Source organism: Opisthorchis viverrini (assembly GCF_000715545.1).
Source record: "Opisthorchis viverrini unplaced genomic scaffold opera_v5_22, whole genome shotgun sequence".
NCBI lineage: Eukaryota > Metazoa > Platyhelminthes > Trematoda > Opisthorchiida > Opisthorchiidae > Opisthorchis > Opisthorchis viverrini.
In genome coordinates, this window is record NW_008751678.1 from 666385 (window position 1) to 810563 (window position 144179).

The 144179-nt window shown below is 44.8% G+C and overlaps 5 protein-coding genes across 5 annotated transcripts; 3 read left to right on the plus strand and 2 right to left on the minus strand.

Moving 5' to 3' along the window:
* Positions 1-21490: 21490 nt before the first annotated feature.
* T265_01952 (hypothetical protein) lies at positions 21491-30886 on the minus strand (the record flags this gene model as incomplete). Its single annotated transcript, XM_009166090.1, has 2 exons — positions 21491-21949; positions 30809-30886. One exon carries the CDS (start codon positions 21938-21940, stop codon positions 21491-21493), a length of 450 nt encoding a protein of 149 aa, XP_009164354.1.
* Positions 30887-49603: 18717 nt separating this feature from the next.
* On the minus strand, positions 49604-77958 carry T265_01953 (hypothetical protein; the record flags this gene model as incomplete). Its single annotated transcript, XM_009166091.1, has 10 exons — positions 49604-49973; positions 50002-50069; positions 61314-61745; positions 63711-64119; positions 65572-65684; positions 66925-67017; positions 67444-67555; positions 69319-69690; positions 71640-71790; positions 77767-77958. The coding sequence occupies 10 exons, from the start codon at positions 77858-77860 to the stop codon at positions 49604-49606; spliced, it is 2214 nt and encodes a 737-aa protein (XP_009164355.1).
* On the plus strand, positions 51072-59558 carry T265_01954 (hypothetical protein; the record flags this gene model as incomplete). Its single annotated transcript, XM_009166092.1, has 2 exons — positions 51072-51176; positions 59406-59558. The coding sequence occupies 2 exons, from the start codon at positions 51072-51074 to the stop codon at positions 59556-59558; spliced, it is 258 nt and encodes an 85-aa protein (XP_009164356.1).
* A 21841-nt stretch (positions 77959-99799) lies between the features above and the next one.
* T265_12898 (hypothetical protein) lies at positions 99800-104217 on the plus strand (the record flags this gene model as incomplete). Its single annotated transcript, XM_009166144.1, is given in 12 exon segments — positions 99800-99882; positions 99922-100054; positions 100090-100301; positions 100998-101124; positions 101653-101822; positions 101951-102099; positions 102329-102439; positions 102709-103103; positions 103108-103475; positions 103480-103544; positions 103580-103884; positions 103966-104217. Coding segments are annotated over 12 exon segments (2295 nt in total).
* A 13064-nt stretch (positions 104218-117281) lies between these two features.
* On the plus strand, positions 117282-118437 carry T265_01955 (hypothetical protein; the record flags this gene model as incomplete). The annotated part of the gene is made up of 2 exons (XM_009166093.1): positions 117282-118192; positions 118245-118437. 2 exons carry the CDS (start codon positions 118034-118036, stop codon positions 118281-118283), a joined length of 198 nt encoding a protein of 65 aa, XP_009164357.1.
* Between the last annotated feature and the right edge of the window lie 25742 nt (positions 118438-144179).

Genomic DNA, 144179 nt, shown 5'->3' on the forward strand with positions numbered 1-144179 from the left:
GTGGACTGAAAATTTTCATCTCGTTAATCGAGAATTAGGGATTGCACTAGGTTGCAAGAACTCCAGACCTCCAGATAACTTACTGGATAGGACGGAACTGAGGAGATCGAAGGTCGGAATGCAGACTAATGCGTGGCTTCAAGACTGCATTCTTCTGGGCTTAAAAAACTTAGTAGTACCCAGAGACATTGAGTTGTGTGGAAACTAGACGCTAAGAGGTGTCAGCTGAACGATTTATTTTTAAGATCCGACTTAAAGCTGTCATATTTTGGTGGTCGGATTACAGTGCTACAATGATCTTGCGGGTTATACTGGCTGGAACTCATTCTTCAGGGTCAACCACACCGGGAAGGTCAACGAGCAACAGTCCGATGAAGAAAAGCGAGTCCCCATACTGCGCGAAGTTGCAATACGAGGCGGTCTGGAGGTAAGGGCGTACTTTCCTCTGCGATAGGAGTGGGAAACCAGTAAGCCGTTTCCCTGAGATAACCAGAACGTCCATAGTTATGGACGCAACTATGCTGCCTTCCTCCGAAGAAGGAGGGCCACACTCCGATCGCCCAACGACTGACTACGACCACCGCCGCATTATGCAATAAGGCCGACATACTTTAGAAAACAAAGAGACTGGTGCTGCTGAAAAGACACTTGATGTGTGCACCTGCGATAGGAATGAGACAGTTAGGTGATATATTTGGAGCTGATGCTCAGCGTACGGATTATAGCGAGAGACTGTTTTAGTTGTGTGCTGTCACCATCTGTTCCTGACCAGTACGAAGTTCCAACAGAAACGCTCATGAGTTATCTGGAGGACACAAATCGTAAGACAGTCACGGACTCCAATGGATCATGTGGCTAACGGTTTCCGATAGAGAACGTCAATCAAAAATGGTCATTCCTTCTGAGATACGCAACTTCACTCTGATCATGCCATTGTGCGATCCTGGTTGTCGCTGCACTTTATATGTGCATTATATGTGCCAAAACAGAGCAGTTCCATTTATCAACTTCGACAAGTTTCAGTGACTCAAGAATTCCGAGCTGGTCTGGCTAGAAAGCTATTGGAAACGCACAGTCATGGGGATAAGGAGGACTGCCTGGAGGTTGAATGAAAGCGAGTGAAAGAAGCTTTTGGAACTGTTTATCCAAGTCATCCGGTTCGAACGAACAGTGGATATCGTCCAGATCAGTAGATCTCATTGTTGCCAGGAAGGCCATCCCAGCAACGAACTACTGTGATGGCACACACAGATCCCTTAAACATCGGATAATCAGGAGCTTGATGGTGGATTTTGAAGGTCCAAGAGATGGAGAAGGCCTTAGCTGTAGGCAACAGCCGTCCCCGTATAAGCTGATTCGATCAAGCGGTCAAAAGAAGACAAATGTCAGTCAAACAATGTGAAAAAAAGACACAACGGTAATTCACTCCCTTGATCGTCATCTTCAGCGATGACCTAAGTACTTCCAAGAACAGTTAGGCTGAACCCCTTCAACACAACAGCTGGAAGAACACAGCAGACCTGAATCGAACATCGACAACAGCCCGCTGTCGGCAACTGGAATCCAGCGTGAGATATCAATCCTCCAGCGTGACACCTCCAGCGCACCTGGTCAGGATGGCCTACAACCCACACTCTCCAAAGAAGGTAGCGAGCTCCTGGTGACCAGTCTGACAACCATACTGCAAAAGATTTGGAATAATAACAGAAAAAGTCGAGTGAAGCTCCTCGAAGGTCATTCGAGCCTTCGAGAAAGGCGCGAAAATGTCATGCGAAAACCATCGCGGCATCAGCCTAGTATTCGCCGCATCTAAGGTGCTCTCTGGCATTCTTCTGCACAGATTAATCGATTATCATGAGATAGATTCGTGAGAACAAAGCTGGGTTTCGCCCTGGTCGATGATGAATCGAACATACCTTTAACTTGAGACAATTTCTTGAGTATCGCCACTCATTCATACGTCCAACATTGGTAGTTTTCTTGATCTGAAAGCTCCCTTTGACTTTGTCAATCGTCAGAAACTTTGGCAATGTTTGGTGACCAAAGGTGTCTCTTGCGAATTAACATCCCTAATGAGGGCTTTGTATGCGAACTTCCGTGGGCGCGTACGAGCATACGGCGTATTTTCGCCTCAGTGAGACTGCCTCTGAAACCTCCGGGACTTTCTCTCATAGACAATGAGTACGCAGACGAATTGCTCTCCTTGGTTCATAACCTTCAATATGTAAACCATTGTGAATAACCTAAATAATTCTGCCGCACGGTTTGGTATGCGCTTCACACCTGCAAAGTGTAAAGTGCTGCCAAAAGACTGGGTGGGATGAAGCCAAAATGTTATACAAACAGACCAGCCAATCGACGTGGGAGATAAATTATTTTTATCTGGGCAGTTGTATGAATTCCGGTAAACTGGCTGGAAAGATCACTTCTTGAATCAGGAAGGCTAGAGTAGCTCTTACCAACGTCCGATACCCATGTCACCGGCATGACGTCAGCTTGTCAGTTGAGGGCAGAGTGTGTATGGGCTGCGGCGGTGTGATTCATGCTATATGGACTATAGGCCTATAGACGCCGGCGTTGATCATCGGTGTCCCCGAAACACTGATCCGGGTCTGGTGGGAACATCTGCTTAACAATGGTGAGGCACGCCAGACGGTTTTAAGAAAAGAAAGTCTCCCACGATGGGTGGGTCACTTATGCTTCATAAATCCCACTGGTTACGGCATGTACTTCTAACGTTAGAGCTGTGCTGAGCGGAAGCGACCGAGAGGTGGAAAATGTATGACCTGGCAACGAAGCATGGCAGACATGACCAAATCGGGGTCTGTTGAACGAGCCCTTGATGGTCTGTGGATAAGCCAATTTCTTGAATGCACAGATTTCGGGACTGCCGAGGCACAGGGGTAGGTAACAAGTTTTCGTGGGTGTCAGTCCACTAATGAATGCAGTTATATGAATTGTGGAAGACGCAAAATGGACAGTCATCTGGGTTTTCAGATGACTATTTAGGCAAAAAGGCCAATCTCAGTAAGGGGCGGGGATTGCTTTGACTAGCTTGATATGTTAGGGACGAGCCACCGGAGTCAACGATAAGTCATTTGAGTATAGTGAGGGCGGAAAGAAGAGCGCTGACCAAGCACTCCTATTGTCTGGAACCCAACAGCATTCGGCACAACGCCATGACTGACCAACAGATATGACAGATTTATTCTTCGACCCTACAGTACACCGCTTGTGTGGGCCTGACAACTTTAAACATTGTGAACCATCTTACTATTCAGATTAATGTGAACGTGTGCGCGAAACGGAGGGCCTGGTAACAGCATCCTAATCGAGCAACATCGACTGGATGTTTTTTCTTGAATAAAAAACTCAGCAGACGAGCGATGAGGAGAATCGATCAGGGTGTAAGCGTAGTAACAAAATTCCGAACATGTGAGTTGATCATCTTACAGTTTTGCTTTGCCTGAAAGCCACCGGAATCATCGATCAAATGTGAGGATCTCGAGTATCCTTCGGAAGTTAAAACGCTCGTCTGTGGAGTTCCTGAACAAAAGTGGAACTGACAGCTCTTGTGTTCCTGAGCGGATCTTTATCAACACACATCCGACACCACAGTGAGGGAAACGGGAGTGAAATATGAACATGATTGATGTCTGGAAGCGGGCCAAATGGCAGCACATATTCGTTTGGCAAATCGTGTAATGTAACTGGGTGTGCCGTCCAACAGCAACGGGGTCAAAATAGAAGCCAGAAAAAATAGTGAAATAAATAATACTACCGCAGCTTCTGAGAATAAGTCGCCATCGTAAGAGGCATGATGTGATGTACAATAAAGCGGTGATACTGGTGATTTCGGTCACCTCCGCAATGCAGAAAGCTGTTCATCCAAAACTATTTATCGTAGTTCTGTAGGAACAGCTGTTATCCCATATGGTTCCCAAACTCGGTGCAAATGGCAGCTCGATTCGAGTGCATAGCTTCGGTCGATCAGTTGATTTACGCGTACATCTGATCGATCAACCAGTTCTGAAGCATTCCACGGTTGTACAGGCGTGGTAGTAACGCACCGCTGAGAATTATACCACAAGAAAGCTGCTGTTGCACGGCGATGAACGAAGAAAATTAATAACCTAATGGAAGAAATACTAGCCCCTACGAATGGATCGCGAATAGAGTGGGAAAAGGCAGTGTGGTGATCCTTTAGGGTGTATAAATCGACCCGCTACTTGATCACTCGTTTAATGTGAAGAGATAAAGGGGCGATAAGGCTATAAAGACATCATCATTAACAAAAATGCACCTTTAATAAACTAATGACGTGCAGTTATGACATTCGATGTCTGCATTACTAAAAAATGCAATCTGACAGAGTTATTCCCCTCTGAAGATATACCCATTTTGGTAAGTCTGTTTAGGACGTCAGGAAGATCAGCTGGGATGACAAATCACACTTTGAATCACACTTTAGTAGACAGTTTTTTTTTCAGAAGAGACCAAAATGTCGCCCGTTCCGCCTCTCGCCATGTTTCCGTGTTTTTCTAAGCAAAAATCATTGTACACCCAAGAGAAGCTTATTGGGCAACGTAAACCATACATGTGTTTCCGTAATCGGCTGGGAGTATTGCAAGAAACAACCGGCAGTCAACGTCAGTGATGTTTGTGCTACCGACTTCTAATAAGATTGCTCGTGGGTACTTTTGACAAGCTTTCTCTTCTTTATTGGGTATCGTCAACATAGAATTGCATGCTTATATGGCAGTAAAACATGTCTCTTTACATGGCATTCGCCATTCATAATAGTGCTTATAATGATGATCTAACGAGTGCAGGGATTAGTTCGCCCATTTACAGCTAGCGTGAAGCCCAGTTACTAGTTAAATCCGCTTTCTTATACGTTATATTTCATCTTGTAATCCCCGGACTCGGTCAGCCAAAGCGTTTTTACACGCTTCATACGATTCGGTGTTTGGAAGTCATTAACAGAGCTTTAATTCCACCTAAATCAGTGAAAGTTAGCCGAATCACAGTGATAAAAAAGGTCCGACGAGAAAATTTCTCAATCTGTTTACTAAACAAAAACAGTCTAGAGCACTGTAACACATGGACAATCAACAAAGTGCAAATCTTCTTTCAACACCAAAGGGAAACTAGCTTCCTCATGAAACGAAAGAAGTTCGATCAATAAAGTCTCAGATTACCAAAGCGAATTCCGCTGCCCTAAGAGGTCGGGTTTCACATAAGCCCACTGTCACTGGACTACTTTGTCAGTAAACTGCCTTCGAAAACAATACACAGAAGAAAGCAGATGCATGATCGGATTCAACATATTAAGTGGAGAAGACCATCGTGTGACACGATTCGTGAGAAAACTCAACAATGCAATGTTTACAGCAAAATCACAGGACAACCATTTAATCAGTAGGCATCGGTAGCCTTCCAGTACACGTTCGTCAAGAGAATTGCTGAAACGTTATGAATTTACTGACGAAAACAGCCGGCGTTGTAGAGAAAGAAGAAAACCGATGACTTATGAAAAGTTTTCATTATCATCACTAGTAGTAAGAACCACTAAAAGGAGTCAACAACTACACTCATTTGCATATCAATTTGGTTTTGACGAGAGACCCACCTGCAACCCAGCTGAATCTCTCGTTTATAATGTTGCTAAGCAGCAACCTTATGAGTAGTGTATTACAAACTAACAGGAGTATTTTGGCACACCAAAGGCGATCACATCTCGAATTTCAAATATCATTTTGTTCTAGAATAAAACACCTTTGAGGGGAGCAGAAAGTTGTCTGCTGAGAAAACAACCCATTATTCTTAGTACGACCAGGTATGCCAAAACGAAACACAAAACAAATGGTTCAACCGATATTGTCAATCATTTGATCAGACACGTGTTCATAGATGACGGGGCAGTTTATAAGGATGCACGTGCCTGACTGACGGGGGACCGAGAGATTATCCATGATCCGGAAACTATATTCCACCCATTTCGACAGAAATTAGGCCACTACAAGGTTCTTCAAGATGACTGATTAACGGCGTATCGAGAAAACTGATCGCAGTTGATGTAGCTGACTTGGGAATTATCAAGCAAACGAAGATACCGAGCTCCTATAAACCATTCAAGTGGATAGGAGAACCAGTGCCATAAACCAACTCACTCATTTCCTACCGAAATATCCTCAGTGCACAAGGTGATCATCCGTCTGGAACTGAAACATGCTGGGTGAAACCGTGAGCAAGACAACAAACTAGCATCTACAGGCATAGGTTTTCTGTCACAAATGGTAGACCACTGGAGGACGAGTTAGCCTATTACAGGAACGGCAACCTATTATCCTGTTCAGCGCTGCCAGAAGTTACCAGACTCGAAATTTTCCGTTCCAAAAAACAACGCGTGGTGGTGTGATGATTCTGTTCGCCGAGATACAAATAGTTCGACACGTTACTGGGTAAGGCATTTGTAAGAGGAGCGATTTCAGACGCGGTTTTCAGATCTGGATAGGAGAAATGAAAGAGTAGCCAGCCGTCCCGAAGCCCTTTTTCGGAGGCAATGCTCAAATTATGTGGCCGCTATATATCTAGGGATCATGTAGTTTCGAATAACTAATGTGACAGTCAAAACTTGGAAGTGGAACTTTTTGCTGGCTGTTTCGACACCTGCCGGATAAGTGGAGGAGCACGTGAAGAAATTTACCCGTGGTGTGATAGCTACGTTTGAAACCAAATGTTTGTGAGAACAAATTGCTTGAAAGATTAGACGATGCAATCTTCTCACCTCAACAGAACTACTAACCTGATTCAACATTTCAGTCATATGTTTAAAGCAAAAGGTGAACTTTATGGTACCACATGACGCTCAACCTATTGTAAACGTACGCACATGGTGCCACCATTTTCGTCCTGGCAGCAGAGCTAGAAGGGAACTGAAAACTACTGCCCTACTGTTTTCCCGTAGGATCTTTGAAATCGCAAGTAGCTTAAACTGTCATCCGAGAAGCTTCGCTATACTATGGTCGTGTCTAAAGCTCAAAGTGCCAAATTTTTACCCAACCGGCGACTGGCTAAGAGGAAAAGATTTTTATCTTTACCACACTGGGTATTATTTTGCCAAGATGAATTCCAACCGTTAGTTGAAGCTTCATTAATAGCTGAGCAAAAGCTCCGCTGAGGAAGGCAGGCGGAGTATGAGGTGTGGACAGTGACAGAACAACGCCATGCGAAGAAATCTGGAAGCCGAAAGCTATTCGGTTGCCTGATGGCCAGGAAGAACTGGAATATGTTCAGTACCAACCCTGGAGCAAACTGAGAGAAAACCAAACATACGGACACACTGCTACCAATCTCAAATAACGGCAGTGTATCTTCAACCGACTACCACATTAGAATAACACGGTAAAGTTCTGGTGGGAATTAATGAGCCATGAAGCTTTTGACGAACCGCATTCTACCGATGAACATCTACAAAGCCAGCAGATGGCGGGTATGCACAATAGGATGAACAAGGTCCCGGTTTCGTACAGACGAATTTGTAGTGCACGTACACATATAATTACAGATCACACAGTCCGATGCTAAGGCGTGATAGACTCGCACTTCTAGCTTTAAGTCGTATCGCTTGTGTCCACGTGACCACCGTGTCCTCAGAGATTTCGACAAAATTAGTGAAGCCGTTGGGTACCACACGTTGAGGACACGACTTGCATACCACAGAATGCAGTTCGCAAATTCCTTCTAAGCAGGTTCACCACAGTATCAACACACGAAAGCGAAAATGTATGTGTACGACTAAATCTGTTGGTTCTTCTAGTGTTGTATGATCCAAAAATGTTCCAAAGAACAAATCCTCATGAGAATATTTGAGGTTACTTCAGTCACGAAAACCACGCTGGAACACCGCCAATCACAGTGGAATAATCTGACTATTCCTGGAGAGCTTCTCAGGACCACGACTGTGCATAAAAATTAAGAGCGTCAAGCCGATACTAATAAATCACTCAATCTTTTAGTAGTGTCATAATTTAACCAATTCAGTTAGCATGGTGGTGTATTACGACGATACTTCCGAAGACACTGCTACTGCCTATAGCGCAACACAACTTTTAGAAACGGCTCGCTTACAATTTTTGACACTCAAAGTCAGAATCGCAAATGGTTCATGTTCTTTACTGAAGGTTACTCACAGAGTTTATCGGTACAGAAGGAGCATTAACGCGGTCACATTTTACGAGTAAATCCCAACACAGCCTCCGTGAAGAATACAGACGCGCTCAGTTACTGAGGAGTGGATCAACTTGTTCGGTCGAAAAACTCTCTTCCGTTTAGGTCCGGCGAATTTCAACGATAAACCGTGGATAACAGTGAGTGTCTCTAGGCGCGAGGCGTTCCTTACTGAACAGCTTGACTAAACACAACTACGACGGACTTAAACAAGTGGTCTATTAGGGCCCCGAGTAGTCACCAGAGCTATAGTCACACCTTGGGGTTGCAAAATCCCATGGGTTGAACTGTGGAAGATTCGACCATGAGCGAAATTTTAAAGGGTAGGTTGTATTTTAATGAAACAGCTATACAAACTCAACTGTTTTTGGAATGACGGCACTAATATATCAAAGAATACCATGCGAGGCGCCAAATTTACACCAAACTCCATACAGTTAACAGTGAGAACAGTGGATTCTCGGGATAGGAACAAAATAAATATTCACTGATGAAGGTCATAGCACGCCAAACCGTAAAAAGCAACGCAAAAGCTATTGGTGCAATTTCACATCCTTTCCAATACCTCACAGCCTCAGGAAGAAAAGCTTGTCGTTGAAATCAAATAAGGAACGTATTCACAAGAATGAAAACAACATTTAGGAAATGAACCGAGATTCAGGAAACCACAGATTGCGTATACTATTGCACAAAGCTCTTCGCACGTGATTCTTTTTCACAAGTGGAACGTGTTGGATTCCGAAATGACTCTAGCATGATCAATCCGACTGAACAGTTAGAGAATCTACTCAGCCGTGACAGACACAGTTTGGCGTTTCGTTATCGTGTTCCACACAAACATCACGAGTGCGATTTGGACGACAATCAAAGGTAGGAGAGGAATTCCAACAAGAAATCCATAATCCGCGGAAGCGTGCCCAATCACCAAGATCATATAAACCAGGGTGAATAGGGCCAAAAACTGATAATCCTTTGGTGGAAGACGGAAGACAAGAGCCATCGTAGTGAAAAACAGGTTAGTAACAGAACGGATCAGAGTACGCAAAAGCGCAGATTACACACGCACACGGGGCCCGACAACTCCGTAGAATGGTATGCGCCCGTGCGAACAAAAATACACATGCACAAGATGCACGTGCGCACAAGGCGAAAGAATCAAGCAGTGCTTTCACAATGCAATCAACTCAGAGTTAATAATAAGATCGATCGGCCCTGAAGTACAAACTCCGTGCTTGTACAACTCAAAACAAGTTATCACAGGCAGTAGATCCGAATCGACTCAGCTAGAAGCCGTCGGTTGCGAGTTGACTCACACCAAAGTGGCAACGGGTGGAGCAACAGCAACAGCAGAAGCTGCTTTGCAGATCGACGTGCGCAAGCCAGACGCCTGCCGCAGACTTGCCTGTTTTTCTTATGAATGCTCATTGGCCATGCGTAGTATCCTGTGCGGTCGGTGATCACGACCAATGCTATTGGTTGTCTTGGTAACTGGCTTGGCAAGAGCGTAGGGCAGACATACACACGCACATAACAACAACCAATCAGCCGTGCGAGCTAGACAGCCTCGTCGAAAATTCAGTGACTAGAACGTGGCAAATCCCTTCCCTACAGTGCTGCCAACCCGTCGATGAGATGATGCGGCCATAGACATGCTTACAGAAAATGCGCAGACAAGCCCGGGAGAATATCGCGCTACTGTAGAAAAAGACCGGCAATGCAACACTGAGTCATCCCCTAATTCAGCTATATCCGCCGTGACAGCCAACAAAGCACCTGCGGGCTAGATTGTCGGTGGCAAATGAGCAAACCTGTCAGATTTGGATTATGGAAAGCGGGAAAATGAGAGCATCAGTAACGGCCCATGTAGAATTACATTCCGTAATTGACAAAATTCCCACTCGAGTCGCTTGAACAGCCAAATAGATCATATCATTCTAAGAGAGCAGTCAACAGCTGCTGAGGATAACGTGCGCTGTAAGTGTGCTGCAACTAGAAAGATGGGGAGTTTCAGTGAAGAGTCTGATTACAGAAAGAAATTCGTCCGGTCCCAAAACCGTCTTAAGGAAATTCCGCCAACCGCTGTCTAGGGGTTCAACCTTTGGAATCAGACGCTACGACGAAAGCCATCGAACAAGACCATTCACTGACGAAATACACTCAACTGGAGACTGCAATGGTGTGAACGAGAAACTCAACGGAACCACCCGTTTATGATTTTCTTTAAGTAACTGTACTGCCCAAAGACCCTCTTGTTTTTTTTTCAAATGGCACCACATTCGAGATAGTGGGCTGTCGTTCTGGGCTGAGTTCTCAGCGACCTTGTGAGTAGTGTATTCAGCCAAGGAAATATATTTCAATATCTAGAATACCGTACCAACTGAAACACGAGATAGCCTTTTTGCAGCACATTTACTTGAAGATAACACAGACGGAGAATTCAGGTGGGATTAAGTTGAGCCTCCTGCTAACACTAAGTACATTTAATATGAGTGCACTTGGGTCGTATCCCACTAAAGAACTAACCCCCGCCACCCAAAAAACATTATAAAAAAGAGGATATGAAATTGGTGCGTGTCATTACTAATCTGTATGAACAGGTCCGCTTTGCGGTACCTTTGCCTCCAAACGAAATCACACAAGTAGCCGTCCATTAAAGATCGGTGTGTGCCGCATTGGCACTGCATCTTGTGGACGTGCCAAAGAGATTCGATGGTTTGTGTGTGAGCTCCAGTCGTTGGATCCACAAAGTTTCCGATATGATTAACCATTTCATGAGTATGATTCACGACGATCATCGTTTCAATTCCTTGGTATGATGCCCACATATCGGAGATGATGACTGAGCCGTGAGCGATGCAGGCCTGGATCGTGTCCATCGAACTGGCACTCCATACATGGACACCTCTTTAGTTTCCCGACAGATCCCTCCGGAAATCCACTGCTGGAGAAAGACTCGCCCCTGCGCGGTTTTTACGGTGAGATATTAGCGTTCCATCGATCTCGACGTGTAGACCTGGGTCGCCGATAACTGTTGGAGTCTGCAAAAGCCCCCAGGCGCAAGCTTCGCGAAGAAAGCTCTTCCATTCAACAGCAGTCGTGTGGCTAATAGATAATTCCTCCGAGCAGAATTTGATTTTTTGCTAAATTTCTGGACCAGCAATAAATGAATAGAATTACTGTCCTAAACTCCATTTTACACCGCACCAGCCAAGTTCCCTTTCGAAGACCGATTTCTTGCCGTTGCCGGGCATTACACCTCCACCTGTCAGAAATAGTTGAGTGTCATTTGGTGGCCATTGTTGCATAAACGTTGCTGATGGATAACTCCGTGGCTCTGCAAAAAACGTATTTCCGCCTCCTTATCATGAACGAGAGTTGAAAGCGTCAGAAAGTTCATTTGAGGTTTATCGTCCGAACGGAGAAAAGTTTTGCACAAAATGAGTTTAGATGCGGATAAAGAATTGTTTTCATCGAAAATAGGTCAGGGTTGTGTGCGTACATTAAATTGGAGCTGGCAAAAAGTGGCGGGGCAGCAATTAACCTGAAGCGAACTAAACTGTTTGGCCTCCATTCGGAAATACCTCTTTTGAGGAGGATTACTAATCATCTACCTTTTGCTATGCCCATGAATTTAGGATGTTCGATATGCACTACTCACAGGGTTATTGAAAATTGGTCAATAGCCCACGACCGGTTTCGCCCTTCTTGGGGCTCGTCAGGTAGGCGCAATCCCCGAGTTTCCGTCAACCTTATGTTCTACTTGAAACCGAATTGCACGAAATTGGCGAACATACACTCATATGCAAACTAATTTGGTTTTTCGGGAGATTCACCTGGAACCCAGCTGAATCCCTCGTTTGCGATATCTCGAATCTCGTAGCAACTGAAACATGAGGCGGCCTGGTGCATCACATTCAGTTGCCTGGAAACATCACAAACGAGAGATTCAGCCCGGTTCCAGGTGAGTCTCTCGAAAAACCAAATTAGTTTGCAAACGACTGTATTTCGCGAATTTAGGATGTTCTCTATATATCAGTAGCTATTGCAAAGTGATGAAAAAATCTCACGGTTTACAGGCTCCTTAAATAACGGAGTGCGCGTGAAAACGAATTCCATTGCAGAAAAAACGGGACGCGAATGGAACATATTTCCAAAAACTAAGGTCCAAGGTGGCTTAATATGAACAGACTTAGTTGGGACAACTCGAATTTAAATTTTTATAAAGATTCCACGGCAACTTAATGAAGGTATCAAAGTCCGACAGTTTGCGGACTACGGATTCGTCGACAAATTTTTTTTACCATATTTTACGGATCTAGTGGTGTTATCCGTCCAAAAAATAATTTGAAACATCTGTATGATAGCAGTGGGCGTAAAAAAACAGTGGAAACAGAGCATATGAATAGCAATAAATGGGCGACAAGGTCCACAATGCAGAACATCCATCTATCCGATTACTGACAAAAAATGGTAGTTAACGGCAGAGCACTATCAACAAGGATGAGAAAAACCTAGCTCCCACAAACTGCTCCATGCACTTGTGAATGCATGCCTATGAGTTCACCTGAACAAAGCATATGGCTTAGAAAGATAACAGCGCTGAAGTTATAAGAACACATGCATAGAAGAGACAAAACGTCAACATGCTGCATTATGAAAAATCGAGAGTTTGGTCAACAATGCAGCACAGCAATGAGCGAAACTGAATTAGAACTGAGACGAATGACCCTGAGAAGCTGAATGAAAAACGGATGGAGCTTGAGACAGAAATGGATGCAAACGGGTGAGCATGCCTAATAGGGGTGAAAATTACCCTGGAATGAGTAAAGACAAATCCTCACCTGAAACAGTAGCACTAGAATGCAACAAAGGAATAAAAAAGTGTTTTAGATGTTTTGGGCTCTGCCTAGGGGATACAGGACTTGGAGGAAAATAAGAAGACGGATACAACATTAATCTAGAAAGCTAGAGTTGCTGAATATATTGATTGGCCAAGATGAGGAAGTAACATAGGCGCAAATAGACATCCCCGGAGGGATGCCGTTATTTGGAGAAAGCGTCGGGTTTTCCTGCAACTTGACGGGGTGGATGAATGGCACCATCGTCTTCATGCATAAGAAACCAACTACCATGTCACTACATTCCAGTCAGGCATCTGCATGTTTGCTCGCTGATTTCATTCCCTCGGGTTTACACTGACAGCAAGCACCACAGACGGCTTCTCACAAACCACCTGTGGTTTTCTAATTATTATCAGGCACCGAGTGATTAAATGTTGCCTGTCTCTGATTCCAACCAACTAGAAATTGCATACTTACGCGGTTTCACAACCAGTGGGTCATAAGCTGTAACGGATAGAAGCTAAGGAAGATACTTCCACTGATTGATTCTAAAGATTAATCTCAACTATACTAAAAAACGGTCAAACACGCATAGAATGGCTGTTTTCCGTCAGCCTATCAGCGTTGGACACACTGTAAGTAACCAACTAATCTATTTGTCAACAAACCGTTTAAGCTCAGACAGTGCCTATTTGTGAAGTGCATAGACTACTTACCATGTCGTACGTTTGTGTTGACGTCAATCGCTGAAATCATTGGCACGTAACGTTTGTGCTAGATTAGGGATCAGAGTTTCGGTACCAGAAACCCTTGCAGAATTTCTGTTTAAGCCTGAAGAAAGTATGTGTGATCTAGGGATGGTATGTTGGGTGCTGGATACCACGCCTGAATTCGCCGGCAAGTGAAGGTACAGTGAATGTTAATGTGACACGGGTATAGTGCATGTGGCCAAAGTAAGCAACTTTCCGCTGTCCAGCACTGGCTTATAAGCAAACGATTATTGTCGCTGTTCAGTGGGTTGAATTTCCTGTCTTACATTTTAGCACTTGGCACAACAAAGAATAGACGTTTTGGTGTCGGACTTCCTATCGTACTAAGTGTATGGTGTATCGTGACATTACGTTTGCAGGCTGCGCACCAGAACATGAAATTTGAGTGACAGGAACACAACGATGATACAACTCCCGTCTAATGGTGAGTGATATTCAACATGACTAGCGGAACAATCACAGAATGCAGAAACTGGCAGAAGAAGTCAACCATTCCGCTTCGACTATGAAAATCCCCATTTTTTAGAACATGTCATACAGTTGAAGTAAAGAACAAAGGCAGCGAGGAAAGGAAGTGGAGTGAATAGGAGTGCGGTATTTTTCCCATCACCAACGGTTGCTACCGTTGTTCCGGAAAACATATTCTCCCAGTTCTCAAATACCGCTACCATCAAGTCCAATGTAAAGCGCTTCGGTCTCCACGTACCATATGGTATTCGTTGCAGCAACTGAAATTGGAATGTGTGAACTTGGCCTCTGGCCGTCACTTGTGGGCAATGACAGTACGGGGCATCTCCAGAACCGACACATTCTATCGAAAGAGTCAGCAAAGTAACATCAGTAGTAAACCACACAAGTTGCTGCTCTATTATGGATTTAAGTCGAAGTCGTAAGAAGTTATAAAATGGATTAAACATGCACTCCTATAGAGGCGTCAAAATGATGTTGGAAGCAACCGCGCTTTTTCATCCGACTGCAGAACCTGCTATTGTTTTGCTCGCCTCTTTTAAACTGCACATTGGTAAAGCCCGTCTGGGTCAATTCTCGTAATGAAGGGTATTGTAGTCAGTAAGGTAGTCAAAAGGAATGGATGTGAGCTTCCCGGTTGAGATGCTGAATAGAGCAGAAAGCAGCTACTTTGAATCCGTTCAAACTGTGCCAGCAGATATATCCGATACACCGAAGTCCTCAAGAAGAATAATGAAAAAATGTCCCCTTTAGGGCAAAAAGATTTAGCTTCTTTTTCCCTCTGGACCAACTAAGTCGGTAGAGTAAAAAATTGACGATACTCTGCGTGGTATGACTCTTTTCGAATTTCGCAGAATTTACGTTGAGTTCCAGAAAAACTGCTCACAGGCCTCATGTTGCTCTAGAATGCTAAACACCACAGTTTTTCACCCAGTGAATTCGACGGATACAAATAATTGCACTAAAACCTAACAGAGTAAAAACCCGGATAATCTATCATGGAAACTACTGCTTGACAAAGAAATGAAATAGAAGAAACAAGCCAGTGTGGGAGAGTGTGCCAAGAAATCGTGTAAACCTAAGTTCTTTAGTGTGATCAATATCGAAAACCACAGGTCGCCGAGAAAATCGAGACAGTGGAAGGAATAGGGTACTGATCTTAACAACCGATTGTGTTTTTCACTGTTCAACTTTCGTGCCTCAAAAGCAGTGTACGTGCGAAATCAAACCCACATTACCTTAGGAAAAAAGTCTATTTGGCCCTGCTTATCTAAGGTGGGAAACACAGACAGTTGATTGCGCATTGGATGTTAGAAGGGAGGTTTTTCGGACATTCTGAAACATATTCTGACTAAGCAATATTTCAAAACTGACCCGTGTTCCGCGTAGAGAGGCGGTCTCCTCTGACTACTGAAATCCAGCGAAAACTCTATTAGACTAAAAAAAGACTTCTGATGTGGTGCCCTCCATTTGGTGTTCTCTTCAGACAGGGGGAAATGTAATATCGCCACTCAGGCAGAGAATTCTTCCGTGGGAATGGGTCGGCTGGAAAACGAAATATGCCCCGTTGAAACAAGGTCAAGAACAATTTGTTGGATGACCAACGATTTACCAATTATTACGGCTTCAGTAACTAAAAAATGCTGCCTATGAAATCAAATTCTTTCCGAAAAATGACAGCAAAAAGGAATGAGATGTCCAGGACCACCCTATCACATGCATTCCAGGATGCACACACGCAAAAAGTTAAGGCGGATTGGTGACTGTTAACTCGGTTCGTGGGCATATCGCCGACACAAAAATGAAGGATCGCGCGGACCGTTAGAGCGCGATTAAGAAAGATTTCTTTGAAATTTCCTCAATACCGTTCTCTGAATTCAGATGTTCCCGTTACGCGTCCACGTCATTGTGAGAACAGCATCACTCTTATCAGACGGTGACTCAGGATGCATAGCACGTGATTCATCAGCCAAAACTTGTGGTGACCGATGCATTCCCCAACTGAGCTACCCACAACACCAAACACTGGTTTCCGCCACAACGAATGGAACCAACGGATGGAGTAACGACCGCAGTTTGCTTTTTCCAATCGAACTGCACTACTGCTACGTTACACCAGTAGCATGAAAGTTAAAGTTTTACACGAGGTAGCCGAGCGCATCCAGGGGTGCACTCGGGGCAGCGCCTCCAGGGGTGCACTCGGGGCAGCGCCTCATTACCAGAGCCCCTATAGCACGGATCACTTTCGGAACGAACACATCCTCAAGGATTGAGGAACACTTGTAACATAAACAACGATGGTCGTCCAATTTCAATGAAGCTCAGTTTTAAGTTGTGGAACTGCTAGTAGGAAGGTTTGCCTATCAAAGGATCCCTCTTTTCCCTTCATTTTTTCATTCAGACGTAAACGGCTCATGGCCATTTAGTCATCCTATTATATCCGAGGCGATACCGGGTAAGACGGTGTGGAGCACACGTCTTCCTCGGTCACGCAAGGGACAACGTCAATGTTCGGTATAGGATAGGTTGACACACAAAGTAACCCTGTTGCAAGACTAAGCTTCTTACCATTGCGTCTAGACATACCGTATGGCACAAAACATGCCCATAGGCACCAGGCTATTTGTCGAAACGAAAAGAACTTCGAGCTTATCTGTTTGCAATCACTTGCCCTAGAACCATTCTTTGATAGCCTAAAGTGAATGTATACCAACGAGCGAAAGTAATCTACATGGCACAATTGCAACACAATCAACTTCTTCAATCACTGCGAAGTTAATAAGAACACAGTCAGGATACACCCACATAAACGGTTCGAGGTTAAGTCTGTGGTAGACGCACGCGAAAATGCAACAGGGCACTCTGCCGGTTGGAAAGTATTCGAATGTCTCCTCTCTGGGATGTTACCTCTTGGCAGGAACAATTAACATGAACTGTTTTCTTTGAATGAAACTCAGTTGCCTCATTAGTACCATCGTGACAAGCAACGCACAAGCAGTAAATGCTAATGGTTAACTTGCTTAAGATCTACGGTGAGAGAAACCAAAGGAAGCGGCAAAGACAAACGTTATCTACTGACACGGCTACTCCAACGAGCCATCTAGTACAGATACGCTGCAGCCTGATAACGCTTGCTGCAGTATGAAGACGTCCACGATCAACTATCAGAAGACGTTTGAGGTTTTGGGCTCGGACAGAACAAGTCCTACTGTTAGGTTGTTTTGGCTGTCGTTTGTAAACATGGACCTTCGGCACCAGCGAAATTCTTTTCTGACAACAGAGGTGACACAATTTGACCAATGTGTTTTCCTCTCGATAATGAATGCATCGACTTTATCTGTTATAGTACAGTCGGTTGCCCTGTAGTCAAGATGCCGACCAATGAACACAGGTTCCAGGACTCAAGTTCCGACGAGACAGAAAAGGATAGAAAACTAATGCCAGAATGAGGAACCGGTTCCGACATTCTAATTAGACTGGTTTGTCCGGATATATGATCCTCAGACAAGAAAACACGAAGGTCCGCATAAAGTCTGTCAAAATTTTTTCGACACCGATTGCAACTATGTGTAGAGTTCTGTTCATGGTGTCAACGATAAAACCGAACAAAAGTAGGAAAGATGACTCCGGCGAACCATGCTAGTTGTGTGGAAACTTTTATAGTTAATCAAAAAACAGTAATTTGTCAACAGGTGTTTTCGAGAGCTCTACACTTCAGCAACTGACCTATCTCAAGGCCAACGAGACACCGTTACTACTCATGAGTAGCTTTGGAAATAAGGTGTGAGGGTGAGTTTTGGTTTACCAGCCCAGTTTATCAGCCCAATATGATGGAGAGGTGATAGTACCCGCACAGAAAAGGAGGACCAAAGAGGTTGAAGGAATGAAGAGTGGTTTCGGAGACTCAAGTGAGAACAAACTGAAAGCATAACTTAAGTGCCCAACAGGACCTATGGCAACTGGGCAATGTGACTTCGATCACCAATCGGAATGACAAGTCACTTACTCAATTCGATGCGGGATATCGAAGTCATAAAACAAACTACTTGCCGGTGATAAACTTTAAACTCAGCACGCGAAACGATCATGGCTGAATTCTGATGATGGTGTTGGGAGAATGAGTAACCGAAAGACGAGATTGAACAGTGCATACACCTAATCGGAAACCAAACCGAGAACCGCACAGTTTTTCGAATAGGACATGAAGTGCTCCAGAGAATGGGATAACTCTAACGTTATCATTCAATATCCGGAAGTCGTGAGTTTAGGCTGGTTATGCTTTTGTTTTTTACCGGATGATTCAAAGCAGAATCGAAATGACTCAGGGATAAAATACACTCATATCTATCGACAAGACATCGTAGCGCGGAGGATAAATGTCCATGCTTCTAAAGAAACAGAGCAGCAAATACTGTCCATTCTGTCCCTTTACGGAATTGTGATAACCGATACAGGGGTACTAGGACTAGCAGCGCTAAGCATTTGCTAAAGTCCTGCTGTTTAAACACTCATACGGTTATGGAGCTACCATCGCTTACACTAAAGGACTGTTCTGACATATGTCTGCTTGGTCGAAGAAATCAGATGGCGGCTTGTATGCTGTGGCGTTTGCATTCCGAGAGTACGCACAGGCAGATAACCTAACTCAAACTATCGGCAAACGGAGTAAACAAGTAGAGACGGTAAGAATGTAGAACAAATCTACTGCGAACCAATGACTGCAATCTTTGAGAAAAAACTGACTGCCAGAAAGTTTAAAAGTCACTGCCCCCTTGCTTTATTCAAAGTAATGTTTAGTTGTACGTGAACCGGGGGTACATCCCTAGTGACACTCAATTGGTGTGAGGGATTAATCGGAAAAATCCCTTTGAAATATCTTGAGTCTCTGTGGTTTCCGGAGAGCTCAGTCATACACTTCTGTTCGTCCTTACTGGGGTTCAGCAGATAGACATGAGTTATACCGGNTCACGTGTCATGATTAGCCGCCTGATTACCCATGAATAGGCATATTGTTCATTTCAGCTATCCTCACAGAAGACCTGATAAGTAACAAGCCATGAGCTTGAAATTTAACCTAATGTTAAGGTAAGGGTACTGTTGGACCCTGAAAGGCTTGCAGGTAACTTTCAGACGATCTGTTTGGCTTGACAGTTTAAATGTGCGTGATATTACTTGAGTGAATAAACAGCTGGTTATAGCAAGCTTCACACCGGAATTCATTTTTAGGCTAATGTCACTTCTCCACGGCCTTCTCCTAATCAGGTTAACCGAATCCTAGTCTTTGAAACTGAGTATCTCTATCTTCTACACCCGTAGAGAGATGACCCATCTTAAAGTAAACGGAGCTTCTCAACGATGTGGCCGTAAGACTTCTATCCTCGACCATGTGAGCATATAATTTTTATCCCCTACACGTGTGTACCAGGCTGAGTGGTACATGGGCCCCTATGCAATATGCTGCATACATATTTTAACAAGTACATATATGTGTAGCAAACGTTGCATGAGTGGAAAAGAAAAGCATAAAGATTGAAGGACAGTTGGAAAATAAATGGCAACGATGTAAACCAGGTGAATATGATTGTACTATGTGCCGATATACCTTGCACCACGTTGACAAAATAGGAATAACGAGTTTTCGAAAACCATGGAAACATCGAAGCCAATGAGAGCTTCATCTGTTTTTAAAAAACAATGACAGGCCCACACGCAAAATAAAGGTACAATAAGTTGGTCTAACCAACAGTACCACAAACACGGGGAAGCTAACCATTGATTCCAAATAGGCAATGCAGAAAAAATCGGAGGACACGATCGGTGTAAACCTGGAAAGCCAAGTACTCTGTTCTAATGGCTTCAGGCTTTGAAACTCAACTTGAAGCTGAGATTTCCCACAGCGTGTGTTGGTGTAATGGATTGGTGAACAGAAAACGCACAATGATTCAAGCTAGCCACAGCTAAGCATAGGGATTTGTGCAGATCAGAGATGGGAGCGCAATTCGATGTAAACACGTGATGTTTAAGGGTTGTTAAACAAAGCAGAACGTATGAGAACTAGAAAGACCAGAATTTTCTCCCGTTCCGCCTGAAGTGCAGACCAGAGTGAACAATGAACCCTATGAAGAGCACATTTAGCAGAATGTTTTAGCGGTAAAGGACACACTCGCTACAGATTGTAGTAAAATTAAATCGCGAGTGCCAGATATAATAAAAAATATAAGATGGACAGTGAGCACCAGATAGACTCCGTAACGTCCTTCAAACATGAAATTCAATAGGACATATGAAGAAGTCATTGCTATGGATACTCAAGGCCATCTTGTAGCTCGAATATAATGATATGTCAGCTTATCGTTAAAAATGACACTTTGTGTCGTGATCTCTGCTTCCTTTATGAATCCGAGGTCCTTTGGTAAGGGATGGCAAGAACCTCTTAGCGCAGACAAACAACTACCAAAGAAACTACTTCAACTTACTGGAGCATGGGTCGCGCAAAAAGATCACCACCATCATCATCAAAGACAGCAACATCAGCGTTGGCACTGATGTTTCACTGCCGTACGCGCTAAAAGAAACGGTGCGCCAACTTGGGACAGCTCACCAATCACAAGTCATCGTTGTCTCAAACCTCGCTTTTTGATCCATATAGGCCTTTAAATGTAGCGGCAGTCACGTTAGGGTACATTGCATCGAAAAGTTGAATAATATGGGTGAAACAAGGTGCGTTTCCAATTCATTAGACGATGCCAACGCGCCAACCGCAACGGCCGTCCCCTTAGCGTTGTATCTTTCCAAAAAAGAAGACAGTATCATGCGATCGCTGACGAGAAACTAATTTCTGCAAGCGTTCGGAGTTGGACCTACCTGTGTCCGTCGGCGAAGTTGCTACAAAAAGGGTTAGTGGGACACAGATCACTCCGAGTCATTAGCTTAAGTGGGCAATCTGGCATGACCTTGCGAAAATTCGGTAGTCGCGCTCATACAGTAGGTCTATTCTCAATTTCATCGATTACACGCCTTCTTCGGAAATTGTTCGGGCTGATATATGGTATGCGGTGATAGCGTACTCATCGTTATGTCTACCGTTTAGGAAGCCACGTGCACAGGGATAAACCCGTCCTGCAAATCCGTACGGTCGACATGAAATGTGAAAGTGACTGGCATCGAAAATGGAACTATTCATATCCCACCGCAAAAAATCCACATATATATGTATGCAGCGAAGCGATCGAAACTCACTTTGGCGGAGGCGTTAGGTTGAGCTGAAGATGGGGCCTGCCGTCTGGGCGATCTTGGACTGAACATCTTTGTATGTGGAGGTTGTGGAAAATAGGGTGGTGTGTTGGGTCTTGGGGAGACCAAAGAACCCATAGTGCCGTTGACTCCGAGAACGCCATCTGTAGGCGGCCCGGGGGAATCACAAGCAAGGCTACCGTAGAAAAAACTATAGAACGAAGAAGGCATTGGCCCCACAACCACTCCACTTGGGACAGCAAGCATGGTTTGAAGTGACTCATTTGCCTTGATTTGGATCAAATTTTCATGTAAAACTTTTTGTGTGGCAGGATCTGTGAGCCATCTTAAGAACAGTTCGTCCAGTTTCAACTTCAACGCAGGGTTGATTGGCATTATACAGATCTGATATAGAGAAAACCAAAAGATAAGAGGGATGAGAAAAGCACTAAAATGTAAGACTAAATCGAAGCTAGAATTTTCCTTAAAGCCACTAACCAAGCGTACTGAAGTGATGATTAGCAAACCTCTGACACCACAAACAGAGGGACGTAGTAGGCTGGTACGTCTGTATGAATTATTGTCAGAACAAATCCGTAGATTGGTCTTGCACAATTGTATTCCTGTTTAGAGCCCTATGTTGTTAGCACCGCCGGGTGCATTCCACTTGGATTTGGGTTCATCACTACATGGCAGGTTGTACCGAACCCGTACTAAGTAATATCACTGATTTAGGACAACACTAGGACCTTCATCAGACGCCTATCCCTCCACCTCCTATCATCTGCATTCTCCTTTAGGCCTTCCTTTCGCATCGTCACCAATAACAGACTGCAAACTACCTGGTAAACATAGGAGTATCGTCTGCATGTACGCAAGTCAGTTTGTCTGAAAAGAGCCCCATGTGCGGGAGAGAAAAAGGACTTGATGCTGCCCCGTCACAAAAAAATCCGAGCTACCCGCACTTCCAACATCAAGTCAATCTGGATTGTCACCATATCTACATGACGTGCACCGTTTGCCGGTCTAGCCGGCTCCCTCAGAGAACCTTTCTCAGACCACCACGCGAATGGTGGAAAAGGGTCAGGGGGAGGTCACGCAATTACTTAGCAGCAAAGAATGAGTCATTCCCAGAAAAATCAGCTGCGCTGGATATTACCGTCTCCCTGGATGGATATTCCGAAAAGATAGCTAGATTTTTAAGGACAGCGCAACGCAACGCGCTCAATGACGCGCATGCGTCCAAGATATCGCATTTAACTCATAGCTCCTCTCCCGATAACCCAGTGAGAAGTTATCTGAGATTCACCTATTTACGCATCAATTATCAAATATCACACCCACCCTCATCGGTTAACGCAGTGGCAGTAATGACCACTACGTGACATCTACGCGGTTTTATGGCTGAAGGTGACAATACTGAAGTAAACGGAGTTACCACGTTTAACGGTTCGAACAAGACATTTTGGAACCATTCTACCACTTCACCAATTGCTAAGATGAAAAACAATCTTTACCATACAACCTGAACCACTCCCCTTGAAAGTACGTCAACAAGGAAAACAGCAACCTCTGGAACATTCTCGGAGGAACAAGCTTGACCACAACTGACAGACTCTCAAGATTAAAAATGTTCTTGAAGTCAAGAAGCACTAAAAATATAGACCGCATAGTTATATGGCACTATCTGAAGAAGTGGACAATATAGCATCTAGAGCGTTGAATCCCGACGGTTGTCCACGGGTTAATGTCTCTCATACAATCGTCTTCATCAGAGATAGAAACAACAGTGCTGACACTAATGCTTCAACGCCGTGCAACCATGAGCATGGCTATTTATACTTGAGGCCTTGGAATGAAAAGGAGTGGTTGTAGAAGGCGACATGGTACAGCCCTATCGCAAGCATTATGCGGTGCGTACAGAACCAAGCGCTCAATCAGGCAATCTGGAGAGAGTTGTGGCATGAGAATATTGTTAGTTGTGTAGGTCATGGTCACCCGCCATTTCTTACAATATTTCCAACCAAGCGCGGGGAGCACGGAGACTCTATCCTAGAAGGCGGACCGAACCAATAACAAAAGGAATCTTCGTAGTCTCTTTCGCAGCCTTCTGTCAAGTCATACGCTGTCCACTTCACGGTTCGTGACATTCAGAATGAGGAATGAAACACAACACCCGTCTCGATGGACGATGTTTCGGCATGCGTAACACGTTGCCGAACAACCGCAGTTGGTGTTGCTGGATGTTTCTCAACATTAAATGTTCGTTTCCTAATCGTAATAATAATAATAATCGTTCAGCTGTAGCGCCCTTTCGGTGCCTAGCTGCCATGCCACCCGAGAGAAGCACGAGGGCTGGGATACTGTCAGGTTGCCCAAGCCTAGAAAGGGGAAGTCGAGTGGCGGAGGTCGGGTTCGACCCGCGGACCTTCCGGTCAGTAAATTCGCGCTCTAACCACTCGAGCCATCTCGCCCCCGTTGACGCCCTAAGACACCTTCTACGCCTCTGAGGCACCTGTGATAGAAAACCGAAGATGTCTCATATCATTTCTCTGCAGCAACCATACAACAATATAGCCTTTAATATGGCATAGTAAATTCAACTCTTGTGACCAAGTGACATCTCTTTTGACATCACAAGTAGCGCAAATTAGTAAACGTCATTCGGGCTTTGAGATTCGTGCACCGACTCCATCAGAAGCACCTACGTCAGATCTAATACAACCACTGAGGTATGTAAAATTCGCCACAACAGCAAATGATTCCCGCTGAATCATAAAGGGCATGTTTAGAGACCGCAATTTCTGAAGCATGACTTTGTATTTTGAAGGCACAAGACGCATGCTGAAAGAGGGTATGACGATGGCCAGCTTATTGAAAAGTGCTTGTGCTTGATCTTTGTCTTCGACAAGGTTCTTACCAGCAACAATTCGAACATCGTATTTTGAAGACCTTTTAGCATTCCTCTCATTATTTAGTTGAGGACGAAGTTGAAAAAGAACGGAAACGACGGACAACCTTGTTGGACACATTTTGTATGGAACCTTTTGGACAGCTCACCATACACTTTGACACGCCCAAAAGTATGTGAATATAGGGACCTGATTATGCTCACAAACTTCCGCGGCATAGCCTATTGAGCAAGTGTGATTGGCGACACTGACATCGACAGATTTCAAAGCATCCTTAAATTCAAGGAATACAAAAACTGTGAGCCGTCTGTTCATATCGCGTTGCTCCAACGCCTAAGCAACGTGAGCAGAATTTTCCTTCGCAATTATTGGGTTTGGTAAGGTTGACCTCACGCTCACTGCTCAGTTTTGTTATAGATATCATCATGGAATGCACACTTAGAGTACTCAAGAGTGCGGAGCCTTTTCATGCCTTGAAACTTGTGTGCGTTCCGCTGGCAGTGTGACAGATGAAGTCAATGAATGAATTTCTAGGATTCAGGTGGAATTTTCAAATTTCTGAGGCACTCGTACCGGCAAAACTGTAGACTATAGAACGGCTGTTTCGTTATAAGGTTGTGAGGCGTGGTCCCTGCGCACAGCTGAAATAATATATTTCGGTCTTTGACAACCGTCGCCTCAGAACCATGGGCTATGAAGGCTATTAAAAACTAACCTGCAACGAGACAGTTTGAAAAATGGAGGCTAAGTTTTACACCATCATGATTTTCAGCTGTAAGAACCGCGTACTTGTCGTACAACGGTTGGAGCTGCCACAGTTTTTTCACCGATGATTTGTGAAAGTAGGGTAGGTAACTTCGTATTGGAGGCGGGAGCGGATAAATTACGGCAGTGAAGCATCGGTGTTGCACACTGATGTCATGATGTCGATGATGATGATGGATAAATTGGTGCGTAGATACCGGACTGGCAATAGATCGTTAAGTGGAGGAGTAGGGAGGGAACTATGCATTGAAGACAATAGCTTAGATGAAAGAGCGCCACTGAGGGCGCGACTGGGCCATGTCTGACAATGTTTCTAACCATTGATGTGGCCTGTTTAGGGGTCCCCAGCCGGAAAGACGTTAAGTACCAGTGTAGCTGAGTTTGCTGATAGATTTTATACCCTTACCCCTCACGTGGTTGTGCGAAAGGAACCCTTCGAGAAAGTCGGTCGACTGGCATAAGCAACACGTAGCCACCACAACCCAAGCCATGACCCGTTCATCCATCGAATGTGAGTTAATTCTTCCGAATGCCATTCGACGTACTTCAGTATTGCTTATCTGGGCTCTTGACGGATAAGGTGATGTCACTCCTGAGCGACAAGTGACGTAGGTTCACAAAAGCTTATGTGGCCTTCTCAATGCGAATGGAAATATCATCTTTCACGAGACCACCGGGACTGATACACTTGCCAAGGTAAACAAATTTGAGTACTATCTCATTCGGTCCATCCGCAAGCATGAGGCTAGGATTCACCTGTAGAGGCCATTAATCAGATCACGCGTCACAAACACTCAAACCACGTGACAATTCCTATCCCACTTGCAACCTTAGCCGACAACATGTACACTAAAACTTCCCAACCACTTTTGTTTACGCAGCTACCACTTGTGTCACGCGCCAGGATTATGAACTCCATTCAACACATCAGGTCAAGTTGTATTCATGCTGGTGCAAGTATCAAACACGAAGGGACACCCCTCTCTTAGATGCAGACAATAAATAGGCATACAACTAGGATCAACACACACACACTCGAGCGCACTGGAGAGGAAGTCAACATAGCTCCGCAAGTCTCCACGGACAACTACGGAACACATGTAGCAGCTATACTGCAGAGAAGATACGTCCCACGTCCGGAACGTCACTCAGGAACTCTCAAAAAGTGTCCTCAAACGATAAGTCACTTTTTGGCTTATTCCACTTTTCGCATTGTGACTATTTTTATCAAGTGCACCTAACTACTGCATTCATCACATCCTAGTAAGACACATGTTAGTGATTGTTACCTTCTGATAATCAACTTAATTACGTCACAAATAGAGCACTAACACACCCAGTCTTGTAGTAGCACTTTACACGTTGCAAGTGTGAAGCGCATGTCATATCGTGGGGCAGATCCCAGAAGAGCTGTAGTCTGCGTGCTCGGTATCTGTCAGCGGACGCCCTGGGAGCACTTCGATCCATGATCGTATCAATGACGAAGTTGAAGAGGAAAGGTGAAAGAGGACGGTCCTGTTTGACACCTTTTGATGTGGTGGACTCAGGTGAGAGCTTCTTGTAGACTTTCACACGGCAGTGGGAGTTGGTGTACAGCGCCTCAAGAAGAGTCAAGAATTTGTGGGGGGACACCTTTACTCCGCAGACACTGCCATAGTGCCCGACGGTCCACAGAGTCAAAGGCAGTTTTCAGATCAAGAAAAACAACCATTGTTGGCTGATGGAAGCAGTGTCGCTGTTCCAGAATTTGTCAGAGTGAAGATATGGTCGGTGCATTCTCTTGCAGGACGAAAACCAGCTTGGTTTTCACGGATCTGTCTCTCACTGTGTTCAGTCAGCCTTCGAAGGATAAGACCAGAGAGCATTTTCGATGCCACAGCTAATAGGATGATGACAAGGTGATTTTCACACAGCGTCCGAGTAACCTTTTTGAAGATGAAAATAACTGTCGACACGCCGCATTCTGCAGGCACCTTCTCTTCGTTCAGTATGGCACCAATAATCTTTATCAGATGGGTCACCATCATCATCGAAGGCCGTAACATCAGTATTGGCACTCATGCCCTAGGATTCTTCGTCTTTTTTGAAGAGGGTCGGATACAGACCGTCTGGTAATGGTGTCTTCTTATGTTTTATTACGGATATTTCGCATTTTATTTGTTCTTTCGACGGGCGATCAAGGTGTACATTCTATTCGCCCGTATGCACTAGCTCCACCGGCTGGGTTTCAGAAGACTAGCTGAACTGTCCTTCGAAACGTTCGGTCCATACTTCCAGTCGACGTTTTGCGAGTAAACTAATAAGTCACCTTTTCCACTTTCGTTTTGATTACTGTTGTTTTCCTAGGGCCAGTCGATAGTACGGCTGTTTCGCGTAGCAGAAGCCCTCTCCATTTCTGGAGCTTTCGATGTCCACCATAGCTCTCGGTCTTTCCTTAGACTCTTCACTATTTGGCGTTTTAGGAATTTGCGTACGCCGTCGTACTCGCTGTCTGCTAGTACGGCTTTCCTGGCATCGGTCATGGATAGCGATCTCGATGATATCCAGTGGTCTTGTGGCCGAGTCGGAAAAGTCAGACAGAGCACTGAACGCCGCTAACATAGCTCCTTTCACATTCTGCCACGCTTTATTAAAATGCTCACTGCCACCACAGTATTGGTTTACTGTAGAGAGTTGTTGGGCTAACTCAGATAGATACTGCTGAGCTATGGTTTTCTTCGAAGATAGAAGGAAGAAAGCGTTCAGCTGTAGCACCCTTCCGGTGCCTAGCTGCCATGCCACCAGAAGCAAGCACGAGGGCTGGGATACTGCCAGGTTGCCCATGCCTAGACAGGGGAAGTCGAGTGACGGAGGTGGGATTCGAACCACGGGCCTTCCGGTCAGTGAATTCGCGCTAACCACTTGGGCCATCTCGCCCGTCTTCGAAGATAATGAATTGGCATGCTTCTTGCTGCCTTGCATGGGCCTGAAGGAAAACGAACTGACAGGCGAGCACGCACCATAGCGTGATCGGAATCAAGTTGTGTGCCCCAGAAGGAACGGCAGTCCTGTATTTTGGCTCTCCACCGGTGGCTGATGGCCACGTGATGCAACTGAGTCCGCGGTTGTTTTACAGTTGGTGGCCGCCAGGTTACGAGATGCGAACGTTTATGTTTAAAGTTCGTACTGGTCAGAAACAGCTGATGATCAGCACACAATTGAAGGAGTCTCCGTTGTCTGTGCAACGAGCATCGACTCCGAGTCGACCGCCCAAATGTGATTCCAAGGAGCTCAGACGACCTCCTTGAGCATACATATTTCCCACCAGTATCACAATGTCAGTGCTTTTTGCTTGAAGGATGAGCCCAGATAGCTGTTGATAGAAAGTATCCTTCTCAGCATCAGAACTACAGTCCGTTGGGGCCAATACTACAAACAGGCACCGCTTTTTATGTCGAGATATTGAGCTTGGTTGAGTGCAAAGAAATATGGGGTTTCAGTGTGCATTGCCCGTTTGCCAATTTGACGTAGAGTACGGATGTTAAAAGCTTCTACATAGAAAGGATATCGTGGATTTAGAAAGGTGTTATTGTGTTCATTGTTATTAGGCAGCGAGGAGCTTAAGGCCCTTCGGTTAGATAACTGACAGTTAAATGACCTAGCAAAGTTTGCTTGTGTGGTAAGAGGGGACCGGAGAGGGATATCAGTTGACACCGAACTGCGCGGGCAAATGATGCTTCCCGGTTACTCGGGCCGAGGAAGGGGGCTTGACTGAGTTACCACACCTTGAGTCTTCGACTCAAAAGTCTGACCCAGAAGACAGTGAGAAAATGTAAGGTTTTGTTCGTGGACCCTGGTCCTAGCCTCTGACTCAAAAGTCTGACCCACGAGGCAGGGACAGTAAGTTTCTCTATGGGGACCCTGTCCGGAGCCGATGATTCAATACCCTGACCTGTTCGGCTGAAGGGAGTCGGCCTAACCCGAGGGCGCAGGGACTAAGGAATTACTGTCTCACTCCTGATCCGGCTACATCAGGAGTCGTGCCCGCATCACGACTCGCCGTTCGGTTTGAGTTCCACGTGGCATACCTTGTCCATAGTTGGGTGCACTCCAACATATGGCTACTTCAAGGGCCTTCTAGTTGTCACCTTCTATTGAGATTTTCTGAACGAATGTCTGGAGGTGTAGGCACTTCAGACTGCGAATAATAGGTCGATACCGTACCCTTTTCTCATCTATTATTCTTTCCCAATCAATCTCAAACAAAATGCGACTGTACGTCAGTGAAGTATCGGTGTTTAATACTGATGATTATCCAAATCGATAGCCTCACTATTCGTCGTTTATGGCTAAGTTCGATCCCTGCCTTCCTTAGAAGTAGCCCTACGGTCCTCACTGGCGGGCTTGCCCGCTGCGGCGGCTCTGTACACAAACTGTAACTGTCATGTCTAATCACCGAGAGGCTCATGGGGTCTTCGAAGATAAGAAATTGCAGGTGTTTTGGGATCCGTCCCGTCCTTTGGTTTGCATTTTGTGGCCAGACATATAGTCACTGGTCACGTCACTTACAATAGAGGGGGAGGCACCCCAAGTTGTGGAGCGTTTTACGTACCTTGGAAGTTGTAGTACTTTTGTTTGTAGTGTGACAGATTAGGTCAGTGCACGAATCTGCAAGGCCCGGGTTGCGTTTGCTAATTTGAGGCACCTATGGCGTAAAAGCGGTATATTCCTGAATCTCAAGGGGCGTATGTATCAAGCTACAGTGCGGGCTGTTTTTCTGCATGGATGTGAGACTTTTCCTGCTCGAGCGAAGGTACTGAGAAGTCTTCGGGCGTTCGACAATCGTTGTCCCAGTACCGTAGCTCGTGTGGGTTGGTATAGGCGAATCAGTAACTAGGGGATTAGGAAGCAATCGCTCGGCTGTGTAACGGACGCCTTCACTGAACAGTGTGTCCAACACCAGAAGCTGCGTTGATTGAGACATATATTGCGTATGCCAGAGAAGAAAGCGTGTTTTCCATGCCCAACTCAGAGCGGCGAAGAAAATAGGTGGCCAAACCTTGACCTGGCAGAGAGATATGAAGGAGACTGCGAAAGGTTTGGGTACTGTCGATGCCATTCACCTTCCAGAATGAGGACCGCGTGATCCCCACTCCACTTGGTTGGAGATGCTGCAAGATATGGCTGCTAATGTCATTCGTGTCACGTTCGGGTTATCAGTTTCCATGCCGATTGCCTGATTAAGCGCTTCGCACTTCGGAACGGTTGTGCGAATTTCCGACAAAAAAAATACTTCCTCGCTCACTCTTTTCACCTCCTTTCGCATGAAAACCTGAATATAATCGAATGAATGCGGTTGCACGTCGGCGAAGCAACAGTTTGAAGTGTGATGATTCAAGGTTGGCAAACCGACGTAGTGTTCTGTCACTTATGACTTGTAGTTGGATGTATTTGGGTAGGATTACGACAGACAGACAATGAAATCTTTGAGGCACATCGAAAAGTTCACTGACAACATTTACAAGGCCATAAAAAATCAGTGACTGTTTAAACGACGTGCCCAAGAAAAAGGCTATGCAGATTTATACTGCCAGGGGAAACAACGCACCAGTGACACGAGTCGTGATCATTAGCACTAACCGCTCCCGAACTACTTGACAATGATTCACATGGAAATCCACATGAGATTTTTCATATAATTTCACGTTTGAATGTGGTCATAGCATCTGCTCACTCAAACAAAAGACTCAGTTCACTTTCGTTCCTAACATTCGGTAAGTAGAATTTTTTGAGGAAAACTGACAGGCTTCAAGGTCGATACAGATCCCAAAGATTGCCTCACAGAGCTGCTAATTCGATCAAAAACAGATACAGCTGTAGTAACAATAATAGGCATTCATGGGTTCAGGGATTGATACACAGGATCGAGGCTTTTGCCCAATTACTCGCGTCGGTTTTGTTCTTGTCGTTCAGCGTCTGTCGTTCACCCGGAGGGTGTGTAGCACTGCTGTTTATGTTCTCAGCGCGGAACAGAATACTTGCCAGCGCGAGAACTCGTATAAGTAAGAATCTGAGTTCTCAAGCGAGCATAGACAACCGTCGGAGGAATGTCACTCCACGCAGCTACTACCCGAAATGTGTAAAAATTTGCTCAATTAATGTGTGCACTCCGAGTGTTAATATCTTCTCATCATGTCCTTGCCGTGTGTTTGTTTGCCGAGCGGTGAAAAACCCATTGGCCAAGCTTCGTTCAAATAGAACATTAGTAAGCATTAGTTCCCCTCGGAGGCGACGGTACTCCAGAGGAAAGAGTTCAAGCATCGCGAGACGCGTTTCGTAGCCCACGGATTTGATGCTGGGAAATACTTTCGTAGCGGCTCGCTGGACACGCTCAATGGAGTTGACGTCCTTCGTGGGTCCTGGTTGGCGTATTCGAATAGCGGTTTGACGTAGGCCCTGTAGACTACCAAATAGGTAGTCCATGCGAGTATTACGGGAGAGGGTGCGTCGGATCGTCCGTAGAATAGCGAATGCCTTTTGGGCCGATTTCTCCTGGACAAGTTTGCGGAGACCCAGATACCCAAATCCTTTTTGGCGTCTATCCTCATGAAGTTTTCTGGTCTTTTCTCACCATGCATGACAAAGGCATTCGCTGAGTCCCCTCCAAATGACATGGTCGCACTTTTCGTCATTCAGAGGAAGGTGCCAGCCAACGACCACTGATCTGCAGCGTCAACATCCATTTGGGAGGCACTGGCATTGGAACTCCAGGGTTTCAGTTCATCCGAAAAAGTAGACGTGGATTTGCGGGAACATCTGGAAGGTCGTCGACCTATATCAGAAACAGTAGTGGTCCCAAAACGGAGCCCCAAGGAACTCCAATTGAGACAGCCGCTGAAGAAGAGTAGGTAGAGCCTATCATCACTTGAGATGATTCGTCTAATGGGGACGCCTCGATCCAGCGTAAGATTTTCCCTTGAATCTCGTAAGACTCGAGTTTGTGGAGCAGCGGGACTTGCGGGACCCGTTCAGATGATTTTTAAGAAGTCGAAAAATAGGACATCCGATATGAGTCCCTCATCTTTGGTGTGATTAAAGCTGTCCATAAACACGAGCACGTTTCCCACACAAGAACGGTTTGGGGAAATTATTGTTGAGCCGGAGATATTAACTTGTTGGAAGTAAGATGAGCCAGAATAGCTCGCTTCAAAATGCGTTCCATCACCTTGCATGGCACGTTAGTTAGACTTATGGGCCTGTAGCTGCCAGGCGAAAGTCGGTGTCACAATTGTTTCCTTTCAAGCAGTGAGAAGTTCGGTTTCGTCAAGCGACTGACAAAACACCGGGTAGAAATTATTTGCCAGTGTAGGCAACGTTTCCTTCAGGATCACTGGATGGACCACGTCTTTCCCCAAAGCGCAGGATGAGTTGATCTTGTGCAATAGTTGACGAATATCTCCTACCGTGAAGACCAAGTCGGTTTGAGGCCGTTTGTCGTTACGCCTTGACAAGACTGAACTTGAGGATGAACTGGGTTTGAATACAAACGTGCATACTAATATCGGGTCTCTCCTGAGTTATCCGTTCCTGTCCCTCAAGGAGAAGGCATGTGAACCAGTGGAACGCCAAGGGCCGTAGTCGTGTTATCACGGAATCACATATTCATAGATTGACACACAGGATCGAGACTTTCGCACGTGCCATCAAGTTCTGGTCTTTGGTTGCCGTTCGGCGGCTTCTGTTTGGATAAAAGGCACGAGCAAAAATGGTGTAGCGCTGCTCTTAATATTCTCGGCGCTAGACGTTGAGATTGCCAGCTCAAAGGCTTACATAAGGAAGGGTCCGAAAGTGCTTGAAATTGGGTACTTAGTGCACCGTTAATAACTGTCGGAGGAAGGTTGTTTAATGGATCAGCTGCCCGAATCGAAAAAAAATGGTCTCCTAGAAATCGTGCTCTCCAAGACTGAAAATCTTCAAACCATATGTCCAGTATGTATTGGTTAGGTCAACAGTGAAAGATCCATTGATCAAACCTTGTTCAAACGGAGCGTAGGTGAGTATTAGGTCTCCCCGGGGTAAAAATACCCGAGGGAAATGGATCAAACACAGCGAGACCCGTTTTGCAATCCACGGCGTCTCAAAATCCAGCCTCAAGCCGGTAACAATTTTCGAATCAGCTCTTTGAAAACGCTCAATGTGGGTCGCGTCTTTCTTGTGTCCTGCGTAGGTACATCTAGTGCCATATTCGAGAAGCGGCCTGACGTATGCGTCACATAGAATCTGAAAGTCCGTCCGGATAATACGGGAAGATGTGCCGGTTACTATGCGGAGCGCCAGATGCCTTTTGGGCGAAGTTTTTATGGTGCGGTGAGAAGCGCAAGCATGAAGAGAGCCAGATACATGAATCCTTTTTATTGTGTATCCTCCAAACGACTTTTGGTTCATTCTCCCCAAGCGATATTGGCGCCCCCTGCGTCTTCTCTGAATGATATATGGACCCGATTATCGCCATTCAGAGGAAGTTACCAGTTTAACAATCACTTCTTTGCACCGTACACATCCATTTTGAGGGCACCGACATTTGAACCCGAGGATTTTAAGTCGCCCGTAAATAGTACACATGAACTTCAAAGAATACCCGGAAGGTCGCTGGCGTTATTCAGGAAGCGAATTGGCCCAAAAGAGAGTCTTGACGAACTCCAATATAGACTTGTGCCCACTATTTCTCTGAAAGTTATATATTATCGGAACGTATAATTCCTGTTGAAGCCCATAAGAGTCAAGCGGGATGCATGAAACTTGATGGACCACTTTCGAAACATCGAAAATCAAGATATCGCTACTGGACTCAAATTCGCATTTCGGTCGCAACCGAGTGGTAGAATGCAATACTCGAAGTACTTTCTTTTCCGTAGCAATCCAATGACGCGCTCCCTGAGTACCGGAAGCAATAACTCTTGCAATCTTTGCGTTCGCCTTTGTAATCGACTGAAACATCCACATTCGTTCCACGGATTCACTTCATCGTTCACCCTGACATCACGACAATGTCTACCACTGAATCCACCTTTGAGTCACCTACAAAAAGACCCCGTACCTTATGGTCAATGTCTTGAGTCGATGCAAACTTTAGGCGGGCCTATTTTTTCTACTAGTTTATTTGTACAGGATACCAGTTGGAATTTGCACTTCCTCTCTTAATCTCACTATTTAAAGCGAATTTTTTAGTATTTCAATATTATATTTATAAATCCGAGTAAACAAAACTCCATTCGAAGTATCTGACCCTTGAAGTATTGCGCGCAAATCGGGATGGTACACTAAATTGCTGGAAAAATCAATAGGCGGCCGGCCTGGTTATTTTTGTGGAGGCAGGGTCTTTGTCTTGATACTTTCCTAACACCCGGCAGGGGAGAAAATCAAGAGCTTTTATTATTATAGAAGACAGGGAGGGTTTCTGTGTAATAAACAGCAATGTGTACAAGCTGCAGCTGATTTCGTGTAGTTGTTCTCATTTGTCACGAAAAAAATAGGTTTTCAGCGGCGTATCCACTATGCGGACTTACTTTGCAGCAACTTATCAAATGTCTAGAGGATGCTGGTCCTAAGTATTTGGTAATAAGGCTACCCAATAACTGAAGCGAAGATCTAATAAAGTAGTCGTTCCAAGCGTCGAATAATCATTGATAAAACAGGAAAAAACTGATGTAATCACCACCTACAGCAGTGATAAAAATTAGAACCCCCCATCGTGTGATTGCTGTCCCAACGGTATAGGAGTATTGTTGCTAGAGTCCACTGTACTGGTGTGCGGAGAAAATGAGCGGCGATTTCGAACGTCATCCACAAAATTTTAGTGTTTAAATACCAGGGTAAGATATGTTGCAAAAGCATTCGTGTTTCTGGCAATTTTTGTTACGCTAGCTAACATTGAGCCCTCGATGCAACGTTTTGGTGGCGCACTCCAAGAACCTTTGCTAATATTGTCGTTTTCATACTGCTGTACAACACTTGATCAACTGTGCTTTGAGCTAATGAAATGTCGGTGAGGCTTCGTTTCTTGGTCTGTTTCTCCACAACTGGTGTTTTCAGTGAAAGAACGAAAGGATGCACACAGTATATTGAACGCTTTTTGTGGCTGTACGCCCAACAGCCTAAGGCCAAGAAGCCCTAATCACGGTCTTGGGCTTTAGTTTAAATTGGCCGGCCAGTGGCAGTTCCGCTGGCTCCCCAGATCCATTATTCTGGCTCCACACTTCCTGCAGTTTGAAGCATCTTTTCTCACGTTGAAGGCGGGAGGCTTTTTGACATATCCTCTCTCGTATTGTTTTTGCCCGCCACTTTTAAATCCTAACGATCAGGCCTTGTGTCATCCGATATGTTCGCTATAGGAGATAAAGAGCCCTTGTAATTTTGGATCCCTCCTCATGCTTCTGGTGTGATGATGACTACTTCGTTAATGACCACTGATTACGTCACCGTCTCTTTTCCAGGAAATTCCCACTCATCGCAACCCCAGTCAGTCATGCTCTTGTTCTGACTGTAATGCTATGATCATGCCTGACGTTAGGCTACGCACTATTTGGGAATAAATATTATTATTATTGTGTAAGAAAAGCACACGCTCAAAGCCGCGTATGTAAAGTTGCTGCGACAGCATCATTACGAAAATCTAAATGCCTTTTGCGCATGCTACCACCAACCGGGACTGAGCACACACTGTGTGACGATTAACTACCGGACCACACTTTCGACCAGTCAATATTCGCCTCGACGCCAGCAGGCTGCTACATTGTCTGACCAGTCACCCGTTTCGTGGCCGTAGCAGCGCCTAATCACTGGCGGTTACGCGGTTTTGTTGCAAAATCCGCTCATCGGTGGTAGTATTGGTAGGAGTTGGTAGGAGCAGTTGGAGCTCTGAACGGGGCAATAGAAATAGGTAAATGATGCGCCCTCAATTTCAATGCTGGTTGTGTAGTCGCCCATAACGATGAACATGCATGGCAAAGTTGTGCGTGAACGGTTTCCGGAATCAAAATAAAAGCGTACGTGCCTTCTTAGGTAACTTGCGCGAATGGATTGAAGGCATTTTGGGTCGCAAGGTCGTTTTTACCGTAGATTGCTAACGTGAAATAGGGGAGTGTAAGGCCATTGCGGACAGTTTTTTATAAGGTTCAGCAACGCTCTTTCAGAAAGCGAGTAAGTAAGCTGCAGAATAATACGAATCACATGTAAGGGGATGCAATGAATAGTAGTACACCGACGAGGGATCTGCGTGCCTTCCGCAGTGCGTGCTGCGCTAAAAGAGATGCTAACCTGTGGGTTGAATGAGTACAGAAGAAGTGGCAGATGAAAATATAACAAAGAAGATATCAGAGAAAACTGTGAGGTGCATAGTCGTTTTGCGTGTTCGCGCGAACGGGTAGACACGGTATGGGTTGGCTACAAACTAGGAAGAAGATTTAGGCTTTGCAAAATAAATTGTTTCAGGAGGACACGCCGAGTAAATTCAGTGCGCTGTTGTTAACCTGCACGTAGAAGAGCATTTTCACCCTATGATTGATGTTTCGGATTCGCATGAGAGTCTTTGGAGTATACTACGCAACAAAACCGAGCCGAAGCAGGCAACATAGGTGTTGGAAAAACGCTATGCGAAAGGAAACGGTATCGCGAAAGAAGAGCAGCTGAATATTTTGGGGTAAGCGCCGGCTAAAAAGGCTGATAAAGTAATGCAAATACGGATTTGTAGACATGTCAAATCATGGGAATGGATGGTATGTTTCAACTCATATCCAATTACAGCACAATGCTAACACGCGTCTTCATCGACGTATCCTAGCCCATATGTTCCCTTCGGTCAATGAAACAGCGTAGGCTCCGCAGTCTCCAGTCAGATAGCGTTATGGTTAAGCGCCTCGGTACTTTACATATTATAGATATTTTTGACACGATTGTGGATAAGAAGATTGGTTGATACACCTTCGCACGGGGGATGAGTCACGTGGGGTCAAGACCCACGTGAGAAGCATGCTAGGAGGAATCAGCTTGGTCTCACCGACGGAGTCAATTTTAACTTCTGAATTATGAATTCTGGAAGAGTTTCTTAGCTTCAACCCGATAACATTTATCACAAAAGAATCAGCCCCCATATTGAAGCGCGAGAGATTAAGACCAGTGTCAAAGAACTGAGTCTCTAGTTTGGGGACGCCACAGCGGTTGAGTGCTGCAGGCTTCCAAGTTGTGGTAAATGCGATAGGGCTGCTGTTTTCAATACCCTTCAGGGCGTCAATATTGAGAAGTAGAGGCAGAGTGAAATTGGGGTTCATTGACATAAAAGAACGTATTTGACATCAAGTGACCACCCATTTACTAGATTTCCATCCGTGGTTGCACGTTTGGAGATGCACAGGGTCCTGAAATGTTCGGGCTCATGCCTGCAATAACCGATCTTACGATTGCCTCGTGGACAATCGCCTTCAGCTTCAACTGCGCTGCTTTCAATAATGCACATGATCACTGGATTTCGATTTCGCAAATTAAGTGTCCATAATACCCCTTCACCACCAACAATAGAATTAATTCGTTGAGCCCTTCTAAGGGAACGATGTTTGAACTCTTAGTTATTGTCAGCAGCACACACAACTACAGGCACAGAAGTTACGACAAGCAGGCAAGCTAAGCCACAACTCATACGGTTATTCTGATGTGGTAGCAACTTCCCCCCATCTATTCTATTCCCTGAACCTGAATTCCCTCCAGCAGTGCAACCAGTGAGTGCGCTTACTTTCAGATTAAACCACATTTTTGGGACAAAACCTGTCATGTGCTCCCAATTTTAATTATCCCATCTCCATCTCCACTTTTGCTCGTTGTGACTCCGGCCATTTACCTAACCGCCCAAGGTCACTCATGGCCAGCAATGATTTTCAATTTTAGTTCAGGCCACCTGGCTGTCTTTGAACTAGTCGGACCTCATGCCCATTGTTCCCAACAAGTTGGGAAATAACCTATTGTTACTATATCATCGAACATCCCCCGCTGTTCATGACATTGTTCTCTTTTTGTGCAGTCCGCATCCCCCAAAAACCCCCAGTCATACTCCATTCTGACTGTACAACTATGATCACGCTAGACGGTATGCCACCCACAAGTTGGGAATAAACATTATTTATATCGCTAGTCACTGGATTAGGCTACTTTTACTACTACAGAAGATCCTTCAGCAGAATTCTTGCCAGTGGTGTTTGAATTATGAGGGATTGCGGCCAGATATGACATACACGCTTACCCCGCATATTTCCTGAACTCATCACATGCCTACTAAAATATGAGGACCACATTATTTTTTAAGAATTAGAAGCCACGGCTATCACCATGCACCATTTGTTGCTTGGAGCTGGCAGAAGTGACTCAGTGAATAGCGAGCCATAGTCTTACCTTTCAGTTCATTTCAAGTAGTATCCTCTAGCCAAGTAAAAGTCTCTATCCATTATCTCGGAAGCCCTCGCTCAACCAATAATTATCTGCATGCTGTCCTTTCACAAATTAACCACCCCATTTGCACAATGGAAACCCGTTGATTGGATTTCCATCTGAGCAGGAAACTACTTCCGTCTTTTTGCTAACTTATCCCCTCATCGCTCGTATCAACTAATCCAACGGCCATCTCGCCACATAAGCGTATAAATTTCAACTTACTTAAAATTGCGCGACTACTCTTGTGTTGACCTTTCGCTTTCTGATCGATCGGAGCTCGATGTAAAGCATGACACACAACTCTTACCACCAAACGTAGTCTCTTGCATTTCTATCTAACTAACGCATACTAGCCGAGGAGAAGCACACCAGTAGTAGTTTGCTGTTTCCCAATACTACAGTGGCAACCTCAGCTAGTCGTTGACTGACAGGTCAGCCGACAAAAATGCACCCTTTCGTTGGTTCATTTATCTTGCTCTCACCACCATGGAATTTGTTCTATTGGGCACCGTTTAGTTTGACACCTCCCAGAACTCACCAGAATACTAATCTCATTCCATCCATCCCTCTTTTTCAGCTTCAAACTTCGGCAGAAGCCGCTCCAATCTCCCCGTGTGTCTATAATTCATTCATTCTAGCTGGTCGTTGTTTTACACCCACATGATCTTCCAAATAAACCTGAATTACCTGATTCAACTCCCTCAGATTAGATGTAACTGCAATATTCCCTGTTTGACTGCCGCAAACTTGACTGTCGTTATGGGGCTCTCTAGAAACCGAAGTATGTTAGTGCAATGAAGACAGGGCTCTGCCATACCCAGTTGGATGGCACTCTCGCAACTATTTCCCTCATACTCTGGGCTGTCAACCCTCACCCACTTGGGCCTGTAATTGCAAATACGAGCAGATTGTAACCTGCCCCCAAGCGCTTTTGAGAACAGCTGGCCCCAACCTACCGAAAGTTTCGTTCTTCCTCTTTAAACATCCCGGTTTTTCCTGCAATTCCAATTGGTCCCTCTCATAAGTTCATCGCCCGGCTATCTGCATTGACACTATCTCATGATTGAAAATACCATTTACGCCAATGAGTCTACTTTATTTTAATGTAAAAAATATTTTTGAGATGGAACTTGCCGCTGGTATCCACCTCAAAGTTTCGCGCTTCATCTTAATTTTTGCTTTTTGTGACCCTGGCCATTACTTAGCTGCCCAAGGATTGCAACGGTTCTTGTGCTTCAGTTTTGGCCAACCGGGGAATTGTCGTACTTCATGTCCCATTGCTCTAGCTCTTTTATTTCCAAAAATAAGATAACTTATCACGTAAGAAGAGTGTCTCTTTGATTGTACGCTCCTCCTCATTGTGTTGTTGCCCACCGCGCTTAGTTTGTATCTGCCCAGGGTTGCCTCAAATTGCTTAGAAATAAGTCTATCATTTTCTCTGAAATATTTGCGCATATCTAATAGCGGAAGCTAGTCCCATTGGTGCATACTGGAGCCTATTTCACACGACTGACCAGGATGAGGTGCAGCAAAGGCGAAACCGAAATTTCAAGGTCAGGCGTTGTAGAAACTGTTTTTATATTGTGGCCCACCCATAGGTCTTCAATCGTTTTTATACTAGGTAACTCTTTTTTCACCAGGGCTCCGTAATTTTCTGCGGTCACAGAGTTAAACAGGTCTCCCTTCTTCAGTAGGCTTAATAGGTGTCAATCCCCAGGGCGTTTAGCCTTCTAGACTACCATTCCTGAACATACCTCGAAGTATTTCATTAGGACACCGCTCCCGTCTTCCTCCTCTAAGCGGTTGCCAGACCCCGAACACCCATCAACTATCTCCACAGTATATCCATAGAGGTGGCTCACAGCCAGAAGACCCAGCTCCCTACCCCCACATCCATCGTGGCCGGCAAAAACTGTACCATAGACAACCACAGATTGTTCAGCAGTCCTAACTAATATATCTTTGCTTCCGCAACCTGGCATCACTCTTCCCTCACAAGTACCAGTAGAATCTCAGGTCCTGAAAGACCCGGAAAATCTCAGAATCCGTCTACATAACGAAAGTGAAATGTCTTCCTCGCGAACCACACAATCGATTGCATGTCTCTTAAATCCTGATGCAACATGTGATCCTATGATTTTCAATTTTAGTTCAGGCCACCTGGCTGTCTTTGAACTAGTCGGACCTCATGCCCATTGTTCCCAACAAGTTGGGAAATAACCTATTGTTACTATATCATCGAACATCCCCCGCTGTTCATGACATTGTTCTCTTTTTGTGCAGTCCGCATCCCCAAAAATCCCCCAGTCATACTCCATTCTGACTGTACAACTATGATCACGCTAGACGGTATGCCACCCACAAGTTGGGAATAAACATTATTATTATCGCTAGTCACTGGATTAGGCTACTTTTACTACTACAGAAGATCCTTCAGCAGAATTCTTGCCAGTGGTGTTTGAATTATGAGGGATTGCGGCCAGATATGACATACACGCTTACCCCGCATATTTCCTGAACTCATCACATGCCTACTAAAATATGAGGACCACATTATTTTTTAAGAATTAGAAGCCACGGCTATCACCATGCACCATTTGTTGCTTGGAGCTGGCAGAAGTGACTCAGTGAATAGCGAGCCATAGTCTTACCTTTCAGTTCATTTCAAGTAGTATCCTCTAGCCAAGTAAAAGTCTCTATCCATTATCTCGGAAGCCCTCGCTCAACCAATAATTATCTGCATGCTGTCCTTTCACAAATTAACCACCCCATTTGCACAATGGAAACCCGTTGATTGGATTTCCATCTGAGCAGGAAACTACTTCCGTCTTTTTGCTAACTTATCCCCTCATCGCTCGTATCAACTAATCCAACGGCCATCTCGCCACATAAGCGTATAAATTTCAACTTACTTAAAATTGCGCGACTACTCTTGTGTTGACCTTTCGCTTTCTGATCGATCGGAGCTCGATGTAAAGCATGACACACAACTCTTACCACCAAACGTAGTCTCTTGCATTTCTATCTAACTAACGCATACTAGCCGAGGAGAAGCACACCAGTAGTAGTTTGCTGTTTCCCAATACTACAGTGGCAACCTCAGCTAGTCGTTGACTGACAGGTCAGCCGACAAAAATGCACCCTTTCGTTGGTTCATTTATCTTGCTCTCACCACCATGGAATTTGTTCTATTGGGCACCGTTTAGTTTGACACCTCCCAGAACTCACCAGAATACTAATCTCATTCCATCCATCCCTCTTTTTCAGCTTCAAACTTCGGCAGAAGCCGCTCCAATCTCCCCGTGTGTCTATAATTCATTCATTCTAGCTGGTCGTTGTTTTACACCCACATGATCTTCCAAATAAACCTGAATTACCTGATTCAACTCCCTCAGATTAGATGTAACTGCAATATTCCCTGTTTGACTGCCGCAAACTTGACTGTCGTTATGGGGCTCTCTAGAAACCGAAGTATGTTAGTGCAATGAAGACAGGGCTCTGCCATACCCAGTTGGATGGCACTCTCGCAACTATTTCCCTCATACTCTGGGCTGTCAACCCTCACCCACTTGGGCCTGTAATTGCAAATACGAGCAGATTGTAACCTGCCCCCAAGCGCTTTTGAGAACAGCTGGCCCCAACCTACCGAAAGTTTCGTTCTTCCTCTTTAAACATCCCGGTTTTTCCTGCAATTCCAATTGGTCCCTCTCATAAGTTCATCGCCCGGCTATCTGCATTGACACTATCTCATGATTGAAAATACCATTTACGCCAATGAGTCTACTTTATTTTAATGTAAAAAATATTTTTGAGATGGAACTTGCCGCTGGTATCCACCTCAAAGTTTCGCGCTTCATCTTAATTTTTGCTTTTTGTGACCCTGGCCATTACTTAGCTGCCCAAGGATTGCAACGGTTCTTGTGCTTCAGTTTTGGCCAACCGGGGAATTGTCGTACTTCATGTCCCATTGCTCTAGCTCTTTTATTTCCAAAAATAAGATAACTTATCACGTAAGAAGAGTGTCTCTTTGATTGTACGCTCCTCCTCATTGTGTTGTTGCCCACCGCGCTTAGTTTGTATCTGCCCAGGGTTGCCTCAAATTGCTTAGAAATAAGTCTATCATTTTCTCTGAAATATTTGCGCATATCTAATAGCGGAAGCTAGTCCCATTGGTGCATACTGGAGCCTATTTCACACGACTGACCAGGATGAGGTGCAGCAAAGGCGAAACCGAAATTTCAAGGTCAGGCGTTGTAGAAACTGTTTTTATATTGTGGCCCACCCATAGGTCTTCAATCGTTTTTATACTAGGTAACTCTTTTTTCACCAGGGCTCCGTAATTTTCTGCGGTCACAGAGTTAAACAGGTCTCCCTTCTTCAGTAGGCTTAATAGGTGTCAATCCCCAGGGCGTTTAGCCTTCTAGACTACCATTCCTGAACATACCTCGAAGTATTTCATTAGGACACCGCTCCCGTCTTCCTCCTCTAAGCGGTTGCCAGACCCCGAACACCCATCAACTATCTCCACAGTATATCCATAGAGGTGGCTCACAGCCAGAAGACCCAGCTCCCTACCCCCACATCCATCGTGGCCGGCAAAAACTGTACCATAGACAACCACAGATTGTTCAGCAGTCCTAACTAATATATCTTTGCTTCCGCAACCTGGCATCACTCTTCCCTCACAAGTACCAGTAGAATCTCAGGTCCTGAAAGACCCGGAAAATCTCAGAATCCGTCTACATAACGAAAGTGAAATGTCTTCCTCGCGAACCACACAATCGATTGCATGTCTCTTAAATCCTGATGCAACATGTGATCCTCCGCAACCTGGCATCACTCTTCCCTCACAAGTACCAGTAGAATCTCAGGTCCTGAAAGACCCGGAAAATCTCAGAATCCGTCTACATAACGAAAGTGAAATGTCTTCCTCGCGAACCACACAATCGATTGCATGTCTCTTAAATCCTGATGCAACATGTGATCCTTGGGAACTTAGAAAAGCGTCTATTTTAATTGACACGATTGCGTCAGAAATCTGTCAACGCATCGAATTTCGGCACCAGATCCTAGTATTCAACGTAGCTGATCGAACTCCGCTTGAGTGCACCAAAACTGCCATCTTGACAGCATGTGGCATGCTGGATACCATGTACACAGCTCGGCGGCTCCGAAAGTGAAAACCATCTATGCGTTGCCCCATAATAATGAAATTTCGGGATGAAAAGGTTGCCGCGCGTCTTCTAATATTCCAGGCTCTTCTCACCTCCACCAAAAAATTCCGCACCATAAAACTCAAAGCTGCCCGTGCTAGAATGCAAAGACAGCTCACCCAAAAGTTACCTCAACATATTGCCCCATCTACCGCCAGAACTTGCGTGGATGCTCCCAAGACATTCTTGGGAGTCCATGTTTACCTTTTGCGGACGACTTATTCTTGGGAATGTTTACCTTTTGCGGACGACTTGAAATCCTGGAGTTCCAATGCCAGTGCCCTCCAAATGGATGTAGACGCTGCCAAGCAAGCAGCTTTGGACAGGCACCTTCCTCTGAATGACGAAAAGTCCGTCCATATGTCGTTTGGAGGGGATTAAGCGAATGCCTTTGTTATGCATTGTGAAAAGGGACCAGATAACATTATGAGGATAGATGCCAAAAAAATTTGGGCATCTGGGTCTCCTCAAACTTGTCCTTCCCACTACACCATGAGAAATCGACCCAAAAGGCATTCGCCATTTTACAGATGATCCAACGCACCTTCTCGCGTATCACTCACGTGGACTTCCAAATACTATATGGTGCCTACGTTAGACCGCTCCTGGAGCACGCCAACCAAGTTCTCTACTCAGGACGTACAAAAGACGTCACCCTTATTGAGCGTGTCCAGCATGCGGCCACGAGAATAGTTGCCGGCCTCAAATCCGTGGACTACGAAACGCGTCTCGCGATGCTTGATCTCTTTCCCCTGGAGTACCGTCGCCTCCGAGGGGACCTAATTCTTACTTACGCCCTGTTTGAACAAAGCTTGGCAAACAGGTTTTTTTACCTTCGAACCAGCAAACACCCGGCGGGGACATAGTAAGAAAATTTTCAAGCTCAGGGCACACACATTCATTAGACAGATTTTTTTCATTTCGGGTAGTAGCTGCGTGGAGTGACCTTCCCACAACGGTTGTACACGCTCCTTCTAGAACCTAATTTAAGGCACTTAGACATTTAGTTATGCGAATCCTCGCGCTGGCAAGCATGCTGCCCCGCGCTGAGAATATAAAAAGCAGTGCTACACCCTTTTGTCACCTGTGCCTTTCAGGTGAACGACAGCTACTGGCCGACAAGAACAGAACCGACCCGGGAAACTTGGACAAAAGCCTCGATCCTGTGTATCAATCCGTGAGTCCGTGAAGGTACCCCTAATCTCTGAGTGCTCCGTGATTACATCCAGCACTGAATTTACACCCAACCATCCAGTAGCGTCTAACTTCGTAGCCTTACAAAACCCTGAGTCCTCCATCGCCCCTGCAAATGGACTCTGCTTCACCATCCATAAAAATTGCAAACGTCCCATCAGCCCAGTAGGACACCCTGCTAGTGTTGAAATGACTGGCGCGGAAAATCTCACAACCAGAGCAATGCCTACACCAGTTGCCGGTACCATTGCTTCTCGTCACAGGCCCCCTGACCAGCTGTGCCCGTGCCCCACCTCCACCAAAATACGCCTCCGGGCTTGTAGTATCTGCATTGCGTCGTCACATTTACCATTCCTCATGGACTTAAACCACACTTTGTAACTGTCGTTCACATTGTATCATGACGTTTGTTTAATATTACGAATACACAATCTTCCGGCGCGACCTGCTGACTTATTGCTGAACGAGCGTATTTACGCTCCTTTGAACTGTTTGCTGACTGCTGAACTAAATCTCTGTGTTTGTGTCAACTGTTGAACGTCACAATAAATCCCTGTGACATTCTTTAGCCGTGGATAATTTTCCTACCGTGGGATATATCACTCACGCGGAACCATCTGTGGGAAATTTCGCCAAGTGAATAGTTCCTTTCACAGCCAGTTACTGCGTTTGGATCGGTGTAGTGGACTATTGGATCTACACATTCGTGAGTCCCCATTTGACTATTGATTAATTTCCTGTTGTGATTTTGTGATTTTGCACTGGTTAGTTTTGTTTGTTAATTTATCCGAACGCGCTGATAGGTCCCTAGTCTGCTACATGCTCAAGCACTTATTGTCAAGGCCGCGATACGAAGCGCACCGTAAATTTCATCCCCGAAAACCCTACCATCCGCATGCTGTTTTACCTAAACTTCTTGCACCATCAACTACCAGTGCGTAAGTCGACACTCCCACGCTACATATATGCTCTAGAGACTCGTTGACTGCCCCAAGAACTGGACGCACAGCAGGCTACTCAGAAGCTTCTCACTTCATGACCTTACAGGACCGTGAGCCCCTTTTCGCTTCTACAAATGTTCTCTATGCTTCACCATCCGTGAAAACCACAAATGCCCCCATCAGCACAGTAGAACTCTTTCCTGGCACTGAATTGACTGACAAGGCACGTCCTCCAGCCAGAGCACTGACTATAGAAGGCGTTGACAGCACTCGTTCTTGTCACAGACCCCCTGACTTGCTGGCTCTCCGCGTTACACCTCCGCCAAAATACGCACTGAATTGACAAGGCACGTCCTCCAGCCAGAGCACTGACTATAGAAGGCGTTGACAGCACTCGTTCTTGTCACAGACCCCCTGACTTGCTTGCTGATTGTGTATGGGGATGAAGTCATCAAGTCCCCTTCGGTATGCGAATTCGACCTGGCTAGTTATTTTCAGACAGGTCATCTCTCAGAATTCCACATCGTTTTGAGGCTAGACACATCTGTGTGTTTGAAAAACGAGTCGTTGAGATGAGATCGGAGATGTGAAAGGTGGCGCAGCGGGCTCTAGAAGTCCTCCCCGGATGGCTCACCGATGGGCCCTGCGGAGTCATAGTGATCACTGTGGCCAGGTGGGACACTGGTTTAATATTTTCGTAAACACACTTTTCTTAGGGATGTGTCGACTGATGACGGTTTCTGACGTGATCGACACCTGAGAGTTATCCTTACATTTTTGCGCCCATGTGTTGCACGACTTAGCTAATACTACCCAACATAGTGAGGTTCAATCCATGGGCACTGTGGTCGTTTAATAGAAACAAGTGTGCGCTGTGGTAATTTTACGGATTCAGGCTCTGCGTAGTAGGCAGGTCTTTCTCCATGACTGCGGTAGACCACGCTCAGAACGTGTGTGCTTTGAGCGTGGGAACAGAACCCAGATGAACTCAATTAGGTTGGATGTAGCCATTTGGAAGACAGCAGTTGGATTAGTGGATTTGTATCGAAGCGATTTACTGGCATCCAGACTGCTTTTGCCGAATAAAAGAACAACTACCCACCGTACACATAAATACTACCTGTCGAAGTTCATGAATTAGAGGATTCAAGCACAAACGCCCGGGTTCTCCCATGTCAGTCCCGAGAAAAATCCCGAGTTGCCTCCGGATTACGGGGATTCATGTTATTTGGCCGCGTGACGGTTCGCCACATTTTGTCAGAAGTCATTTTACCACTTAAGATGCGGAGATTAGGACTACGCATACGGCGTATCATCACGAGCGGACCCAATTTCTATGGTATTATAACTGCACTCACTCATGCCACGCTGACAGCGACTGTTTCAGCCAGGAAATGGTAATATGTAAAGAAGTCAATTTGTTGAATGGACATGTACTCCTCGGCGCTGGTCTATATGACGCGCTTGACGCAGGCACCGGCCGCGCTTTCAGTGTGCATATGAATTGGTAATGACACGCAGACGGCTTACCGCTATACATCTCAAGCCTCAGTGAATCATTGACGTCCATTCCACAGGTGACACATCGACATATAACAATTGCACTCAGCGTGATCAACAGCATCGCGAACTGCAGATTCCCGGGCCTAGCTTAAGTACTAGGTTTAGGTCTCTACCGTCAACCGCCGGTAGACACAGAAAAATAAGTTTTGTATTTCATATTTTGAAGATTTTTGCCCACTGCACCCTAACCTGCCACTCACCGCATTTTATCCGGCATTTCTAGAAGGGAAGACTAAGGAGTGACTTATCCTGAACAAGTATTTTATTCAGCATGAAGTTGTTATTTCACGTTCGCGCATTGGTTGCTAAACTCCATCCGCAATAAGCTCACCATTACGGTGGGCAGGACGTTGAACGACGCCATACAGACTGTCCAGTCAGTGTGGGTGATGCCGACTATGTGTGGAAAAGTAGCGCCCCAATAGGCTTGTTTCGTTACCTTGTCACGATGCCCTTGAACCAATCGTCTTGTGCCTCTGTGTAGATTTGCGTATACCTAGTTGTGCTCATTTCGCGTTTGTCTGAGAATAATCGGTCGGATTGATTGGCCACCCACCAATGGAGACCGGTGGCCTTCGAGGGAGTAAGATTCACCATTGTCAGGTTTGAGGATGGCGTCGCCACTCCAACCGCATGCATGCATGTGGTTGGCCATCCGGCTTGTAATGTCCGTAATCCGTTGTCACATTAATTCACCAATTTTCCTGTATCTAAACTACATTGTGTAACTGTTGTACACATTTTATCATGACGTTTGTTTTATTGTGCCAATAATTACATCAAAAGAAAAATGGTACAAATACACAAATTTTCGGCGCGTATTGATTACTTCTTGCTGACACGATGGTCGCAATCTTTAAGCTATGCGTACGACCAATCGTGGAATTCTGTCCCACGTACTCCTCCCTCTACACCCAAAGTTGCAGACTCGCAACTGAAAGCGTCCAACGCTCATTTACGAAAAAAACTTTCTTCAGTCAAATCCCCTGTCTTACCGCTCCCGCTGTCAAATTCTAGGCCTTGAACCACTATGGCTTAGACGGTTAAAATTGAATCTAGCTCTCTTGCACCGTTTGCTGCATAAGAATGCCTTTATAGTAGAGGCTAGACTAAGCAAAAACTCGCAACCTCGCTACAGATTCCGCAACTCCTGCAATCTCTTAGTGTGTCCCCCAGCCCGCACAAACCTACGCCACTACTTCTTTCTACTTTATTACGCTCGCATCTGGAACAGCCTTCCTGAGCAGCTGCAAAGTATCACGTATCACCATGCTTTTTCTCAGTCTGTAGACAAATTCCTTACCTGTGAAACTGCTGCCGCCTTACTTAATACTCAGCTTCCCCCTGACCTCCTATACGAATCAGGTCCAGTACGCATATTTGTTGAGCGACGTTAAAGTTAGTAGGCAAGTAAAGGAGCCTGTTATCATTTCTTCCCATTCTCTTGACCCGATTTAAGCTAATCAAGGACTAAATGCCAACTTGATCTAAATATGCAGCGCTAGTGGCCTGGTAATGGTTACTGAACCGTACCAACTTACACCTCGTACTGGTCTAGTTCCTACACCAGACTACTCTAGAAACTCTGTCTAGCGTCTATGGTTCTCGTCCAAACTCTACTGACAAAATCCAAATCAAAATTAGCTATTTCTTCCCCAAATCACTGCACGACTTAATCACCTACTAATTCTAATTATGTTTTGTCACTGACCTGGTTGTTTTCTCCTACCTCGTCAACTCATGCTTCGTCCTGGTCGAGTCCCTACCCCGGATTACTCTATCAGATCTGTCTAGTAACTGGTGCTTTCAGTCTAGCTCTAACTGATAAAAACCAAACCAACGTCGATTTATTTCTTCACTTCATTATCAGAGCGCATCCTGCGCTTATATATGTCCATTTGATGATTTGTTCCACTAAACACTCCCATGCACAATATCGCGGTACGCTTCTGCTGGACGTGGCAGCCCACATCAACGCTCCGACGCCGTTTAGCCATGTTGCAATCGCCGTGAGTATCAACATTCCAGTCCCACCGACTCGTTGACAATTGTCATTTCACCTCTCCTCCTCGACTTGCCTCTACCAGCATCCGCATGCTGTTGCTTGTTCGGATTGACTGAGCTGTCTTTACTGGCCATGCTTTCAACCGACCAAAAAATGGTAGCTGGAGGATTTATTAATGCACAAACCGCAATTATGACTGCTTGGATGGTTTTCCACCTTGCAGATCTAGTAGCATGCACGAGGGAAAAAACCTCGTGTGTTGGACGTGTCCGCCCTGCAGGGAGGGTCGCCCTGTTACGTTGCACCATGGTGCGTTCGTATACCCGCCACCACTCCAGTAGCACGGGTGCATCGCCCATCGCCGGTGAGTCTGAGTCTGGCCTTTAAATTCAGAAAATCAAAAAAATACTGCTGACTTCTGTTTGTTGCTGCTGGTGCTGCGCTCGCCTCGGTAGAGTTATGCAACTGGACTCTCATCTGTAAAAAACGAAAAGAAAAAAATAAAAGATCACTTGGGATAGCCTGAAAATACTCTGCAATGCCCATGACCTACATCGGTGAGCGTAGTTGTATCTGCTTTCGTCAGGACAGAGGCTACACCGCACCTAAGCCCATTCCGTCATCCAAACAGGGAATACATCTACTCACCGCTCCCAGTGGTAGACACGAAAGTCTTTACCGCTATGCATCACCTGCAGATTAGAGTTGATAGCAGTGCTTCGGGGACTGGTGACTATTTCTCAAGCACACACTTGCTCTCCTCTTATACATCCAAATCATGTAATAAACACTCGATTAACCAGTTAGCTTAGAATTCCATTCCCGCCAGCCCTTACACAGCTGATTCGCATACCACGCTTTTGCGCGCTTATATCGGCTTTTACTAGATCCCTTGTATTATAATACCGTATATCAGCAAAACCAACCCCTGGTCGCTAGCCTACTAAGTACAAATCTATTTATTCTCTGCTCCATGTAATCACTTGTCACCACCCTAGTTGCATCAGACGCCAAGTTTTTCTTTCTATGTATATAAATGCATATTATCCCATTTCACATCCCCTTAAACTCACTATGTTTTGCAAATCTCCTCACATCCCCTCACCTTCCCAAGCTTTAAACTTCGGAAGTGCCCGCTTTGGACGACCTGGTTAGCTGATCTCCACTCCGCCCGACCTAGGATCTACAACTCCGCGATCACCAAACGGACCAAGAAAACCTACAATCCAATATCGGTTTCATTCCCCCATGTTTCCTCGACCAGTCTGAAATGAATACCGCTGCTCAATGAACTGCATACCCAAGACGAATCATCGCAAATGTGACGTCCGTCACGGGGCTGTCCAAAAACTGAAGCATCTCAGGCCAGTGATGACACGGCACTGCCATACTCAGTTTGATAGCACACCCGCAGCTGTTCCATTCCTCCTCTCAACCGTGCCCTCTCGCCCACTCGTTTCATTGACCCCAAAGACCACCATGACATTCATTCCAACCTATTGGACTACTCGTTCAAATTCAACCACCTCTGTGTCCCCATCCAACCTAACCCCTTCACCTGGCATCCCAGCAACAGAGCAACCAGTGAGTCTGCTTGTTCTCAAATTGCACCATAATTTTGAGGCTAAACTTGCCGTGTTCTCGCAATTCGAATTATCCCATCTCCACCTCCACTTTTGCTTGTTATGACTCCAACCATTTACCCAACCGCCCAAGGTCACTCATGGCCAGCAATGGTTTTCCAGTTTTAGTTCGTCGACCAACTGAGTCACTGAATTACTCGGACTTCATGCATATTGTTCCCTACAAGTTTCAAAAGAAACATATTATTATTATTTAATCGAGTACCTCCCATTGTTTGTGACATTGTCCCCTTTTCGCGCAGTCACCACTACCCGCAAATCCCACAGTCATGCCACATTGTGACTGTAAACGCACGATCATGCCGGACGGCATGCCACTCACAATTTGGGAATAAACATTATTATCACTATCTTCTCAAATATAATAAATCGCGAGCGTCGCCATGACACGGTGTCGTGTCAAACTGATAATTTGTCACACCAGACGAGCAGAACGAATGTGGAGGTTGTTCATCCGTCCGGCCCGGTGGAATCTACACTGTAAATAATGTTAACATTTTCACGGATTTTACGAACACCGTTGACCAGTAGGCCCTGCAGTGTTCCGGGTTTATGGAAAACGGGTAAAGTGGCAGCTTGCATACGAATCGGTGGTATTCGGTAGCCTTGAATGTTCTCTCGGTTAAAGGGTCATATGTGAGCAACTCATCGCTGAAGAGTGCAATCGGACTTGACCAAATCCCCATAAAGCTATTCGCTTCTGATGCCCCTTTATTCTGTCGAAAATAAATTTCGGCGCGCTTCTAGTGATTGGGTGTGTCAAAGTGTTCCTACGAACTGCGAAAAAAAACAACAAACTGAAGACAACGGCAGCTAAGTGGTACGTTCCTATAACTACAAAGTGTTTTCCCGAATGTGCATGTGGATATAGCCACAGGGGAATAGGTAGCCCTTCCCTATATGCCTTTGGGCTATTCGTGAAAACCAATCATTCACTTTGAGTTTTCAAGCTATAGAGCAGATGATAGTGATGATGGGAAACCCTGTAAGAAGCGAGCGGGCTAAATGTTCCTGGAAAGGGGAGCAACAGAGTGAAACGTAGGTGCGCGAACTGAGCGCTGGGGGCGACATAATGCGCAGGCATTTCGGGACAACATCTCAGTCTCGCACAGCAGTTAGGCATTATGTCAGGGATTTCTCGGGGATCGAGCTATAAAGCACGAAAGGCCGACAAACTGCAGTACACAGGGAGGCTAAAGTTACAGAAATGTTCACTATGTGTCCGTACCGACCTGACGTCCGATTTTTTGATTTTGTTATTTTTCGCTGCCGACGCAAGTAGGATATTCCAAGGTGAAACGCCCAAAAGTCCACCGAGTCTAGCCTAGGTCCAGAGAAACGTGAATTCAATAATGTGAAATCATTCAACTTGCCAGTTAGGATAACACGGAAGTAGATGTGGAAGGTGAACCTGTGTTTAGATTGAGTGACTTGGGGTGCCATCTTTATGGTAGACGCAGGAAGGAAGGTTGACTTCGTCGAGCGGGTGCAGACTAGTTTTGCGGGACCTTCAGAGATGATCTGACGCACATGATCATCTGAGATGTATGTGTATCGAAGAGATTTACGAATGACGCTAATGAATGTCACGCACTTTCGAGACGCTGCTGAAGAATTTTGCCCGCGTCAAAACTTAAAATGGCACAAAGCGACGCTGATTAGCCTTGATGAAAAAGAAAGGGCTTTTGGGTGATGGATTATCTAATAATGTCCTCGGTGATCAATGTGTCCTCGGTGACCGCGAACTCTTTTGCGTTTCGTCGAACAATCAACTACTGGCATGCACTTAACAAGACATGAACAAACAACAACAGCTCATAGGGAAACGACGAAATGAGTCGCGAATACGAACGCAATAAACATCTGGCGGACAAAATGCTATCCTTGTATGAGTAAACGAAATCTAAGATAAGGAAGATAGGGTCGATGAATGTTTGGTGAAATCCAATATTGTTCAAGAAGATCAAATTAGGCCAAATGGAATGGTGATCGCTTTTTTCAAAATCTCGAGATGTGAGTGATATCTGGTGATAGGCGTGCACCAAGTGTGTGTTACGTAACAAAGATGTGACATCGTACGATGCGGTAAGGTTATTCAAGTGTGGAAACAGCTACCGATCAAGAACGGTAACCCAATTTATTGCTTCACGGTCGTCTGAAGGGAGCCATTTAGTTTGGTTCGTCTCAGAGCCTATAAGCCTTCAGGTAGGCATGTGAGATCACCCTGAAGCAGCTGATCTGATTGGAATTTAGCCACATATAGTTTATTTGTGTATCTGGAACGTGCGTACACTGGAAAAGCTTGAGTGGGAGTTGTGTATAGCACAGGTGTAGTGGCAAAAATCACACCTTTCAGGGTTCGCGTGGAACCAGGAACACTGATGAACAGGTGTGATCAGTCGGTATTATTGGCTGGTGGTACAAAAGTGCAGATGGGTATCTGGAGAGCGAGGCACACACGTTTGGCTTGCTCGCGATTGCCACCAGGTAGTAGCTAGTATTGAGTATTAACCAAGAGCCCGAAGAGCTCAAGGAAGTCGACAGTGATCGATGTACGGCAGTCGGTGGTAAAAAATGTCCATGACTTGAATTCGGAAGTCGTGTCCATGGCTGCGACAAGTTTTCTCCAATAAGCACAGATGCCCGCTCGACTCGCCGCACTTACTGTGGCGAGCAAATTAACGAAGCAAATGTTCCTTCCATCTGATGGTGCTACACTAACCTCTACTTTGCTGAATGTTGTTGCAAGTGGTCGCAAGGCCTATTGCTTGGATCGATGGCGGAAACCAGTTGCTGCCTAGATAATTGTGGGAATCATTGATAATGGTGGCCTTCGTAGTTCCGTTGGGTTATCTGACACGCTATGGAAGTCTCGTCGAACACTTGGAAACGACATCGGCGCAATAAAGCGTGGCAAGTTGTCCAGTCACACATTAAACCTCACATTTGAGGCAAACATTGTCGTATTTGCCCTAAAAAACTTAAAAGTGGTCGCTTACTGCAGACAAACGGACGTTCTCTTCTTTCTGGCTTTTTTCTTTGAGTTGTATATTTTGAACCGACCAGACCTCTTTTTACATCAGTTAAACGATTTACTGGAACCGGCCATATATGGGGCTAAACAGTTGCTTTGCTTTTGAATAAATCACTATACGTCACCGGGACAGCGTTCACATTGATCACAACTTATGCACAAAATAATTTTGGGCTCGCAAGAATGTCTCAAGTTTTGCTTGAATAAGCGGACACTGATGAATTCAGTAAGCTCTTTGCCTAGCTACCCGTCCGACAAATACTGGTACAACAAAAAGGGTCGAAATAGTAGCTGGCAAAAAGCCACCATGTTCAGTTTAGGCCGACAGTCTTAAGCATGTTCTCAATGTGCTGAGTGCAATTTTTTCTTCAGATACCCATTGGAGGTTAATTTAATGCTTCCTTAGTATTATATCTGAATGCTGTTTCCTGTTTAGTGCCGGGTAAGAGCTCATCGACAAGGGTATACAACAGCCTGTTTCCAAATCAGCGAGTGTATGCGAGTGCAAAAGTTACATCGGCTCCGTGCTATTTGAAGGGTAGTTTCTAACGTTGATCCAGACTCTCTGGCGGAGGTTCAGTGAACACTCATCGACAGTGATCACGATTTTATGGGATTCCAGAAAGCTGATCGCATTCGATCGTGCTTCCGTGGCCTGCCTGAACACTAGTCTGCTTCTGCTGATTTGATTGAATGGTTGGCTGTAGTGAGTGCTTGCTAGATTGCTTATTTGGACTCCAGTAGAGTTTTAGGACCCCAGTAGGTTCCGGGCGTTCTGGGGTTGATTTCAGGAAGCTGACCTTCCCGACATTTAGAATGTTCCCAGCCACTTTGAGAAACAGACGTAGATCGGGCACTGAAACCTGAAAGACACTAAGAGGCACTCACGCGGGATAGGGTGGAATTCCTACACATGAACCCCTTGTTATTGACGATAAAACTCAAGAACTCATATAAAAATTCACAGAACCATTCGCAGTTTGGAATTTAATGGTTGCATAATTTTATAACGTATAAGATCTTATTTCAAAATTTCTCACCTACAAGCGGATGCGCCTGGTCTTAAGACCTCCAAACCTGCACGAACCAAAATGCCTTTTCATTGTCGCAAGATTATGGAACATGAGATGCTTGCTGTTGATCTTTAGGCGCACACCACAAGTTTCATTGAAAAAGTGGTTTGAACGAAGGAAAATTTGAGGCGTTTGATGGCATTTACTGAATCAAAGAAAATCTCCCCACGTGGTCGCAGTTTTGTTGGAGTTTGTTCGGACGGAGTCAAGGTCCACTATGGGAGCACAATTTATAGTTTAGTTGTGTAACGCAATCGAGCCTGGACTGTACCTTCTTACACGTTTTTATCATATGATCTAATCTATGTAAACCTCCCTCCCTATCACAGGTACTCCCGAGCAAAACCGTTGACTGTTTCCATATCATGTTGTTTTACCTTTGTACAGGGTTTCGGTCATCGAGTACACGTATTTCTGCGCCGCGGTCGTTCTGCCTTCCTCTCTGTGCATCGTGCTTGTTTTGTCTCTGCGTGCCACTGCTTCTGAGTTAATCCCGTGTATCCGACGCCTTCCAGCGTCCCACGTCGACTTGCCCACCCTACGGTGGCGGCCAATGTATCCCCGTGAAGACAGTGGGATTTTTTTGTAAGGTTGCTTTCCTCCCGTGTTTTTTATATTTCAAGACTACATGAACTCTTAGTCCACGCAAACGCAAAGCGGAGAAGACATTCCCGGCCTTTATGATAAAAAGGTTCCCTGTCTTTGCAGCAGGCACCCTGCCAGACAGTCTCAGGATGGCCTTAAATATCAACATGGTATGTACCCGAGTTGCGACAGCTCTTCTATATATAATCGGATGCTGAAAATCACAGGTGTCGGGGTATGAACGAAAGCACGGGAGCTGATCTCCTCATCAGAAAGGAGTTTCCACGTGGCGAGAATGCTACTGCGGTTGATTATGGGGTGGTTACAAGTTATGATAAGGACAACGTAGATGTCGATTCTGCTGGGCTAGATAATCTCAGTATCGGGAATCAGATATGGAGTGATACTACGATTTAGTACTCCAACTAAGGAGTTTCGACACCAACTACCAACCCATTCTTTTGATCGTCGCTACAATTGCGTCCATGGGTGCACGTTTGAGGACGCAGGAAATACTCTAATCCCAGGGCTCAGGTCTATACCACTTGATCTCGCGACTGATTTGTGTGCATCCATCTTTAGCTTTAACTTCACCGCATCTAGTGATGCATACAATTATAATAATGTTTATTCCCAAATTGTGGGAGGCATATCATCAGGTATGATCACTGAATCTCGCTATCGAATAATCGACCTACACACTGATCCCTAATTACCGCAAGTGGAACTAATCAAGCAAACAGTAAATTTGCCTTTACAACACGAAGACTCCAGCTTCAGCATAGACGCCGATCGGACATTATGGACAACGGGATTTATTAAGCACTTGGTGCGCTGGCTTGTGAATCTTTGTTTATTCACGTGTTTTCAATAACATTGCCAGGAATGTAACTGAACAATTGAATATTGTAATTTTGTATACATTTATCCTTTCATGAACTCTGTCGGGTGAAAGCGGATTCCTGACAACGAGAACTGGACTGATTACACCGTACGAATTGTACGGATATGACGGATCGTCGTTGACCGTTGGATCCAGCCGTTATGTATAGTTGAGGCTTTATAATAAGCGGTGTGCATAGGTTTGATCCCGGCAGTTATTACCTTGCGAGTATTGCGAGTAAAACAAATACCAACGTTATTCAACTATGCACCTCGGTGGAATTTAAACTGCATATTCTGTAGATTTTATCTTCCCGCTAAATAACACCGGAACCTTAAAGTAGAGTAAAACTTGATTTCTTACTTTGTCTTGAACTGATGATCGTATGGGAATCAGCGGTGGTCGATGGCCTTGAAAATTCGCCCACTTAAACAAAAGGATCTGAGCAAAATATAACCGAAATGTGCAAACAGATCAGACTAACTCAGCTCGAAATTAGAAACTTTGAAGAATTACATTATTTCCGAAAACTGATTTTGGTTTGCTCTTAATGGGCAGCATGTTGGATGGTTGATTATGGTGGTCTAACATAATTTTAAAAAACAGGATAATTTTTTCAATAAAAGGGATGGGTTGGAAAATGACTTTAGCTCTTCCACAGGTTGTTGGTACCTAGCTTTTGTCTTGTGTTGTTTTCTGTTTTACATCCCCTTGTCTGTAATATAAGCCCCGTTGGATGGTAATGAGTGCTCAGTGAACCACCAGTTGGTAAAAGTGATCACAATGGACGTAATGAACTTCAGCTCCCCAGAATTCAGGCTGTACGGTCTTTGTCAAGGAGGCGATGTCGGAAGGTTCAAACACATGCCTTATATGTCAAGAGCACATAAACATTCACCTGTGTGAAAGCTCGAATGCTGGTCTCGTGATAATCCTAGAGAAGGTTGTCTCCTAGCAGGTTTTTTTCATTTTCGAGAAAGTGGGACTTGTACAGTACGGTCAGCAGTAAAAGCGAAAGGAAGGAAGGAATCACAAAAACAATTTGGCATAATTTTTTCCTAGACGAGCCTGAGCGCGCCGCTAATTGCAAATAAAATCTATCATGTCACATTGGAGCGCCCGTCTGCATCCACAAGATTGCGTGGGCATCTGAAGAAATGGCAACAACTATCCATCCTTAAAACTTTGTCGAATATCAGTTAAACACAGGCGTACTGTCTGAAACACATGGGCCGCTGCAGGACTGGACTGCGGTTGTGATGCAAAGGATCTCTTTTCAAAATTTTTTAGGAGAAAGCTAGCACGCGAAGACAAACTGAACACACTTCTCCTGAGGTGCAAACAGGTTTGTTGTGGCAGAGTTCTCAGTGATGTACTTCATCGTGGGCTCGCCATCTGCATTTAAACAAACACAAATTAGTGGGTTGAAAAGTTACGCATTTTCCGAAACGGGCAGTTTAGAGCTGTAGCGCATGCTATCCACACTCTGAAAATGAGAAAACCTTACAAACCGGCCGAAGGCATTCTTTTCACAAATATCACTTTTGAATGGTTGGTGATAATGTTTTTCATCTGTTGGTGAGAGCTGTACCGAACGTGAGTGCCACCATTCAAGCAACCCATCATATGTCAACGAAAGTCGCCTAACAGTACCACGTTCATTTTGATGTTGCCTGGTTTTCCATAGCCGTTACGCTGCCTCATATTTGCGAACGTTGGTATATATGGCCCACAGACCTTCTTTTGAGAAGGAAATTAGAGACAAGGGTCATACCCGGATGATCGCCGTAACTGTTTGCTGTCTACTGTCGTCAAACAACTGAAGGGCGATCACTCCGTTTTGTGTCGTGAAATGACACCTGTTGTATTTGTGGTTGATTCCACCAAGGGTAAGACACATTCGACCTGACCGAGTAGTTCCTACAACGGTGCACTGCACCCCAACGGATGTCTGTGAATCAAGCCCACGTTCTTTTTCACTGGGGGAGTGGGAATAAACATACAGTTTAGGTAGTTACTTGAACCGTTGCACTTGGTGAAAAGCGATGCACCGCGGGTACAGGTCTTGGGCATTTACGAATGGATGTTGAAGCCGACAGGTCAAGTGCAGGGACGACATTGAGTACCTGATTCTGTCACGCCCATCAGTGCTTCTGATTACATCTAGACCCTGTCCTGAGAAAACGGTAGCACACCGCAGGACTGAATCTGCCGGGTGCAACTCTCATATCCTGTGAGGGCTATGAGACACATGGTTGTCTGGTATTCAAAAAATGCAGTCCGACCATTGTGTGACTGGCTCGTCTATCGGGAAAAGATTGCCCCATCCCGGATCCGACATGCCCGCTAGGACGAAACATTTTTTCGCAGATATCGACTGTTGATAGGCCAGAATGTTTGACCCTGTAGTGAAATATCGCTTACTCTGGTCTTTCATGCTGTGATATTGCGAATTTGTGCAAGATTCGCAACTGCAAAACACAAAAGGTCGGGTAGGCTCACAAACTCTATCCAAAAGGCACTAAATGCAGAAGTGTTCCTCAGATATAAGCAAATAAGACAAGATGGTTGGAGTCTTAGTTCTATTTTCAGTAGTTGCGTGTAGAAAATGAGAACAATTATTGTGCGGAAGACAACCCAATGACTCACACACAGTTGGAAACAGTGTACACGTATAAGAGCACCGAAGAGCTGACAAAAAACAGTGTGTGGGAAAAAGTGGACAATACAGCTACCAATATCAGTTAGGTGATAAAAATGCATGTCACCGACTACGACGCGGCCGGGTAATTCTGTGATCAAAATAACGTATCACAAATATGGTTGAAAAAGTAAGTAAGGGATGTTGGTGGGGGCCTAACATCAGCCGAGGGAAGAGAATGCCTTGTCGGAGATAAAGTGGAAGAAACAGACCAATTGCAAACTGGGCATGATCACGGTTACCCAAACCGTTCCTAAAAGTTTCAGACGAAATTCCAATTGAAGCACAAATAAATGACGAGATAGGCAACGATAATATCCAAGAAGAGTAGGTGTAGACGTTTCAAAAAGAATGTGAACACAGACAGTAGAAAGTGGGTAGATACAGAGTGCGAAAATTATAGAATAGCTGTAAAGTACTAAGGCAACATCTTGTTAATAGTAGCAATGTTAAGAAATGCGTTTCAGAGACATTGACCAACACTGTCGCGTTCGAACCAAAAAGTTCTCGATACCGAAAGGTGGATCTGTAATACAACATGTACGAACTGTTCTTTCAGTAACAAGATCTTTATCACCAGAGATGCGTTGGACGTCAGTGCAACGATAGTGGAGATCGAATGTTAAACCCTTCAGTCTTTGGCTCAATAGGGGATGTCGGGATTTGCTCAATTGGTGAACAAGATGCTGAAGCCTGGGCTGGTTCAGTGAGCGGAGAGGAGACATCTTCATGTTTCGTGAACGGAACGCTTTCGTTATCCAAGAATTTCAGGGCCGTTTGGGTGACTGCCAGATGCGTGTGGCTGGTACCGAGGGCAATCTGGCGCCAGTCATCCTAGAAACAGAAAGATGACGAAGCAGCAGATGAGAACCAGCTAAGCATTCTTAATAGCGTTAGATTGATTATACATGAGGCCCTACCAGGAGTGTTCGTTAAACGCTCATGCCAAGGGACTCCAGTACGAGATGCACCAGCATTCAGAGCGGTGTATTAGTTTCACATGTACCAAGATAAACCAGACCAGTCCAGCAACATGAAGTCATACTATTACTGTGGTACTTTCACAGTAAACTAACCTGAGAGACCGCCCAAGGAAGGAAATTGCTAAACTTCGAAGATTAATTGACACTCGTTGGTGGAAATGACCAACAATCAAATTTGGTGACCAAAACTTGACCTATCCCGCTGATTCATTAAGGGATTACTACAATGTACTTTGCCAGGTAAAGGGGAATGTGAAGAACCTATGTTCAACCTCTGTACCGGCATCCGTAGTGTCCTCAGTCATCGGTGGAGTAAATTTTAGCAAAGTTGAGAGTGAAGATGAGTACGGCTGACTAGTTGCACTCAGAGGTACCGAAAGGAAAAGCGAGGCACAATCAAAGAAAACATCGTTTTATTCAACAAATCCTGGTGACAAATACGTTCAATAAGAGCACAAGTGTCATCAATATTACTCTTTGGGCGTGAAGTCTTACAGAGGTCTGAGGACTTTAGATAATCGTACAGCAGTGTTACGACAAAGGTAGCTGTAACGGTTATATAAGGGAACATAAGAACAACCAATGACGAAAGACTGGCCCAGTTTTATACAAAATGGAATCTCGTTTATACGAAGCTGACGGCAACACATAGAGAATCTCTTCGGATTACGCATTACAGCAGCTTTTTTATGGAAGATTTTTGTGGTACGAACACTGGTCACCTAAGTACCCACACGGCTAAGCATTAGGACTAGAGGGTCAACACGAATCACATCCGAACCAGAGATGGTTGGAAAAAATGAAGCAAGTACGACTCACCTCTAAGCCAATCTGGACAACTCGCCGACATGACAATTGGGGCTGTTGTCGAGGATGGAATTTCAGTGGTAAGAGTGGACTTAGAGGTTCCTGTATTGGCCCTTCGACAGAACAAGGAGAATCACCGTTCCGTCGTAAACAGGAAGACTCCTGGGGCAGGATGAGTGTCCCTGTTGGGTGCACGGAAAACGATGCCTTAGGGGCACTGATGGGGGCGCAGGCTGATGAGGAGATTGGTGTAAAAGCCCGATTCCAAACAGTCGCTTTCGCCGTTAGTACCTCCAGACAATCAAAGTCCGTGGGAGCCGACAAAATGCTGGGATCAACCGATCGATATGCTACCGGACGAACCACATGGTCTACCCGCTCTGGACCAAGTTCGTGTTTTAGCGGATCTGTTGGGCTATCGAATAGACGTGTACACACGGAACGCTGCCAGAAGGAGGGGGTAAACAATACATCAGAAAATCCGTGGAAAGAGAGAGAGTAGAGTTTCATGGTCAAAAAGGTGGCTGAGAAGATTAGCGAGCTCCACAACCACTCATTCTTAACAGAACGCATATCATGTCCTCAATCTAGGACTCAATTTTTTAGTACTTGTCAATAAACCTGGAAATTAGCTCCGTTAGGAGCGTTTACTACGAGACCAACTGGAAACAAGACCAGACGGCCTGGTTGCAACATCAGAAATCGGTCAAGCTAGGGCATACATTCCCATTGATTGTGAGTGGAAGGTTGCTCTTTTAATCAGTAGATTTATTGTCCAGCTGTTTCATGCACATACCATCAATCAGGAGCCAATCCGTTGACAAAAACGGGTGGCGATGGCAGAGCTATTGAGAATTATCTTGAAACACAGTGTCACCTCCGATGTGGTTTCATGTAGGCGAAGAAAGAAACGGTTTTAGCGACTCAATTTGTTATATCGTGAGAACTGCCCACCTGCAAAAAAAGTCCATTCAGGGCGAAGACTGGGGAGAAGTGAATTTGCGAATCATGTATCTGATCTGGATCTTTCAATAGTCAAACAGAAAATGCTTGGGTGAAAACAAAACCTTTGTATACGGGGTTGGTAGTTTGATGGAGCCCAGGAGCCCAAGCTAAAGTGGACCGAATGTGACTCATCAAAAACAATCCAAGACATGGAAACTGACCATCAATTTGCAGTCGAACGTCGTTCACATCATTCGCATAACTAGTTCTATGAAGACGAAGCGACTGAGCAAAAAAAAACTGAAAATTGTCGACGACTTTAAAGAATGAAGAAACTGAAGTAAAACCACAATCATCGATCAACCGGGCGGGAATGTCCCAAACGTTGCAGTAGAAGGCGCAAACCCAGGTGAAACTAATGAAGTCAAGGGGCTTCAGTGTAACTAGTTCTAGAAGACGAAGCGACTGAGCAAAAAAAAACTGAAAATTGTCGACGACTTTAAAGAATGAAGAAACTGAAGTAAAACCACAATCATCGATCAACCGGGCGGGAATGTCCCAAACGTTGCAGTAGAAGGCGCAAACCCAGGTGAAACTAATGAAGTCAAGGGGCTTCAGTGTACCCTTCAGCGCTTGAAACTTGAAGAAGAATTAACGCGATTCTTTAAGGCCGAGTAGCCGGAATTGCTGTCAAGACTGCTAGGGTGATATACACGATTTTCATAACCTTAGTAAATTTTGATTTGGTTTGTGGCCAGACCTCTAACTAGGCAATAGCAGCAACTATAGCAGCATGGATGAAAAATACCGGTCAGTGGCCCTTCGACTAACTCGTAGTTGATGGAAAATGTGGAACAGGTAAAGGAGCTGAAAAGAGCCAATTGGCTTGGCAATTATTCCAAGGAAAACCAGCATATAGCAAAATGTTACTAAACTGAAAAAGAGTGGGAGACGTTACTATCGAGACTTCGTCCAGCAAGTGAAGTCAACCAGTACTGAAAAGTCACGCACTTTATACCCGTTTGAAATCACCCTCAATGCAGACCTAGAGGATCTGCAGTGGGATACCGACATGCGACTCTCCAGCTATTAGTGAAAACGCATGCCACTGGGCTAAAGCTGGCTGACCAATGGTGTGATTCACTTGCAGCTAGACAGGATATAGTGTAATGACCCTTCAGTCACGGAATCTAGCTTGTGTTCCTCTAATGTCTCTACTCTTTGAGCGACGATTTCGCAGAGGGCGCAAGTGATCTGTTTTTTCTGTTGTTTTTCCCTTTGGATTTGTGAGGTGTGTATTACCAATGACTACAATACAGGGTAACCAGTTTTTCGGCATTGGCTGAAGTCACCTGCTGGATGAGATTTTAATTGAAACTTCGGAATCTCCTCACGACACAAATGGTAGGAAACGTACCTAGACAACAAAAATCAAGGAGTCATGTGTACCACAAAAATACTTACATGGAATCCTGAAGCTTTCTCGGAGTCGTTAAAACCTCGGTGGAGAAGGCCGACATAACGTGCACTGTTGTTCCCCGAGGCCAGGTTGCGCAACACAGCCGGAGGACTCACAAGATGGAAAGACATTTGATCGGTTTCACTGAGTGCTTTAGTTGGAGTCTGGACAAGAAAGTTGTCATCCGTAGTATAACCCGAACCAGCAATGGAACGGTGGACGGCGTTCGGGAGACTGGGCAGACCAGGGTGGGCTGAGATAGTGTCCGGAGCAATGGATACCTGAGACGCTTGGGAAATGCTACATGTAGATGCAGGAGGTAGGCTGCTTGTAAGATTGAACTGAGGTCGGGTCACCAGTGACTGCGAACTCGTTGATGGGGTTGGGTTGGATGTTTGCACTATCGGTCGAGAACTTTATGAAAGGAACAATGAATAAATGGCAGGTGTTAACCGAAAGGGGATGAATTCCAAGTGTGACCAAACTGAAGAAGTCATGGCTTCAGCCATTAAAAAGCAACAAATCGGTGGTATATTTGACCACAGAGATATTAGATAACTGCATTACCAGACGTTTCATTCAAGACTTCTCGTATGACGTAGTAATAATCCTTGAGCTGCAGTTCACTTTTGGTGCCTAGCTGCAATGTCACCCGAAGGAAGCACGAGGGCTGAGATACTGCCAAGTTGCCCAATTCTAGACAGGAGCAATCAAAATGCCGGGGTTGGACTCGATCCACGGACCATCTGTTCAGTAGATTCGTGTCCTAACCACTGAGTAATCTGGAGCTTGATATAAGATGAACCAGTGATTGAGGTGCGATCATATTGACCGCAAGGTCCATTGTTCGAGCATCCTCCCCCTGGCATCTCGACTGCTCTCGTTTAGACGTACGCGACCTGACAGCACCTCGACTTTCGTACTTCCATTGGGTGGCATGGCAGGTAGGCAACGAAAGGGTGTTTCAGATGAACGATTATTATTATTTTTAGTCATTTCTGTAGCTAGTTAGCTAACTATCGTGTTGTCGTGATGTTGTCTATCCACAATCTATTTACCTTTTGGCAGTATGGGATGATTATCCGAAACATTACTTCTCAATTTTCTTGCGGACTACGGGGACCTTGTATCCGGAAGCGTATTCAACGTCCAGTAATGATGAGAACGATCCAAACATCAGTGACTAAGAGAATGGAAAAAACAGCATTACGTGCTCCTCCAGGCTTGTAATAACAATACAGAGTCACTGAGACTCACCCCGGTCTTGGACAGAATGCCGGCCATTCAGAGCAAAGGCCTACAGATCAGATGATTGGGACTGATTCTCGCCAATCACGTTTCGTCGCCCCGCGAAAAAAGTTAGCAGACCACTGCCCCACCGAATCAATCGTACACTACCCCTTCATGTTCATAGTGAGCATTCGTAAGGGAGCTCATGCGCGTGGAGGTCACGTGGTTGGGTGAAGTAAGTATACATGTTCGTGTGTTCAACTAAGAATGGATGAAGTAACTGCACAGTTAAAGTTAACATGAAAAGACATGAAGGCTCTTACGTCCGATACCCCAACCGAGGAATGAGAACTTGGGGAAATAAGCAAGAATGGTTCGGAAGTCTCTAAACCAGAGTTTCCTTGGGTTCAGGAAATGACCGTCAAAGGGGGCATGCCCATCACATCAAACGAACATCAGCCCAAAGGTTGCGAATCGCTTTGGGCTGTTTGGCATTTGCACCTGATCGACTTCCATGCAAACCAATTTTAGAGGTGTGCGAGGATGCGTGTACAAAAAAGTATCTTTACGTAACGCAACTCAAAAGATTGACAGATTCGTCCACACTGTCAGTGAGCGTAAAAAAACAGAACTCACCTTAGTTGGCGGGTCGCAAGTTCGGATGGACAAGGAAGACTAATTGTTAAACGCTCCGGCGAAGACTTACGGACAGACAGCTGACTGAGCAAAGATGGTATGGTGGGTGTCAACTAGAAGGTAAACAGAAAAGTGAGACGCCATTGTCAAGATTGTCCGATGGAGAATTGGGCAGCTGAATATAGTCTTTTGCTCTTCGAGGCTCAAACGGAGGAGAAACGCTGTAAAACACTTCTCAATCTTTCAGCTTACAATTAGCTTGACGCGACGAACGTGTAGTCACAGATTCAAGACATTTGTTTCCAACGCACAAAATATGGGTACTTGTTCTAAAAATAAACTGGAACCCGTCAACCGAAGAACCATTTGAGGATACGACACTGTGTCACGTACAACTGAAAGTTGACTACCCTGCCAGTAAGGCGTTTGTGCGGACTTGGAACCCATTCTGGAGGTTTAAAACAAGCAATGTTGAGCCCCTGGCCTGTGTTGGCTACATGGGATGTCATTCGGAGGAGGCAGCTAGCTCAGGTGATGCACCTTAGAGATCTACTGGGACTGACAGAATGTTTTGTGACCTAGACAGGCAAACGAATATTGGAATCATCTCACAAATGGCACATTCTATGGAAAGATGGGAAATAAAAAGTGGGAGATCGATCCTATCAAGTGGGACAACCATGGCAGCTGGCTGTATTTTTGTCTTAAGGGAGACTACGTCTTTTCTGGGAATGGTATCCCATAGAGGATACCCTCGAGGGGGTCTGTGAGTGACACGGAAGGCTTTTTGTAAACCCCTCTGGGAAGCAATTGTATGCGAAGCCACCATAGTCCGGAAACTCATGAAAAAAAGCCATATTGCAAGCGCATGTGAACAAAAAGGTTGGACACGAAACAACTGCAATCCTACCTGATCTGAAGGAAGAACAACATTGGCATTCCTTTGAGACATAGGCTGAATACCCAGTGCGGGGCGTGAGTTGCAAACCAGGGTCGGTGAACACATTCTCCGTTGCTTGGACGCTGGATCGGTTGATGCAGAATATGGCTTTGGTTTCTGTTTCCATGGCAAACTGGAAGGGATGGAATCAACCGAACACCAAATACGGGTCAATTAACAGAACGAAATGACAAACGTCTTTAATATTGTGGAAGTTAAAGATGTGTTCACACATAAAACTACGCGACCGGCCGTGTGGGATACAACCGAGTTTAGATGTGAATCTAAAAGTTAGGATGCCTAAGATGCCTAACATAGGGAAAACAGAGACCCTTATTCGGAGTGCGGGTTTAAAAATCTCTTTATTAGGTTTGGAGAGGAGAATTTCGCTAAGTGTTTCCACCCCAACTCACAACACCAATAACCTGGTGTGCAAGTTTGTGGGGCACCGGGAAAGGTGATACACAAACAGTTGGATCGTCATAACGCCGCCGCCTACTAAGTGGCTGTGTATGAGGAAATCAAGAAGTGAAACGTGAAGGCGGGTGGAAACAAATAGCATAGTCACTTTCGTTTGAAACAGACACAATTACACAGCAGACATTTCATTTGGTGGGATGTGCATAACGGATAAACTAGTGCTGTATATGGTCGTTTTGCAGGTTACTGCTACATATCAAAGGATCTTCACCACTAGTATAATTTCCTATTGTTGGCGCAAAATGAAATAGTACCGTAGTCTTTTTGGACCTCGAGTCGGTGGCGCAGGATTCCAAAAGATGTGCACTGTTGATAATTCCCAATAAGAATCCAACAGATATAAAGTGCTTCTCTGTTTTTCAGCACAGGCTGGTTTCACTTACAGGGCGAAATCTCCATTAGAAATTCCCAACTCTCCTAGCACTACCAGCCCAGGGGAAGAATAAAATTACCCAATGAGTGAAGCTTCCATGTGAGAAGTTGTGAGTTGAGGAACCAGTCAACACGCGTGACCACGCGACGTGGTCCCCCTGCTTCTCGGCTTTCCAGCATAGATCAGCTTCACTAATAAGAAAAAATTGACTAAACAAAAAATCAAAGAGCTAAAAGAACTGACTGGATGTTGTCAACTGTTCAAGAGGTACATGAGTGACTGGGTCGAACGGTACGTCACGTGAGAAAAGTGAACTCAGAATTCGCATCAATCCGTTGAAACAGTAATCCTGCTGTGACCGTTTGGACACACTTGGATCGATATCGATGGTCTGCTGGACAGCGAAATGACCCACTCGAATTGATCACGTGACCAGCGTCAACAAACTGTCGAGTGATATAGCTTCCGATCATACTATTAAGTTAAGCGAGAGATCTTTGGGAAGCATCAGACACGGAGTACCGGCTCTTGATCGCCTGACACACGGACAGTAATTGGTGCCTTGGCCGAGGTGCCCTAGACTGTGTCCATATGGGGGGCTTGTCTGTTTCTTGCACCTTGAAGAACGAATTTCCAACCAGGTTGACCTGGCGGAGTGTTAAACACTCAAGCCAACCACCAACTAAATGTGGCGGTTCTTGTTTGGGAAATACCCCGGAGATCCGTACGGGCTTGCACACAAAGTCCTTTGAAGGTGTACGGCTTGAGAGATGAATAAAAGTTTGACTATAGTGCTACCCCCCCCCACTGTGCTAACCCCTGTATAAGCTTAGGCAACCTGGCAGTATCCCAGCCCTCGTGCTTCCTTCGGGTGGCATGGCAGCTAGGCACTGAAAGGGTGTTACAAGTGAACGTGGGGCTATCTAGACTGAATTAGCCCTCGTGTTCCTTCGGGTGGCATGGCAGCTAGGCACTGAAAGGGTGTTACAAGTGAACGTGGGGCTATCTAGACTGAATTATGTATTTAATTCGCCACATAGTAGGTGCGGTGCTAAGAACTGGGACTGCAGTTAGCCGGTAACTTGCTGCAATAATCAAGTGGCAACTGAACCGGACTATGACAATCTAGGCTTGGTTGGAAATCAGAAAAATCTGGGCCTCAATTACAATCAAAATTAAAAATCCCACCACGACCTAATGAAGAGCAGTTTTCCATTCCTCGGCTGATGTTGGATGTAGTGCTGACAGAAATAAGACACGTGAGATCAGCACCAGACACTACACCAGACTAATTCCCCAAGAGATGTGGAACGGCAACATCCTTCCGTAAACTCGTTAACGAGTATCAGTACAATTATGTGATATATTGGACACCAAAAAATGAAGAAAGACACGAGCAGTTCTTCGTTCGACCTACTTCTATAATGACAAATTCAGGCCAAGGACCATTTACTGCGTCCCCACAAGCAGATGAATCCTAATGATTGAACATCATCTCATTAATCACATTCCACCAAGACCTGAAAAATCCATAAATGGTGCCCACTGAACAGATATATGAAAAATTATAAACACTACAAGTCGTTCCGAAACAGCCCGCGGCAACCCACTCCTTGGCTTTCATCAGCTTCATTCTAGAATGCTGCAGTAACGATGTGCCTTGTGTAGCACAGTCATCAGTACTTCCTGGAGAACGTAGAGGATCACACCAAATCAGAACCTGTCAGCCCAAAGTGGGCAAATCTAACAGCTTGTGACGTAAATTCGTTGGAAGGAGGTTTTCTTCAGACACTGCACAACCCGAAAATGTGTCCATTCTAACGACCTAACCCGTTCTTCGAAATACAGAAGAATATGCAGTAAAGTGAAGTGACAACTGAACCCCAGGCGAAAGTTTAGAGTGAGTAGGACATGCAAGAATCAAATTTAACAGATGATACGGAGAGCAACTCACAGTGGTTTTTTTGCAGTACTGGGCGGGCGGTTCTCTTTGCTCCCCAAGAAAGTCGTCAACATACTTCGTCGCAGTATATGTTCATACCGTCGTCGGACATCGAGTGCAGTACGAGGTCGAGCAGTGTTCATTGATGACAACTGGGTGGAAATGAGATCCCAATTGGGACCATTTAAGTAGTACAAATTGAAAAGTGTGATATCTTCGTGTTCTGACCATGGTCGCCTTCTGGGTCGACTTCGGTTCCGTTCGTTAGGTGGTGGACATGTGATAGACCCCAAGTAGATGGACATCGGGGGCTGAGTGTGACGAGTACAGCTATTAGGTGAATTAAAATTTGACTGAATGAAGAACAACTGTGAGATGACGCTACTAAAAACATTAACGCGATAATAAAAAAAAGTGCCGTAAGGTCAAAATGCATAAATCGAGGGGGGTTAAAAATGTACGTTTCCAGTTGAAGTGACCTAGTTGCCCAGAAACTTATGCTTGGTTACAAGCTGGCAAGAATCTTGAAAATAGTCTGGATTAACGAGTAACGGCAACGCATTATCCTCTGATTAAACATGATTAGATTGGATTTGGTTGTTTTAACCCAGGGAATGTTGATTCGACGCAATTGGAATTCCTAATACATAAATCCACTAATTTTCATGTGCCCAACATCCGAGTAGTAGGGGAGACTGTTGCAAGGAACCGTTCGCGTCATTTTCCATATGACACCATTCAAACAGCGACGGCTACCTATGGACAAAGCGAACTAATGCTTTCGCAATTCGCCCTCGGTTTATTTACCGTGTGTACATCACTCGATGTAAAGGACTATCACCGTCGGATTCACAGTGCATATGCAGCATCAAAACTAGGCACTGTCGCTCTAAGGCTACAAAATAACAGAAACATTTGACTTGAAATGAAACGCAGATAACGACGAATGAGACCTTTATCGGACCGCAGTAGAAGTCCAGATGCTACCGATATGCGCAACAAAAAACCAGTAAGGAGAGAGAGTCCGATACCAGCATGAAGCATGTGGTAGATATTGTGGAATACAATTATCAAGGTATATCTAGCAGATGATCGATGGTTGCTTGGAAGAACACTTTGGAAATTGCGCTACTGAATGTTTGGAACTGCTACCAGCAGTATGAACCAACAATGGTATTTATCGGAAGCTTTTTCTGTTAACTTTGGGAATTGAATATGTCAAGCGTTTCATGCACATGTGATTCATCTAGACAAGCACGCTTTCCCATTACGAAAGCCCGAGATCCAAAAAAGTGCAGTGTTACTGGTTCCATATTCCAAGTTGTCTGATACGATATACATATACTGATTAGTTCCACGAGCTGGGCGTTACTTCAAAGTTGCCTGAATTTAGAGTACTCTTCTTTTTCCTGAGTGAGGATTATTTTGACGATAATGTTCAGAAGGATTAAATATCTATGAAGAAGGTTGTGGGAAAAGCTGCTCCGGTTTCACAAGGACTTCTAGCTGATGTAATTAATTGAGATGCTTTCTGTCGACTGGTGAATTGATATAAAAATGACATGCGAAGAATTATGGGGTGGTTGGCCCAAGTTCGTCAGCATCTAAATCGAAAGGGCTCGTGTCCGAGTTCATATCCACCGACTCGTGAAGGGTGTATGGGTACATAAAGGCAATCCGACCAGAATACACTGCGTACAATGACCTTCATAAGTGACAAAACAGAAGATCCCCTTCTTCACAGTATTCGGGTTTCAAGTAAGCGGTGGACACCTTTATTAATCCACGCACCGATCACCGTAAAAGAATATCCCCAGTTTAAGGATGGTCACGCTATTGGTCAAGAAATCACCGTAGAACTCACGACCACTTCAGTCCCCTAGACCAATCTATCACAAAGGCTATTCACCTGTCCATCGATTTACGATTGATAACACGTTATCGCGGACATTTTATGCACGGGCGACATCTGTATCTATATTCCATCTCCTTTTGCTCAACGCTTATCATATGCAAATTTGAGGCAGACGTCTCGCAGGCATGAATTTATTTGTCTCTGTGTGTATTGTCTTTATTCATCAGCGAAAACCTTTCTATATATAGTCCAACTGGACAGGACGGTTAGGATACCGCCGAAGCCTGAATAGATGCCCCCTAACAGGAAATCGCACCCAACATTCCAGGTTACCTCGGACTAATCTAGCCATCTGAGACACATATGAAAAACGTCCTGTGTGAGGCCTTAAAATGAGATTCGGATCACCTTGTAAACTGAATTCTCACGGAATTGCACAGTTGGAAAACTGAAAGAAACAAATACTGACAGCACTCACGGTTCTGCCTGCCCGGATGAGTGTACACAAGCCTCAGTCGAAGCTAGATGGTTAACCGATTGTGGATCGAGAGCCGGATAGCAGAGTGATTTCGGCGGCCCGTCAAGGCAAGCCAACAAGGCGGGAGTTGTCGTACGTTGATTAGAGACACCTATGGCAATAAAAAGATCAGAAGGTTTTGATATGATAATTCGAAATGTGGGGCACCACTACAAGCATCACATCGGTTAAAATAGCTAGTGCAAGTAATTATGACGAGAAGTGGGCGTAGGGGGAGCAGAGTTGTCAATAAGTAGAACAAACAAAGCTAACAGCACCCGAACAGTCACACTTGTTTGATTAGTCCTCCAATAATCAAAAAAGACATGAAGTCCTGCAAGCAGGGAAAGCCAAGTGGCTCCGACGGCATAGCAACTACAAAAGATTGGTGCACAAGGAAAGAATACGAGTAGTGTGACATCGAGTTCCGGTATAGCATGCTTGGTAAACGCAGTGCGCAGTCTTACAACAACTCGTCTCTTTCTCAAGGGACAAGCAAAATCAACGACGGTAATATTCACACAGATCACCATCCCTCACAGGGGGTGACCCTCCGAACCGACACAACCGGAGACCACATGAACCACATGCACTTCACTCTTGCTAGAGCCGCATGAGGTTGATAACCCAGGGCGCTGGTGCAACAAATTCGGCATAGTCGCAAGCTGTTTCCCCAAGTTATGATCACATGAATTCACAACCTCGAATCAAAGACTACTATTTTAAACATGTGCGAGGGAAATGTTAATTGCAAACAACTGATTATATCAGATAACCGCACAGACTAAACCAATATATCCACCTCTGCTTCCCTCAGGAAGAACACATCGTTCTCTGAATTCACCTCGTCAGATTAAGAAATCATAGCCTTCGAAGGATCGTGCCGTCACTTCAACCTCTTCTTTCCACTGTTCGTGGAAGAATACTGCATAGTCTAACTGCTTACTTCATCCTCCATAGTGTGATAATCTAGTCAATCACCTCCAATGTGATAACAGTGGCCAACTCCTTTGATATCATGAAGGCAAAACTGTTCATCCTGAGCTACGCGTGGGAAAACCTGGTAAGGCCACGTGCCCAATACATTTTGGTGTATATTAATGCACCAAATTACCGATGGCTATTGAGTCGTGTTACATCAAACACAAACTAGAAGCATTGATTAAAGCAAGCCAATTCGAGTGACTGAAAGGGATGGCATCCTGTACTGCGCATAACTTTGTCGATCGGACGGATGGAGGCGGTATTTTTCAGTACGAAAATTCCCACAACCAATCTCATACATTTTAACCAACGGCGTACATAGTTGCTTTGGCAGTGTCGTATGCTCACTTTCACCGCAACGGCCTCCACTCGATTGGTGCGCTCGTGACGTTGAAATATCCTCGCACTCACCGATTCTGCCAGGTCACTGGAAAATACACCGAAATATTCCGATTAAAAGATGCACCCAGTTCACCGAGTCTAGGGACGGTGGTTTGGATCCCTGGCGAGGCAGGATAGAAGGTGAAGAGGAGGTTACAGTGGACATGCCTTTTCAGAAGCCCGTGGGCACCGGTAGGCAACTATGCTGTTCTGACGCAGGCGGGTATAGCGGGCAGATGCCTTACTAGCCTTCCATCACGGTCCGTAGCGAACAACTGCTACACCTAATCTCGTGCCTATTTCGGCTGCACGGATAGAGAGCTACGGTAAAAAAAAGACAACAAGCAGGTATTGTAGCAAACTATCACGCTGTGGAATTTCGGTGTCCGACAATCGTCTGTCAAGTTTTTTACTTCATAAAGAGCACCCAAGGCTGTCAGTTATTTGACCAGATGCATTTATTGAGCTCCAGTAATCATACACATCCCACAAAACTCCCGTCAATGTCTTATCGAACAATACACAACTTATGACGGACATACTTACTCACTGAACATGGATACAATGGAACAAAGGACCAAAGTAGGTTCACAAGTTTGTGGGCATCAACCGCCGGGTCACCGTATTTAGAAGTGTTGACCGATCGACAGAATCCAAAACGGCCATCAAGTTAAGGGACACCAAAAATGTGCTGTTTTTAAATAAACCGTTGCCATAACACCTGATGGAGTGTTACGATCAGGTTGATGAACCCTCTGCACGGTCAAAATCCTGCTCACGGGCTAGGTTTTCGCGAGCTCCCTCAAGAAGCCAAAGAAGCAGTGGTGCCAGAAGTCGCGTTATAAAAGTAGAGTGTGGTTTGACACCTCTGCGGTTACTAAGTTTACTGTGAATATCTTTTTTGAAGATGGGCGCCATTATTTATTGACCCCGATTTGTTTGGACCCCTTTTTCTCAGAGGAGGTAAATATGCTACTCAAGCATTGAGTGAGAAATTTCCTGCCCTAGTGAACACGGTGGGCAGAAGGTCGTTGAGACACGGGACACGATTAAGTTTGCCTCGAGTACTTCTGAGATAGAAGGAATCTACACATTCACAGTCCACGTTTTTGCCAAAGACAGGGAGCCCGAATTGAAAGTCAGACGGCCAAATGAACTGTTCTTTGGAGTGTTCTGTCTAACGGTCCAAAGGTTCTCTTTTTGCTACCGCATAACCATGATTTATTTGAAGGCCTTATTGTGAAGAAAATAATAAAGGTGGGCGAGGAAGAGACTTGGTACTAGCTTCCTGCAATCATTCCGAGGCATCTACACCCGAAGACACTCATTCAGGCAATCTGGATAGAACCTGACAACAAGAACGCCACTGATATCGGTTGACACCCAAATCTTGCAGCGTCTACAACCAGGCACAGTTGGAATCACGCGGTTTACATCCTGGGAGGCGAGTAGCTTCACAACGGCACCCAAACGTCTCGTAATCTCCTTCATACCCGTCGGCCAGGTTAAGAGTTGGCCACACTTTGCTTCCGTCACTCTGAATTGGACACTGAAAACAGCACTGTTCGGGAAACAATGGTTCGGCATACACAATACATGACCTAACCAACGCAGCTTCTCGTGGTAGACACATTCCTTAAAGGAAGTCCTCGTTGCACAACCGAAAACTTGCTTTCCAATCGCCTTGTTAGGGATTCGCCGTCACCAAACCACATGAGCTACGGTTCTGAGATAACGATTTTCAAACAACTAAAGACGTCTCAGTTCCACTGGTCGAGCAGGCCAAGACTCACAGTCATACAATAAAACAGCTCGCCAAAGCAGAGCAATTCCATTCACCAACTTCGAAAAGTTTGAGTAGCTCAAGTGTATTGAGCTGACCTGACGAGGAAGCTACTGGACACGCATAGTCAAGCGGATAACGAGGATTGCTTGGAGGTTGAATGGAAGTGAATGAAAGAGGCTATGCTCTGAGCTTCTAGAATGAATGGTGGATATTGTTGAGAACAGCTGGTCTTTCTGGTGCCAGAATGGTCATGGCAGAAATGAGCGACTGTGATCGTGTAAGCAGTTCCATGAACCACCGGATAATCAGAAGTTTGAAGAATGACAGAGAAAGTTGGTGGATTTTGAAGGCTCAGGAGATGAAGAACGTTTCTGCTGCAGGCAACAGCCACGCCTGTATCAGCTGATTCGATCAACCAGAAAAAAGAGAAGTGTCAGTGAAACTATATGTAAAAAAGAGGGCATGGTAATTAATTCGCTCAATCGCCGTCTTGAGCGATAGGCTGAGGACTTCCAAGAACGGCTCAGCCGGTCTCCTACAACACAAATGGGAGAAGCCAGCGGGACTGAAGAGAACATGGACACTAGTCCGCCGTCAGCAACGAAATCCAGCGTGAGATATCAATCCTCAATCACGATAAGAAACCTGCCCGGAGGGTTTGAACCCCGCACTCTTCAAAGGTGGCGAGGTCCTGGTGACCAGTCTGACAACCGTACTGCAAAAAATTTGGAACTAAACCCAAACACCAGTAGAAAAGGGCTCCTCGACTGTCATCCCAGTTTTCAGGGCATGAGAACGTCATGCGAAAACCATCGTGGAGGGTTTGAAGCACTCTTCAAAGGTGGCGAGGTCCTGGTGACCAGTCTGACAACCGTACTGCAAAAAATTTGGAACTAAACCCAAACACCAGTAGAAAAGGGCTCCTCGACTGTCATCCCAGTTTTCAGGGCATGAGAACGTCATGCGAAAACCATCGTGGCATCAGCCTGCTCTCTGGCATTCTTTTGCGCAGACTGACCGATTATCACGAGAGACAGATTCGTGAGGATCAAGCTGGGTTTTGCCTCGGTCAAGGATGCATCGAACATATCTTTAACTTGAGACAAGTTCCTGAATAGCGCCACTCATTCAGACACACAACATTAGTCGTTTTTCTTGATCTGAAAGCTCCTTTTGACTCTGTCCATTGCCAGAAACTTCGGCAGTGTCTAGCAATCAAGGTTGTCCTGGCGAATTTATACCCTTTATGAGGCTTTGTATGCGAACTTCTCTGGGCGCGCACAAGTGTACGGAAGCTCTCGCCTGCATTCACCACATGCAATGGTATAAGACAAAACTGCCCTCCTCAACTTTGTTACTGATGTACTGTTCGAAATTTTTTTGCCTGCCCCTGAAACTTTCGGGGCGTTCCACTACAGACATTGATTACACGGACGATTTTGCTCTCCTTGGTTCAAATCCTTCAAAAGTGCAAACCATTTTAAATAACTTGAATAACGCTGCCGCACGGTTTGGAATGAGCTTCACACCTGCAAAGTGTAAAGTGCTGTTACAAGACTGGAGGAGCCAACCCAAATCTCGCCCGCAGATGAGCCGATCGACGTGGTAGGTTTGTTTACCTGGGCTGTTGTATAAGTTCTAGTTCTAGTTCTAGTTCTAGCTGGATATGAAATTACTTCTCGATTCGGGAAGTCCAGGACAGTTTTTACCAACCTTCGACACTTATGGATCCGGCGTGAAGTGAGCTTGTCCGTCAATGGCACAGTTTACGTTGCGGCAGTATAATCCATCCTGCTTTATGGATCATAGACGTGGCCTCTACATGCAGAGAACATACAAAAGATGTCACTGTTTGACGATCGGTGCCTCAGAAGCATTGGTCGGGTCCGGTGGGAACATCGGATCAGTACTGTTGAGGTACGCCAGATGGTCACAGGAGGGAGGAACTCGCCCGTGATAGGTGAATTACTCACGCTCCATAGGTTATGTTGGTTAGGACATGTACTCCAGATGCCAGAAGAGCGTTTGCCTTGCAGAGCTCTTTTCGCCCAGCCCTGTGCTAAGTGGAAGAGACCGAAAAGTGGACAGTGTACGACCCGGCAACAAAATACGAAAACGCTAAACAGTAAACTTAGTCGGGTTGACAACTGCTGTCATCCTGGATGGGAACCCCGGGACTCGACCCACCAATAGTTAACCACACTGGCTGAATTGCCCAGTCGCGTAGGCAGCGACGCTCGTGCACTCAAGCTGTTGTCTACAATGCGCAGCTACTCAGTTCCAGATCTAATCAAACACATTATCGCCTCCAAGGCTTGGCTGTATGTTCCACACTCCCACTTTCCGGTGATCAAAAATGTAGCAGCTTGAACCAATGTGCCTACAGTACACGCTTTACAGCTGATAAACTTGATTGACATAACCCAAGAAGTCACTCCCAATTACATACAGTGAGCAACAACCCCGGAACGGCCACTAAGATGGGATCCCTCAAAAGTTAGCCGACCAAACTGAGCATTTGTATCACCTGCCTAAATCATGACATTTGTACTTCTAGCTGGCAGGCTGAACAATCCAGACTCCGCAACATATCAAAATATCCTGTTTACCTTCGTCTGGAGGACCGAAGCTCAGTGCCAGTAACATGCGGTCGTTAGTGCTTTGGAGATTGTTTACAGCTTCATGAAGCTGTGTACTTTAAATCGAAATCGCCCATTCGCCTAACCCTGCGTAAAACACCACACAACGCACTAGCGCATCTGTTTGTGGCTTCTACGTGAAATCCAGAAATAAAAAGATACAAAAATAATTCATCAGCACCACCACCATTATCTTCAGCGCGAGTGCCTGACTGCTGTAAAAACAAAGTTGTGCAGGGATGCGCTTGAAGGTAGCAGCTGAAGGGCGGGAACCTGACCTATTCACAAAAGAACTTACCATTTTGAGCAGCGGAATCAAATGGAGAAGCCCATTCCGTAACAGCAGACGGTATAATCGACATGGAAATTATGATTTCGACATCAAGTAACATTCAGGACTGAAAAGCCTAAATTTCACAAATCTGTCTAGGCTCCCGGTGAATGGCTCTGGATATCACATCGAAAGCATGTTTTGGCAAGTAAATCTGCTGTAAAAGATAGAACATAGGACTGTGATATGAAAAGGAGAATACAACGGGATAAACTTTCGATGGACATGTGCTGTCCATCAAAAACAGCCACTGAGAATATAGCACAATCCCGATATACGCTGCACCAAAAGGATCTATGGAAAACATGTACGCAGTTGACCAGGTATTCACCAGTTGTCAACATGGCATTTTCGTTAAACCGTCACATCGGGTACCCATGAGGAATAAGAGCTCTGTACGATAGGTTTTCCGTGCCCCGACAGTGAAGCTTGTCAGTCAATGATGTTACGGTAGCGGAGCATCGGCGTTGAACACTGATGTCATGCTGTCAATGATGAACCGAACCTGTGCCTAGCTGTTATGCCACCCGAAGGAAGCACGAGGGCTAAGATACTGTCAAACTGTCCGAGCCTAGACAGGGGAAGTCGAGAGGCAGAGGTCAGAATCGAACCACGAACCTTCTGTTCAGTAAATTCGCGCTTTGACCACTGAGCCAACTAGCCGCTTATGAACCTAAGGGGAAAATGGAACCTCCGGCATTCGGATTGTCATATGATACACAACTCATCTGTTATTCCTGCCAGCTGCTTGTGTGTGGTGGCTAACAAGCCACCGTACGACGCTGCGGTAGATGGACTGAACTTTAGAAAACCGGACGCCTCGTTTTCGCGACTGGTAAAAACTCGCCATATTACATAAAAAGCACCGTATGGGTGGCGGAATTGGTTACCTTGAACAGCCCGGATCGTAGATAGTGGTGCTTAACTACTATGCAACCACTCAGAAGACAATGTACTGACAAAGGAATAAGGGAATAAAAAGAAATGCAGCGGGGATTCGCGGCAGTATTACTCAGTCTCTGAGAAGGTTGAACTAACAGTGCCCACATCTTCAGATAGCACTGAAATACACAAAACCCAACACTGTTGGAGCAAAATGGCACCAGCTAGACGGTTCCAAGTGCAACTCGAAGCATAAGACGATAGACATACTTTAGTTGGACAGCCTAGTTAAAGCATGCACTCAACTGCAGCCTGTTTTGTACCAGATCAAACAGGATTTCCAGCGACGTACACTCCATCAGGAAAGAATAAAGATGATACCTGATAACTTGAGTGAATTCCCGGTGAACAACATCGTTGAATGGTGTACGGTTCCTCGGCACGCAACTATGGTGCTTGTCATGCAGGAAAAATTGAGAGGCAAACATCTCTGAAGACATAATCCTAATTTTTGACGTTTAAGAACACTAAGGCGAGAACATCCCACCTGAGGACAGACTTGGTTACCAGCCAGCCTGGGAAGTGAAGTGCTTTCGTCAATATGGCATAAGTATACAATAATCTTCGTTTTACTGACCAAACGGCATTTTGAGGACTACCATAGACAGACCCAGTTTTAAAGACGCAAGGCGTTATCCACCTCGCCAAAGGAATTTCTTGGTTAGTCTTCATCATCATAGTCTAAGAATGGAAGAGAGTGTGTGAGGGAGGCGACCTAATGCTGGCTTATCGCAAGCATTTTTTTGTTGCATACACCTCCAAACGTTCATCCAGACAACCTGGAAAGGAACTGACAACATGAACGTCACTGACATCGATCAGCTGCCATTTCTTACAACGTCTCCAGCGAAGCGCAGGAAGGTTCATGGGGACCCAATCATTAAGGCGTACCACACAAAAAACAATCAAAATTTTCACACTCTTCTGCCAAGCCACTGGTTGCAAACCTCGCGGTTCTCACCATTCTGAAGCAGGCACGGAGAACAACACTGGTCTCGGTAGACGGTGCACCGGCATGCGCGGCACATGACCGAGTCACCGCAATTAATAGTGCTGGATGTCTTCCGCGAAGGAAATAACTGCTGCACAAACAAACACTCACTTCCTAACTACCTCGTTACGAATTTGTTGACTGTTCGAAATCAGAGAGACTTCTCAGACATCAATAGTAAAAAACCTGAAGAGACCTCAAATCATCTGAAAGGAACTGACACATGAACGTCACTGACATCGATCAGCTGCCATTTCTTACAACGTCTCCAGCGAAGCGCAGGAAGGTTCATGGGGACCCAATCATTAAGGCGTACCACACAAACAACAATCAAAATTTTCACACTCTTCTGCCAAGCCACTGGTTGCAAACCTCGCGGTTCTCACCATTCTGAAGCAGGCACGGAGAACAACACTGGTCTCGGTAGACGGTGCACCGGCATGCGCGGCACATGACCGAGTCACCGCAATTAATAGTGCTGGATGTCTTCCGCGAAGGAAATAACTGCTGCACAAACAAACACTCACTTCCTAACTACCTCGTTACGAATTTGTTGACTGTTCGAAATCAGAGAGACTTCTCAGACATCAATAGTAAAAAACCTGAAGAGACCTCAAATCATCTGTTCACGGACACCATCTTTCACAACCACACATCAACACAGCCCTTACTGTAGCCTGGTACATGCGACCCTTGAGACCAAAGGATAAACCTTTTTGAAGCCACAAGTGACGCAAATTAGGAAACGTGATTCTGGTTTTTGATATTCATCCACTGACTTTATCAGACACATTTCCAACTGCGCTAATACAACTACCGAAGTACGTACACTTATCCACAAACGCTGATGAGTCTCCCTGAATTGTAGAAGCTATTTTTAGAGACTATACGTTCTGGAGCATGATTTCGCAATTTGAAAGTGCCACCCGAAGGAAGCACGAGGGCTGGGATACAGTCAGGTTGTCCAAGCCTAGACAGAGGGAGTCGAGAGGCAGAGGTCGAGATCGAACCACGACCCTTCTGTTGAATAAATTTGCGCTCTAACCACTTGAGCCATCTCACCCTCCATCACCAGAGGCGCACAACTGTGTATCCCTGAACCTCAAGTGACATGTGCATCAAGTTACAGGGCGGGCTGTTTTGTTGCATGACTGTGAGTCTTGGCCTGCTCGACCAGTGGAACTGAGACGTCTTTAGTTGTTTGAAAATCGTTATCTCAGAACCATAGCTCATGTGGTTTGGTGACGGCGAATCCCTAACAAGGCGATTGGAAAGCAAGTTTTCGGTTGTGCAACGAGGACTTCCTTTAAGGAATGTGTCTACCACGAGAAGCTGCGTTGGTTAGGTCATGTATTGTGTATGCCGAACCATTGTTTCCCGAACAGTGCTGTTTTCAGTGTCCAATTCAGAGTGACGGAAGCAAAGTGTGGCCAACTCTTAACCTGGCCGACGGGTATGAAGGAGATTACGAGACGTTTGGGTGCCGTTGTGAAGCTACTCGCCTCTCAGGATGTAAACCGCGTGATTCCAACTGTGCCTGGTTGTAGACGCTGCAAGATTTGGGTGTCAACCGATATCAGTGGCGTTCTTGTTGTCAGGTTCTATCCAGATTGCCTGAATGAGTGTCTTCGGGTGTAGATGCCTCGGAATGATTGCAGGAAGCTAGTACCAAGTCTCTTCCTCGCCCACCTTTATTATTTTCTTCACAACAAGGCTTTCAACTAAACCAAGGTTGTGCGGTAGAATCGGTGTTGAACACTGATGTCATGCTGCCAATGATGATGAGCCGGAACCTGAAGAGGGGCGAGAAGGGCAGTCCGTTCGATCCCATCACTTGCATCCTGCATCGTTGTTTCTGACAGACAGCATACGTCAATGCAAAGGGAAGCCGGGGTACGAGCAAGAGCCACCTGCTAACCTGCTTGCTTCTGTGTTCGAGTATTAAGGGCAGCTATGTAGACTGGAATTTTGGGTTTGAAAACAGACTTCGAAATGTTTAGGGTTGTTATCGAAGCCAGGCACACAGAAACTGTAGCTGAAAGTGACACATGGCGAACAAAATGGCCAGTTCTAGTACTGGAATCTGCAGAGAGAGTACTCAGATTGGGGTCGAGTAAAGTAGGAGAGAAAAATCGTGAGTGTGAGAAAGGAGGCGTCAGAAATAGCATGTTCTCGCTTACCCGCCCTGCTATATGCAGCAAGTGAATAGACCCGGCTGATGACACAATGCAATGGTCGGTGTGGTATGAGAGTATCGTTAGCTGTAAACGTCATGATTGTACGTATACTGGAATACTTCCAGGGTGCCCACACCTGGACAGGAGGATGACTAGGGTCCTCAAACAAAGCCTTTGACTCAAAAGTCTAACAACAAAGCAGCGGTGTTTGGCGGGAAATGCAAGTGCACTGCCATTTTTATGGAAAGAATCGCCGCACGTTCTAATCCCAAACCTATATGGCTAGGAGACTGTTTGTCAGATCTCTGGCCACTGACCAAACTAGTATGAGATACTTTGAGTGTCGCGCGGATACTCACCAGTATAGCTTAATGGGCCGTTGAGTACATAAACCGCCACATGGTAATGTCCAGTTTCTTCCGCAGTGGAGGCGTCAAGCATGTTCTCGCTTACCCGCCCTGCTATATGCAGCAAGTGAATAGACCCGGCTGATGACACAATGCAATGGTCGGTGTGGTATGAGAGTATCGTTAGCTGTAAACGTCATGATTGTACGTATACTGGAATACTTCCAGGGTGCCCACACCTGGACAGGAGGATGACTAGGGTCCTCAAACAAAGCCTTTGACTCAAAAGTCTAACAACAAAGCAGCGGTGTTTGGCGGGAAATGCAAGTGCACTGCCATTTTTATGGAAAGAATCGCCGCACGTTCTAATCCCAAACCTATATGGCTAGGAGACTGTTTGTCAGATCTCTGGCCACTGACCAAACTAGTATGAGATACTTTGAGTGTCGCGCGGATACTCACCAGTATAGCTTAATGGGCCGTTGAGTACATAAACCGCCACATGGTAATGTCCAGTTTCTTCCGCAGTAGTTAAGTTCGTCCTTTGAACGCCATCGGTGTCATAAGCTCTCGCTAGCGCTACTTCAAGACGATGTTAGATTCTGCCTTAACTGGATTGATTGGACTTAGCATAACGCGGCTACTCACTTTGGCTATCCTGCGACGACCAACCCCGGCACACTGGACCTGACTGCATGAGTAATAGGCAGGTAATCGTTGGATGGGGACTGTACTCACTACATCTAGAAGCAACGTGAAATACTTGGGCAGCGTCATACGCACCACCGGACAAGAATATTGGTTTTGCTCAACTTCTAAGAAACTTTTGGCATAGTTCAGTTCTACTACATGTACCTGGCCAAAGAACAATATAAATATACTTTGTGCTTTCTATTTCAAAATTTCGGCCGAATGGGCCTTTACACTATGCTATCCGGAAGTATGCCTTCAGCAAGTGAGATTTTGCATGACTATCCACTCGATCCTCACATTAGCTTAAGGGTAATGCAGGCTCCTGGTGTCAAAATCACATCCCGATTTGCTGCTGATCGCACAACCTAGCATACATGGAACATCGGATGGCGGCTTTCGTTTTGCCATGTTTTTTACCTTCAAGGTTAGAAGTGGCCTTCCAGGATTTTGAGTCCCCGGTGTCCGTCTGATACCTCATGGAGAGGAATTTGAGATTTTGGCCGGTATACTCATCGAAGCAGGTGAACAAGCCATAACTTTGCCATGCAAAAGGAATCCACTGTATGTGGTATTCACATACGGGTGACATTTCTACACTCGTCATATTCACATTACAAATACACTTCACCGAAGCTCAATGGTTTATTACAAGTTGAATGTAAGAACAGTTTGATCTATGGTTGAGGCACTTGGCTTCTCAGTCCAGATGCACAGGAGTTTTTAGCCACAGGCGTCTTTTCAGTAAATCAAGCTGCAAAGTGCTTGTCATAAACACGTGCGTAAACATGTATGTGACAGTCATCCATAATCGCTAGAGCAGAAAGTGAAGCTGATCACGTCATGATGTTTAGAACATGTACGAGATATGCCTTATCAATGAAGATACGGTTTTCAACCCGAAATCTTGTTGGCAAAATCCTGAGGGTAGTAGCTGCACGGAATAACCTTCCACCGACGGTTGTCCAAGCTCCTTCTAGAGCCCAGTTCAAAGCACTATTAGACATTTATTTATGCGAATCCTCCAGCTGGCAGGCATACTGTCCCGCGCTGAGAACATAAAGAGCAGTGCTACATCCGTTTTTCACTTGTGCCTTCCACGTGAACGACAGCTGCTGAACGACAAGAACAAAACCGACCCGGAAAACCTGGGTAAAAGCCCCGATCCTATGTATCAATCCGTGAATCTGGGATGGGCCGCGGAAAATAAAGTTAGCTGCCTTCAAACTGAGTGATGCGGGACTTTTCAGCCTTCTTCGTTTAGGTTCAGGTGATTCCCATTATACGCTGGTAGAAGCTTTACACAGCGTAACTAAACAGTCTCACTGGTGCGCGTGTTGGTACTATGTAACGGGACCGCACAGTTGACCGTTGTATTGTCTTACAGTGGGTCGATGCGCAGTAACGTTCGCAAAGAACTTTGAGCCGAACCCAATGATCGAAACTTACTTTTATGTGATGTTCAGGAGCATTTATCTTGTTTTTCTGCGGTATACGTAACTTGTTCCTGATTGTTTTACACAGGTTAGTAAAGCTATTCCCAATTTGACCCCGACAATCTTCACTTTCCACTCTTTGTGTGGTTTGTTCGGTAGTCACGCAAAAGTTGATGGAGATTCGGCCAAAGAACAACCGAATAGGACATCACAAAAGAGGATGAAAGAACTTCCCAACCTCCTCCTCGGTGAAACGGCGAGCAACGCCCACGACAGCCGGAGGATTCTAGCCGGTACCAGCGCTGGCTATCTAGCGCGGCAATATACAAAAAGGTTCAAGTTGGTTCAAGTGGATCCGATGTGCAAACCACATTCGGGCAACGAATACACAGGTTCAGGACGATTGTCTTGAACCTGGAAATGTTGCTGGTCCACTGACTTCAGTGGATGCCACTAGGGATCTCGGAGCGTTCACCAAAGACCTCGATGCTGAAACGGCAGCACTTGCTACTACAAGTGAAGCCTTGTTCGAAGCTGTATCAATCAATTTTGGGGGAGGATTAGTTAGTAAAACCACTGCCCTCAAGCCATCCTACCTCCCGTAGTTAGGTGCGCAACCGCCAATACATCAACGTTGCTTCTGATTGGTCAAATGACGGGCAACGGAGTCATAGGTTGAGATTTTATTGACTGGAAATGCGAACCAACTAAAAATTTATTCGTCTGACCACCGATTGCTGGCAGCCGCGACTGAGTCTAGAAGGCTTTCGAAGTTGTAGAGTGTTGCCATCGTACACGCTTCAAATACTATCACTACATGTTTTTTCAGCATTTCCGACATTACACAAGCTCAGTGAACTTCTTGTTGTTGTCCTGCAGATATCACAAGCTAGACGAAAAACAGACAACTAAGACGAGTTATTGCCCTTAAAGTTCTACGAAGTATCCGTAGGTAGACCAGGACCTTGACATGACTGTGAGTTTCTGCCTGGAAGCCTACCTATTCAAGCAGGTTTGTGAATAGCAAATCCAGAATTTATGTTCTTTGCCAAGATGTCGTGGTTCATCCTCAAAAAGTCTGGAACATTCCAGCATCTATCAGCAAGAACTTCGATCTGGAAGTTGCCTGTTTTTGGAATAGCATTTTGAGTGTTCCTCGACACGTAAAAATCCTACTAGAGTTTTGAGTCTGTCGTTTGCTCATTGGTTACCTTGTACAATATAATTGCCTCACAGCCCTATTCTACACTGAATGATAGCGGCGAAGGTAAAAAGCACATCAAGCCGGTCGTTTTTCCGTACCGCGGGACGACATGGTCGTCTAATATACGTCAAATCAGAGTCTGAACAAGACCACAGGTTGAATCATTCCCCCGACCGAGCCTCTTGATTTATGGATTCTTCACTATTGGATTAGTTTTGGCTCTGCTTACTGATAATCGGCACGCTAATGCCGACAAGTGTAAAGTGCAAGGTGCCTAATAACCACTCATCCGAGTGTGAGAGCCAAGTAGTGCTTCACTAGCTGTGGGTTCATTTGTCCGTTCGCCTTCCACACGATGGACGTATCGGTTTGTACCGTTTGGCCATGGACCAACTTGCTGAAACTGGTATGATCTTAGCCCATAGGACATTGGGGCATCGCCGAGGGTGAAACACAAAAGAATTGAGGGTAGCACTACTGTTAGTTGTGATATGGGATATAGTGACTATGGGATGGTGAGAGTGGCATCAAGGAGGCAAGTTCATAAGCTAAAGGCGACAGAGTTAAGACTTAAAGGAGTGTGAAATTTCCTCATTGAGACAAGATAGTACAGTCAATCTTTGTGCTCCATAGAGCTAGATGGTCTCATGGCAACTATGGGGGGTGTGTGAGAAGAACGGGTCGAGGGTACACCAGGAAAACTAGAAAGTTCGGGTTTTCGGCATACGCTCAGCCTTATATGCACAAGTGGAACTGTTGACCGGAAGTGGCAGAGGTATAACGTACACTGGCCGGTCACCGAAGGCGCTGCGGCGAGTTAATGAGAGCCAGGTGAGGGGTGCAGACTCAAAAGAGGGGTTACTGGAAGTTGCAAGGGTTAACAGGTTGACTGTGCCCCAAAATAGAAGACATCTTGTGTGGCCACAAGCTATAACCTCTCTGGTGACATGAGGAACGATTTTATTTTCCATTTGGGGATACTGAAGAATGGTGGCGGGTGGGAGGAACTTTTATGTGGATATACAACCAACAATTAGTCTCCGGGGCCGGACCTACTTCCGCAAAAAATATGGACACTAACGTAGATCCCTATTAATCTTGAGAAAGTAACTCGGTCTCTCATATACAGCTTCCAGTTTACGGAACAATACCTTCAAATGGTTACATTGTTCACGGAAATCAGCCACAAGCACAAGATTCTGCACGAGTGTACCAACTCTGATCCCTACTCGGAACGCGGAATTTCATGTAAAATCCTAATGGATATTGAAGAACTTTTGCGTTAAAATGCAGCGTTTCCCTGCGCAAGTGTCCAAACCGAAAAGGTTCAAAATCTGCCTTTCTTTTGTCGTAATTTGTTCAAGCTGATCTTAGTTCGCAACATTTTGCACGCATTTAGGCCCAAAAAGCGCCTATCCACTTCCACCGATCAGCGAGTTGTTGGCTAAAGTTCAGGAAAGATTGTTGTTAAGAACCAGAGTTGAGCCTTATTTCCATCTTTTGCAAAGATGGTCCACTCGGTCTAGCACGCAGCTGAGTTTGAAATCCTTATGGCAGATGTTACTGCGCACCCCCATTAAGCCCGGTTATTGGGGCCCCTTGCTTGTGTGAGAACTGATGAAATGGCAATGCGGTGTAAACTTAGCGAAATAAATGAGAAGCGTTCTTCCGGTGTTTTCACTACTTCGTTACTGTGAGCAAATCACACGCAGTCAGTCGTTTTGAGTGCTTTTAAAAAAGGCATTTCATTGTACGTGGAAACAATTTCTATAACCTCCTCATTGCAGATGACACGCGTATCAGGCATCCAGTAAACCGCTTTCTCTGCTTGTATAAAGGGTTGACGGATAGGTTGTATCAGGCCACGGGTGCCACCGGCCATCATAGCGTTTGGGTGTCACGCTATATTATGCTGGTTTAATGCGCCTACAACTACCAGGAAACACGCGATTAATCACCTTGTATTTTGTTTCTAATCCCATTGCCGAAAGTCAAAACTTATTCTTTTGCATGGTTTCAAAACGGATATATACAACGTCGGTCATGTCCACAAGGTTTCTAAACTCACAGCTCGTTGGTTGTGGGCCGTTACAGGTGTGTCATGATAGCACTGAACAGAATAATTTAATTTGGAATTGTGACGAAACTCCACTCGGAGAAGTCCTTTGGCGACCAAGTCATGAGGCATGGGTGGATCGAGGATGCTCTTCGATTGCTGGCCCGTGCACTGCCAAGCTGGCGAGCTGGGCTGAATGCCATCGCTGTTCGGCTGCATGCCAATAGGCTGAGCACATGAAGGTGGCTGCAATTCGAACCATGCGATATTAACTTGGGCCGAAGCACCTATATCTAGCATCATGTTTCCCCGGAATCCGTGTGCACTTGTAATTATTTCTCCATGGAACGACAAGCTAGAAGTGAGATTATGGTGTAGTACTTGCAAAGCAGGTAGACAATACCTCGGGCAACAAGGACTTTTTCAGAGGATATCTGCCGTGATCTCTTGGGTTACCCTCCACAGCTCGCGCAGCAAATTTGTCATTGCGATCCGGCCTTCCAGCTACCATGACCATGCCAGTTGTAGTGATGTGGTGATGTGCTGGTTTGTTTCCCAGCTTGTACGGAACATTCTAAATGGGGCGTGAGCGGGCCGTGACAAACTGAGCGTGGTGGACGGCAACAACATTTGGAGGAAAGAAAAACTGAGGAAACATACTTATTCGGTACCGGTAAATCAAATCACCTGAAAACAAGCTACAGAAACGAAGCATGATGTACGACTAGTCCAGTGCTGAAGCCAGTTGAATGAGACTTAAAATGAAAAATCGCTGCTGGCCTCGAGAGATTTGAGCGGTTGAGTGAACTACCAGGGTGACGGAGGCCGTAAATGCCGACCCATATAAACACAACCCAGCTTCCTATTTAACCATAGTTTTGAGAACGATAACCTTAACACGAATCTACAATTTGATGGTTTGTTCGAAATCCTAGAAATTTTCCATTAGGCCGCATTTTTGGAGTAGTCTGTCGTGTACAGCATAGGCCTCATGATCTGCATGACACATAGAGAAGGGCCTAACAGCTACAATAAGTGGCCAAGGATCACGGATTCACGGATTGATACACAGGATCGAGGCTTTTGCTCAAGTTTCCCGGGTCACTTTTGTTCTTGTCGGTCAGTGGCTGTCGTTTACCAGAAAGGCACAAGTGGAAAAAGGGTGTAGAACTGCCCTTTATGTTCTCAGCGTGAGGCAGTATGCGTGCCAGCTGGGGGATTTACATTAATAAGTGTCCAATAGTGCTTCAAACTGGGTTCTAGAAGGAGCGTGAACAACCGCCGAAGGAAGGTCATTCAACGCAGCTACTACCCGAAATGAGAAAAAATTTTGCCTAATGAATGTGTGTGCTCTGACATTGAAATTTTTCCTACTGTGTCCCCGCCGGGTGTTTGCTAGTTCGACGGTAAAAAACCTGTTTCCCAAGCTTTGTTCAAACAGAGCATAATTAGAATTAGGTCCCATCGGAGGCGACGGTACTCCAAGGGAAAGACATCAAGCATTGCGAGACGCGTTTCCTAGTCGACGGATTTGAGGCCGACAACAATTCTCGTAGCGGCCCGCTGGACACGTTCAATGAGGGTGATGTCTTTCGTGCGTTCTAAGTAGACAACTTGGTTGGCGTACTCCAGGAGCGATCTGACGTAGGCCCCATAGAGTATTCGGATGTCCGTGCGAATAATACGGGAGAAGGTGCGTCGGATCATTCCTAAAATGGCGAATTCCTTTTGTGCCGATTTCTCATGGCGCGGTGAGAAGCACAAGTTTGAGGAGACTCAGCAGCTCATGATGTTTCCTGGTCCTTTCTCACCATGCATAACAAAGGCATTCGCTGAGTCTCATCCAAAAGACATATGGACGCACTTTTCGTCATCCAGAGGAAGGTGCCTGTCCAACGACCACTGCTTGGCAGCGTCTACATCCACTTGGATGGCACTGGCATTGGAACTCCAGAATTTTAAGTCGTCCGCAAAAAGTAGAAATGGACTTGCAAGAACATCTTGGAGGTCGTTGGCGCAGATGAGAAACAGCACTGGTCCCAGGACGGAGCCTTGAGGAACTCCGACGGAGACCGGCGCTGGAGAAGAGTAGGTCGAGCTTATTCTCACTCGGAATGACCAGTCTGATATGAACTCCTTGATCCAGCGAAAGATTTTACCTTGAATCCCGTATGACTCGAGTTTGTGGGGCAACGGGACGTGTGGGACCCTATCAAATGCTTTTTAGAAAAAATATGGCATCCGATATGAGTCATTCGTCCTTGGCTTCGGTCAAGCTGTCCATAAACACGAGCATGTTCGTCACCCAAGAGGGGTGTGGGAGAAATCCGTGTTGGGCTGGAGATATCAGATTGTTGGAAGTAAGGTGATCTAGGATAGCTTGCTTCAGAATGTGTTCCATCAACTTACATGGCACGCTAGGTAGGCTTATAAGCCCGTAGTTGCCAGGCGACAGTCGGTCACCAGTTTTGTAGATTGGCGTGACAATCGCTTCCTTCCAAGCAGAGGGAAGGCGGCCTTCGTCAAGCGACTGGCGAAACACTAGGTGTAGATGATTTGCCTGTGTGGAGTCGAGTGTGGTAGTTGAGATCACATGCTTTATCATGATGACCGGCACCGGTTGGCCTTATTTTTTCCCGACGTAGCTGGGCTTGGTGACGTTTCCCAAAAAGGGGCCATGGTTTTTTCCGATGAGCCAGATATTATTGTTTTGAGGTTGCATGTAATGACTCCATAGCCCTGCACAACCTACTGACTAGCTGTGCATATCGGAGAATAGAAATCATCCACAGATGACGCGCATACTGCATTAAATTCTTTTTTCATCGTTGTAATGGAGGAAAGGTGAGCTCTGTAGACAAATGTGTTGTACCAAAGCTCGCTGAAAAAACATCCAATTTGCCACGTATGTGGGATATCACGTATGCAAACATTATTCCACCATTTTCTTGGTGGAATTCCTAACGTACATCCTTTGGTTGTTATCTCACCTGTGAAGAACACCGCGGAATACTTCAATATGCTTGCTTTCCTTTAGTTGCATTATCTCGTGAACCGGCGATGAAATGTCACTCACTTGAACGTGTCGCTCAAGTGTCGCTCACTTGAACGAGATGTTGTAAGCAACATATTACCAAAATGTGCTGAGAGATTGTAATAATTCCCCGCAAACGTAACCACTTCAAAAACTCCATAGTTTCGCCTAAAATTATTTGAGTCCACCTCAAGTGAGCAACGACACAGCTGGAGGTGCAGGGATGAAGAACTTTGAAGTGAAATCAAATGGTTATTTTCTTCTCACATATATGAGTTACACTGTAATTTAGCGAACTCACCGGTGAAGCTGTTGAAGTGAAGTCAGCTGAAGAAGATACTGCCAGGGAGCGAAAGTTCTAATGAATTAAGTCAAACAAGCATCGCAAGTGTAAGCAATGAGCTTGCGGAAGGGACAAACCGAAATCGCAGCGCTAAACCTGGATTTTCGAAACGTCTATTCACCAAGTGTAATCTAACTATGAAGATGAACGTGTATTTTAAATTATTATTGTCTTACTTTCTCGATCTTCAAACAAGTCAGGCAAGCTTCAGGCCATAATGCACAGTATCCATCAACCCAAAGCCGTTTGCTTTATCAGTAAACATTTCATCAAAATCCGTATGGAGAAGCAAGCACCATGTACTTTGCAAAAGCCTGATGGTTTTGGCCAAGACCTGTTGAAACTCCACCGGGAGCCAAAAATCTATAAGTGGCAAAGGGCGACGAATGTGGATGCGATGAAGTAACGAATGTTTTCCGTTTGGTTGAAAAAATCGGGTTTGGTTAAATCAGAAATTTCACGAAGCAATGGGCGAATTATTTCTTTTAGGAAGTGCCACCGAATAGACTGATTGTAAATTTACAGGTGGTCCTCCGACATGTGGTTCGTTGTCATCAGTAAGGCGTCGCTTTCTCGGTTCACTGGAGGATTAGGGTGAGTGAGGATTTCAGCTCTAATGGTTTGTTTGTGAGCGTACGCGATGATGAAAATCCACTGGAACTTGCGGTGCTACCCAGCATTTACGCACAAAACACACTAACCGCAAGTTGTATCAGGACAGCCGTTAGTTGTGGCCAATAAGAAAGAAGCAATAGTGAGGTTGGTGTAAGTGGTAGGCAGAGGAATAATGTGAATGCACCGTCTATGCAGAAACCGAGACCAGACGATCTGCCAAAGAATGTTAGGTGATGGGCGATAATAGTAGGGCCTTGAACTTCACTCGCCTCTGAATTTCAGCCCCAGGACCTTTTCGAGAATACTGGGGGCGAATAGCAAGATCCGAAAGAACATGTTTAGAAACGTTTGCGCGCAACACGTCCTAATGTGGTACGGAACCATCAAGAACAGTGTGAGGGAGATTGCGGATGCGAACCCAGAGGTGGATGGTGAATTAGAAAAAGTTGATGCAAACGAATGACTGTGACATGGTTAGCTAAATCATCGAGGCAGTCACAAGTTGCAAGCACAAAATGTGATGTATTTTTGTAGCAATTTTTGATGGGAAAAGTTGGATTTCAAGCTTCTTACCCGAAATACTGGCACGCTGAGATACAGGGGGACTTTCCAAGTTGAACGTAAAAACTTTGAAGCCTTTGAAAGACATCGTCATATATTTCGCCATCCTCTATCATGGTAGAGGCAATCATAATAGTTTAGATGGGGTGAAGCGACCATGGAGTCCCCTGCTTAGCAGGTGGTCTAGGCTTTGTGATCGGAAAAACTAAAGCTTTTGGCGATTGATCTGCTCGAGCAAGGCGCGGCATCGTGGGTACTTGTTAACACGGTGCGCATTTTAGGTGCCGTTTTGAGGAGAGAACTGGCAGGACATGACGCTATCTCATAGGCTCCCGGTTGATTCCTTTAAAGGTAAACCAAATGCTGGAAAATGGACAGGCTCTTCTTTGACGCAGGATGTTGGTGCCATGGACGTTTTTGGGTGCTCTTGTTGTGAAGGAAGCCGCTCGGCAAAACTCCTATGCCACAGTGTAAATGAAACACGGTTAAAAGCAGTCGGATGAGGAAGCCGGTGAGTTGGGCCTTCCAATCGTTATTCAGGCTCACCAATTATTACTGAACAGCTTTTACCCAATCAGATGAAGGAATAGACGGTATTGTACAAGAGTAAACAGGTTATACTGTAGATGGCAACAACTTAGTTATTTGGTGCACCCCGCATAAGATAAATACAACGCCAAATTGGAATAGGTCGAAAGGAGGCATGTCGTTCAGAATAACTGGTAATTTTCTGAACGAAGGTTCGAACGCGGAAGATGCTTTCTCGACACCATCACTGCTACGCCTGTTCCTTGATTATCCACGGGCCCGTCCTGCGTGCGTGCGTCTAACATACAGTTGTTAGTTTACTTACAATGCGCGATCCAAACACATTTAATGGAAACCACAGATGAGTATTTAGGCTTGACAGATGCAAAAACGAAAAAAACTTAACCTGATACTGGCCAAGACCGTAAGCATGTCACGTATTGCAGACGGTGGCGGTCTAATCAAAATGGATGAAAAACATGAAGTGCACAAACACTCCCAAAGTAGGCAGTGTTGGAAAAATTGATTACCAAATGCAACCGCTGCAGAGTCTATTTCAACAAATTCACCTAAAGAATGGGGTATGCAATTTAAACGGCAATAATTGCAATATGCCCCATAAGAAATGACAGACATTGATACACTTATTCCACCCAAAACTCACAATACTGGATTGCTTGTCGGGCTTCCCGACATCCAGTGTACTTAAAATTCCTGCTGCTTTTCTGCTCGAGCAAGGCGCGGCATCGTGGGTACTTGTTAACACGGTGCGCATTTTAGGTGCCGTTTTGAGGAGAGAACTGGCAGGACATGACGCTATCTCATAGGCTCCCGGTTGATTCCTTTAAAGGTAAACCAAATGCTGGAAAATGGACAGGCTCTTTCTTTGACGCGGATGTTGGTGCCATGGACGTTTTTGGGTGCTCTTGTTGTGAAGGAAGCCGCTCGGCAAAACTCCTATGCCACAGTGTAAATGAAACACGGTTGAAAGCAGTCGGATGAGGAAGCCGGTGAGTTGGGCCTTCCAATCGTTATTCAGGCTCACCAATTATTACTGAACAGCTTTTACCCAATCAGATGAAGGAATAGACGGTATTGTACAAGAGTAAACAGGTTATACTGTAGATGGCAACAACTTAGTTATTTGGTGCACCCCGCATAAGATAAATACAACGCCAAATTGGAATAGGTCGAAAGGAGGCATGTCGTTCAGAATAACTGGTAATTTTCTGAACGAAGGTTCGAACGCGGAAGATGCTTTCTCGACACCATCACTGCTACGCCTGTTCCTTGATTATCCACGGGCCCGTCCTGCGTGCGTGCGTCTAACATACAGTTGTTAGTTTACTTACAATGCGCGATCCAAACACATTTAATGGAAACCACAGATGAGTATTTAGGCTTGACAGATGCAAAAACGAAAAAAACTTAACCTGATACTGGCCAAGACCGTAAGCATGTCACGTATTGCAGACGGTGGCGGTCTAATCAAAATGGATGAAAAACATGAAGTGCACAAACACTCCCAAAGTAGGCAGTGTTGGAAAAATTGATTACCAAATGCAACCGCTGCAGAGTCTATTTCAACAAATTCACCTCTACGCCTGTCCTTGATTATCCACGGGCCCGTCCTGCGTGCGTCTAACATACAGTTGTTAGTTCACTTACAATGCGCGATCCAAACACATTTAATGGAAACCACAGATGAGTATTTAGGCTTGACAGATGCAAAAACGAAAAAAACTTAACCTGATACTGGCCAAGACCGTAAGCATGTCACGTATTGCAGACGGTGGCGGTCTAATCAAAATGGATGAAAAACATGAAGTGCACAAACACTCCCAAAGTAGGCAGTGTTGGAAAAATTGATTACCAAATGCAACCGCTGCAGAGTCTATTTCAACAAATTCACCTAAAGAATGGGGTATGCAATTTAAACGGCAATAATTGCAATATGCCCCATAAGAAATGACAGACATTGATACACTTATTCCACCCAAAACTCACAATACTGGATTGCTTGTCGGGCTTCCCGACATCCAGTGTCCTTAAACTTCCTGCTGCTTGTTTGAAGACGCCTGCTCATGCCTTGCCTCAATCTTCCAACAGGTTGAGAAAATAAACCTATCATTATTATCATTAGCTGGAACACGAGACGTTTCCGTACAAAATATACTATTCCTTTAACTACGGCAAACCCTACTAAATATATGGTCCAAAGGCTGATTGTTAAAGTCAGAAAAACAATTCACAAACGTGGACACCTACCCTAGAATTTCAAAAAGAGGGCGGCGGCGAAGTAACACAAAAGAAACATCGTACATCGTCCGACAGGTTAGTGCACCTCTGCAACGCCAAAACAGAAAATCCGTCTTCTCAAACGCGCTTTCTAGAACTCTCCTGGATATTTATTGACGATTAGTTACATGCAAACAAATGCCACAAAGCAACTCCACAAATTCCGTAATAAATCTCACCTTTAAATAGACATAATGTGGAAGATATTTGGAATCGATTGAGTAGTCATCGCTTTCGAAAACGTTTGGTGGCAATAAATCTACTGATTGTTACCAAACATTTTCAGATGCGTAGGATGAATTTACGGGAAAACATACTACTCGCATGCCTCATCAGTAATATCCACCGTTACACACCTTCCCCCTCCAAAGGTCGTTCGCATGCCACCGATTTTTATCTACCTCCGTTAGCCCGGCTCCAGCAGCTGGTCTATTCGGTCGCTTTTCGCGTGTATCTTGCCACTTGATAAGCTGCATCCCACTTACTACTTCCGTTCCCTGGCGGTCGGTAACGGCAAACGGACCCTGCCATCGAATACCCACCTTCGGTGACCCCAGTTTACTCCTCCAATGTTCTGATGATCACTCCACTAGACCTTCCCGCGTGTGGGGAACGTTCGTACCTTTTTGCTTGCCGTATACTGCTTAATTCTTTCCTGACGGCGGTCAAGTTTTCTCGAGCTACCCTTCTTTCCTCCTCTATCTCCTCCAAAGACGAGCGTGTTGCCAGCCACAACCCGATTTTCTGGTCGACCGCACATCGGCATAAGTGAGGACCTGCCCATGGTCGGCTTTATGGAAGCACGGTGATCTAGCAACATCATCGGCAAGTGGAATTTGCAGTCAATTCCTTTAGCCACCAGCCACTTGATCGTTCGATCATCACTTTCGTTTGGGCCATTTTTTGCGGGTGGTATGGTGTTGTCCATAACCGTCCGATAACCAGCCTCTGCAAGCCATTCCTAAACTCTTCGCTGTCGAAGTAGGGTCTCTGATCGGTTGGGATCATTTTTGGCACCCAATGGTTGACCACGATGCGACACATCATCACCTCGCTGATCGTCGCCACACGTTGATCAGGCACGGCTGCCGCCTCGACTTATCGCGACAGGCGTCCTGTAATTATCACAATATACTGAGTTCCGCTGGCTGTCAACGGAAAGGGGCCCATGACGTCAACAGACGATAACTTACCGATTTCTGGGGCAGGAATGTGTTCCATGGGATGGGCTGCCGCTGTCATATCTCCTTCCATCAGTTGGCACCACTTACAAGGCACCACATGATCCATCACCTCACTTATCATCCCGGGCGAGTTGGCTCTCTGCCTAAGTAAGTCGCACGTCTTGGCGCGCCTCATGGCAGTTGACGACAAGCTTCGGTCTCAAGGTGTGAGATATCATGGGCAGCACAACATCAGAATCGTTGGCGTTCCAGGAAATTATGCCAGCTTCATTCATACTCAGCCGATCAAGGTGACTTTGGAACGTTAGCAATTTCTTGTCTCCCTCCTCGTTCTCAATGCTTCTTCCATCCAACAAGGATCCTGTGGCGAGATCCAGTTCGACGACGAGGCTATTGGCCCCACTCATGATCCTGGAGACTTCCTCTACAGCCTCTGGTCTTGACAGTCAATCAGCCAAGCGGTTCCCCTTCCGCAACATGTGCTGGATTGTGAAGTCGTACACTTGCAGCGAGAGTGCCCAGCGCGCGAGCTTTCTACGAGGATCTCTGGCGGTCGGTTTCCACATGAAATTTTCGTCCAAGCAGGTCCGGTCTCTATTTATCCAGAGCCCAGACGATCGTTTAAATATTTTTCCACAATGGTCGATTGCTTCTGTTCAGCGTTAGTCAGGATACGATTGGCGTATTCGATAACTCCATTATTCTGTTTTAGGACTGCGCCGATACAGCGATCACTAGCGTCCGCTGCAACAGTGAAGACCCCTCTGCTCCTGAGCAGTTTGAGGGTTAGTTGCTGATCCAACATCCGCGTTTAGATACGCCCGAAAGCTTGAAATGCTTCCGTGGTCCATTCGAATTTCCGATTTTGCCCGAGCAAGTCGTACAGTGTTGCACCGACCGTGTTGAACTACTTGACAAACCGGCTGTGGTATGCTGCCCGTCCAAGAAACTACATAGAGACTGCTCTGATTTGAGAACAACACAGTCCTCAGTCTTCGCCAATCTTTTCCGGCAACGGCCTAAACTCTAATTGACCTGCTTTATGTCCCAGTAGTGTCATAGAACTCCAAGCGAGCTCCGCCCTGACTTCATTTATCTGCAGGCAGCGTCCCGGATTCGCCACAATGTTGCCTTCAAATGAACTGCAAGTGCTGGTTCTAAATTGCTGTAACTAACGACATCCTCTCCGTACAAGGCAGTTTTCTCGAGGCCCTTTGTTGAACGAGGCATCGTGCGCGGGAATGCGAATGGAGCGCCAGACAAACCAAACGGCATTAGTCTAAATTGACACTGAGTATCCTCATTCATGAACACCGTTTTCTTCCGGTCCCCCACCTTGACGAATAGTTGTCAGCATTCAGAACGCAGGTCAAACACCACAAAATATCGGGAATGCCTGAGGAAATAGAAAATCTCCGCAACCGAAGGCACAACTACAACCCGATTTACTGTCGGTTCAAGCAAGCGCCAGAAATCGACGCAAAATCTGTATTTTCCGTTCACCCTCCTTACAGGCACAACACAGAGTTGTACGTATTGTTGGCTTTCTCGATTGTCATTTTTCAACACCTTGTGAATTTGTATATGGACTTCCTCCCGTAGATGGAGCTGCAGCGAACGGCGGCCGTAAGGACGAAAGTGCCCAGAAGATGGTTGAATTTAGTGTTCAGTCCAAGGGCAGAAGCCAAAAGGATCTTCATCGCCCGTGAACAGTTCGGCACATTTCTCGACTACGGGCTGTATTGACGGCAAGCTATACGACGGAAGATTTCGGACATGCAGCTCACTCACGGCAGTGCTTGGGTTACCCGCAACTTGACTGTGCTATATCATGTCACCAGTTTTTCCTGCTTTAGGTCAACCACGGAATTCGTTCTCTTAAGAAAATCTGCCCGCAATTTTGTCTTCTGTATGTCTGGGCTGATCAGGAACGCGTGCTGCACGGACTCTTCCCCTAGGCGTATTGAGTGAATTGACAATCCGCCAATTTTCAGTCGGTATCCACGGCAGGCGCGCACCATCTGCTTTCAGCTTGATTCCCTATCCGCTTCAGCAATACCCCTGCTATTGTATCAGTCAATCACGGTTCCTCTCCGCGTAAATCTTGATAACGACCTGTACGGTAGCCTGTGTCATTGCGCCAATCGCAACCCACCCGGGAAAAGAGGAGTAATCCAAAGTTTTATTATGTGCAGGTGGTAGGGTAAGAGGGCACCGATTCTTCCATAGGTAAGGTATGCCACGCTTGCAGCATCCGCTCGTTCGAGCTCGCCTTCGGGGTTCTGTCGCGACGGCTGCCAGCTGTTTGGCGAGTTGGCCTGCTTTTTTGGGCATGTCGTGCACTGTTGAATCTTCCGCGTTCTCCCGCGACTGCAATGTGGCCAATGGCGTGCCAAACGCATCAAGTGCTCCACACTCAACTGGCCCGTTGTTCTCGCCAACATCAACTGGGCATGAAGCACAGGCTTTACACCTTAAACAAACTGTTCAGACGGCAACCACTGGCGCGACACTCGGCCCAGTCCCGGCAAAGCGCGATCGAGCGACTGCCACAGGCCTGCAAAGAACAGCCTGGGCCATATCCAGGTGCCATTCTGGCCTTTTTGAACCATTTCATAGCCTCCTGGCTGTCGGCCGATGTATGGAACCCTGCTGCAAGGGCTTCCTTATCGGCGGTCCAGCTGAACGACTGGATGACAGAGGTATCACGCATGATACCAAAAAAAAGCCTCGGACTTTCTGGGCAGTGGAAAAACCTGGAAAAAAATTAAAATGCGATGAACTCTAATCCCTAGTTCGTGCCAAGCAGAGCGCAACCGCAAACGGATACGTCTATGATACTCGGAAAGCCTTCCTCGTCAGGGGAGTCTTAGACGAAGCGCTTTCCCAACCCGAGCAGTTCAAGGGTAAGACTGGCCCGTTCGAAAGCAGGTCAACTGCACATTCTCCTTATAACTAACTCCTAGAGTATTAACTAAAACAGTCCTTAAAAAAGTCAAGTTCCCCTGAACTTGCCATTCGGTCCAACAAAAGTGTTTCGGCTGGGTTCATCAGGTCTGATAATTCGTCATTAAACTTTGCACATCACTCCGTCGTCGTACCCCAAGCTTCAAAGTGGTGAGAGAAGAGTAACGGAGAGGGGAGGAATGAAATGGCGGTAAAAACTCTGAAAAAGGTCCACACAAAGGGAGAAATCCCCACGTGACCACCATATACTGTATGCTTTCCATCCCAACAGGCTAAAACTACCAATTTGTGCTACCCGGCAGCCTTCCGATTTCATGGGCGGGTGGCAAAGCCCGGGGCAGAAAGTAATTCGTCCAGGTGCGTCTCACCTAATTCCATCTGTTCCAAACCTGTGAACAGGTATAAATTCTCCCTGGTCTCCTACACTTTTGAGATGCATTATTCGTCTCATCTAATCTTCCGGTGAACCCGCCATGATGTGAATGTTTCGTGCCATCACATTCTTCTGAACTAAACTCGGTGTTTTCGTTTGAACTGATCAGTGTGTATTGGCGCGGGACAGGATCTGAGCGTGACTCCGAACTGCAATGGTATCTTGCGTGTTTTCTTTATCCATTTTCCGACCAGTCAGAGCCAACGAAGAAGCGCAGGCCGTTCAAGAAGTTTTTCTATCGTGGGGTTGACCTGGATCAACTCCTAGATATGAATATGTAAGTGTCTGGCGAACTGTTCGTAATCCGGATCTGCAGGGACCAGATTGGCGAACTAATGCCCGCCCGTATTCGCCGGCGTTTGAAGCGTGGACTTCGAAATAAACATAAGACACTTCTTAAGAAGCTTCGGAAAAGTAAAAAGGAGTGTCCTTTCGGGGAGAAGCCGGCGGTACGTGCATCCTTTCATGTCACCTAAGTCTCCAGACGGTGAAAACCCACCTTCGGAACATGGTTGTCCTTCCAGAGATGATTGGATCAGTAGTCGGTGTTTACAACGGCAAAACGTTCAACTCGGTCGAAATCCGGCCGGAGATGCTTGGGCACTATCTCGGCGAATTTTCGATTACTTACAAACCTGTAAAGCACGGGAAACCCGGTGTGGGAGCAACTCACAGCTCACGGTTTATTCCCCTGAAGTAAATCTTCAATAAATGATGGTTTGAGATAGTTTTCTTTTATCGTGGTTACCTCGGTTACCTGTTAAGTTTTCGGTTCCCAGGCCCTTGATACTATCCCATCAACCAAGCGGGTCAGTATTATTTCGTTGTACAACCAGGCCAATAGTTCAGAAGCTGAACAGTCACATAAGACCATAGTTGAAAATATTACCGGATAAAAGTGGGAAAAGCGAATTACAGGAAGCAAAGCCTGAAAGCAAGCATGCTGGGTGACACGGACAATGGATGTCCTATGATTTTGTTTAGCTGAAAATCTCATTGGTTCACAGTCCTGGGAGCATAAAATTGTTTTGACGATTTTGGAGGGTTCGCTGGTGTAATTTCTCTTTGTCATGTTAGCCGGGGAGTGCGGTGGTGTTTGGAACTATTCCACAGTCTATATTAAACGGTGATTGTGCCGGGCTCGAACGTTTTAGTCGCCCTAAATATTATCCCGGATTGACTTTCTTTGTTTTGTTCGCTGTGCTCGTCCCAATGTGAGACTGCGGGGTTGACTAGCAGACCTTCGGACTCAGCGTGGTCGGATGTTGGTTTTTCCGTATTAACCATGAAACTAACACGGCCATGGACGGAACTCTAAACGCTTCGTAACCGTTGTGAGTCCACATAATTGTTCTTAACCCGATGACCACCCTTCGTTCCTCTCATATTAAGTTCTGAACAAGTTCTTAAGTGTCTCCGACTGGAAAAGGGCCTACTTATTTGGGATGCAAATATGCGAATAGGTACAGTAGACGGGACGAATTCAAAATCGTTCAAAGAGAGAACCTCAGAAGGTATGGTAGGTGAGCAAACAAGGTGGTGAAACCATGGGCAGACAGCATCACACAATGATGCCAGGTGCATCTGGGCCAACCGATAAAAGGGGTGAGTGCGTTTGTGTAGCAGGAGCAGAAAGCTACCAGCCGAGGTAATCAACTTATGTGGGAACCGGACACCAATGCCGAGGGATAGATAGACGTAGCGATCAACTGATCGGGCGTTTCATTGTGTTCGAATTCCGATTGTTTATGAAGATGTCTATCGGCTTCACGGAAATGGTACTAGGACTTCGTCCTACCGACTTGCATTCTTCTAAAGCTGCAGTGTACGTCATGATCAGGAGTCAGAAACTTTCCCCCAATTAGTCCTGTGGACTGGAGCCCTAAGTTCCGACCTAAATCGTTTTTACCCGGAGGTATAAGTGCGCTGTGTGGGGAAGAATGAGTGGTCCCATTTTATGGAACGTATCTGGTTCCCTTCGAACATCACTAACCGTAACGGATTAGTTGTGTGCATGTTGAGCTGTGGGATGCTATCCCTCACCTAGACTTGGAGAACTGGAGATAACTCAGTGGTTAAGGTGCGATTGGTGATTGGAGTTTCCGTGGTTCGAACCCAACTTCGGCATCTCGACTGCTCCCGTTTGGGCTTGGGCAACCTGGCAATATCTCAGCCCTCATGCTCCCTTCGGGTGATATGGCAGCGAGGTACCGAAAGGTTGTTACAGCCGAACAATAGTAGCAAATACAAATGGAAGAAACTTAAACATTCAACCTTCGGAGATGTTCGAGACCATAGGGTTAACTATGTGTGCCACAAACACTAGGTCACCAACTCCGACTTAGAGCTGTCACTTTGTCGTGGTGGTCGGGCTTCTGTGCTGTAATGATCCTGCGGGCTATACTGGCTGAAACTCAGTTCCTAAAGCTTCAACAATCCCAGGAAGGCCAACGGGGAGGAGCCCGCCGAAGGACGCCGAGTCCCCGTACTGCGAGTAATCGTACTACGGGGTGGTCTGTAGGCGAAGACGTACTGTCCTCTGCGATATGAGTGAAGGCAGTAAGATGTTCCCCCAGGCGACCAGTATGTCCATATTTATGGAAGCTCCGAGAAAGACGGGTTAAAAAGGTCTTCCCCCAAAATGGCGCACTCCGACCGCTCAACGTGTGACCGTGATCGCCGGCGAATTATTCAATACGGTCGAAATACATTTAAAATCAAAGAGCCCGGTGCTGTTCAGAAGGCATCTGCTGTGCGCAGCCGCATCAGAAGTGCGACAGTGATATCCTACTTTCTGCGTCTTCGGGCCAGACCGGCCTTCCACATCCAAGCGGGTCAGACTATTGAGTCTCTGGCTCCGGGAAGGGTCCCCCAAGAAAACCCTATCAACCGCTGTCTCGCGATCCAGACTTTAGTTAGAGGCTAGGGGCAGGGTCCCCCGGACCTCCTTCCACTGCCCTGTGGGTCAGACTTTTGAGTCAAAAGCTCAAGGTGGGGCACCTCAAATAAGCCCCCTTCGGCCTGGGTAACCAAGACGTGTCATTCGCCTTTGCAGCTCTCCGTTCACTGGTCTTCCATAATTCCTTCCCAACCCATCGTACAGTGCAGTGCAATCAACCCATCTGCCAACCACCTAGCCACTGTTTCGCGTCTCAACCATCACCCAACAAAATAAACCAAAATAATCACCTATTAACCTCTAAAGATCTGATTCACGTTGCATCCTACAATGTTGGTACTCTGTCAAATTGGGCAAGACATCTCTTGCTGAAACCTTATTTTCTCTCTTTATCGATGTATTTTGTGTCTCTGAAACACGCATACAAGACCCCACTCCAGTCGTGCTCCTCAAGACGCTTAGGACAAGCCCAGATGTTCCACCATTCACTCTTTGGGCATTCGGTGATCCTGATGCAATGGCCCGAGGTGTCTACGGTGTGGTGGTTGCACTCAGCCCCAAGGCTGAAAGCGCCTTACTGGACTGGATCCCAGTACACAGTAGTCTTTGCACGGTGAACGGTTGTCTGGCTCAATTAAGGATAACGCAGGTCGATGTGGTAAATGGTGTTTGGTTGTCGTATCAGCATACGTCCTAACAGATAGCAGTTCTGAGACTGAGAAGGGCGAGTTTTATCAAGATCTGTCACTATTGCTACGGTCGGCACGAAGGATAGATATAGCAATCCTGGCCCTTGATATGAATGCCCAAGTTGGACGACTAAGTCCGGAAGAAGCACAATTAGGTGGTACGGATAATGGAGAGCAGCATCTTCAGTTGTGTACAGATCATCGTCTTTTCTTGGCCCGTACTAATTACCAACACAAACGCACACAAGTAACCGAGTTACTTGGAGACCACCAACCACAGTCGTAGACCCCATTGGACCATATGGTTATCAGTTACCGATGGAGATCCTCGATTAAGGATTGTCTCCTGGGGTACGCAACTTGACTCCGATCACGCCATCGTGTAGGCCCGCTTGCACTTGGCTTTCCGCCAGCACTACGCGTGCCGAAAGAGAGCAGCTCCGTTCATCAACTTCGTCAAGTTTCGGTAGCTGAAGAGTATCGAGCTGATCTGGCTGGAAAGCTACGAAAAAGACAGTCATGTAGACGACGAAGATTGGAGGATGAATGGAGGCGAATTAAAGGAACTATGCTCCCAGCTCTCAGGACTGTTTGTCCAACCCATCTGACTCGACTAAATGAACGCTGGATATCTTCGAGATCAACAGATCTTATTTCTGACAAAAAGGCCACGCCAACAACTAGCGACTACGTAGGCGCACGCAGATTCCAACACCGAACAATTAAGAGCTTGAAGAATGGCAGATAACGCTGGTAGATTTTTAAGACTCAGAAGCTGGAGAAGGCCTCCACTGCAGGCAACAGCAGTGCACTGTTTCAACTGATTCGATCAACGGGTCAAAAGAAGGCGGATATCAGTGAGACAACATGCGAAAAAGACGGAACTACAATTCACTCAATCGCCGTCTTGAGTGGTGGGCTGAGCACTTCCAAGAGCATTTCACTTGGTCTCCTTCAACACAATCTCTGGAAGAACCAAGCGTGGAACATTGACACCAACCCACCATCAGCAACCGAAATCTAGCGTAAGATTTCAATCCTGAAGCGCGACAAGACACCTGGCCCAGATGGTGTACACCCCGCGCTCCTCGAAGAAGATGAACAGTCTGACAATCATACTGCAGAAGATTTGGAATGAAAGCAATACCAGCCGAACGGAGCTAGTCGACCGTCATCCCAGTTTTCAAAAAGGGAAGACCATCGTGGTATCAGGCTGGTATCTATCGCTTCTGAAGTGCTCTCTGGCATCGGATGTATTATCAGGAGAGATAGATTCGTGAAAATCAAGCTGAGTTTCGCCCTGGTCGAGGATGCATCGACCATATCTTTACTTTGAGACAAATTCCCGAACAGCGCCACGCCTTCACACGTCCCACGTTGGTCGTTTTTCTAGATTTGAAAGCTGCTTTTGAATCTGTCGATCGTCAGCAACTTTGGCAGCGGCTGGCGACCAAGCATGTCCCTTCCGAATTTTCTTCCTTTTAGGGCACTGTATGCGAACTCATGTGGACGCGTACGCATATACGGGAAGCTTTTGTCCGAGTTCACCACGTCCAGCGGTGTAAGACAAGACTGTCCTCTTTAACTTTCCTCTTTAACTCTAACTCTTTCCTCTTTAACTGTGTTATTGATATGCTGCTTGAAATTTTTCTGCCTGTCTCTGAAACCTCGGGAATCGAAATGTCTCCGGGACGTTCCCTCACAGACATTGAGTATGCAGACGATATTGCTCCTTGGTTCAGGTCCCTCAAAAATGCAAACTGCTTTAAATAACCTAAATAACTCTGCCGCACGGTTTGGCATGCGCTTCACACCTGCACAGTGTAAGGTGGGACTAAAACCACACATGATGCTTGCAGGTGAGCCAATCGACGTGGTAGGTGAAGTTGCTCACCTGGGCACTGTATAGGTTCCGGATGACTGACGAGATGAGATTATTTCTCGGATCGGAAAGGTCAGGTCAGCTTTTGCCAACCTCCGACACCTAGGGTGCCGACGTGACGTGAGTTTGTCTGTCAAGGGAAGAGTTTACACTGCGGTGGTGCGATCCATAGTGCTTTATGGGCCAGAGACGTAGTCTCTACACACAGAAGACATACGGAAATGGCAGTGTTTCACCATCGGTTTCTCCGAAGCCTTGGTCGAGTTTGGTGGGAACATCAGATAAACAATGCTGAGGTACACCAGATGGTCTTGGGAAGAAGGAACTCTTCCGCGATAGATAAATTACTCACGCTTTATAGGTTGCGGTGGTTGGAACATGTACTCCGCGTGCCGCCTGCCTCACAGTCTTTTCTCCCAGCTGAGTGGAAGCGATGGTTAGGTGGACAGTATATGACCTGGCAATGAAGTACGAGAACGCTAACCAGTAAAATTGGTTGGGTGGGCAACTGCCGCCTCCCTGGATGAGGACCCGGGTACTCAAATCACCAGTGGTTAATGACAGTGGGGGCAATGGCGCTGTAGGTGACGCTCGTGGATCAAACTATCGCCTTCAATGCGTAGCTACCCAATTTCCGTACAAACTGAACATGCCTTCGCCTCCAAGGCTTGGTTGTATATTCCACTTTCCCGTTTTCCGGTGATCGAAGCTATAGCAGCTGGAACTAATATGCCCCTACCATAAGGTTTATTGCTGATAAATTGAATTGAATTAAATCGACCAGCATTTCACACGGTATTCGTACGTAGGACGTACGGATCGCTGGTTTTCCAAGCTTTTGGGTCGTTCGCAACTAGTAAACAGCTGACCAAGTTGTAGGCTGAGTTTTCGGGGATGACATTTCCAATGCCTGTGACAGACGTGGTCCTGTCCCGACGGAACGAACGATTTTACGAAAGTTTTCTTGGTTGCTGAATTTTCGCCTAGTCAGTGATTTCAAATTTCTGGATGTGAAATGTGTGGGCAACGACCAAATACTTTTGCAACACCGGAGATTAGTGCACCCTACCTAAAGGTTCCACCTAGTGTGGTGGTCGGGCTTGAGTGCTGCAATCAATCCGTGGGCTACACTGATTAGAACTACTACCCACAAGGTGAAGCCATACCAGGAGGGCCAAACGGGACCAGTCGGGTCGAGACCAGCGAGACCTCATAGTACGAGTAATCGTGTTACGAGACGGTTTGGGTTAAAGTCGTTCTGTAGGAGCGTGAAGGCAGTAAGGTATCTCCCACAGGCGCAGTTACTTACGTCACCTCCCCAAATCATTGGTGAAAGAAACTATGGCAGCTCCAGCCATTGTACGATAAGTACACGGTTCTTGCAGCTGAAAATCATGATGGTGTAAAACTGAGCCTCCTTTTTTCAAACTGTCTCGTTGCGGGTTAGTTTTTAACAGCCTGCGTAGCCTGAGGCTGCGTTCTGAGGCAACGGTTGTCAAAGACCGAAAGATCTTATTTCGGTTGTGCGCTGAGATCACGCTTCACAACAACAACCCGTCCTATAGCCTGCTGCTTTGCTAGTACGAGTGCCTCAGAAATTAGAATACTCCACCCGAATCCTAAAAATTCATTTATTAACCTTATCTATCACACTGCCAGTGGAACATAAGTTTCAGGGCATATAAAAAGCTCCACACTCTTGAATACTTTAAGTGTGCATTCCATGATGATATCTATAACAAAACTAAGCAGTGAGCGTGAGGTCAACCTTACCAAACCCAATAATTGCGAAGAAAAATTCTGCTCACGTTGCTTAGGCGTTGGAGCAACGCGATATGAACAGACGGCTCGCAGTCTTTGTATTCCTTGAATTTAAGGATGCTTTGAAATCTGTCGATGTCAGTGTCGTCAACCACACTTGCTCAATAGGCTATGCCGCGGAAGTCTGTGAGCATAATCAGGTCATATACTTTAAGCGTGTGAGAGTATGGTGAGCTATCCAAAGGCTTCAACGCAAAATCTGTCCGACAAGGCCGTCCACTCTCTCCGTCCTTGTTCAACTTCGTTCTTAAAGAAAATTTTCGAAGTTTATCCTTCAGTTTAATAGGCAGTCGGAAAATCGACTCGATCTTGAGCAACAGGTGGTCAGCGAAGCCAAAAGCAATCACTTAGTTGGTCGTACCGACATCATAGGCTTCATTGTTTGTATTAACAATCGTTCAGCTGTAGCACCCTTTCGGTGCCTAGCTGCCATGTCACACAAAGGAGACACGAGGGCTGGGATACTGCCAGGTCGCCCAAGCCTAGACAAGGGAAGTGAAGAGGCAGAGGTCGGGTTCGAACCATGGACCTTCCGATGAGTAAATTCGCGCCCTAACAGCTGAGCATGACATGCCGTTCGGCTGTCTTCGAGTTGGTACCACCCTAAGTAGATTTCGGTGTAGTTTTTGGAGTCAATTGTTAGGGAAAATCCAGAACTGCCCGGTAGCAAACCGTTAGTTTACATTCTTGTTGGTTAGTTGGTATTCTAATTCCGTGTTTTCTGAGTAGATAAGAATAAGTAAAGTTGCACCAACTTAAAAACCCATGCGGCTCTGTTTCGTGGACTTGAGTACTCAGGAAAAATAATTATTTATAGGTTGTATTGCTCTGACCACAGTCAGTGGACAGGGAAGAAGTATGTGATATATGTGTGCCTGACTGCTTTCGCTGCTTAGTTGTACTCAGACCATCGCACCAAGCTGCCTTGGTCAGCTTTGGGGCTTAGCAGAGTTTGTAAGAACAGTGGTCATCTCTGACATCAAAGATTCAGCTAAACACTATTTCACATTTCCCAGAATTTAGAGTCCCCCCAAAAGATGAGATTGGGAGCCTTCGAAATACCAATGGATTGTGTCGAACAGCTTCTTAGCAGTTCATACCTTACTAAAGGGATCTTGCCACCATCATACATCATCAGCGTTGACTACGACCTTCCCATTAGGAGAACAATCAGTGAAGCAAGTTAGTAGTTAATGCGATTTAAGGGGGACATCAGTGTTCTGTTCCATTCTCGCGGAATGTGCTTGCGAAGCTTTTCACCTATAAACTATGAATAGGACTGTCTCCGTTAGGTTTGCCCAAGAACATCGCAAGCGTGGAATTCACCTGAGTTCTAGGTGAGTCTCCCGTCAAAACCAAATCGGTTTGCAAATCAGTGTATAACTCGAATTTCGGGCAATTCGGGTCTGAGTAGAGCATAAGGTTGACGGGAACTAAGGATCTGCGTCTACATGACGAGCGTCAAGCTGGAAGAAACCGGCCCTGGGCTGTCGAGGATTTTCAGCAACCTTATGAGTCTATAAAATGATATTCCTCACACATCATAAACGAGGGATTCAGCTGGGTTCCAGGCGAGTTTCTCAAAAACCAAATTAGTTTGCAAATGAGTTTATTTCGCTGATATTCCTTTTCTTTTGGATAGTCTGGCACAGTTGTGACCCGCTGTGACACTGGAAAAGTTAAGTGGACTCGGTTACTCTAGAGAATTGGTTGTGTGGTAAAGCCAAATTAGTAATGAGTTTATTTCGCTGATATTCCTTTTCTTTTGGATAGTCTGGCACAGTTGTGACCCGCTGTGACACTGGAAAAGTTAAGTGGACTCGGTTACTCTAGAGAATTGGTTGTGTGGTAAAGAGAGCAATGGTTTATTACTAAAATAAATCTGCGCAGGCACCTGGTATTCAGAAGCATGTTGTATTGTATTGTGCGGGAGCTCCGTCAAAGTGAAGAGTTAAGAGGTTAGTCTCTTGCATATACGCAATGCACTGCTCATAAGGTTGCTGAAAATTCTTCGATGACCCACGACCAGCTTCGTCCTCTTTGGGGCTCATCGGGTAAGCACAGTCCCCGGATTTTCGCCAACCTTATGTTCTATTCGAAATCAAATTGCAAGAAATGAGCGAAATACACTCATTTGCACACAAATTTGGTTTTACGAGAGATTCACCTGGAATCCAACAGAATCTCTCGTTTGTGATATTTCCAGGCAACTGAATGTGCTGCATCAGGTCGCTCCATGTTTCAGTTGATACGGTATTCGAGGTATCGCGATACGTGTATACGTAATGCACTACTCATAAGGTTTCTGAGAATTCTTTGACAACCCATGACTGATTTAACCCTTCTTGGGCCCATCCGGTAGGTGCTGTCCCCGGGTATCCGTCAACCATATGTTCTACTTGAAACCAAATTGCACGAAATTAGCGGAATACGCTCATTTACAAAACATTGTTTTTTGAAAATTAGTCTCTTGTACTTCCAAGGGACAGTCTGTTTCAAAAGGTAACTGTTTCTCACTTATAGCTATGCATTGTCACCAATATACTTAAACAATCGTGCACTTTCAAACCGATCTAACTTTGGACCCACCTCAAAGAATTTTCATGACGGGAAAACGTTGAAGTATACGTAGTCTACCACAAATTCCAGCAGCAAGACATGGTTATCTTTGAACCGGCGACCCACTGCTGGTTTGAGTTTGTTTATTCGACACTACTAAAAACCAGATAGTAGACGAATTTCTGTCGATCAAACCCATTGTTCAGGCATTTGTGTAAATGTGACCACTGACAGACGTCCTGTGTACTCAGTATCCGGCCCAGACAAGTAAATTTTCCCACCAAACGAGCAGCTACCTACGCCCCAAATCATCGGTGAACGAAACTGCGGCAGCTAGAACCACTGTATGACGAGTACGCGGTTGTTACAGCTGACAGTGATGATGATGATGACCAAACGAGCGATCCTGCCGTTGCCACGTGGTAAAAGGTGCGCGGAGATGAAATGCACTACTCATAGGGTTGTTAAAAGCTTCGTAAACTCACGACCTGTTTCGACCTACTTCGGACATATCAGGTGGGCACAATCCCCGAAATTCCGTCAGTCCTGAGTTCCACATAAACACCAAGTCTAAGCGATTCGCGAGATAGATTTATCTGCGAATTAAGCTGGTGTCAACTGAATTGCAGCCCAAACTCTCGTTTATGGTATTCTTCAGCGGAATATACTGTACAAAGGGCACCTTGTGTTTCAGTTGGTACGATATTCAAGATATCGCAGTACATTGTCCAGACGTAATGTGCTGCCCATAAGGTTGGTGAGAGCTCCTCGACGGTCCATGAAAAGATATTTTGGCGGAATTTTCAATATGCAACTATATTCAGATCATGTTTCTTCTAGTCACCCAGTAAATCTATCATCATATGGTTCGAAGTAAACAAATCAGATAGTGGTAAGCTAAGTGTTTATAAAACAATGGTTCACCGAAATCGCTCATCAAAACCTACAGATTGAGATCTGAATCCTGTGACGGTGCGATTTCTCATGTGTCCCATCACTTTCTGTCTCCACTCACTGAATTCGCCCGGGGTAAACGTTGTCTTATTAATACAAAATTTGGACTGCTTCAGCTGTAATCGGTAAAACGACAAACGGAAAACCGGCGCATTTCGTGGGTGAACGCAAACCGCTCGGCTCTACTTTAGAATAAACCCCATTAAGCCATGGTAACAGTGTTTAACTGGAGAAAGTGAACGCTGGAGACAAAGCAATAATATGATATTGGCAAAGGATCGCTAGATCGTATTTAACAAAACAAAATCGTTCAGCTATAGCAAATTTTCACTGCCTAAATGTCATGCCACCAGAAGGAAGCACGAGGGCTGGGATACTTCCAGGTTGCCCAAGCCTAGACATGGAAAGTCGAGGTGCAGAGTTTCGGGTTCGAACCACGGACCTTCCGGTCAGTAAATTCGTGCTCTAAGCACTTGGACTATCTCGAAGACCTTAGTAACCGCAGAAGATTTCAACGCACAGGTAGGACGTCTCAGTTCACTAGAAACATGCCTTCGTCTAAGCACAAAACGCAACGATGTTGATAGCGTCTGTTGCAGCTTTGTACTGACCACCAGTTATTTTCCAGCTGTATTGGCTTTGGACGAAGTAGGGGTCATTGAGCCACCTGGTGTCGCCTTAACTCTTAGCAACCTTGGAGTCTAACTGACCGAATCGGTATCAGCTACCGGTGGCATGCTTCACTCCTTGGCTGTCGATCCGTGCATAGTTCCATGAACCTATTCCGGAAAACCCCATAAACGGACTGCGGTACAGGAACCTTGTGAGCTGAAAGTTGGGGAAATATCAAACCCTACCACCCGGCTGATGCTAATACCACGGCCTCGTAAACAATCTCTCGTTTGTTCGTCCCATACAGAGTGTAACTGAAACAAACACTTGAAAACAATCGCAGTGCACATGAAGGAAAATAAGGTGGCAGTTTTATTCAATGAGCTCCTCATAGGTCACAAAAATGAAAAATCGAAAGGTTGTGGCAGTTTTATTCACAAATCCCAGAGCATTAACCGCGTCAGTAGGATTGATGACTTTGTTTGTACTGGATCGGTTTTGGCACCAACATCTGCGGGTCATCAGGTGCTGACATACTCAGGCACGCATCGACGCCCATGCTGTCTGACTACTTTTAATGTTCGCACTCTGAAGCAAGCAGGACAACAAGCTGCTCTTACTCGAACACTGAACTCGCTTGGCGTTCATGTGTGCTGTGTATCAGAAATAAGCATTCAAGATCCATGTTCAGTAGTTGAGACAACTGCCCCATCACTCTCCACTCGCTTCCAGCTGCGCAACTCTGGCGACTCCGAGATCACTGAGGCATGAGGTGTGGTGGTTGGTATCAAATTAAGTCATTGGGTGGAAGGTTCCTTACACAGCTGGATACCTGGTGAGGAACCGACAACAGTCGCCTCTGTGCAGTTCCTTTGGAAACGTTCACGAAAGAGCCTCAAAGGCGGGAAGTTGATCGCTGTCTGTTTGTCGCGTCTACTAACGCTCTAAATGACTGTGGCTCTGACACCATCAGGCGGAAGTCCGTACTAAGACCGGTTTACCGCTCAAGGTTGAGCGCTGCTACAGCCAAGAAGCAACATTGTAGTTTTCGGCGTGTGCCAGTTTGATTCACGGATTGATACACAGGATCGAGGCTTTTGCGAAGGTTCTCGGGTCGGTTTTGTTCTTGTCGTTCAGCGGCTGTCGTTCACCTGAAGGGCCCAAGTTAAAAAGGGTGTAGCACTACACTTTATGTTCTCAGCGCAATGCAGCATGCTTGCTAGCTCGAGGACTCACATAAGTATCTAATAGTGCTTTGAAGTGGGTTCTAGGAGCGTGGACAACCGTCGGAGGAAGGTCATTCCACGCAGCTGCTACTCGAAATGATAAAAAAATTTTGCCTAATGAATTTGTGTACTCTGAGCTTGTCGCCGCCGTGTGTTTGTTGGGTCAAAGTGAAAAATCTGTTAGCCAAGCTTTATTCAAACAGGGCATAATTAAGAATTAGGTCCCATCGCAGTCAAGAAATTATGAAACAAAATCGGTATTCATCGGCAACAACACACCAGTGGTAAATACTAGAATCCAACTTTTACAACCATGTAGATGAATGTTCTCGTAAAGAGTGGGAAGAGGATGGGAACTTAACACAGAAGGCTTTATGTGCCTACCCATTTGACAATGCCCCTCTTGTAGACCCTTGCAGTCATGTACTTATGGAATTGGCACACTACACGACAACCCTCGGCGTCCGCTTTTCAGCCGTCGTTCTATTTTTACTGCTGTATTTAAAAGAACTTCTTAGACGGATCGATCAACAAGCTACTCGTGGACCTACTCTAAATACTCCATTAATCGACATTTCCTGAATTTGAAACTCGAACACATGATTCAATTGCAGCTGTTGGGTTAACTACACTCTATACAGACGCTATAGACTGATGTTTGAATGGTCTGGCTGCCGTATCGAGTTGCAGCGCTGCTGGTGTGGCACGAAACTTGCGAGCTGAAGCCTCATTGATCGACTGGATATCTGTAAATAGCCGAATGTGCCACCCCGATTCCCACACTGGGTGAAAGACTGCTATCTTTTGTCGTGTCCCTTATTCACCACGGAAATGTAGCTCTCATCAAATGGAAAGCACCTACCAAGAACCGACCACCCTTTTTTCCACCAAGAACTCGAAGAATTTAATAAAAACATAAATGTTCAGCTGTAACACCCTTTCGGTGCCTAGCTGCCGCGCCACCCGAAGGTTGCACGAGGGCTGGGATACTGCCAGGTTGCCCAAGCCTAGACATGGGGATTTGAAGTGTAGAATTCGGGTTCGAACCACGGACCCTCCGGTCAGTAAAGTCGCGCTCTAGCCTTTGAGACAACTCGCCCTCCAGATGGTATTTATGTGATATTAGTCCACCTACACAGAATAAATACAATTTGATGCAATGTTTGAACGTTGTCCTTAGATTTGGATACGCATATATTCGATTGCAGATAGCGGTACGGTCTGTGCTGTATACAAACATCAAAACAGATTATGAACCCACGTCATTTCCATGGGAAAGGGTGGACGTACTCATGGTTAGTTCTTACCAAGACCATGATCCACTGGAGATACATTAAATTCAGCGCAGGTTTAGGCAGCTGATACGGTTAAATCTTATGGTCAGTATTATAAATGGATTGAGAGCAAGTGATACCCACAAATAACATTTGAAATGCATTCACTTGGTCATCCTTGCTTTCGTGAAATGAGCGGTCGCTTCACACCCCTGTCTACTTATATCCGACGTACAGTTCGGTCTAGACCTCCTGTGTATGCTGGAATATATTATTCTACCTCAAAAATAGACGATCCATTCTGTGAAAATACCGATTCCTCCTTATAACAAACGCTTACTTAGGGAACACTTTGACGAAAATATGTTTGTTCTTCATTTTAGCAGAGTGTATTCTCCATGCTTCTCCGACTCATGAGCAGAAAATACTGCGCACCTAAATAAAACTACGGTACGAGTTTACGGTCGCATCTTTGGACGAAAATAGACCCACTTCAAGACAAGAAAAAGTCTAGCAGCTTAAGGTTCTCCTACGCATCTACGACTCTGGCCTCGGTTTCTTCAAAACCACGAAGCTAGAAAGACTCCAGCATCCCCAGGATGGTACTTCATTTCATTGTCTTGAGCGATTCGGCAGGTGTAGAAAGGCTGGTGAACTACAGCCATATGGTCAATCGTTTTTGGTACAAAACGGTCGTGCACAGCGCCCTCCAGTCCAAAAGAAACTGCACGTATCTGCAGTAGCATCTTTAGATCTGCTACCAACGAAGGATGTTCCAATTCTGATTGCCAGATGGGTGAGTCTCTTGGAGTACAAGCGACTAGCAACACGTATGCCTCAATATATGATGAGAATGCACCGAAAACCTAAATGGAGCGTTATCACCTCATAACCTTTGGTTTTTTCAAAACCTAGGCATACCCCTTACAAATGCGTTATGCCACCCGGGAAAAACCGTAGTGGTAAAATATGGGACCTCAGAACAAACTGGCAACAGCTCTACCCGCACTAATTTAGAGGGGACATAAGCCTACTTGGAGTAAATGCTGCTTCGTGAAGCTGTCGTAAATCTTCTTAGGTTTCGGCAACACCGCTGTTACGTTAAAGACGTTCTTGCGTATTTATCCTGCAAACAGATTTGCCCCTTATTTGTGTAAACTTTACTTGAAAGCCTCGATGAATAATGCTAGATTAAAGTTGGTTAGGCAATCTGCAAACAACTTACAGCATGCTGACTACCGGGGGTCGGCTAACTTATGTTTTCTGCACGCTTTAAAGCTCCATGTAGAGAGTATCGTTTGGATCGAAACCATGAGGATGCGGGGATCTCAGCCTGTGACTGCCTTCATTTTGCACATCCATTGGTTTGAGAAAGTACTCACGATTCCAGTCAACTAGAAAACTCATGAGACCGATTGAGCAGCCATCGTTTCAAACAACTTTGGTACACTATCGGTAGATTTATTGCTAGGCAACGTTTCAGTGTTGAAACGTAAGCTTCATCAGGCCAAGTGAAACTTTGGTAATCGGTAGATTTATTGCTAGGCAACGTTTCAGTGTTGAAACGTAAGCTTCATCAGGCCAAGTGAATAAGTTAACAGGTTGGTTGAGTCCCAAAGCGAACTGGAAAACATCCAATGAGATCGCTCTCAACTGACCAACTTAATCAATGCTGAATGTTAGTCAGAATTTCATGTTTGTTAGTTTAGATGTCTAACACATGCAAATGGGCGTAGGTGGGGGAAAGTACCAGCTTTCTGAACCGGCTATCGAGGATGATTTTCTGGCTTAGGGTATCATAGTGGGATATTCCTCTTGAATTTCACAAAGTTTGTTCATCTGTGTCGCTTAGGATTGGTAAGACAATCCCATTGGGGTTGTGAAAGTTACTGGACTTCATTCTGCTTGGACTTAAGTATACACACAGGGATGACTGGCAATTTCCACCGAATTAACAAACAAGCAGGCTGTTGTGAAACTTAGTTTTCGTCTCACCCTCAAGGCCCTACTTTTCTAACACACTCCAGATATTCACTTGCATTTCTTGATGTCCTGCCGTTGCACTGCTTGGGATCACACTCTTCTTTGCGAATCTTACGCCGTTTGACCTATCTGGAGATTTTGAAGTTGTTACGTCATACCGTGAACAGAAAGACCATAGTCCTAACAACTAGAAAGTGGTCCCTCAATTACAACGAAACGTAGCGTGAGGTTCCCTCTGCTTGGATGCCACTCTAATGTTAGCTGCATTCAACACACTTCCAATGACTTCAGAATTACCTGTCTGCCATTCCGACCCCCGTCTTTCTGGGTCTTCATTTTTGCACCACTACTCACTTCAGTTACCGCCCAATCAAACACAAATCAAATCCGTTTACTGTACTTATCTTGTTTCCCACAATTTGTGCTAGTGCTGATGCTGTTCGGTCACACTCTTCTCTGCACACTGTCTCCAATCAAATAAACACTTCTGAAACCATACTAGCACATACCACCCTCGGAACGGCTGATGAGTAGTTCAAGTCTGAATCCCTGTCGATCGACTCCAGGTTCCCCATTTCTCACCACTCTTCGATGTTGCTCATTCAAGGAAAAGTACCGTGTCCCGAACGGAGTTTAGTTCGATGTTGAGGATTCAAAGCGTTAGAGTATTGTTAGAATTCGATAACTAAATTTATCAAGCTTAATCGCAGCGAACATGTGGTCTGTGCAAACCCAAAAACCTTCGATGGTTACTGGAATCCAGTTAGGATCTTCTGTTTATAGTCATCTTTATGTATATTAAGTAAGGTTTGAAATGTCGGAGGTTACACCGTCATAACTTGTACTTTGGAGCACATACATGAGTCAAAATATAGAAGGTTGTATTGAAGCATATTCTTCTACCTTCCACTCCCTCATCAATCGAAAGTTGCACCGTAGTTTTGGCCAGCAGCAACCACCTCGAATCCTTCGCAGCATCCGTCGAGTTGACGTCAAGTTCAAGTTTCTGCTCCGCTGAGTTCGACTGACTGTTTTCTTTTGGTTGTTTCAACATATGGAATTATTCTAGGCTTTCGCATCTAAGACACACTCCACTACTGAAATTTTTACATTCTCTCATCACCTACAAACTGTTAAACTCACATGGCCATAAAAATGTATCTACAATTGCAATTTGTCTACCAAGTCATCTTTCGCAGTTCTTTTGATGGTTTTTTATTCCGAATTTGTCATAAACGGCCAAACGTATCTATTCCTTTAGCCGTTCTCTGTGATGGCAGACAGACATATCAAAATGTCTAAAGTAGTCTATCTTACTTATGTCCCAAGCACTCGGAAACTAATAAACAACGGATTATAAAGGAATGGAGCATGCTGCAATCAATGCAAAAGCAAATCGAAGGATAGAATTCATCAATTTTGGTTTTGTTTAGTGTCAGGAAATGTATTCGGACATTCTTGATCGAGCTCCTTTGTAATAAGAGGGCTTTTCGAAACAGTCAGTCGGCGAGGAAGAAAACGACGAAGCCCAGTTGGACGTTAGCCCAAAATTGTCGTAGTGACACTTAGTAAATCTGTGGATAATCTTTTTTTAGCATGCTTACGACAACCAATGGCGGTTTGTCTGTGAGGGGCATGGGCCCACTCGCAAAAGTGCTCAATGAACTTATGATTGGTCCATACCGCCGTTGCACGTGATCACCTGTCAGCTAATTGGTCGGAAATCTCATGTCAGTGCAACAAATAAGTCTCATAAGCTGCTCATTTATCGTAGTTCACCAACCCGAGCTCAACTGACGTGCAATGGATGCCAAGCTAAGGCAAGCTGATGAATGTTTCTGGGGGAAAAGGTACAGAGATTGCGACGCAATTTTGGACAGTCTGAGGAGTGACCCCGAGGTTCATTGGAGGAAGGCCCGTTCGATATTCGCACAAAGTACATTCCCATTTTATCTCACAATTTTACCTTGACAGTCACTTCGTCACCGAAAGAACCATCCAAAGATACGTTACGGAGTACATTCACAAAAGGTCTTGAGGAAGCTGATAAAGGATTAGCCGCCAATCCAAAACACGCCAATTGTCTGACGGTGAGCCTTTAGAATTTTCGACGTCATTTGCATTGAAAGTGGAAGGGCATTTGTATTAATCAAATCGCCAAAGTAGATGGAATTAACGAGCGCATCAAAAAAGCCTACGAGATTCAGGAACTGTGGGAGGTAATCTGGTTATGGCAAGTAGAATTTTTCCAAGGCAGCACTCGAAGTAGACCCTACAAATGATTTGACTCTGGGCTGCATGGGAATATGGTAAGTTCGTCTGTCCTCATGCATTCCCTAACTCCAAGGTGCTTCACGGTTACCGATCTACCCGAAGTTAAGCGCCTGTTTGCAAAGGCGTTTTTCAAAACGCCTCCCAATTCCACCTATCAGGAAGTACAGATTGAGCATGGTTTTCTTCATTATTTGAACGTTTTTAGGCCTTAGATTTTTTGAAAAAATCCGAAAAATGTAAGACTGGTGGCTGTGGATGCACCTTAATGCTTGTTTGGCAGATGCCCAAAGAGCTAATATAAGAGTTCAAGCGGCAATGGCCAAAACTTATTATCGGCTTAAGGATACAGCGAATGCAAGAGTGTATTGCGAAAAGGTACTCGCTTCAAGTGATACTGGATATGAGGCTGATGAGGTATGATTCAATTTGTACGCAGTTGTTTGGTTAACTATGCCTTTGTTCACAGGAAAAAGAGGAAGTGCAGAGGATTTTGAAGAAAATCTAACACACGGACATATTTATACATGTGCTTAAATATGGGGGTATAATTATAGTTCACAATGTAAAATGACGTAGAGAATGCATTGTTAACCAAACATAAAATTATATTCAAGTCTATGTAAATTTTGATGTACAAACGGATTGGTCATTCTCGGAAAGGTTCAAATGTTGGAAAGCTCACAATGAAGAAGCATATCTCGGTGGTTGAGTATTTTTCAAAAATCCCGTTTTGTACAAAATATAATTCGCTTCTTTTCATAAGGGCAACTATTCACAAGGTTGCTGAAAGCTCTCTGACAGCCCAAGACCGGTTTCGCCCTTCTTGGAGCTCATCAGGTAGGCGTACTCCCCGTGCAGAAAACAACCTTTCAAAGCAGCTCGTAAAATACCCCCCTAGTTGCCAAAACATTCAGTTCACTATTAAAGAGCTGTCCAATGGAGCAGGACAACAAATAGCTAATAAACAAAAAGAGGTGAATATCCTCATAGTTACGGAGAAGTTTGTCCAGAGTAAGGCACGTGTGGTGTTTACAGCAAGCATAACTGCGAATCACGTCGAAGCAAGATGTGTTCAGCGGAATTAACCCACCATTTTGAGTGAAACCCAGCGCAGGTAAAAGTCAGGCAACCCTGCCAATAACTTGCAGCATTCTGGCTACCGAGGCTACTGTGTATTCTGCACGGTTCAAACCCCATTGCAGGAAGTATCACGTGGAATGATCGCACAGTATTCACTATACTTTTGACTGCCTTCAATCTGCCCATCAACACTGGTGGTGTGGAGAAGTAATTCATTCGTAAACGGTGGTAGCGCTTGCGTGCACGTGTCCGGCTAACCTCAGTCTGGTAGGTCGTATGTGCTTCTCTAATATTGGGCTACCCACCACTCCTTCAAGACACTATATGTGGCTAGGATCTCTTCTCAAGACGTTCAAGTCAATTTTCGTGACTATAATGTAACGTAGTTCGTAGTATTACTTTGCCTCGTAGACCTCTTGCAATTAGTTTAGGGAGGTATAATTAAAGTAATTTCACGAATATAATTCGTCACTGTATGCATCTCCTTCGTTTGTGGCAATAGGGATGGATACACTGATCAGCGGAGTCAGGCTCCGCATTCTGTACTATCAAAGATGTACATAAGTGCTGACAACCAATACCACCGATGACTTCCCGGTACACCAGGGAGCGCTGTCGAAAAAAGAACTATAACCAGTTTAATCTGAACATACAAGATTGGGCTTAAAACTAGTGCATTTAGAAAGAGACTCACCTCGCAATGAACGACAGGAAGAAAAAAATCGTGATGTAGGGTGTTCCGAGTTTCGCTACTCGGGAAAGTTAAGTCAGTTTTAGGGGGTAGTCGGAAACTCTGTAAAATAATATAAAACTATTACACAATTCTGCTGCAAAGACAACAGAAAGAAAGGAATTAGCTCATTGAGGAATGCAATACATCTGCGATGGAGCCAGTTGGACAGCCCAAAACAAGTGATTCGAAGGGACTTCATCGCGAGATAGTTAATTCTAAGAAAGATCAATTCCAGCCGAGTCAAAATAAAACACACGATGTTTATCCATTTCTGCACTGAGGAATGCCTTTATCCGCAAATCAATGAGGGCCGTAATAGGTTAGCGGGAAATCTATCGGTTTAAGCAATGATCCATAACTATGGTGATTTCGATGAGGGAGAAAATGATACGGATAAGTTCGCGTACTTTAATCGTAGGAGAATTGATCATGAATTTCGGTCGTTGTGAACGAGGGCAAGCACTTGGGTCACTGCAAGCAGTACCGGTTATATCCCCAACAACCCAACCACAAATTTTTGGACAATGCAGACATCCCCATCAGGTCAATGATGAATAACCTAGGTTAATCACAAATTAACTTGCGAGATTTCGGACACAGTTCTTTGGTAAACCACCTACTCGAAACTCGTATGGTGAGACAGAAATATGTTCCTAAGTTTCCCCTGGAGCTAGATGAAGTCCTTGATAGATTTGATGCCAGCTAGACGGATGATCTGGAGGATGCGAGGCGATTGCTGCTGGCCTTGTTTTTGACTCACTTGTTTGCTCTAAAGTACAAGCTCGAACGATTTAACCTCTGACGTTTCAAACCTTAATTAATATACATAAAGATGACTATAAACAGAAGATCCTAACTGGATTCCAGTAACCATCGAAGGTTTTTGGGTTTGCACAGACCACATGTTCGCTGCGATTAAGCTTGATAAATTTAGTTATCGAATTCTAACAATACTCTAACGCTTTGAATCCTCAACATCGAACTAAACTCCGTTCGGGACACGGTACTTTTCCTTGAATGAGCAACATCGAAGAGTGGTGAGAAATGGGGAACCTGGAGTCGATCGACAGGGATTCAGACTTGAACTACTCATCAGCCGTTCCGAGGGTGGTATGTGCTAGTATGGTTTCAGAAGTGTTTATTTGATTGGAGACAGTGTGCAGAGAAGAGTGTGACCGAACAGCATCAGCACTAGCACAAATTGTGGGAAACAAGATAAGTACAGTAAACGGATTTGATTTGTGTTTGATTGGGCGGTAACTGAAGTGAGTAGTGGTGCAAAAATGAAGACCCAGAAAGACGGGGGTCGGAATGGCAGACAGGTAATTCTGAAGTCATTGGAAGTGTGTTGAATGCAGCTAACATTAGAGTAGCATCCAAGCTGGGAAAAATTCACTCAGCGTGTCGGTGTAATTGAAGAACCGCTTTCCAGTTGTTAATACTATAGGCTGTGTATACAGATTAAGCTTGAGCTATCACCTGAAGGTTTACATCGGTATGGGAATAGAAAGGTGCATTCCTTGTTTCTGATCGTCGGTTGCGTTTGAAATTACTGGGCCATTCTTCTCCGATGGTAACTTCCTGTAAACCGTGTTAATGAGGTTTTTACTTTCGTGCCCGGTTGGTTTAAGCGCTTTATTCATGGCATGCACTGGCAATTTACATTCAGCCAGTAGCCATCTCTGTTTAAAAACAGCAGTGGGAAGAAACAGTGGGAAGAAGAGCCCTTACGTGTAGCCAATCGTTGAAAATAATACAGTGTAAGATGGCTACTTTGTTGTGACAAAAAACTTGTGCAAGCCTTTATGCGTAATGAGTACCTTGCATTCTTAAAACTGCATTCCACGCTTCGACAGTTCTAACAGCACCCTACACCACGTGATCAGATCAGAGTGCGTATTTTAACTCTTCATTGTGTCTTGGCTAATAACGCTTAAACCAAACTGTACCGCTTGACGCTCCCACTTGCATGCAAATGTTCCTAATCATAAAAACTGTAATCTGTGTTATTTATATCGATAAATATGAGAACCGCGTATGACCCTGATAATCAAGTACCGATCTTCTGCTTCAGAACACCCAAATGTGGTTTTACAAGGCTTGGATAAGGTTGTACACATAGCATAGTGAAATCCCTCAAAGGCACTTGCTGAGACAATAGTAAAGCAGTTACTTTCTATACATAGTGTGCGAAACTTTAAACGAGTAGCACAAAAAGAGAGATTTCAGTATCATGATTTTTGCGACAGGATAATTACTGAGGAGCTGTTTAGAGCGCCGAAGTTTTTTCAGTAATCTGCTACAACAGGATGGAGTGCAGAGCTGTGCCGTCAGAATGTTTGAAGAGATATATTGTGCAACAATTCAGGTCGGTTTTGTTCTTTTCAAGTTTCCCAAGGACTAGTCTTGTTTCAGAAATGATCCCAACAAATTACTTTGACGTTGTAATTGGTTTTGTAGGCGGACACTTTATTTACATTACACTGGGTTTGTAGGATGATCTCTAGAATAGTCTCACGAAACGCAGAGTTTAGAACCCACTAGCTTCCGGCCTGCGGTCACGATGTGCACTGCTGATGATTCCCAACAAGCACGAAACAGCTTTTCGGCTTTTCAGCGTGGATTTTGTTCACTAACAGGAACAAGTCTTTATTAAATACATATATATCATCTAGCATGACCAACGGTTTTTCCCCATCACTCATTTCATATTGACGCATCGTGTCTGAATACTGCAATAAAGAGAGATACATAAACCTATCAGCTGGAGCTATCCATGAACGAAACAAAACAATAGGAAAAAACATTTGCTTATCAACCCATAAGATAAACACCATGTGGTATACGAATCACACAGAAAATAAACCTTCCGTTACTTGCATTCAGTATCCCCACAATCAGCAAGTGAAGTGAGCAAGCACAACGCACCTCGAGGAATGTGCGGTTTCGCATTGTGCCGAGTATTTCTCTCGTTATCCATGCCCTGTAGGATTGTTTAATCTAATAATAGGCGGTCACTTGTTCTGTGTACTAAATTGCAAATTGCAAATCGAGCTGTCCACGATCGGGAAAATTTCTCGGATTCCCGAGCTTTTGTACCAAGCTGAGGCAAATAACTGAAAAACGTACGCAGTAGTTTCAAGACTATTTCGTGCGCTGATAAGAGCAAATTCATGGCTCAGTTTTGATGGATTTATGGAGGAGATGACTGATGCCAAACGGACGCAGTAACAAAGTTATATCTACCTCCATAAGTTATTAAACTCTACTGTGAGCTCAGTGTACTTTGAGTGTGGCGTAAAAACCTGTGATAACACGCAGCACAGTGTGTTTGATTGAGGTACGAAACCTCTGATCGGTTAAGACAGTTCCCTAATATTATACCAATGTTCGTTCTAATGCAGCAGATCTAATTTTGCTGGCATGCAGACAAACACAGGGGTCTGGTGTTCGACAACTTAAACAATTTCTATGCTGACGGTTTCCAAGCCACTAATACATGTGTGAACAGTTGCAGAGGGCCGGTTGAAACGCGAGCATCGTCCATGTAAATGCATGCACAGAAATTCGACTCGTTTGTTTGTTCGTTCAACCCCCACTGTTTCTGAAAATCTATGCAGTGATCAGTATTTCTTTTGGAACAGCGGGACAGTTCCGGCCATATATCCAAAATATTCTCTTTCAATTAACCATAGATTAACCATTTACGACCTACAGCAGTCAGGTTTTGACTTGAAAGAGCCTGTCACTTAACCGAAAACCGAGACAACCTGTGACAATAGATGACTTAAAACATTTGTAAGTCTAATGTGAATATTATGGAAGCTTTTTCTTTTAATATGAGTTAGCAGCAATAAAGTTTTCTGATATCCAGCAAGTAGCGACCGCACAGCCACGAAAAAATCAATGCTGCATTGGACTTGAAGCAATGGTATGGGCGTAACTTTTCGCTTTCTTTTTCATTAACTGTTCGTCTGTCTTCTCATGGAAAAATTTTGAGCTAAAATTACGTTTTTTAAAGTTTTTCTTGCCTTCCGAATTCTTCAACCTTTCAAAAATTTGCCACTTTTGACTGATTTCTCCCTTCCCTTAGAGTCACTGTCAATCACTTGTTCCAAAACCTATTCTCCCAAACTTTTTTATTACTGAACTTGATGAATTTGTGCTCCGTAGGTGGTTTGAACAACAAGCTGGCATAATACGTGTACTGGTTCCCAAACGTCTATCCTAACAGTACTATCTTGGGGACAATTAATGTAACCCCTCTGCGTGGAGGAAAACAAGGTGATATCATTAGTATTTTCAGGATCTTGAAGTCTGATTTTATTATTACTGTTAACGCTTCCAGAATTCACCTTCCTCAGATATTGCCGCCCCCTCACGCGTTCGGAACACGGGGTACATAGCTCTCGTCTTCTGACCTGATATGATGGAGTATGTGCTACATGACTATCATTCAACCAGCTGGATTTGCTCGCAGACCATGCACAGTGTGGAAGTGACAAGCATGTGGCCTCGCTGTGTCATTGCAGGGTGGCATATATTCATCTGCGCAAGCGAACAAGCCAGCACGCAACCGATATGTTGATTAATCCGTCACGCTAACGATCATCCGATTTCTGTTACAGTCATGTGCTAATATTCATTGTTCACGTGAGTTATGAAATACACTTGTGTCTGGGACCTGGTTTCAAGTGATGGTCGGTGTGTATCTTTAAATATTATCTGTAAGTATTTCCTGCAGTAAGTCTAGAAAGGGGACGTACTCAGTGCTGCTCTGCCTGATATGTTCGAGCCCCGGGTCTGCTAGGCTCTCTTGTACATCTCCGGACCTACAGGATCTCGTTGCTTCAAAACGTAGATTGATTTGGCAGAAATTTAAAGGTTTACTCTGCTATTCGTACTCGCAATCTACGGTGTCCTTAGAGCCCATCTGGTTTTGAAGATGGCATAATTCTCCTGGACAACCTCGGAGTGTTTGTAAAGTAGCTATTAATTTGAAATCACTGTGGCGGATAAGTTAGGTGTTTTGGATTGGCATATCCGTCTGATTATCCAGTTCATGATGACCACTGTTCTGACCACGGTACCATTGATCTACGGTAGTGTACTGAGAAAAGTAGTCTCTACAGGCCACTTATTCGCTACAATATACCAAAAGGTAAATTCTCGGTTAGTTCACCACTGGATTCGATATCTCTGAAATACCCAGGTTTCCCCTGGCGACTTTTGTCAATACCAGTGCAACACCCGCGATAAGTTGATTTGTTTGTATCTGAGGTCTTTCAGAGAACTTATCGTGCCAGTAATTTTGCCTCAGAAGATCTTTTCCACAGGGGCTTATTTGTAACCATGCTCCCGTGGTGGTCTCGCTGTGGGTGACAATGTTTGAGTTCTCATTACTTCCAACTGATTATGTTGACTGTCATCCATTCACATGAATCCATGTATGAAAGAGGCAATCATCTAAGATATGCTTCGAATTAGGAAATCACGTCCCCTAGTTACATAAATGCACAATTCCCTCTTTATGAGAAAACTCTGTCGGGGAAATATCTTGGTGGAACACAACCTCGTGACTGAAGTGTCGTTGGTGAGAACCCACCGTGTAGGAATTTACATCCATTTGGGAATAACTAGATGTAAGTAAGACGGATGTCATACGCGCAACCATTAGTCCTTGACTAGAACGAAATAATCCAAGGTTTAAATTCTGACCAAACCTACGAAGCTCAGTCCTGGATATAATGGAGATTTTTCTGATGAATTCCTGATTGAACTGTTTACTCTCCTTCCATATGCTTCATTTCTAACATACAGAAAAACAGCGTAGCTGAATCTAGATGAACAGACGATCTTGGTGCCATTACTTACCATTTCAAAACGATTATATTCATAACCGAAAAAAGAGAGACTCAAGTGATACAAAGAGACTACTTCACGCAGGAAAACGACTGAAACTGAAGCGAGAAAAGAAGGTTGTCGTTAGTTTACCGAAGTCTGTTAAAGCAACATTTTGATTACTGGGGCTGGTTGAGCGCCTCGTAAAAAAGCTGTGTTGTGAAAGATCCAGTTGTAATAGAGATTTCATTTCTACTGATAATCGACCTTCCTAATTAGCACGCGGAATATTGTCAGATGCCTTAGGCGCCGTGGCAAGGAACCGAATTTTCTCGCTAGTGTGTTCAAAGGTGAATGAAAAAATCAGACGAAAACTTGAAGGTAAGGTCATCCCTTCCCAACTAGAGAGTGTGCGTATGTGCTGCCTTTTGGGAGGAAGTTTAAAGATGCACTAGGAGACTGGTCTCCCCTGGTCTTTTAGTAAAGCAATGGCGATATTAAAACCAGGTGTGACGTTAACAAAATTTTCTGAACTGCGATGAGTTCAGTATCAATTGAATGAAGCTGAGCGCTGGCTAATACCTTACGGACCGTTGCTGATCTTATGGGAGTTTCTTCGAGGACTCAATTAATGAAAAACTGAGTCGATGATCAAGTTTATCCTTTCAGGTATTCCGAAATGATTAGAGCGTATCCAGTACTTTGCAGCGGAATATAAACATCCGGATATGATTGAGCCTTTAATATCCCTGGGGCTAGCCACAACTTGGAAGAAAATACGAAAGGTCTTGCATAAGATAACGACTTTTGTTCGGATTGAGAGTGAAATGAGAGTCTAGAAAACGCAATTTCTTTAGCCTTGTAGAATCAGGTAGAGATTTCTGTGTGACTTTGCCACGTGTTTGGGAAAGACATCCAACTGCCTGTATCTTCAGTATTATAAGCGACCCTTGAAGCATAATTTAACCACCTCTCTAGCCTGATAACTTGAACCCTGGACGGCAATAATTATTTTTGTGCCTCAAAGTGTGTGATACATTTTTTGCCGACCAATCGCCTATCTGGTTTGTCTTGAAATAATCAACGTAGTTATTTGAAAATAACGTTCCAGTGTTTTTTGAACCACTTCACAAGTGGTGCCGGTTTTCGAGAAATACACACATTTGCAAATGAGTTGGGTTTTCACGAGAGACTCAACTGAATCTGTCGTTTAAGATATTCTACAACTGAATATGCTGCACACAGGCCGCCTCATTTTTCAGTTGGCACGATATTTGCAATATATTTTCATAAAGGAAACTATTCACAAGGTTGCTGAGAACTTTTCGGCAGCCCACGACCGGTTTCACCCTTCTTGGGGCTCATCAGGTAGGCGCAGCCCCCGAGTTTTCGTCAACTTTATATTCTACTTGAATTCAAATTGGACTGTTTCCGAGAAACACACTCATTTGTAAATCAATTTGGTTTTCATAAGAGACTCAACTGAATCTCTCGTTTTCTCACGCTAGGTTACTTTTGAACCGTTTGATGTAATCGTATCGGGACCGAGCGGCAAACTAGAACTCATGGGTAAGTTTTAGAAACAGGCATTCTTGCTTTATTGAAGGATAGGAGAGACTGTCAAAGACCAGCCCTCTGTGTATGCTAGCATTCATCATTAACAATGTATTCTAGAGATCGGTATTTTAACAAACATATTCTCCGAAGGCCTGCTGTGATTACTACGAATGATGTCATTGTCTCATGTTATCCACAGTATGAGAACGATGGGATCCAGAACAGCCAAAGCGAAATCCAGCCTACACAATTATGTAAAATATCACAAGGCAATACTTTGAGACGAATTTTGTCAATGAAAACTTTCCATGGCACAAACCACGACACTGTCTGTTAGGTACAGTTTGTAGTGCGATCCACCCGAAAAGTGTTTTCATTCGTCGAGCCACAGTAATTTCTCCTCCCAGATGGTCCTTCTTGAGGATCGTTGCGCGTACCACACAGTTGCTAATACAGTGAGTGATTTTAGCAGATGGAGTTGGTTCCAGTGTGTGGGAACAAGACTGGACTGCCAGTCTTTTGAACTAACAAATATTCCGGGAACGCATCGAACGATTTTCATCTTTTTTCACGGTTAGATTTCTTGCCTGCGGAACTTACTATGCGGCTCCTAAAGAAGTCGCAGCTAAATGCGGGATTAAGTGGTTGTTTATTGCGAACACCACCAAAAACCAATTCCATATTGGCATATTTCGATCGTAATGGGACATGTTTTAATTCTCCTGGCGTCATCAACGACTGAATTGTTGTAATTAGACTCTCAGCTTAACACACAAAGACTGGCCTTGGATATAGGATTGTGGAACCATCGATCTTGTACATCAGATAACTTAGGAGTCCTTTGGCACTGGAGAGCTGGGACTGTTCTGTCTTGTTTGCATAAACTCGCACCCATGACTGTATTCAGGATGCGGATGTTCTTGTGGGAGGCGATTTGTTTGAAAATATGGTGACAACTGCTCGTTGGTTTGTTCGTTGTTTGATTGAAATTTGATTGTCCAGCTCAGCAAACAACGAGCATCTGCACTGCCTGAGCTACCAACTACTATTTGATGGCGTGTGCATGTCCAGTTTACTTGCACTTGGATGAACGTAACGTCGAAAACGTCCACGATGTTTAACACATTTCTATCAAATAACAGAACTAGATGGTATAATACTGCCCTGGTAGAACAAAGGAGGCTACTGAACATCAAGATGGTGGCCACGTTGGTATGTTTAAGTTAGAGACATGCCTTACACGGACTTCGCCATGTTACGTCGTTTAATCAGAAGAATGGCCGTGTAAATGCTTGAAAGGCGTAGGCCTCTGAGGATCCAAAAGGCTCGTCAGCACCAATGATAACTATGTGCCTTAGGCACTCTCATCTTAGCTATCAGCTGGAAACTGGTTATCCTATAAGCGTAATTATTCCGGTGAGTCCACACCAAAGGGAAGCACCAGACTCGAGTTTCGCTCTTATTAGAGCTCATCAGCAGTGGATGTTCAATGGCCGTGCCGGGATTTCAGTCGGGCACACCAATCACATCGCTCAAGTGTGAACGCGTTCGCCTGTTCATGTGTGGAAATTCAGATGCGTCCAACGGGCGTTGGTGGAGTAGTGGTTACACGCTCGCCTCGCATGTCAGATGTCCCGGGTTCAAATCCCGGCACGGCCATTGGATGTGCGCTGCTGCTGAGCTCTAAAAAGAGCGAAACTCGAGTCCAGTGCTTCCGTTTGGCGTGGACTCACCGGAATAATTACGCCAGAACAGGAACACGACTGTTCAAACGAGAGTGGCGTGACTATGAACGAAACACCTATCCCGCAAAACCCCAAAGTTGTATCCTATAGGTCTTGATCATGTTCCACGTAGGCTTCGTAAATGCCCACAAAATTTACCACCGACACGGTTGAGGATCCTCATTCACTCAGTTGTTTGAATTCAGCGAAAGACCGGTTTCAGTCACTAACCGCAGGTTACGGTAAGACATAGGGGACATTGTGGTAACATGAGGAATGCACACACCTCCAGACCCGTTACCTTCAAATTAGAATTTTATAAACCTTCAAATGCCTCCCCCCGAAGCTATAGGTGGCTGTTGGCCGCTTAAAGTGCAGAAGTTCCGCTTGGAGCTCAAAGTCAGAAGTGTGAGGAGATTTGTGGATTTAAATTGGGACTTTGTTCTGTAAATGAAGCCGATCATCAATGCTGAAAATCCTAGAAGCACTGTACAAACGTTTCGCCCCTATTAGAAATTATAGGTTAGTGCACATCTCACAAAACCTAAGGCAATTTCGAACCGGATACTAACTGGCCAATGGTTGACACACTTACCAATTCAGCCACGAGCGGCTGATCAGAATTGTACTAAATCTGAACATAGTTCTTTAATCACAGAAACCAAATCACTGGTTGGTCTTAGAATGATGACCTCTCAAATGGAGGTTTCACTCATCTTGTGAAATTATTCTTCCTCTAAGCCTCCACTGTTTGCGTGAAGCCTAACTGCTTAGTGTATAGTTGGGAGATGAAAATGTGGTTCACTATGTATGTTTGTTCGGGTTAAGATCACACAAAGACACATTGAGATCGTTGAGTTGAGAAGACTGGTCGGTTTTACTTTGTTTTATATTGCCACTTTTCAGTGTGATATAACCATGGCACTAACCCGGAAGACTCCGAGACCGATCTTAGTTCAGGTTCATTGCCACAATTGTAGCTTTGTTAAGTATGCCTCCGTAGACGGAGGTTCAGGCAATACTCTTGTATGCAACAGTGAAGAAAGCAAGTGTGACTTTGTAGCAATCCAACCTTTTGAAACGAAATGTAGGCTACTTAGAGGAGAATGAAGATCAAGGTCTCTCGAAGTACACACTATTCACTTTGAGTCACCGCCATATACTGCTGGAGGGCTAGTCAAACGTTCTGCACTATCCATGATTACAAGAAGCCAGCTGGGTACCAACAACCATGTGGCATCATGATCATTTCCATCGTTTCCGCCTTTCGAAAGGAGGTGAACATGAAGTGGAAGCTTCGTCAAAACAATAAGATGTTTGATTCCAGGCCGTACTTAGATAGGTCTGTGAAGAATCATGTGACTGTATGCCAAAGGCGTATAGTATCAGTTCTGCAGATGTAACAGAAGAATCTATCTAACTGTCATATGAATCCGAATCTAAGGACAACTGCCCTCACCGAAAGGTGCAAAACTTCAGTGATATCAGGAAATATCACTAGACAGGGCTCACATGCCGTGAAATAATGGCTACGTTATCTAGGCGACACCAACAGATGATGCTCATTCATTGCTTATAGTTGTAGAATGAAGGCATCGACATCGATCCAGAATTGAGTGTTGAGTCAGGTAATCAGTAAGCATGCGTGACAGCTCATTCAATGACAATAAGACCCAGGTGTTCCTCATCATACTGTCCGCTTTTTCGCCCTAGCCATAAAGGAAAATTACGTACCGTTTCATTATAACTTTGCATGACTTGTTTTCTTTCTTTCTAGAAATTGCAGCAAATAAATTCTCTAAACAATATTTATTCAGGTTACACTTACCCCAGAAAAACCTAATTCGATGGAAGATCTCTTTTAGGCATGAGGTCAATTTAGATGCAGTGCAGACGAAATGGTTTTTTATACTTCTAAACTGAATGGGCATTAATATTTGCGAGTTACTCCTACTTATGTTCTCAGTAGAACCCGTGTGAACGAAGATTTTCTTGCTCCAGAAGATTGACTGCTTTCTTCCGGTATGTCAAGTCATGAAGTTCAGGTAGTTCGTCAAATTTATTCGAAACACTTCATCTGGTAACGTTCTCCTAAGGTAAGAACAACTGTTCTAAGTTGGCTATGATCACCGTTGGTGCATATTTCAGAAAGCAAAGTCAAACTTGGGTTTGCTATCAAAACGTGAACTTTGTGTACGCTGTCCACCGAAAGAGGCCTAGACATGCCCTAGCGCTGCAGGGCATCGCAGGAATTGATAGTTTACTTGCACTCATTGGCTGGCACAGCGTTTCCGACTTATTGTATTAAACCGACCGAAGAAAACCTTATTATAAATGGTGACAAGACCCGGAACCGAATGTGAATAATGCCAGAAAACAAGTTTGTATTTACAGCCGTAGACGGTGAGCTGTTTTCAGTGCACAAATTATTGATTTTTGTAAAGAAATGTCACATCACGCTATACCTATGTAACGGTGATTCTACCGATGGGAGAGGCATGCGAGTAGTATGTTTTCTTCTTGTGAGTTCGCTTTGCGTCTCTTGAAAAGGGAGATCTATTGCGGAATTTGTGCAGTTGTTTTGTAGCACTTGCTTGGATTTGAGAAGCAGTCAATGAATATCCAGGAAAGTTCACAAAGGCGCGTTTAAGAGAAAATGGATGTTCAGTTTCTGTAAGCAAGATGCATATGAGAGTTTTGCTTCCCTGTCCAATAGTCTGTAAGTGGTCAGTTGGCATTTTCTAATGACCCCGCAGCAATGGCTTTCTTTCTTTTGCCAGCCCACATATGCACCTTAAAAAATGGGAAGACTTCACCAAAAAATCCGCTATTGTGGATGATTCTCAACAGTCTATAAATGCAGTAAAGGCTGTAAATTCTAGCCCCATGTTAATCATGGTGCACAGCCATCCAGATGCGGATAAAAAGTGACAGAAGAGTGTACCGTACTCTTCCAAGGATCAGTGCAGCACGGATGAGGTAAAAAAGCGAAATACATTCCTACTATTTCAGTTTGACAACGAAATAGAGTGCGACGCCACATGTCATTACCGCACAAGTGTTTTAGCTGGCAGTAGCAGCCTAGTACTGTCAGTCAACGTTTGTACTAACAGCATAACTCCATTTATAATGTGAAAGTGTGTAAAACAGGCGACTGAATAGATTACGTTTGTGTGAGCGGATTATTGTTGGTTTCACTTGACAACGCTGCTCCCATGCCCTTCCTGGCAATTTGATGTACCGCTACACTGTCTTTTGTAAAAAACTGTGGATATCGAAACCGAAGTCTCTAGCTAAAAGTTCTGCTCTCAACCTTGAGTAATCTGATACCTAGTTGACCGTAAACACCGACGTTCTGTTCATAACTATGGACAATATTAAAAGACGCATTTGGGAGTATTTTGTCAACGCAGATCCTATAAAATCGAAATGTCCACTTGTTATCTCACTCATTAAAAGACCATTTGGGAGTATTTTGTCAACGCAGGTCCTATAAAATCGAAATGTCCACTTGTTATCTCACTCTGCTACTTTTGAATGACACTTTCACGCCGTCTCATTTGTATATGAATATGTGAAGAAATGCGTCACATGATGAATTGTTTGGGAAGTTTTCTTGTGGATTTTGGGTACAACTTACGTTCGGTTACGCAAGTTGATGCCCCGTGTGCGAGAGAGAGCATGACCGTCATTAATTTACTCGCCTCTCAATAATACCTATTTCTGTCTTACGTAACGACCCAGCTCAACTATGTGGTTCCTTTTTCGCGAAAAGCTGCTACTTGTTAACAGAAATTTGCTAATAGCCAGGTCATTTTCCACACTGGACTTGCTCGTGACAATGATATACGTCACCCACATCAGCATTTCTCTACATAGGTGAGGATATTTCCCTAAAGTGGAAAATTCGAGAGTTCAGGGGGTATCAACCGCCTAAGGAACTATTGTTACTTAGATTCATCTGATGTTTTAAGTACTGGATTCACGGCTACAATTTTCCACTCTTCATTTTTGTTGTCCACAGTAAATAAGATTCACAGAGTTTCCGCATTGGAGCATATGTCCAGTCTATTTGGAGCTGGTTACGGAAACGTTACATATGTGACAGGTTACTAAAGTACACTGTTTTGGCAGGTGGAAGTGTAAAAAGACCCTGTATCTCTTCTGCTTTTGATCTTGTCACACTCTGCGCCTGTAGATGCCCTGGAAGCCATAATCTTACTCGACCTAATTTTGAGTTTTTAAAGTCATTCTTGGTATTGTTAATTGCATTTAGACCCATCTATTCTACTTAAGATTAATCAAGCTGTACGTTTCCATGACAAATACTTTGTCTTTGGCGTCCTCGTGGCCAAGTTCGACTCATTTACGGAATCGTGCATTGTTGCTCGAGATATTAGTAAAGTGTAGATTGTGAGAATGTGTCTGTCACAGTGATTTCAATAGCCCAGGATTATGGAAGGACGCAGATGCCGACAATAGTCTACAGAACTGTGATTAAGCATCAGTGGCATCGGTTGATGATTTATTCCTAACTTTTACACTACTGTCACGGCAACATATCCTGCATGCGATTTCTTTAATACTTCAGGTTTTGTATGGAAACACTGGGATTTTCGGATCTTGACATGCACGCTGTATCACAAAGTAACGGCAGCAAGGACGACCACATTGTGTACAGTTTGTCTGACATACAACTTTGAGTCTAGCTTTGATCGGTTATTGACTTGGTCAGGAGAACTTCAGGGAAGATGCTTTCTCACGTTATGTTGGAAGGAACACAATGAACACTAGGCTAGGATTTGGTGGAATACATAAATATCCAGTTAATTAGTTACTGTTAGGGGTTTCTATCGCACGCCGGAACGAAACAGGCTACTCATAACGAGGTAACCTACCCTTATAAACTGTTTTACACGACATTGTATGGCCATTTAGGACTTCCCGGAATAATGCCTAATGATGTTTACATTACCTTTGTCGTTACGCATACGGAACAGTGTGCTAAGATTCCAGTGGTTGATTTCAGTTTCTTTGGGCTAACAAGTCAAGGCATAATCTGATTTTCATTGAGACGGTGTACGAAAAGAAATGATGCGTCCTCAGACAGGTCAAATTTCAGTGATGAGTTAAGTTAATTTAACTATTGGTGTAAGTTGAACAGATCATAATTGTCATTGCTTGGTGCTTGCTTATGACAGCTCAACCTGTCCAAAGTATCACTTTACTCTTAACGATGGGTTTACGATGGATGGGAATGATGTCAGCATTCAAAAACTCCTAAGTTGTGAGCCTTTTCCAACTCTGATAATCCCTGTTCAGCGTGTCATGAAATTTGAGTGAAATCCAGGCGTAATTAACTTGCTACTACTCCCACTGACTGTGATCAGGGAATACAGGCACTGAATTTGCATTCAGGAAAGACAGTGATGTCCAGAGGTTCAGTGTAAGAACAGTTGATAACATGCATAATACGAGGCTAGAGGCTGTATATAATAATTGTTGTGTGTTGTGAGTTGCCGGCCCATATGCAGTTACGCAAAGCCTTTCGCTTTCTAAGGACCTCCGTTAGGGCTGCTTTCACCATCTGTTTGCTTACTTAATTGCCTGTATGGATGAGGATAGCAACGTTCGCTGAATGTGTTGAGGTTCGTACTACATACCTTTCAAGCTGTTGGATATTTCTCTATATTGAGGCGCCTAATTTCACTCAACTGGCTGCTTTCTTTGTTCTTTGTGTTACTCAACTTGGAGCCGAGCTTGGCTGTTGTCTAGCAGATGTTTCACACCATTCGAGGAGACATCCAGACTTCGTCCTCCTGATCAACAACTATTAAATCCCGGCAAGTTACTAGCGTTTCGACCTAATGCTAACAAACATAATCAGTTGACTGATTATGTTACCGGTTTAGTGGGTATCGATGAAGGTTTATTCCTCAACTTTTCGCGTTACCTTTTCATAAATATCCTTCTTCTTTCCGTCACTAATGGTGCTCGCTCGTCAATTTATTTGAACTCCCACTTTTGCAGTTTGATTTTCTAACTTACTTGGAGGTGCTTGTACAGGGCATGAACGATTGCGCGCAAAGTTACCGGTCGAAGTGTTCTACCAAAATGATGGGTCACAGTCATCTTCATTAATATTAGGTAAGTCATGAAAACTTTGCTCACGTATTCCCCATGATGAAGAAAGAAACTCGTTCAAATGTAGTAAATCGTTGCTTCCAACTCATCTATTGGACCAGCAGACTAATGGGAACTTGGGAATTTTCTGGGTATCCTCACCGATTTATAAGAAATAACGGCCTCTCTTCCCTGAATTCTCAAACAAAATCTAAAACGAATTTGTTTGGACAGTTATTTTACGCAATATAAAGCGAACAAAGCAAAAGGCTATGACGTCAGAATTTAGGCAGCAAATCCGCTCAGACTAAATTTGACCGTTTGGCTCAGAATAAGATCTTTAACCTGAAGTTTATAGGCGCACATTTTGTTGGTGTATGGTTTTGTGGTCGTTGTTTCACATCTCATGATGAAGAATCAGAAAATAAGCCGCATTTGGAACTTTCCATTATTGATGTAAAACTTCTATATAACCCCGAACTGAGTAATCTGTTTACCAACATCACAGATCCGGATTAGAAATTTCTGAACATATCTACATGTGACCTTTTCAGTTACCGGCATTCTAGGAGTCTCAGTCGAAACGAAATGCGTGGTGAATCGCATTTTGGAATTAACCAGTATCTACAGCCATCATCTTCACCCCCTAGCCTAATCAATTTCAGTAACAAACGATCATGTGACTTCTCTCAGATGGTCACATGAGTTGAAAGAGAAAATCGAATCAATTCATCCGGGTTGCTGTTCGGCAAAGTCCATCCTTCGTGGTGCAATGAATCAGCAGCGGAAACTTGAAACACCTGCTGCCGGCTGGTTTCTGTCTTTCAGTTTGCATGTTGTGACGCGCTTTATTTTTGTCACTATTCAATTTGCTATGGTCTGTCACTGAACATTCGTGTCAATGAATAATATCCTTCTAACCGCCAGACACACTGCCGATCCTTCTACACACTGAACGATGTGTAAAAGACAACAGTGGTGTCTCCTTGGAAAAACGCAGTCAGGTACTTAATCTAGTTCATTTCTGAGGTAAGATAGATTCTTCTGGATGTGATGACAGTTATCGCTGCACGGACAAGCGTATAAACATTGCTGAGTGTCAGATTAAATTTTTAACAACTGTAGAGGGTGGCTAAACATTTTTGTTCGTAGACCACTCTGCGGTTCTGCTACGGAGCCCCTGCTGGGTGAAAATAACCGATCAAATTATATATGTATGAAAAATTTAAATTTCATCAGATATGAGCAGCTTTCCGCAAAAATTACCAATGCTGACGTTTCTCTAACGATCACCATTCATGAGAGTGAGACTTGCTTGTGTGGTACTCAGAAGATTTAAGGTATGAGGTTATTTTTCACTGAAATAACGGCTGATTTGGGTGATCGGTCAGTGTTCAAACGATTTTGTGCCTCTGCTCCACTGTAACCGATAAAGTGGCTCGAGCTGTATTCACCACCCTTCATTCCCTGGAGGTAGGTCGGTCACAAAGGCCTGATCTTTGAGGGCAGTCTTCGCACCAGGGAGCTAAGCTGTTAGATCTAGTCAGTACTGTGATAATTAAGTTTCTCACATTTATCGGAATAACCAAATGAACTAGAAATCCAGAACTCAATGCAGCACAAACAAGTAGCACGTATGTATTCGAATTGGAGTACATGTACAGCATATGGAATAATAAAACACGAGAATAATGAATAGAGCATCGATCGTGTTCATCACAAATACTAAACAAACACACAAAACTCCCACAAGCTGACCACATTTAACACTTTGTAAGTAGATCTCAGCGTGAAAAATGAGAGCTCATGAGAAGATGATAGATTTATTCGGCCTCCTTTTTGATGGACACCGCTTGTACACCGCTTGAATACAACTGTACGTGTTACATATAATTCCCAGGCAGCACGGGTGGACAAATTCGTAGAGTTACCTCCCGATTTGTCCGGCTTGAGGTAATACGCCTGAGTTTCAGTCAACAGATCCAACAGATGGAAAAGCACGAGGCTAACAGCATTTCACAAAACCGGAGGTAAAATATGCATGACAAAAGTCTCCAAACCGACTTTCAACAGGTGATATCCACACAACTACACACGGCCCATCTGCACAGTTCTTTCCAAACAGCGAGCATGATTTGCACACAAGGATGTAGATGAGTACGAACTGATCGATTTCCTAGGACTCAAGGGCACTCCTCCCAGCAAGTTAACGGATTGAGTTCTGTGTACCACAACATTTCACCAGCAACTACACGAACTAAAACGCTAATAACAATGATGAATTTTTTGAGAAAATCTTCGGAGAACAATGCATCTGCATACTTGATACTACTATACTGTTTTGTTATATACCCACGCCACAGTGTCCAGAACAACCTGACCAATTACTGTTCACATCAAAGTGCATACTGCTTTCATTCCAACAAAACAATCCCTCTGAGGCCGCAAAGTAACAGAAGTTGAGGCTGGTACAGTGGAAATTCTCATCCTGATGCATATTCTCAGGCCTGTTAAAGGAGCACATCTGATCTACTGCTGGTCTGTAAACTTCTTACTAGTGGAACTGAAATTACAGAAGCCATAATAACTGATTGAAACATGAATAAACGTAAACATCCCGCCATTCTGGTTCCGGAAACGCATTTTCTTCCGTGTGGGCATTCTTCGACGTCAAAATTACTAGTGACCAGGCTATCTACGTCAAAACGGCAGTTGTTCTAACAAGACCTGATGTCCGCTTGACTGGCAATGAAAATTTTCCCGACCTACCCTAAAATTCCACTTTCCACTGTTTTTTTTTCTCCACTGAGATAAGACCCATGTTAGGGCACAAGTTCAAAGCGACAGAACTCTCAAGCGCGATGCACCAGACTGAGGTCGGGGAGTAAGTAATTTATTCGTAGACTATTCTAAATAAATCGGAAATAATTTTTCGAGGCTGCTGTTTTTGATGTTGAGACCTTTGTATAGGATAGGTATAGCCCGATTTTCAGTCACGGTGTTGTAACGGTGTTCCCTGATTTGTCCCTTGTGCTGGGCAACTTGATTTCCAGTAGAATTGTCACAATCAGTGTGTTGTTAGGGAGTGAAATGTGGCATAGAGGTGTGTCTGTCGTTGTACGTTGAGCAGAGGTGCGTGTTAAGAAACGTGCGGCTATTCCAGAGCCGACCTTCAACCCAGACTGCTTGTTTGGTAGAGTGGATCTGCTGGCTGGTCTGTTATCCTGTGCGGTTTTTGGTCGGCAACAACGTTACCTTTGAGCTGGGGTCTCCTTGCTCTCGTCCACTGATCGGAGCCCTGATGACTTGTGTACACGTCTGACATAGATGTATGGCGCCAATTCAAGATGCAATTGAGATAACTACCTCAACGCTCTCCTGGTTCACATCTAGTGATTCAGAAGCCGCCGCGGCAGGCCTTGCAGAAGTCGAAGAGCAAACTCAGTATTTCTGCTCACTGAGATAACGAAATGCGTCATGTTCATCACCAATGACGTCTCTAACAAAAATTTTGATATGAACTTGTTTTATGACCAGCACATAAACAGTACTACGCGCGATAGACCAATAGTGAAAGTGTATAACGATAGAAGTAGAGATATTTTCGCACCTCAGCAACGTTAACACACTGTGTGCAGTGACATTTGCAAGAAATGAAAAAAGATTGACTACCCTTTGATCATGTTGTTAGGTCATCGCGCCTTGGTCAGAACATGGAAAGGATCCAGAATAAACAAAACCATGAATCCATTAATATAGCTACTGAAACATCTTATGCAGTAGTTTGGGAATAATTCGCTTACTTTTTCTATAAGGATACTAATTTATTCAAAGCTATCGCAAAAAACCAGGGGGGGGGGTTTCATTTTTCAAGGCACCCGTGGATAGGCTTTAGTTGTCTTTCAATAAATCTTCAGGAAAAGGACACATCCTGTAGTTTACTTCGGAACAATGTCCATGAGGTATGGGAACTTTCTTGATTTGGTACATCGTAAACGGTAACAGTTACGCTAGACGTACGTCAACAAAATAAGGAGCGTTTCGAGAAGTTTGCGCGAAATCGTCGGTTCACCTACCAAGAATGTTATACTGAATGAGTCTACGATTCCTGCGGGGAAAGAAGGAAATCTTCTGTGAAGTTATGAAGTTTGGGTACCTATAGGTAGCATGAAATTACCGAATGGGTCGCAACCAGGGAGTCCAAAAGACCCAATGCTTTAAAGATGTTGTATCAGAAAGTTATCGCCAATATATGTACTAATACTCTGTATTGTTACGCTTCGCTGGATCACACAGGGTTTCTACCCCAACCACACCTTCAGTTTAGAATAGGCTACAAGAATTTGAAGTTTTTATCGAATTTTTTTTATTACCAACAGAATTGTTTTAGTGCTTTTGATCCCAATAAGAGATACCTCTCACTGAATCTGATTCGGCCATAAAGAGGTTGGAAAACCACAGCCATCTCGTTGAGTGGCCAGTCTTGATTCTTACACTCACTCGTGTACTATGAACCGCAAAATTTATCAAACTAAGTTTTCTGGCTGACTGATTTATGAACTATCCTGCATTTATGATAAAATAGGCCTATTTTTTCCTCTAAAATACTGTACGACAAGGATACCCAGCAATTTGCTAAAATGGAATGCTCTTACTTTTGAAGTTGAGATTGCTTACCGGTACCTGTCCGACTCGGTTTTGGTAACAAGATTCTGATTATTTGTGGGGTAATTTTAGACCCGTTTCGGCGTTTGACATTAATTTAGTATGATTCGAGTCTTCTTACTAACAACACATCCTAGAAAATGACTACGGAAACCCATAAAACGAAAATCTCCCTTCTCTTTGTACCATGACCAGGACAGAAATGTAGGTTACGTGGCTACAACCTTTTCGGGATGAAAATATGAGGACTTTCATGGAAAATTTCGAGGATATAACCGAGGCGGATAAACTGAATACTGACCGGGGTAATCTGGCGCCAGTGGAGACCTTCAGCAGAGGCCGGGCTGGCCATATAGTTCCGTAGGAAAAGTGGTACTGTCGCTTGTGTTTCCCATGAGTTATGCCCTAAAATAAAAGGAATAACCAAACCCATCGCAATTTGCACCATACCACCATGTGCAAATTTTGTGCTCCATTGAGTGGTTCATTCAGTCTGCTCAACGCTGAGTACAAATGGCCCAAACCAATCTTACGTTATCCGGAGCAGTCAGACAAGACACTTTTTTCTGTACCAAGTAGGTTTTGATGCGTCCTTGGTCACCTTGCAGTTTGAAATCCGGATATCTTGCATGCCAGACGAGCATGTTCCAACTACTTAATCAGAGCACGCTGGGCAAACCCGAATTATCGCGTTTGAACAAGCGATGACTCTTGCGCTTGGGCAATTCATTCACACACTCGATCTTCAAAACAGAGGCATGTGAATATGAATTCTACAAGTCCCACAAACTCCTACAACTGACCAAAGCTTGTCCAGCCTCCATTAGGCTACCTAACTGGAAAGTTTTGGCGGACAGCTCAAATCATTGGCCAAACCAGAACTGCTAGTCGGTTATCGTCCGAGAAGGACGGAAAGTGCAACAGACCAACCAAACACGGTTATTTATGGAAATCGATATCGAATATGAACAGGTTTGGTTATTCGGGCCGATAAAAAATAATTCTGAAACAATCGATTCCTTCGCTTGGTATTGGTTTCGATTACCAAGTCGGTAACAACAATCCAAGACCAAGCGCAAAAATTAGGTTTGACCTGACATCCCTTCATTGATCGGTTGATCTCTGCACAGGAGAGTACTATCAGTTTTCAATAACACATTCATCGTTAGCTCTGAAGCAGTGGTTTGTAACCTGTTTACTTTTTCTAGCCATTATTGAGAACATTGCCATCCGGCTTGGGAAAATCGGCAGATGTGGCCGTTTTACTTGAATCGTGGCCGGGACGGTTTGCTTTTTCAATTTTTTGACCGTTTTCCAAGTAATTGTTACGCGAACGGCCTGAGCAGGGGTTCTGTAGGTTGCGCAAATCTACCTCAAAGATCGGTTAAGCAGCAAGATTTCTAGAATTTACTGCAATCATACATGGTCGCTTACAGTGCCAGGATGCATGTGAGAAAGCACTGCGATGCTTTTCGCCTGTCTTTCCTCACGCACGGCGTATCAAAAATAGAACAGTTTGATGAGACCAGCATAACCAGGCTTTGGCGTGCCCGGTAACGGGTATAGATCAGGCGAATAAATTGCTAGTGTCATGATCCGACAGTGTCTTTTCGAACGTGTACCATAAACAACGTTTTGCTAGTGGCATACCACTCTGGGCTAGATGAGCGAGGTATGGACTGTGACAAAAGTGCGCCTAACTTCTTTGTTAATTACTCAAGCTATCCGGTCGTTGGATTTGGGTTTTTGTCTGTTGGGGCACGTAGCTTGATTCCGTCCACTTGTGCACGCTGATGACGTAAACAGTGGGCTAGGTTTTCGGTATGGTTACCTGATGGTATCGGTGGTAAACGATAGGCCGCAACAGATGCTACGATGTTCTCGTAATAGTCAAATTGTCTTTGATTTATGTTTTTGTGACCAGATAGACCACATAATCAGACTGGCAGATTCATGAGTAATTTCGACCGTTACATCTCTAAGATTGCCAACTCGATAGAGGCAACGTCGGTTCTCCAGTTTACCTGCTTGCTCAACATCATGGTGGCACTGTTAGGTCAGCTCATTTACATGGTCTCAGTGCATTATGCAAAGAACAGTGCGGCACTATCATTTTATTAGCAACTGACAAAATAATCAATCGAGCTAAAGTAAGAGGACGCTGTGTTGGAAGTTTTGGGAACATCAACGAGACAATATATCCATGCGTCGTTTTTGAAAACAGTGGTATGTCTGTTTCGAAGTTTCATTTCAACTATTTGCTACTCATGCGTCCCACTGGAAATGATGACCTTCAATGATAGACAGTCCCTCGTTAGACCCTTTATTGAAGATCCCCGTTCCACGTTTAAGGTATCGGATTAATGAGCACTACGTTGAACAATTCAAAAATCGCATAACGTCTACTTCCTTTCAAAGCATTGGTGCTTGAGTTGTACCCGTCTGAAATGCGATAGTCTTAAAAAGCGCGGTAAAATCAGGCCGTTACTGGATTTGGACCTTTTTCATGAAACGATATTAACTGAAACTGGTGCTACGTGGTCTTTTTTGCGGTCCGTATGGTGATATGCTTATTCTCCTCATCCAAAGTTCCAGATTTTTTAAGTTCTCCGCGTTGATTTATTTGACTACTCCGTCACATGGAAAAAACTGCTAAACGTACATGTCCTGAAGGAAATCCCTCATGAGGAAGATCGTCATCGTAAGGGTGAGTTTAGAACTGTTGAAGTTTCTCCACCTTCATGCCTACAGGGAAAATCACGCCGTCTTGAATAGCATATTCGTTTCCAAAGATGAGATAGCACAATGGAAATACAACTATGTTCCTGATGCGAACTTATCACTCCGTTATCACTCCAAAAGGTTTGTCTAGTGGGACGATCTGCCAAATTAGCGAACGCACTTTAATCACACTGGCTTAACTTGGCCGATAGTTTGGCTTTGGAAAGACAGGCGTGACCATTTATTGGGACGTTTTCGAAATACTAACTGAGAGTAAAACATTTCAACGATGAGGTGCAACAGTGAGGCTTCAGTAATCAGTGTTTCTGCAGCCATGCAAGAGAAAGTCATCGCTACAGACTATCGTGCTTGATGGCTCCCAATCAGGTTTGACTAAGTGAAAAATTTACTAGTTCCTACTTGATTCCATGACGAGGGTGTGAATAAGGTGGATGGCACCAATCTGGAGAAACATATGGAATATCCTATTCCACCTTCACGAAGGCTGTCGAGAACCGCCAGGGTTCAAATGCTACTTGAGTATTCCACTGCAGAAAGCGTGTGAAACGGCTTGATGAATCATTCAGGAATCCATCAGTATTCCCTAGAGCCACAGGATTACTGTATCATGGATGGCACTATGGGTCGCCCTGCTCTATATACATTTGAAGACAGGAAACTCACCATTATTTTATGCCACAAAGATTATTTCAATACGGAACGGTCCTGCAAAACTCAACTAAAAGAAGTCCTCAAGGGGACAACACCAGCTATCATCAGCCCCATCTGTGTAGGAATCAGTTCGTGGGATTAATCAGTTTTGAGGTGGTTCTAGCGCCGAAATCAACTCTACTTTAGTGTTATCGACCGTTTTAATTACCGCATTCTCAGTCCTAAAAACAATTCCCAATGGGAATGGTTCCAAAACTCCAGATCGTATGCCACAGTACTGTGGGAATTTGAATAAATTTTTCCGTGGTAATCTGGTAATAATCTATTTGTTTTGAGCTAGGCATTAACGGAAGTCAAACATCTTCCACTTCCCAAAACTGGAAACCTTCATACGTGATACATGCTTCTGAATGAACTAATCTTAACAGACACAAACATCTTCGTATGAGATACTCACAATATAGGAAACATGTTACTATCCACATGAGTCACATGAGTTGTTCGATCAAAACCAAGTAACCACAAAATGCCTACAAGTGTATAGGCAAAACTGTTGACAAGCAGAGCAGAACAAAGCGGAAGCATGTCACCAGTGGGGACTGATTGATTGATTTATGTCTATCCCTATAACAAGTGAGAGAATTGAACAAGTTCACTATTAGTATTTCGCTACCGGTCTCTCAGTCACTCAACAGCATAGGAACAACAATCGTATGCTCAGTCGGGCTCATGCAGGGTTCATCTGGCTCTCGATATGGTCTATTGAGTGACTGTTTAGGTGCAACATAAGATCATTCGTTCAGATGGGCGGACAGAGGGTGGCCTCATCGCCTTGCTCCAGCAATGTGTACTTTCGGGTTGGAGTAGTTACCTAGGTGTATGATTGAAGCAAAATCCTGGAATCCGTTATCTTAAAGTACATTCCTAAACATGTGCATAAATTGTGCGTGTATAAAACAAAGCTTTTGACTTTGTGCTTTTACCCCGGTCACTTCATTGCAACACGGCGGAATATGACAGCTGACTCCAGCGTTCTATCGATCGGGCACTGTTAGCGGTGATCGGCCACTAATGGCCCCCTACTATACGGCACATTCGAACCATAAAGTCCAACAATTTTTCGTCCCTATTATGGGTTTTGGAATGAAATCGATTGCGCGCGGACAGATGAGTACAGTAGGCGATATAAAATGTAATCCAGAACTTTCTCGTCATTCATTATTAGCTAGAAAATGATTGAAAATCGCTCACTGCCGGCTTGCGACTGAAAGTTCACGGAGGTCTG